Below are 144,179 nucleotides of genomic sequence, written 5' to 3'. Positions count from 1 at the left end.
CATGAGCAATTTTGAAAATGGTATTTTTAGTCTATGACTACTGATCTTCTCTTAAGAGTTCAGATCATCCTTTCAAAGATAAAATGTACTAACATTCAGCGGCCATGTATTAATCTGATTTTGTGACATGTAGGCCTCCAGCTTAAATGAATTTACTTTAAAGGAATCAGCTGTGTTTTTAAAATGGAAAAATATAACAATACTTGGGGAAATTGGAGAACATTATCTTGGTGTGAAACCAGTGCTGCTTTTCTTGCTTAGTGTTTTTATAAAGCTCTGTGTAGGTTTGCAGAAGAGGAGTAGAGAAAGGAATAGAAAATCTGAAAGGTGAAGTTATTAGCGGTTAGACTTCATCTCCCTGCATGAATATTCATGCATTCATTTCAAAAGTTTGTATTGAATTTCTAAGAAGCTTAAATTTAACTTTGTATTAAAAAGGATACCATCAGCTACAAGTTATAGAAAAATCTAACTCATGTTAAAACTAGGAAATACATTCTTATATAACAATGTCTTAAGTAGGTGGTTTGAGAGTTGATTAATTCTGTGGCTCAGGGAAATCAGTTACCCACGTCAACTTGTCTATGATTCCCTTGACTGTCACCTCATGCCCTCAAGGTAGCTGCCAGACCCTCGAGAATCACATTATTACACAACAATATCCAAAGGCAGGATGCAGTATGTCTCTGCCTTATACCCTGAGATATCTCTCTAATATGATTCCCAGGCAACTCGTTTGTCAGTGTTACATCGGCTGCCCGGTCACTAGCAAAATAAATGGCATTACTATGATTAGCTTATACGAATCCACATTTACCAGTTGGTACTGAGGAGAGGCTTATGCAACTTATAAGCACCCAAGTTCTAAAGGGACTAGTGTAATGACAGCAAAAAAGAGGGAGGGAATGGCCATTGTACTCACAATCAAGAGTGCCCACGACAGATATTTTCCCTTCTGCAGCTATGGTTGGGCAGCAGTTAAATTCTGCTGCCACAAACATCTTCAAAACTTAGTGGCTTAAACACCACCATTTGTTTTACTCCTAATTCTGTGAATCAGCCATTTGGGCTAGGCTCAGATGGATAGTTTTTCTGCTGGCCTCGACTGTTCTCACACATGCTTCTGCAGTAAGCTGCTGGTTAAGCTAGGAGCTGTTTGGTCTACAAGAGGTACTGTTTTAGTGGAGGTTCCCTACCATAACAGCTTTGCTCTGTGCCATATGTTCTTTCCTCTTCCAGAAGAAGTGCCTGGACTTATTCACATGGTGGTGGAAAGGTTTCCAGAGCCACAAAAAGACAATCTCCAATATACAAGTGCTTCTCTAAGTCTCCGTTTGCATCATGTGAACTTATGTCTCATTGTCCACAGAAAGTCACCAAGCTGGTTGTGATTAAAGCAGTGGAAAATTGTCTCTATTTCTTGATGAAAAGATAGGTAGTGTCACATTGCAAAGGTGTGGATGCAGAAGGGGAAGAACGTATGGCCATTTTTACAATCTATCACACAGATGTTCTAGAAGTTGCTATGCTGAACTGCTTTCCAAATTTCTTACAATACATAAACCAAGGGAAAAAAAAAGTATAACATACATTAGTTATTACAATGTATTATATACCATACATTAGTCTAAATATCTCATACATTAAATTAATGATTGCATCCTTATAAACCTTGAAGTCTACAGTGGGAAGTAAATTATACAGTGGGAAGAATATGGGTTTTCAGGTCAGAAAGATTTATGTTTGATTTTGACACTTTCCTTTGATACAATATGTAGGTATCTTTGGGAAAAATATGTAATCTCCCTGTGAGTTGATTTTCCAATCTGGAAAATGGGGATGTTTCAGTTTGAGTGCTCTAAGAAACAGATAGGAAGACAGGGATATATTTAGGATAACACTTGTGAAAAATAAAGGGGTGGAGAAAAAGTAGGCAGAACTTCAGACTGCAAAGGAGGTCTGGCATCTGTGACAGAAGAAAGAGAAAGGAATGGAGTATGAAGAACCTTAGGCCACAGCACAGTACTAAAAAAATCTATGGCTGTTGAAGAATCCTGAGGCTAAATTTGTTGCCTAGAAGAATCCTGCCAAGAGGAGAAATAGCCCAGTTCTAGTGTCCCCTCTGAGCTTAGTCCTTGGATGGGAACCAACTGCCCAGAGAAAGCATGGCCTGGTGTGAACACTGGGACAAATTCCAAAGCTGTCAACCATCAATGCGCCCTGAAACTGGTTCTTTTGAAGGACAGTCTGAACAATGCACTTCCAGAACTGCCAAAAAGTAGAACAACGCTAACCTTGTAGGAATGATGTATTAAATAAGTAACATGTAAAAAGTCTGCCATATTGTCTGGAACATAAAAGACACTACATAATGATACTTTCATTCTAAGTGCTGAAAGCATACATGGCCTCACATTTCAGTGCTCTTACCTAAAAGTCAAGCTCAATGTTGAATGCAAACTAGGAGTTTAATATAATGTTACCCAACCCTCACCAGTCATAGTGAGCATGTATTATATTGATTATCAAGCCCAACGTCATGTTCAGATACGGTTCCCACTCTAGTTTCTGTGACTAAATTCCTCAAATTATGTCAGTACAACCAAAACAGCCAGGTTTATGTTCTACATCTCTACCATATTGAGTACAGTCTGGTAACTTGGAGTAGCTAACGAACCCAAGATAACCTCATGAAATGTCTTCCCTTAGAGTTGCAGGATGGAAAGAGTCAATCCAACTGCTCTCCAGGTAGTTGGACCAGTAACAAGAAAACTCAGGATACCATAGAAGCTACATTTCCAACATGTGGCCTGGGAAAGAGAGAATGCCAGTATGCTACCAGGAAGAAAAATGAGGTAGATTTAAGAAAAGGAGGAGATACAAAAACAGAATGCATGTCCTTTCAGTACTTGAATCCTTTATTTCAGTTCATTTCTACATTTCCAATGCATTCCTGTCATTCTATGTGTTTATGTGATCCATAAAATGAATACCAAATTTCCCTCATTTTCTTCACACTGGCTCAAGCAAGTTTTGTTATATATAGCTAAAAGTGTCCCTACCAGTATACCAACATATGTACGTGTATAGTCTGGTTGGAACTAAGCATCAGATAGTTTCTTTGTTTAATATGTTATTTGGAAGTTACAGTGAAAATAACTAAGATATAATAAACATGGAAAGAGGCCATTTCTGTAGCAAACCTACTTTTGAACAAATGGAAAATTCCTAAACATGAGTCCTTGGTGGCATCAAATTTAGAATGATGATACTAAAAATACAAATTGAAAGCACAATGAAAACTATATTTAAACTATAAGAAAACAAATTGCTTGAAGAAGCTTACCAGGATGTGATTATGAAAGTGAATATAGAGATTTTAAATATTGGGGATTACTAAATACAGAAAAACAGTTCACTGGACTGTTTGTTAGAGCTAAGAATTCTTCAATATTAAAAGATATTCATGGGGTGCTAGTAAAAATTGTTTAAATGCAAGTATTTAAATACACGTTGACTGATGTTTCTCTTGTGGTTATATAAAATGGATCCTACTCTGTAGTGGAGAGTAAATTGGATTACCACTAAATCCATAAATTGTCTGATTCCAAAAGACTGCTAAAAACAATACGATATATGGGACATGAAAAAAAAACTGAACAGATTTCAATAAACGCATAAGATGTTCAGCCTCATTAGAATCACAGAAAAGAACACAAAAGCATTAATGAGAAGAATATTAAATAATCATATAGCATTAAATGTTGACAAGAATAGGAATAGAACTCTTGAAGAAGAGGATAAGGAGCTCTTATTCTCTACTGGTGGAAGATAAGTCGTATCAATTTTCTTATGTTAAGAAATAAGGTTGTAAGAAAATTGATGATGTATATATACTCTGATCTGATCATTTCAATTCTAAGTTTATAAACTAAGAATTACTCCTGCACATAGGCACAACATGACATGTACACAGTGTGCACTGAAATACATTTTATAATAGCAAGAAGAAAGGCAACACTTTAACTGTCAGTAAGAGAAGAGATAAATAAGATGCAATACATTCTTAAGACTGAGCCATACAGATCAGTTTAAAATAATGAACAAGATCTATATAAAAATGCTGGAGAGCAAAAACTAAATCATGTAACCTAAGGCAGGACTCACATGGTAGGAAATCATCTCCATTAATCTTGGTTCTCTAAGAAGCAGTCACAAGGGGAAACAGAACACTTAAGGAAGTATGCTGGGAAAGACTGGGATAGCCATCAGACTGTGAGTGAAGTCTGACAGTGAGTGAAGGGCAGAGAGAGAAGTGTGGGTGAAAAACACCTACACTGCCTGGCTGTTTGGCAAAGGTTCAGAAAAGCCAATAAGGAGACCTTGAACCAAAATTAGCAGACATGTGCCTCAGACCAGATGAGCCTTATGTCGGCTCAGGACTCAGGCTTTGGTGGGGAGCAGCCTATGAAAGATGTGGCCTTGGCACAAACACTGCAATAGACTTCAAAGTATAGCAGTTGGGATTCTCCTGGGAGAGGGAGGTCTGTGAGACACATTCTCACAACTGCTGCACAATGATCAAAACAATCAAATACCACCTATACCAAATACTGCTGATGGGGAAATATATGTGTATGAGACATTTTTTAGTGGAATGCTTTTTAAATGAAGAGGAAGGATACACACCAAAGTCAAAACAGTAGATTCCTTCCAAAAACAGGGAAAATGGGATTGGTAATGAGGCACAAAGAAGGATCCATCTATAACCACAGCATTTCATTATTTTTAGTTAAAAACAAAACAACAAAATAGAACAAACTTTTATCACTTGTCAGTTATGATCAGTACATATAATGATGTTTTATTATTTTCTATTTATAAAAAATTTAATATATTTTAATATATTAATTTCATAGAAATTAATTTAAGTTAATATATTTCTCTTGTTGATTGAGAATAAATACCTATAAAACAATTAAGCCAATTCAAAACATCTACTATTTCACACTATTTCATAATGTGACTGGGATGATAGCATTAAACTAGAACCTGAAAGATTAGATTTCTCATCTTAGTGAAGCATGTATTTCCTTCTGACATAAAGGTAATACAAATACACTAGCCTAGATAGGTTTTGTCCCAGGAAACCCAAGCTATAGTATATAGTATGTAATGTATTTTTCCTTTATGGGAAAATTTATATTTCCCCATCTTATTGAGGCTCTACCTATAACCCTGCCTTTTCCATCCCGTAGAAATATTTACCATTCAAATGTATACATCTTTGTTGTGTGACCATGGATAGTGAAACTGCTGAAGAGAGTCTTCAAAAGTCAATAAATGATGGCAATTCTGGGGAATGAGAAAGTTGATTCCTTAACTATTTACTTAATAGGACAGTTCTTTTTTATGTTTGTTTATTTTTGAAGGAGAGAGAGACAGAGTACAAGAGGAGAAAGGGCAGGAAGAGAGGGAGACACAGAATCTGAAGCAGGCTCCATGCTCTGAGCAGCCAGGGCTAGCACAGAGCCCCACGTGGGGCTAGAACTCACTAACCGCAAAATTGTGAACGGAGCTGAAGTTGGATGCTTCACCAACTGAGCCACCCAGGCACCCCAAGAAGACAGTTTTTAAAGAATCCCGAAAGTCTTAAATAGGCTAATTTAATGCAACCAGTTTTTCTCATGTACCAATACGATCTTGAGAAACTAGTTTATCTCTTGCTATTAGGATCTTGAGGACTGGGGTCTACTGTAACCCAATTGCTTACATTTCCCTGATACTTAAAAAAGAAAAGGATATTGAAAAGCCTGCAATCAAATCATTGCAAGAATACTGAAGACTTATATCGCATTTCTCTTGGAAAGATCAGTATTGGTCCATGCAAACCCAGGTTGTGAAGATATGTTATACAATAGTACATCAGACACTGTTATTTCCACCTTAAAAGTTCAATCCGCCCAGTATTTCCTCCCTGAAATGATTACATTCTTTTCTTTTCTTTCTTTTCTTTTTTTTTTTTGCATTTTCACTCTCTTTCTGTATATCCCCTTTCTCCCTGTGAGTATGGCAATATCTTCAGGTCAAGGATCACTCCTGAATTGTTTAATTAATTTACAACAAAAATCCAGGAATACACAATGGAGAAAGAAGAGCCTCTTCAATAAATAGTGCTGGAAGAGCTGGATGGTCAGATGGAAAAGAAATAAACTAAACCACTATCTTATATTATACATAAAATTTAACTCAAAATGGATTCAAGACCTATATGTAAGACCTGAAACTATAAAATATTAGAGGAAAATATAGAGAGTAACCTCCTTGATATCAATTTTAGCAATAGTTTTGTGCATCTAATTCCAAAGGCAAGGGAAACAAAAGCAAAAATAAATAAATGGAACTACATCAAAATAAAAAGCTACTATACATTGTAAGAAGCCACCACCAAAAATGGCCACCTACTAAATGAGATAAGATTCTTACAAATCATATATCCACAAAGAATTAATATCCAACATAATAAAGAGCTCATAAAGCTCAACAACAACAACAACAAAACAGCCCAAATAAAAAACAGGCAGAGGTGTTGAAAAGACATATTTCCAAAGAAGACATACAGATGGCCAAGAGGCACATGAAAAAGATGTTTCACAATAGTAATTATTAAGAGACTGCAAACCCAAATGACAAATAAACATCATTTATACCAATTAAAATAGCTGTTATTAAAAAGACAAGAAATAACAAGTGTTGGAGAGGATGTAGAAGAAAGGGAACATTCCTATACTGTTAATGGGGTGTAGCCACTGTGGAAAACTGTACGGAGACTCTAAAAATTAAAAATAGAACTACCATAAAATCCAGGTATTTCACTTTGGGCTATTTATCCAAAGGAGATGAAAACACTGATTCAAAAAAATATATTGATCCCCATGTTCAGTGCAGCATTATTTACAATAGCCAAGACATGGAAACAACCTAAGTGTCCATAAATAAATGAATGGATAAAGAAGATGTGGTATATATGCAATGGAATATTACTTATCCATAAAGGAGAATGAAATGTCATTTGCAGCAATATGGATGGATCTTGAAGTTATTATGCTAAGTGAGTACTTCAGATGGAGAAAGACAAATACCATATGGTTTCACTCATATATCTAAATCTAAACAATAAGACAAACAAGACAAAACAGAAACAGGCTTTTAGATACAAAGAACAGATTGGTGGTTACATGAAGGGAAGGGGCCACTTGCATGGTGATGGATAATAACTAGACTTAATGGTGATTATTTTGCCGTTCATACAGTTGACTACAACATAGTTCATTTGGATGTATAATGTTGTACACCTGAAACTTATATAATGTTAAACAACAAGTTTACTCCAGTAAAAAAGTAAATAGGGAGGCTTGAGTGGCTCAATTGGTTAAGCATCTGTTCAGGTTGTGATCTTGCAGTCCTGAGATGGAGCCCCATATAGGGCTCCACACTGAGTGGGAGGCTGCTTGGGCTTCTCTGCCTCTCCCTCCCTCTGCCCCTTCCCTGCTTGAACGTGCATACTCTCTCTCTCGCTCTCTCTCTCGCTCTCTCTCTCTCTCTCTCTCTCAAAATAAATAAATAAGCTTTTAAAAAAAATAGGGATGCCTGGGTGGCTCAGTAGGTTAAGCATCACACTTCAGCTCGTGTAATGATTTTGCGGTTGTTGGGTTCAAGCCCAGTGCTGGGCTCTGTGCTGGGGGACAGCTCAGAGCCTAGAACCTACTTCAGATTCTGTGTCTTCCTCTCTCTCTGCCCCTTCCCTGCTCACGCTCTTTCTCTCTCTCTCTCTCTCTCTCAAAAAATGAACATTAAAAAAGTAATAAATAAATAAATAAATAAAATAAAAGGAGGGGGGTGGTTGCAAGAGAGGGACACAAATGCTGGGAAAGGTCAGCTGTGTTTTGCTCCAATGAAGAGTTGTTTGTGGCAGGAGTCTGTCAAGACAAATTAATCCAAACACTTGTTGATGTCTCTTGAGCAAAGTGGCTCTCCCACAAGCCACTTCCTCTGGGAACTACTGATGCATAAATCTACATCCCAATTCCAATTCCAGCATGTTCATCAATCTAACAGACCACATGCTCAGTATTCCCCTGGCAAGCGTTTGATTTTATGTTACTTTAATGCACAATGCAGCTCTGCTCTTGGGTAGAAATTACTATTCCTGGCTTTTCAGTGAAGAACATTTCTTCAGTGAAGTTTCTGTAAAAGGGGAGATACTGAATTTAAGTGATTTATTCTCTTCAGTGATATTAATTAGATGAACATAACTGAATAAAATTCATCAAATTGAGTAGCCAGTCAATATAAGGACAAAATGATTTTTTAAAATATCCAATGCATAATCTTATATTAATCGTATTCACAGTGTATAATAGGTTTAGACAGTAATATCTAATCTTTGCATTCATCAGAATTATTGTCTGACTCCCAACTAAATAGTGTCGACAACATTTAATTTTCTGATTTACATAGAAAAGGGTTTTCCTAAGTCCTAAAGGTCACTTTATACCAGCCTTTCCCAACACTCAAATAGTATCTGGGGTTGTTCTTTAATACAATTAAAATCAATTAAGACTGAAATCTCATATTCCTTAAAAATTGGGAGAAGACAGGACTAAAATGTATTGTGAAATATATTTCACCATTAATATATAAGATGTTTTAATTAAGTTAAAAGCAGACATTTTAAATGGCCTCCAAAACACTTATACCATAGTAGCAGTAAAATAGTTCAAACAATGCTTTCATTATGTTCTGCTTGAACTTATTTCCATTTTTGAACATTATTAAATATCGATAGGTTATTTCTATCTTAAAACTTTCAGTCCATTGTACCTGTACTTCATGAAAGATGCTGATGTAAATTAGGATGTGCAGTGGGATATAAAAAGATTTGATTTCCAAGTTCCACTGATAAAATTGCCAGGCTAGTGAGGGTTCTAGTTCCCAGAACCCCAGGGAAGGCTGACCTGACAGACTCATAATTTAATAGTAACATGATTTGAGTAACTTCTTAAATCCAAGCAGCTCTGCAGTGATCATTATATTTGGAAAGTGATCGCTGGCTGATCTGTCTTCGTGTTTGCATTATTTTGCATATTTCTGTCTCAGCATAAGCTCATTTTGTGAACATTGGTGGGAATATGGATATTTACATAGGATTTGTATGTCATTCCTCACAAAAATTAGTTTATACCCTGATGGCAAGCCATTTGCCCTCTGATTTTTCTTCACACACTCATGAATGAGGTTATACCTAAACTAAGCCAAAAATAATTATCTAAAGATGTGGAAAATAATTTATTATATAGCTAGCATCTTGTGTGAGGACATGTATTTGCCTCATAATTTCTCTTTCAGTCAAACTAAGAGGAAATCTCCCAAGCTAACAATAAAACATTCTGATAATTTACCTTTATGATCTCCTCATTTATTTTTGGAGAAGTCATATAAGTCAGCTCTATATTTGAATAAGCACTGGAGTAGTAGATATAGATCTGTGCTGATCAATATGATAGCCATAAGCCACATTTATATTAATTTATATTTATATTATTTATAAATTTTATTAATTTAATTTAAATGAAAACTTCAGGTCTTCAGTTGTATTAGCCATATTTAAAATGTCCCCATAGTCCCATGCAATTAATGACTGCATATTGGACCATATAGCCACAGACTACATACAGTATCATATAAATCAGTAAGAATCAAGTAACCCAACAGAAAAAAATGGCCTCTAAGTAACATTTCCATCATCACAGAATATCCTATTCAACATCCCTAATGTAGACAGATCACACCTTACATTTTTAAATATTTTCGAAAGAAATCTAGCCACATCTTCTTTGGTGTGTAGTGATGATGATTATTTTTTTTTATAAGAGGTTCATTTTATATTTCATTCCCACTACAAAATATTTCCATTCTTTTCTGTAAACCAGTGGACATGGGGATCATTGGCAAGGGGATATCCCAGGAACATAATGATGAAGAAAAAGTCCAAACAGTGTATCAAATGGTACCAACATTAATAGAAATAAAAGCACAAAGCAGCCATTGATAGGCCCTTCTGTTCCAACCTCCTGTGTTTAATGAACATTGCAGATAAGCCACCGCCTGACTACCCTTGAGCAAGCTGGTACACTCCTCTTCCCCCGGTTCAGTTATGCGCCTACTAAGGGTTGGCTGCATTTGTTTCCCAAACCATGTATTTTGGTTTCATGTTATGCATTAAGTTTTATTTAAATAGTTAGATACTGAAGTAACATGTATGTTCAATTAAATAAGTCAAAAAGGGATCTTGCTCAAAAATTATTGTAAAATTAGGTATAATATTTGAAATAATTAGTGAACGTAATCATGAAAACAAAGGACCTCCCTCTATAAGGAAACTACAGATGGAAGTCTTAGGTGATGCACCATGAGAGTGTTTTTAATGAATGAAAGGCTAGTGAGGAACTTATCAGTGGACCCATACTCAGTAAACACAAAGCCTTGACTGTGCACCAAATGATTGATAAATAAAAGAACACTGATATTTCTATACTAAAAATATTCACGTGTGTATCTACTGTATGATCCCCCATGCTAGATGGTGAATCTAGCTATCTAAACTCTAGATCCCCCATGCTATCTTTATGAGTGATAGATATAAATGCCAATTATGTCAGATTGGGTTTCTACTCTCTACTTCACCAAGTAAATGCTAAGAACATATTTAATACCAAAAAAGTACTTGTTGAATTAGTTTTTTAAGTTTATTTATTTATTTTGAGAGAAAGAGAATGCATGTACAGGGAAGGGGCAGAGAAAGAAGAAGAAAGAGAATCCCAAGCAGGCTCCATGCTGTGCTGTCAGCGTGGAGCCTGACATGAGGCTCGATCCCACAAATTATGAGACCATGACCTTGAGCCTAAATCAAGAGTCAGGCGCTCAACGACTGAATCACCCAGGTGCCCCAGTACATGTAATCTTTCACACCCAGCACAGAGCCCAATGCAGGACGTGAACTCACAAACCTGAGATCAAGATCTGAGCTGAGATTGAGAGCTGGACACTTAACTGACTGAGCCACCCAGGCACTATTCTTTATTAAGAAAGAAAACATTCAGATTGTTGTCATTGTTCCATGTAAAATGTTCAAACCCTGATTCTCGAGTTTTCCTTCTGTGTCCCTGAACCTCAGCTTCCTCATTTGCAAGGTAGATGTAAGAGTACCAACTTCTGAAATGTGTTGAGAGAATTAAATGAGATGATGTTAAGAAGCATTAACCCTGGGTTTGGGACTTAAGAATATAATACATTTCATAAGATCTATTTCCACAGTACTTTTCAGAATTTAGCAAGAAGACTCAAAATTTACAGTCCCCAGGTCACCACTGGGAACAGTAATGTTCAGCCCAGAAATTGGATGGGAAAAGGAGAACAGCTGGGCCAGTGGCCAGCCATCTGGTTTCAGGGTGCAGCCAGACCTGTTGTTTGTTTGTTTGTTTGTTTGTTTTTTGTTTTTTTGAGGCTGGCACAGCTCCCTGTCTGAGGTGCTCAGCTGTTGTCATCATGATGCTTGGCCCTTCTGGCCCACATCCATAGGGTGCCTCAGCAGGGGACATGGACAGTGTGGCTACTGTCAAACTGGCACACCTGGGCATGGGAAGCACAGCCAGCCCACCTACTGCTGGCAACCCAGGCTAAGGGTTGGGGACAGGGGGGTGGGGGGAGTGACGCTGCACTGTCACCATTAAGTCCATGCACAGTATTATAAAATGCATATCTTTGTAATTCATTCTTCTCTTCCATGTGGAGTTTTGCTGTAACTCCTAAGCCAAGAATAGCTGCTCACAAAATGTTGGTTAAATATTTACTTTGATTGTTATGTGTCCTTTCTTGATCTAAAAGACTAGAACCCTATGGTGTAGTAAATGAATTCTATCCACAAAGATAGATGTCTGGCAGCAGGAGATACACTCAAAATTATATGCCCCAAAACAGTGGAATTGGCAATGCTATAGTATAAATAATGGGAAAAATACATAAGTGAGAGCAAACATTCAGTGAGTGCTTATAATGTGCCAGGAAACTTTCATGCATTATTTCATTAGCCTTCACAATAACTTTGTGAATTAAATACTATGATTTCCATTTTATTGGGGAGTTTATGAGAAAACTAACCTAAAATCATAGAACTTGGATTCAGTTTCACATCTATCTTATTTCAGAAAATGGGCCTCCTTAACAGTTAAATGAATACCTTCTTAGAGACAGTAAGAATGGAGTAGAAGGTGGCCAGCTGAAAGATGAAAGAACATAGGTCATGCAGCTCTTTTAAACCATGGCTGCAAAAATGTTAATATTCTTCCCATAAGAAGTGGGGTCTGTGCCCCTCCCCTTGAACATAGGCAGTCTGTGACTGTTTTAAATGGGTATAATATGGCAGGACGGGCTCTATGTATCTTCCTTTTTTTGACAAAATTAGCATAGTTTCTTTCTTTAAAAAGGCTTTTTGATTATTACAAAATGCATGTTGTTAAAAATAGAAAGTCCTATAAAATGTAATCGAAAAATATCACTTGTAATCCCATCAATGTTGTAACATTTTGGTAGAGTCTTCAATGTTTCTTTTTGCTGATGACCATCTTTTAAGATTGTCTTGTACATACATCTATGTATCTTCCAATGCTGTCCTAAAAGGCTGGGCAGCCCTGTTCTGTTCACTGGAACACACTCCCTGAACCACCATGTAAGAATTCACACTAGCATGGGGCGGCTGGGTGGCTTAGTCCGTTAAGCGTCTGGCTTTCGTTTAGGTCATGATCTCGCAGTTCGTGGGTTCGAGCCCCGCGTCGGGCTCTGTGCTGACTGCCAGCTCAGAGCCTGGAGCCTATTTCAGAGTCTGTGTCTCCCTCTCTCTCTGACCCTCCCCTGCTCACGCTGTCTCTCTCTCTCTCTCTCTCTCTTTCTCTCCTAGAAATAAATAAAAATATTAAAAACAAAAAAAAGAATTCACACTAGCAGAGGCCATCAGTCTGAATAGGTGCTCTGGTGGACAGACCAGACACCCCTTGAGGGTTTCTACACAAGGCACCAGATATGTGTACAAAGCTATCTTAGACAGTTGAGATCGAGCCATCCACCTGCCAAATTCCACAACAGCCATGAAAATGCACAGCTCGGCTGTTCAAGGTAACTGCTATGAGGGGGTATATATGACTGATGGCCAATCCTCCTGAAGCCCACCACACTTGTTCCTAGGCCACCTGGACTCCTCCCATCCACTGACTGAGTACTGTGAGGCAGCTAGTAGGAGTCCATTCCTGTAGGGCATACAGTTCTTCTAACAGGTAATTGGTAGCCTGCCCGAACCTTTCTTAGACTAACACTGGAGTGTGAGAGTCTTCCCACCCAATCCTCACTCCTCCTCCCTCTCTTTTATACGTGTCAGACTATGGAGATTCCTACTCTCTCCATTTATCCTTCATAGACATTTTCTCCAGTAACCCATGCATATCTAAACCCTATTTGACATCAGCTTGGAGGGTTCTTCTAAACCTTTTTGCATGTGCTTCTTAAAAGGCTTGAACTGACCCAAGTTGGAAGAGGATAATCACCCGTGGGAGCCCTATCCAACTCATGACCCACACAAATTATGAGACAATATAAAATCTTTACAGTTTGAAGCTACAAAGTTTTGGGCTACTTTGTAATGGAGGAATAGATAACTGGATCAGCAATGCTTTAACACAAGCAGTATGAAAATTGAAAAGGTTGTATGTGAAAGGGTGATGTGTTTCTGAAGCAAATACTCTTCTTTTTTTTTTTTTTTTTCATTGTTAAGACTTTCCTTTGGTCTAACTTTATTTTATTTTTTTTTACAAATAGTTTATTGTCAAATTAGTTTCCACATAACACTCAGTGCTCATCCCCACAAGTGTCCTCCTCCATGCCCATCACCCCCTCCCCCTCACATCCATCAGTCCTCAGTTTTTGTCAGCATTCAAGAGTCTCTCATGGTTTGCCTCTCTCCGTTTCCCCCACCATTCCTGCCCTTCTTCTCCCCCTTGTTCCTCCATCAAGTTCCTCCTCATCCTCCTATACGTGCAAACATATGATATTTGTCCTTCTCTGCCTGACTTATTTCACTCAGCATAACACCCTCAAGGTCCATCCATGTTGCTACACATGGCCAGATTTCATTGTTTCTCATTGCCATGTAGTATTCCATGGTATAGATAAACCACATCTTCTTGATCCATTCATCTGTTGATGGACACTTAGGCTCTTTCCATGTTTTAGCTATTGTGGAGAGTGCTGCTATGAACATTGGGGTACATGTGCTCCTATGCCTCAGCATTTCTGTATCCCTTGGGTAAATTCCTAGCAGTGCTTGAAGCAAATACTCTTCTAACAACATGACTTTACAAGAAATGACCAGCTCGGAAAATGAAGCCTGAACTAGAGGGACCACTTCAACCAGGTTTTCCCAGGACTTTCTGATTTTAACACTTAAAGTTCAATGTCCCAGGAAATCCCTCACTCTAGAGTAAACAGTGGCAGTTGGTCACCCTACCTGGAGCTCTTCAAGTGTGCAAATGAAGCAGGACAAGTTTTCCCTCTGATTAGAAAAGGGTTTCTCATCCTCAGGGAACCCCATTATCTTAATCAAGAGACTTACCACTTAATGTAATTGCTTAGTTAAGAACTCAAGATCATTCCTATTAAATTAGAATGTGAAGATGAGTTACTCTTACTACTGTCTCCTCTCAGTAAATTCCTCTGATACAAAGTCCCAAAAGCATTCAACTTAGCTTTTATAGGAAGCTTAGAAACTATACAGCACAGGCCAGCAACCACTTCAGTGCAGGCTAATGTTTCCCAGAGCAGGTTACTACTCTCATTTTTTGAGGCAAAAACAAAGAAAAAAATGTCTCATGGTTAGTTTGGGAAACATTGCATATTGCATTCCCTTCCAGAGAATCTCAATGCACATTACATGTTAAGTATCTGAGTAGACTTGCAGAAGTATAATCTTTCTGGATAATCACCAGGAGATCTATTTCATTCATCAGATTGGTAAAACCAAAAATGATTTGTAATATCCACTTTTGGCAAAAGAATTGAGAAACAGTTTCTAGAATAAACTGTGAATGAAAACATGAAATGGTAGAGATTTTTTTGGAAGGCAACTTAGCAGCTGTATTTAATAAATGCACATAGTCTTCTTTCCAGCAATCTTACCTCTTGGTATCCCTTTTACAACAAATACTCATCAGTGCATGAATCTGTGTATATAGGTGTTTTTCTTTCCACAGCTTTGTAACAGCAAAAACTTTAAATCAGCCTAAGTGACCATCCTAATCTTTTCTTTTACAAATGTTTATTGAGTGTCTGTTACACTATTCTAGTCACAATAGAGAGACCAGTGAAAAAGGGAGATAAGATACTGAGTGTCCATCATGAAGTTTTTACAGATGGAGTTTATGTAACAGGCAGGGAGGATAGAGAGCGCCCATAAGCAAAATAACAAATAACAAAATCTAGTAAATATATACCACTGAGATTTAGGTTTGGCTTGGTATAATAGAAACCCCAAATAACAGTGGCTTAAACAAGGGAGTTTGTTTCTTTCTTATGTCAAAGTCTAGATAGGTGGTGCAGGGCAGGTTTGCTGACTATAGTCACATGAGGCTCAGGGAATTCCAGCTGTCTGCTCTCCCATCCCCTGGAGTAACCTCATGCTTAGGGGCCAACATGGAACTGGTGCCATCACATCCACATTCAGGAAAGCAGCAAATGGTGGGAAGAAACATATGTGTTGGAATTTGTACATACAATGTTCACTTAATCTCACAAGCCAGACCTAATCATACGGCCATGATCAGCTGCAAGGAAAGCTGGAAATTAGTGCTTTTCTTTTCTTCCTCCCATTCACATGACCAGAACTTCTAGTAATGAGGAAGCAAGAAAGAAGAAATACTTGGTGACAACTGGAAGTTTTGCCTTAAGATAGCAGTAAAATATAAAGAAAGCAAACTGAGTGATTTATTACTGAGGGTTGAGCAGTAATTTTAGATTGGGTTGTCTAGGACAGCATTTTTGATGATTTATAATTATGTTAATACCTATATGAGAAGAATAAACCAATTGTATTAGTTATCCATTCTGAGTAATAAATTATCCTCAAACTTAGTGGCTTAAAATAGCACATATTTATTATATCATAGTTTCTGTGGATCAAAAACTTATGCATGACCTAGGTCGGTCTTCTGCTTCTCCGTCTATGATAAAAGGCTAGAGTCAAGGTGTTGGACAGGGCTACAGTCTCATCTCAAAGGCTCAACTGGGGAAGGATCCACTTGCAAGCTCAAGGGATGTTAGCAGAATTCAGTTTATTACACGTTATTGGACCAAAAGCCTGACTTCCTCACTGGCAGTCAGCCAGAGGCTATGGTCAAGTATAGCTCCAACATGACAGCTAGCTTCATTAAAGCATAAAGGCCAGGAGGGGTGCCTGGGTGGCTCAGTCGGTTAAGTGTCCGACTTTGGCTCAGGTCATGATCTCACGGTTCATGGGTTTGAGCCCCACGTAGGCTCTGTGCTGACAGCCAGCTCAGAGCCTGGAGCCTGTTTCAGATTCTGTGTCTCCCTCTCTCTCTGACCCTCCCCTGCTCATCCTGTCTCTCTCTAAGAAATAAATAAAAAATATTAAAAAAAAAAAAAAGCATAAAGGCCAGGAAGGCAACAAAGAAAGTCTGCTATCAGAATGGAAGTCACAGGCATTTGCAACCTAATCTCAGAGTATCTTCCCATCACATTTCACTGTCTTCTATTTATTAGCAGCAAGTCACTAATTCCAACCTATATCCAATCTTTGCATATCTTTATGTCTCCATAAAGACATGCACAAAGCAGGAAGTGGAGCCTTCTTAAAGGCAGCATGCCACATCACCTATGAAAATATATGCAGTAAAATCATTTAAAGCAAAGAAATCAGCTAATTCAAAGACCCTAATTATCTTACAACCTCAGCATGCTCATGAAAAGAATAAAGGTATAGTTGTATATAGTTGGTGTATAGGGGAGAAAAGTCACATGAAACGGGGGCACAGCAGCAGTTAGAGGGCAATCATATAGGGTTTTTTTTGTTTTGTTTTCTTTTGTTTTGTTTTGCCAAATAAATTGTCTGGATGTTAATGTGCTATGGAATCTTAGAACTAATTTGAGCAGGAAAGTGGTATTGTCCAGTTAATGTTTTAAAAAGTTCACTTTGGGTCATTGTACAGGAGAAGCCAAGGACACTAACATGGCATGGCCAGTGGCATCCTTGAAGGCAAGAAAAGATAGTAATTTTCACGGTGGTGAATATTCCAGAGAAGCCAAGCAAGGGACAGAGAACTGACCAATGGATTTGGAAACATGGAAGGCATTAGTGATACTGGAAGTGATTTTGGAGCAGGGGTGGGTAATGGAGGATGACCGGACTGGGGAAATGATGAAGTAACAAAAAATGCAGACAGATATATTAAGAAGTATCACCGTGAGGGTGAGTGAGGTTGAAAACAGGACGGAAGCATGATTTGGCGCATGGTATCGGTTAAGTTTGGTATCATTTGTGACACTGAGGTGACAAACAACCCCGATACTCAGTAGTTTAGCACAACAAACATTTCTGTTTCTCCCATGCTACAAATCTAATTAAGGTTTTCAAGGGGCTTTGCTTATCACTCTGACTCAGGGACCCAGGCTGATGGAGACTCTGTGGAACATTTGCTTTCAGGACCGCCTGGCATGAGGCGGAGAACAGAAGGAGTCTGTTCCTTTTAAAGCTTCCTCAGGAAGCGACTGACCAAAGCAAGTTCCGTGTCCAAGGCTAACTAACTTAGAAACACATGTGTTTGCAAGGAGAAGGAAACCCTTGAAAACATAAGGAAGATTAAAACCATTTTTAAGAACTTCTAAAACTAGATATATTTCAAAAACACCACAAGGTGACTTCCACAAGCCAGGAGAAAGAGAAATTGATGATACGGAATAACGGAGAATTGTGAAGGTGAATGATTTTCCACATTCAGGTTGAGGAAATATTCTTAATTTAATATTTAATCTATTGTACCTATTGTAACAAAAGGGAATGCGGAAAGTTTTAAAAGATTGGTATAGCATTTGAAGAGAAGAATATTTAAATAATGCCAGAACTGTGAGTTGTTTACATAAACGAGCTATCAGCACACAGGTCTGTGCATGCACACGCATGCTTTTCCTACATGGTACTATGCTGGTACTGGATGGTACAGGGAAAAGAAATCTGATGTTTACACATTAACTTGGTAACAAACCTTATTACTTTGGGAGAGTAGAGTCGAGCTGGGATTGGAGACAGAGGAAGAGAAGTTTTGCTTGACTGTTATCTCTTGTTTTTATAACACAATACTCATGTATTATTTACATAATTGTTTAAAACACAGAGGGGTGCCTGAGTGTCTCGATAGGTAACTGTCTGACTCTTGACTTTGGCTCAGGTCATGATCTCATAGTTTGTGCGTTCGCCCCATGCTCTGCACTGACAGCACAAAGCTTTCTTGGGATTCTCTCTCTCTCTCTCTCTCTCTCTCTCAAAATAAATAAATAAACTTTAAAAATTAAAAATAAAACACTAAGTAACTTTGTTTAACCTGGCATTTCATAAATAAATATCCCCTTAAAAATATATATAGAACTTATTAAAATCCCAAGGAACAAACTGAGGAAGCATATCTGACTTTTCTGTAAGTGCTCACCAGGTCCTCGATGGGAAGATGAAGACAAACTAACTATCCACTTCCGTATCTCTCCCAAGATTTATCTTATCTGTCCCTCTTCAGTAAAACTGGAAAACTGGACAATGTTTTTTTTCTTCTTCTTCTTCATTCACATCCTTATAAATAAATGTATCTTTTTTCTTTCTAAAATATATATCCATGGTCTTCAATTTTGTCTGTAAAGTCTGCCTGGTTAAATAAAATCACTTTCCTTTCCCTAAAAAATGTTAGAAACATATACACAAATCAGTGATATAATTTCAGTTAAATTTTTTTTGTGAAAGTATGAGCAAGGACGCCCAGGTGGAGCCACACAAAGGTGGCTCATTCCTAAGGAGAATTCCTGCACCCACAGAGCCAAGCTTCTAGGTACATGGATACTTGGGACAAGACTTATCATTAAGAAGGCCACTGACTTCACTTTGCAACGTTCTCTGATCCAGTTACCGAAGCATGTGACTTCCTTTAAAAACACAAAGCAGAAACAGACCTATATAAATACAGAGAACAGAATGATGGTTGCCAGAGGGGAGGACATTGGGAGATGGGCATATTAAGTGAAGGGGAGTGGAAGATACAGGTTTCTAGTTATAGAATGAAGAAGTCACCAAAATGAAAGGTACAGCATAGGGAATATAATCAATGGTATTATAATAGCATGTATCATAAGAGATGGTGGCTACCCTTGTGGTGGCTACATACAGAGTTGTAGAATTACATATTGTACATCTAAAACAAATGTATCCTGTGTCGACTATAGTTCAATTTAAAAGAAATAATAAATTAAACGTTAAACATAGAAATAAAATAATACTTTATGTGTTATTTTGAAGTGAGACTTAAAAGTCACTAGCATCCTGGGTGGCTCAGTTGGTTACGCGTCCCACCTTGTCTAGGGTCCTGATCTCACAGTTTGTGAGTTCGAGCCCCCCATCAGGCTCTGTGCTGACAGCTCAGAGACTGGAGCCTGCTTTGGAATCTGTGTCTCCTCCTTCTGCCCCTCCCCCACTCACATCTGTCTCTCTCAATAATAAATAAATGTAATTTTTTTTAAAAAAATCACTGGTATCTTCATTACTACTATGTATTTCAGAAATACCAATCCAAACATTTATCATCAACTAATTGAATTTATTACAATTCGATGCAGAGATCTATGCATTGACAAAACAGATATTATTCTGTAAAAGAGATGATTATGTGCAAAAGGCATATTTTTGGCTAGAAAGAGAAAATTATTATGAAATTTAACCTAAAAAAATAGGGAGTTGTTTTCTCACATGACAGGAAGGTTACAAGACAGCATTTGCTGAGCTGGTTCAGCAGCTCCCAAAGTGACCATAACTGGCAAGTCTGTGAAGATTTCTTACTTTCTCTTGTTTATCACAAGATGGCTGCCGCATCTCTGAGCATAACAGTTTCCATCTCACTTAAAGGCCTGAGGTGAGAGATGGTTCTGGGCAGAGCATTTCTCCTTAAGCTCCCCTCCTGAATAAGAGAAGGAATCCTCCTGCCATATTTCATCCGATTTCTATGCCCTTACATACCATTGTATAAAACTAGGCAACATTCTCAATACTAGAAAAGGAGTTTGCCTTACCCTTACTCAAAACCACCAACAATGTTCCCCCTGGCCGCTCCCCCCAATACAGAAAAGAGGCCCAGTGACTTTGGGAAAAATAATGACCAGAGTCTGCATCACTGACCTTCAGAGTAAGTCCTAGTAGTAATAATCACTTACATGTGGCCAGGCATCTTAGAGAGCCTTTTAGAAATACTAACCAAATTACTCCTTAAAATAGCCATATGAGATAGGTGCTATAATTGTTCCCACCTCACTGATGTGGGTATTGAGGAATGGATAAAGTAAAGAAGCACACAGCGAATAAGTGTTCTGAGCCAGGATTTGAACCCTGGTTGAGAGTTGAGCTCTTAACCATTATGCTAGCTACTCCATCGCAGGGTACGATGCTTAAGAATAACGCACATGGAAGGTTCTCCTACACTCTTGAATGGTCTGCTGCGTAAACCTGGGAGGGATATGTTGCACAGATCTTACAAACCTCACCCACAAAGGCATCACTCAGTATAAAGGAAAACTGAAATACAAGGGAATATAAATATAAAGAATTAAGCAAGTTTACGTGAATTCATAAAAACTTTAAAAATGATGCTCAAAATGGCAAAAGGGGTAAGTAAGTGGGCAAGAACTAACTTAAAAGAAAATCAAGAAACCAGCAAGTAAGAATGAACTGGTGTCATCTAGGGACCCAGTGACTCCAGGCTGGAGTAACTTTATTTTCCTCTGCATGGGACCATAGACAGAAAGGCAAGCTTGAGATAGAGACTCATCAGAGTGAAGGATCAGGGAGCCGGGAGAAAATGACTCACATTCTTTCTCCTTTAGTATCTGCCAAGGAAGGCATTGTGATTCTGTCCTTATGTGGAGAAATCAAATGTAATATCCCAATCAAATTCCCCCTCTGAGGACTCTGACCGGAGTTAACTAATAGAAGGGGCCATTAGACCATAAATGATGTCTTACCAGATATCTCATCATTTTAAAGACCACCTCCAACCTTCTGGCCCAGGTCACAAATAAGAAAAGCTGAATTTTATAAAAAGCAACATTAAACCAGATCTTCTAGCCTGAGTTAAGTAAAGAAAATTTAACACATTGACTGGATAATGTAGACTGAAAACTGGTTTTAAAAATTTCATTATCATACAAACTAACTTTTCACTTCTCAGAATCACTTTAAAATCATGATTTAAATTTAGATAATTGTTCGAGGTTATGGGCTAATTTTTATCCATTTACAGGAATAGACAAGAAAAAATGTTACTCCTTTCTCATCAACTCACAGCCAAATATGTGAGTGCTTAAAAAGCAGCAAATTCTTCATGCATGTTACAAACTGCACACACAGTACTGCTAGACAAAAATATTTGTTTTGGCTTTAAAAACCATAACCTTTTTGGTTACTTATCATTTTTCCCTGCAATAATGGTCTTTAATTTCCATCAATGTGTTGGTTGTTTTTAAACTGTGACAATTTTTCTTTCACTGTAGACTAATTTTTATTTCCTCTTGGGGGTCATTCTGGCATTTCAGAACTACAAAAAGCTGATGGTATTTTATTGATGTTTGTAATATAGAACTGAGATCAGCAGACTTTTTCTGTAAAGGGTCAGACAGTAAATATTTGGGACTTTATGGGCCATGTCCTCTGTCATAACAACTCAACTTTGTGGTTGTAATGTGAAAATAATCAAAGGCAATGTGGAAATGGGTATAGCTGTGTTCCAATAAAACTCTGCAAAATAGGAGGGGACTGAGTAGTCCCAGGAACAGAGGTTTGCTGACCTCTGATAGGGAACTCCAGATCTTAAATGACTGACAGATTTAAATATGCAGCTATGTCAATGCTATTCCATAGCAGGTTTAACTAGAGTAATAACATTTATAGTAATAAGTATGATGGAATGTCAGCTGATGTTCTGTAATGTGTATATTTTGTAACTTAATTTTTTTAATGTTTATTTATTTTTGAGAGAGAGAGAGAGAAAAAGAGAGAGAGAAAGAGAGAGAGAGAGAAACAGTGTGAGCCGGGGAGGGGCAGAAAGAGAGGGAGTCACTGAATCCAAATCCAGGCTTTGAGCTGTCAGCAGAGGGCCCAATGTAGGGCTCAAACTCATGAACTGTGAGATCATGACCCAAGCTGCAGTTGGAGGCTTAACAAACTGAGCCACCCAGGCATCCCTATCTGTTGTCATTTTAAACTCGGTTATTAATTTGCCTTTTTTCAGCAAATTGTTGTTGACTAATGGGAAATATGGAGAAACTAATAACTGAATGTTTTAGCTAGGAAATTATGCTTTGATACATTGAAACAACAGTGGAAGTCAAAATCCTTATAGCATTGCAGTAAAAATTGTATGTTTTATACTACCTCCCCTTCTTACTCATTCTTTCATCAACTGTAACCAGCTCCCTTACCTGAGCGGAATTGGCCATGCAATATTATAGAATAGATCTGACTGTCATGATTACAGATGCTTTGTGTGTGAGATTACAATGCCCATAAAAGTTGAATGACTTGCCCAAGATTCACAAACCTATGTAGTAGCAAAGCTGGAACTAGAGCTCAAAAGCCCTGACTTTGTCCAGTGCCATTTCTGCCACATCACTCTGCCCTTTTGGTAGAAATAATTCCTCATAGGTTCTGCAGAGTGAGGCACCAGAATTTCCAGGAAAATATCCATATGTGGGACAGTGAGAGAGATGAGGCTTCAGATAGTCAGCTAATGCTGACCAGTGCTGAGTGGTACAAGGATTTCAGGTGGTGGCCTCAGTCCTCAGGAGAAGCATTCCATGTCTTGGTGGTTAACAGGTGGAATTTGATCTCCAAATATTTGTTAGGCATTTGCCCAGGATTTCAGCAAATAACCCAATATTTATACATTAGGTTAAGGTCTACTTAATACTCAAGTCAGGGATGCTCAATATGTGGCATGAGTCATGAATTAAAATGATGTATGTACATGGAACACCCATCCACACTGTGGTCAACACTGCTTACCAATCACAGAAGACTTAACATCAATGCAACCTATGAATCTTGAAGAGACCACCCTACACAGACTTCATTTGTCAATCTAAATTTTCACAACTGAAATCTATTTGTCTTCATAACCCTAAATAACCGTATTATTAGCTGTAGCTCAGATCTGAGACAGACACTGGTTTCAGTCTCCCACAGGGGTATAGGGATTTTTCGATAAGCACCACTTTGGGCCCAAGACTTAGTTGACTGGCAATGTTTTAGGTGGGAACAAGATCGTTAGTGCATTCAGGGACGTGACTTCTTATAGCGATAATGCTGGATCTCAGAAAGGTGCAGAAGTTTAGGAAGGTATTCATGTCTTGAGAATAAAATTGTAGAAAAATATAGAGAAAAATAAGCAAAGTGAAATGAAGAGAAAGGGAAAAGAAGATGCAACTATCATTCACTATTGCAAATCGAAGCTTCCGGAGAATGGTGGAAACAAAAGATTTTCTGCTATTCCTACTGAAGTTTGTTGGACTTATTTTTGGAATAAAAAACACTCTTCAGTGTTGCACTGGTAAGTCAGTTGTCTTTCATTCTCTGAATAATCACTGGTGTTCAGTGAGTTTTGTACAATTCATTCTCCATCTTTCCCTTAAGCTTGTTTATATATCTATGACATGTAGTGGCTTCCTGCAAACATTTTATATAACATAATTATAAAATTGTGTGTTTGTATTTTATACAAATGTGATTTATCTACATTTCAAATAGTGTGGTATAAACCATAAAAACTCTTAATTTGTATACCTTTCTCACCCCAAAAATTATGTTCAAATTTAATTTGATTTCATGGGTACCTATGTAAATTGTAAACTATGTTCACTTTTGTTAATTGGCATCACCTTCTTTAGTTGATAAATATAAAACCCAGTTTATAAGGATCAGTATTGAATTACCCAAATTTTGAATTCTATCAGGCCTTTAAGAATACCTTCTGGTGTAAAGTGGAGCCCCCCGAAAATCAGAGTGTATTAGATGGTGTTTCAGAATGAGAGTAACTAAAGATAGGGGAACTATCTCAGAAAGTCTGAAAAACTATTAACTCTATAAAACTCCTAAGTCCAGAGGAACTCAGATAATTGTAACATAGGCTGCATAGCAATGAGCAACCTTGTCCCTTACCTAACTACCTGGGAAAACTAAAATATCACGGAAGGGAAGAAACTATGCTTTGTTGTTAATCGAACCAATAACCACATTTGTGTCTGTAGTTCTAGAACTGTGTACTCAGTTAAAATACACTTGACAGCTGATACAGCATAATCGTGGGCAATTACTAACAGCAAAGACTCAATAATTCTGGCAAAACTTAATCTGTATTTTCCATTTCGGAGAAATTTATCAAACAATTTTACTGGCTATTATCTTGATAATGAGAACAAAAGAAATCAGCACAGTCTTGTCAAACTGTCCAGAATGTGCAAAGAGAGATTGTGGGTGGAGAAGAGATAGATATGATGAACATGAGTTACTCCTTTGTCTGATTAAGGATTTTACAGTCAACTCCAATTTATATTCTGTGATTATTTTATTCAGACTAACGCTAAATTTTGTCTCCCTCTCACCTGTTTATTTCACAGTGTTTGGATACTGCTTTGGCTTTGAATTCCCTTCTCTATCCTTATGATTTTGGATTCCTTTGTCTATTCTTTCTAGTTTTGTTTTTTTAAGTTTATTTATTTACTTTTTGAGAGACAGCATGAGTGGGGGAGGGGCAAAGAGAATGTGGAAGAGAGATTCAAAGTAGGCTCTGCTTTCTCAGCTCACAGCCTGACTCAGAGCTTGATTTCAGGAACCTGAGATCATGACCTGAGCCAAAATCAAGAGCTGGACGCTCCACCAACTAAGCTACCTAGGCACCCTCCCATTTCTTTCTTTCTTGAGGTGGGGACTTCCCTTTAGCCAAACAATGTACAACAAATGATTGTCTTGTTATTTTATTATTATTTTTTTAATGAGCTGTCTTTGTGTTTGGAATCTTGCTTCTTAGCTTGGAGACCTATGCCTCAACAGGATCAATTAAATTATACAGAGACATAGAAATTTTTAAAGTAGAAAGCCAAAATGGGGACTCGTGGGTGGCTTAGTCGGTTGAGCAGCTCTTTTTCAGCTCAGGCCATGATGTTGGTGAGTTCAAACCCTGCATTGGGATGACTTTGTCAGTGCAGAGGCCACTTTGGATCCTCTGTCTCCCTCTCTCTCTCTCCCCCTCCCCTGCTCATGTTCTTTCTCTCTCAAAAACAAATAATAATAAAAACAAGAAAGCCAAAATGATTGTTAGGTCATTATTCATTAGGTCAATATTCATCACTTTCTACAAATTTTCATCAAATATGAGTACAACTTTTTTATCTTCTAGGAAGGTATATAAAGTGAAAATATTGGTAAAAGGCACAGATATATGATGTTGAGATGGTGTGTTAGATTGTTGGCTTTGGGTGGGCTAACTTTGTGCGTGCTAGGATATGAAATGAGAAAGGATTGCATAATGCATGCTAGCGGGTAATGTTATTCAAAGACATTTTGTGGATGTAATGATTAAAATTTTGTATTGAGAGACAGAGTCTCTAAGAAGGAAAACAAGAAGTGAAGTCATAACAGCAGGGCCCTGATTCTATAACATTAGTGTTTTTAAAAAGAGAGACATCAAAGAGCTTGCTGTTTCTCTTTCTCCACCGTGTGTGGACAGAGCTAGAAGGAAGCTATCTGTAAGCCATGAAGGCACTTCTCACCAGGAGCCAAATCAGGTAGCGCCCTGACTATGGACTTCCCAACCTCCAGAACCATGAGAAACACAGATGTGTTGTTTAAGTCACTCGCTCTGCTGTATTTTTGTTGGAGCAGCCCAAGCCAACTGAGACATACCCATTGTTAAAAACTTTACACAGTGCTATTTCCTAGGCCAGAGGATCCGAGGGACAAAGGCCTGACGCTCTCCCTCAGGACTAGGGATCCTAGGGACTTAGCCCTGGGATACAAAACTGGCTGCAGGGCTCCTGGGGCGCTCTGTAGGTTAACCATCCAACTTTGCTCAGGTCAGGATCTCGTACTTCCCGGGCTTGAGCCCCTCATCAGGCTCTGTGCTGACAGCCCAGACCCTATAGTCTCCTTCAGATTCTGCATCTCCCTCTCTCTCTCTGTGCCCCTCCCCCACTCATGCTCCGCCTCCCGAAAATAAATAAAATGTTAAAAAATTTTTAATAAACCAAAATTGGTTTATTTAATAAATTTAATAAAACAAAATTGGCTGTGAGAACTTGGGCTTCTCCAAGTGTAATTTTCCGTATTGGAAAATAGTTCTTATAAAAGTAACCGAAACTTAGTGAGCCTGTGAAGATTAAAGAAGATAAACAGAGTTTCACATGAAGAAATCAGTAAATGAAAACTATTATTAGTATTGTATCCATTAATACTCAGAAGGAATGAGTAAACCACCTAATATAGGTGAGGCCCCACGTTAGTACCGTTGAAAATGTAGCATTAAATAAAACCGATAACGCGATGGTAGTCTTAGATGTTTTCTAAAGTAAAATAGCTCTTGATTCTGTAATGCAGGTGGGCGCTTAATGACACACAGACATTTAAGGGACGTGCTGGACTGTACCTGAGCCCTGTGTCAGGAAAGCAGCCAGGAATGAGACACCCTCTCACCCTTTTTATGTTCTGAGAAAGGGCTTAGAGCAAAGAAACTCCTCTCCCCATGCAACGGAAGTAAGACGCAAGCACCGCCTGGCCCACCTGTGCCAAGGCTGGACACCGCCCCCGCAGCCCATTCTTTACCTCCTTAATGCTTTGTCTCCACCAACCCTGTGAGGAAATATTTCTTGACCACACTCGTCAATCTCCCTTCCTTCCTGAGGCCACTGAATTGAGACCCACCCCCGGATGGGGCCAGTACTCAGCGGGCCTCAATGAGGCGTCTTGTTAGTGCAAATCTTTCTCCTGGTTGCACCCTAGGTGCTCCCAGCCGGGTTCACTCCTCCTCCTCAAAAGAAAAAGAAAAACCACTTTTCCCTCAGCTCTGGAACTCTTGCTCATCTACATCCAGAAAAATCTCTCCCTCTCGCAGTGGTCTAATTCACCACTTTTAATGATCTTTCAGAATAGTCTCTTTTCACCTAAGTCCAGGTTTATTTTTAATTTGACGAAGGAAATCTGAATGAACTAAACATTTGTCAAGATCGTCTGGGAGTCTTGGATTAATTGGCTCCTCAGACTGTTCTCGCCTCTTTCCTACGGATTGCCACTGTTGTGGTTTCTGCTACTGAAGTTGCAAATTGATGGGTACAGTAATGTATGATCAAGCAAGGGAGTTTTGGCTTCCATTTAGAAAGATCGCCATCTGAGTTTTTACTATCTAACCCAATTCCAAGTATGTCAATAAAGCTTCCTGTTATTCAGCGTCGTGTATAGAGCTGAAAACTGAGCTATTTTACCAAATCAGTTTTGGGGTGATTCAATAAGATACATGAAACGATTTAAACCATGTTTACCCTAAAGAGCAGTGGATGCGATCAAATAGTCCCATTGTGCTCTGATGGAAGGTTTGCATATTAAAATGGTTGGGATTCTCTCTAGAGCAGTATGTTCTACTTGGAAATAAGCTGGGCTTGCGTTTGTCGTGACCTGGGGAGAACTGTGGTTTACAGTCATGTTGGTTTGTCCCCCAATTTCAGTTTTGCTATTTCTTAGCCACTGAGTGTTTTAGGGACTTGTCTGTGTCAAAAGAGCATCACTTACCTCTCATGGTTTGGGGAGCATTGAGTGTGGACAAATCACTTAGCACAGAGCCTCAGACAGGCTTAATAAATAAATACTATTATTATTAACAAGTAACTTTATTCAGTTTTCTTCTGTCCTTTTACTCATTGGAAGAAGGTTTCTCCGTGTCTTTGGGGGAAAAGGTAAGCAGTTCTAGGACTTTTCTAGTCATTTTAAATAATTTCAAAGTGCTTTGTCAGTTTAAGTTACAAAACCCATCCTCGGTTTGGAAACTAGAATGTCTAGATTCAGATAATATTGATTTTAAAATAAGCAATGTAGGGGCCAAGGGCAGGCCGCCGAAAAATGTGCCACTTTGGCAAATTGATTATTTTGAATTAAAAGTTACTCAAGAAAGCAGCCAGTGAAAAAAGAACACTCTGACCCCCCTCTTTTGTCTTCAGAAAGCAGGACATTAATCTCTGACGTGAAAGGTATAGTCCCTGTACCAGGAATGAAAGAGACATTCTAATCATCAGATATAAGGGATTGTATGCTGGAAAGGCTGCATAAAATAACTTTGTGACTTCATTAATATACTACTCCAGGTCAGATTCTGGTTAGAATTCCTTACTAATTGAACCTCCCAAACATAAGTTTCCTTTTCCTGTCAACTTCTCACAGATACAGTTTCTTTGTGTGAAATGTGTAAAAGCGAGACACCTTGGTCATCTCTTTAGACCTCAGCTTCATTATGGGGTCTCCATGTGCACCTAATTTCATTTTTTCCCATGAATCTGTCTCAAGTCAGTTTAATTCTCATACCAGCTAGAATACTTTTGAAGGGCAGAGTAAGATTATTCCTCCCCGACACCAACATATGGGATCTGGATGGCGTGTGGGAGTGTGTGTGGAAAACCTCGATCATCCGTTTCTTCATCTCTAAGTCTGGCAGGTGTTGCGGATTCTTCCTCTCCTGGAGGGTTTTATCAGTTCTTGGGAGACCAGCTGCCTTTGATTGCTGAGCAACTCTCCCCACCAGCTGCATTGACTATAGCAAATAGATTTCACTTCTGATCACTTATTCCTGCGTAGTTCCTTTAGAACCCAGCAGTCCACTGCCGGCTTTTAACTGCTGGTGTTATTTCTCCTCCAGGAGAGTGTTCTTGGGCAAGGTTTGACCATTAGCGACCTTCCATCCCATGCTGCTTCTCCTCCCTCATGCATCTCATGAAGACCTCAGTGAACATCTGCCCATCTTGTGGCCTCAACAGAGTGGGAGAGCAACGAGATTCCAAAACAGATTGCTTTCAGCTTATCTGCCCTAAATTATTCATCTCTCACTTTTTAGATTTTTCAGATAGAAGCTAGGCTCTTGTGTTTTTTCAAACTAAAGTGACCTTTTCAAGGTCTCTTTAAGGTTCTGTTGAAGATATTGAAGTTATTTCCTCTAGAAGCAAATGGTGAAGCACTTCCAGCCCTTCCTCTTGAGGAAGAATAGTTGAGGTGGGACTCTGGGCATACAAGATGCTCCACAATTCTTACCCTCAGTGTTGGTGAACTGCTTCAGACACATCTAACTGGTTCTTTTTTCTTTTTTTAATGTTTATTTTTGAGAGAGGTGGGGAGCAGAGAGATAGGGAGACACAGAATCTGAAGCAGGCTCCAGGCTCTGAGCTATCAGCACAAAGCCCAATGCAAGGCTGGAAGTCACAAACTGTGAGATCACGACCAGAGCCAAAGTCAGATGCTTAACTGACTGAGCCACCCAGGCACCCCCAACCCTTAACTTTAGGTGGTTCCTGACCACCTAAAGCTTGCAAGTTCTATCATGAAGGCTCTTTTACAATACTCTTAAATGTTAGCATCAGATAACTGAGAGATTTGAGTTTATTTAATATTCTTTTCCATTATTATTGGTTTATTAAAGTTATTAAATAAAAAGCCCACTTTATAGTAATACATAGGTTTTTGCACAGTTAACATTAGCTCAGCATCAGGAAGGATTCTGTCAGGGAATGCAGGAAACTCCCAAAAGGCCCAGAAGAGAAAGGAAATAAATAAAAAAGAAAGCATAAGGATGAGTTTTAATGCTCAGCATAAATTTCAGATGAACATCAGCAGCATGGCCATCAGTCAAGTGGGTGGTACGAGCATTACAGTGGACATTTTTTTTTTTTTACTTCTGATTTTAGAGAGAGAGCAAGAGAGACAGATCATGAGGAGAGAGAGAGAGAGAGAGAGACTGAGAGAAGGAGAGAGACATTGAGAGAGAGAAGCTTAAGCAGTCTCCATGCCTAACGAGGAGCCTGACACAGGGCTCAATCCCACCACACTGGAACCATGACCTGAGCCGAAATTAAGAGTCAGCTGCTCACCTTACTGAGCCACCCAGGTGCTCCTACAGTGGACATTTTAGCTTCCTTCTCAATGTATATCCTTCCTGATAGAATAAAAATAGTAGCAGCTATTAGAATACGATTTATTAGCAAGCATTGTGCTAAACACTTTTAAATTCATTACCTCATTTAATCCTGTGTTGTTCAGAATGCCAAAAAGAATTTAATAATCTGTCTAAGAATACATGATTAACAAACAGAAGTACTGAACTGATAAACGGTCTATCTGGATCTATAGCCTGAGCTCTTAAACACTGTGCTGGTTAATGTTATTCTGGACCCTTCCTTAGGTTTTGTAGTCAACTTGTTCAGGGTCTGGTGTCTTTTTCGCACCATCGATGTACTCAGAGTGTGAGGAGACAAACATGTCCTGAGAGTTTATTCATATTTCTTTAGTTTGGCTGGAGAAGTATGAAGTCATTTACCAGTTTATGGATCAAAATTCTCTTTTAAGTTTTCCACATGGTCCACCAGGGATACAACCAAAATCAAAATCAGTGATTTGGTAACATATTCAAAAGGTATATGTTGTAAATATAAACAACAGAAAATAATTTTTTACTTCTTTGGAGAGAAGCAGATAACCTCCTGTTAACTAGAGTATTAGAGATTATGCAGTATATGGTTTATAAATGCTAAAATAAATAGATCTAAATTTATGGAGGGAAAGCAAGCAAGGAGTACACTGAAGAGCTGGAGAGGAAATGACTGATTTCTACAATGTCCTGCATGATGTTAATAGAGATTCTATGAAAAATAACTGTAAGAACAAAAAAGTCTGGGTCTCCTGGGTGGCTCAGTCAGTTAAGCATCTGACTCCTAAACTCTGTTCAGGCTATGATCTCATGGTGGTTTGTGGGTTCAAGCCCGGCATCAGGCTCTGCACTGATGGGATTCTCTCTCCCCCTCTCTCTTTGCCTCTATCTGCCTTTCTCTCCCTCTGTCTCTCACCCTCTCAAAATAAATAAATAAACTTAAAAAAAAATCAAGTCTGTGATACACTGGATTAAAGGACTTCCATGCTATTACTTCCTCATTCTTTAACATTCATTTTGATTCTCAAAGAAGGGATAAAGTTTAGAGTGGATTCACGCTCCTTTGATCACAGGCTCTTGTTCTCCCCATCCATCCACCACTCAGAAGGAACACGTGTTACAGAGTGAGCTGCCAGTGCTCTAGGGAAATGTCTTTGAAAAACAGTAATCTAGGTGGTCACGGGAAGGAAGCCACTGTGCTAGTAAATCAATGTGAAGGGTGATTTTTGGGAAAAGATTAGAATCAGACTTGCACAGGTCTTTTTGTCTAAAGAAAAGTCAAAACGGTTTTCTGGTGAGAAGGAAAGTGTCCAAGTCAGATGTTTCACCAGTAGGAGCACTGCATAATGAGCTTTCACATTCAACCTAACCATCTGATGTGTGTGCCCTGAGACGGATGGCAAGACTCTGGCTTCTCTTTGAAATTTTAAGTGATAAATGCTTATTTTTGGCACCAAAAGTCACGGTCTTTTTTAGATACTGATTTCCCAGCTGAAATAACTCATCATAATGATATGCACAGACTGTACACTACAGATAAACTTCCTTCTGCCATCTGTAAATGGAGCATAAACAGTAGGAGGGCACCGTGGCTACAATATGCAGCTTCTTTCAGTAAAACCCAGAGAAGAGCAGATGTTAGCAAGGAGAATGTTACAGTGCTTTCTCATTTATTTATTATTTTGCATCCCGAAGTGTTAAAGGAGTGATATTAATCTCATTTTGCATTAAAGGAACAGAAGATAAGCTCTTCTGGTAGGAGGAACCTACCCATGTTATTGTGGAAAATGGTGCAGTTATGATCCCTTTCACAGAAGCAGACTTTCCTGGATTCTCAGACTCACTTTACTCTTAGACACTCCTTCCACATGACTGAGCCCAACAAAACTGTCACCCATCTAAGGCTCAGGCTGACAGCTCAGAGACCAAACAACCTTATGCTATGACCCTTATAAGCTAATTCTGAAGTCACTTGGCCATTCCAGCTCTTTGGTGATGACCCCACAATTGCCACGAACACTGCAACCATCAACTTTCAAATTTGTTCTTAATTCTACATGGAAATAGTTGCCGAGATTTCTTGAGAGCATGAGTTATTTCCCACTGAATCTAAGTGATTTCAAACCAAAGAATTAACTCCTGAAGAAGTTCCCTTTTAATAAGTAATAAAATAATCTTCAACAAATGTGGCAAGTGGTTAATATGAGTAATCTCAGATATGGTATAAATGGGTGTGTAGTATTTGCACACTCTGAAATGTTTAATGACATCAGAACTCTTTACTCTTATATACATACAGTACTTTTTAAGTTACAAATTACCTTTGCTTACTTGGATGACAAGTAAATCTTAAGAGAAGTTGCCAGGGAAGGGAGGGTAGGTATTTGAAACCCAGCCACGTGAATAGCCCAAGAGCAGTGGCTGAATGAAATGACAGAGTCTGTGTTCCTCTCAAGGCCACATGTTTCAAAGGCCACCACGCCTTCCACTGTGCCACAACATCTCCTGCTAAGGTTACACTTTTAGGTATTTATTTTTGGATCTAATCGAAAGAGATGACTTTGGCAGGTAACGATGATAAGGGATTGCTAAGAATTCTTCATATCTCCACTGACTAGTTAATTCTTCCATGTGTGATGAGCCCGAGTGACTATCCTTTCTTTATAATATTCTTGGTAACAGTACTAACAGTACTCCTTCACTTTACTGAATATTCACCTGTGTGCCAGCACCACTTTACAGGCATTTAATAATCATAGCCATAAAGACAGAGAATGAGAGAGAAAGAGTTTTCTCAATTACTGTTGATGAAACTGAGTGCTAGAGTTCTGAGAGATCAGAACTCCCTTAAGGTTATTTGGTTATTTAGCTAGTAAGTGGTGAGGCCAAGAATTGGATCCAGGAATCTCTGACTCTTAAAACCTATGGTTAGTAACCACAAACCCGGGAAAGGCACATATACTGCATACCTGCTGCCACTCCCTATTCCTATTTCCACAGCAGATGTTGCTAATCGTGGCACTGTTTGTTGGCCTACCTCAGTGTTCTTTCCCTTCCGGACAGCCATGACTATGTGATTGGAGATGGTGTGTTAAATGAGTTCCATTGTTTTACGAAGTATACAGATGTCACAGTTCACATTCTAAGCCATTAAGACATACTTTGAGGGAAAAAAAAAACACAGCTAATGTTTTATCAGTGATTATTACCACCCTGTCACTATCAATATCATGTAATGCCATTTATATATATTTTTTAGTTGTTGACAAGTAGGAAATGAAGTGAATGATCCCTAATTTGGTACTGAAGCCCATGTGGCATGAGAGTGATGATCACATACTTTGTTTGCTATAGAGTCTGCATTTTTAATTATTTAGGCAAGTGTCATCACTATAACTAGTTCCAAAGTATAAATAACATTTTAGGTACCATGTGTCTAACCATCTGCAGTATTCCAGCATAATATGTGTCCCAATGAACTTGACTGTATAGTAGGGAGTTGTACAAGTAATTAGTTGCATTCTCTGTGTCCTCTGATCTCACCACAGCTGGCAAAGAAAGAAACGATTTTGTAAGGAAAAATATAAAGAAAAATCTATACCTTTAATGGGTGGGATCATAAATGTTGTGACGATTTGCCCACAGTCCCAAAGAAAGTATAAAGGTCTTGAAGTCCTTGAAGAAGTGGAGACCTCCTGTGTTTCATTAGTCTCTGAAAATCCTCACTTAAACTGTAAAGATGGAGAACTACTCACTCAAGGGGAAGCCCAGAAGTGGGCTACTAGAAGAAGCCCATCCTCTATCACTTCTTTCTGTTAAAATGACTTCCAGAGAGTTGTCTGAGAAAGACTGCAGGTAATGATCATTTTTGACATAAAGATTTCAAATGGAGTACAATCCCCCGTGGTTTTGCTCTTCCAGGTTTCAGTTACTGGCAATCAACTGCGGGCCCGAAGCAGATGATCCTCCTCCCAAGGGATCATCCAAAGGTCAGGAGCAGCCTCATGCTTTGTCACAATGCCTACAGTCATTCACCTCACTTCATCTCGCCATGTAGGTGTTTTATCAGATCACATTATTACAAGAAGAAGAAAGGTAAGTACAGTATTAATAAGGTGTTGGGGGGGAGGGAGAGAGAGAGACCACATAACTCTCATTGCAGTATAATGTTCCAATTCTATTTTGTTATTATTATTGTTGTTAATCTCTTAGTGAGCCTAATTTATAAATTAAACTTTATCATAGGTGTATATAGAAAAAAGCACAGTATAGTAGGGTTGGGTACTGTCTGTAGTTTCAAGCACCCACTTGATGGTGTGGGAACATACCCCCTGTGGATAAGGAGGGGCTGTATGGGGGAGGGCTATCAGAGAAGCCTTAGCAGTAGAGTAGAAAGATGTGTGACTTCTGGCGGGGTTAAAGACAATAGTTCCCACCGAAAAACTGTTTTCCTGTGACTCATGGCACTTATAGTGGTTAAGATGTTAAGATGTTTTATAAATAACCATAACATAAACTATAAGAGATTTATATTTTTATAACTAGTTGTGGAAGGCTCCGTTTTAACTATCACAGTCATTATCTTAGGTGCTTTCACACATGACGATCATTATATTTTACAAGTGTTTGTATTTGTTTTACAGTGTCCATGTCCATGAACCGTTCGGTGAGAGACTGTTTTGTATCTTGTTATTTTAGTTCTGATTTTCTCATTCATCCCTTCCCACAAATCTGAAAGTTAGCTATTATTACAGATAAGAAAACTGCATTTTGAGAGGCTTGCTAGGTCAGACAACGAGAAAGTGGGGCAGCCAGTCTTTGAAACATGAAACATTCGATGCACACGTACCTAAAAAAGCAGAAGCTACCTTTTGGCTTTCATCACTACAGATAAGTAATCTGACCTTTGCTACATCCATTTTACTGGGCTCATTCTATAAAATAATATTAAGCTAGATATCCTATTTTTTTCTATGAAGGGATTTGAATTCAAACAGTGACAGCACAAACATAAAATGTGTTACAGAGGTTTTTAATATAGAGAGATATACAGATATATGGCTATCAAGATAAGATAGGGAACTCCAGTGTGCACCTTACCATGCAGTGTAACTAGAGCAGGGCCGTTGAGAAACTTGCTTTTTTAGGCATCAGTTTCCTCTTTTAGAAAATGTGGGATCAACTAGGTCACCAAGCTAAGGATGGTGAATCAACGGGGCTTCACAGAATTTCCCAGGCCCCTCTTTTAAATGCCAAACTGTGCATATGAGCAGCTTTGGGAATCTGATTAAAGTTCTTATGGATTTTCCCAGAAAATACACATATGCACATGGAGGTACCATTTCTATATTCACCAGGGTACTGACTCCCTGATTATGAACTCTGGAGGTTTCCATTATGACATTCTGTCACTATAAAATGCTATTTTTATAACAGGTTTTATTTCAAAATGACCATTTTTCAAATTCGCATTATATTGATATTTTTTCCCTTAGAATTTAATATACATTGTAGGAAAATGCAGTATTCTTAATTATATTCCTAGAATATATTTGGGGGCTTCCTATACATTTTAATACATATTGCCAAATTACTATATTTTATTTTTTTACCAGTTGGTGTTACCAAGTTGGAAGTTTACCACTCCCTCTGCCAACTCTAAACATTCTGATCATTCTTGATCTGTGTCAAAATCGTGTTCTAATAGTGTTCTGTTTCTTTAAATTTTAGTTTTACTACTTTATGATTGCACTGGGTTGAGATGTTTCAAGTTTGAACTTGCCACAGCTACAAGTTAGGTTGTATGTTTTTCTAACATCACGGAAAACTCAGGGAATGGTGAATATTACCTCTCCAATAAGCTAGAATTTCAGGCAGAAGTATGATGTAGATGCTTTCTCTCTGGAGAACATAGTTCTGTAGTGGTACCTCATTCTGCATAGTAATCTGCATGTTTCCTTTCTCTTACCATGCACTAGGTGTCTCCATTAACACAAAAACATCTTAAAGATTTGTGAGACAGAGAAGCTTGGAAAATCCTGGGAAGTAGATTAATTTAGAAGGAGTTTACATTAATCTCTTATAAGCATGCACTTTAAGAGCTGCTGGAAAGTAATAGATGGAGTGGGGTAGGAACTGAGTAGGGGTATTGCAGGATTTAAGAAAGTTCTAAGATACTTATCTAAGTGCAGAAGGACTTTCTGCTCAGATTGGGAGAGAACCATGAGCAAATGTGAGATTGCTCTGCCACAGAACGAAAATGGATGCTGAAGCAATTTCCCAACCATTGTAAAACTTCTCACAGTCCACCAATATAAGTGGTTTTATTCACTTAATTAAAAAAAAATCTAATACAATGGGAGTTAAACAATTTTTCCTAGACCATCATTTCTTGGGGTAAAAAAAAATAAAACACCTATCAGATACTACAAAACATTGAATATAGATACTACTTGTGGATTTTAGCCCATAAATCATGAAGGGAATGTGCTATTACTTTTCATTCTGAAAGTCAGCTTGCTATGTCTATGAAAATATCCAGAAAGCTGATGGAACATGATTTCATTCTCTTTGAACTCTTCTCAAGTTTAGTGGATTCTTTTTTTGTTTGTTTAGTTTATTTATTTTTCAGGGGGTGGGGGCAGAGAGAGGGAGAGAGAAAGAATCCTAAGCAGGCTCAAAATGGTTAGTGCAGAGCCCAACATGGGGTTCAATCCCAAGGACCATGAGATCATGATTTGAGCCCAAATCAATAGTCAGGCACTTAACAGAAGGAGCCACCCAGGCACCTGTATCTGACCGTTTTCAAATCTATGCATTGTTGTAGGTCAGTGGTTCTCAATGTGTTATCTGAACCAGCAAGGGTAATGGCTCATGGGAACTCTGGGCCCCAGTTTGGGCCCCATCCCAAATCTACAGAACCACAAACTTTGGGGATGAACTAGAGCACTCAGGTTTTAACAAGCCCTTGGGGTGATGCCTCTTGAAGTTTGGGACTATTAATTTGAAAGATGCCAGTTATGTACGGTAGTATACAGTTCTATAAAAGTATTTAATTATTACATCATAATGTGTAATTAGCACTTTTCACAGAGCTGAGTTACTTGCATATTTGAACTCATTTTTATCTTTACAACAGTCCCATGATATGGCTACTACTATTACTATTTAGCTACACATATAGTCATCAGAAATTAGTTTATCATTCATTGTACTTGAGTTATTCATATATTAAAGAACTGGGAAACATGAAATTTGTTTTTAAAAATAATAGAAATTAGTGATCACTTTTATCTGTTTCTACCAGAAAGAAAAAGGTTAAACTAGGAAACTAATTTTTTAATGTCCTAAGTATTATAATTGATCACACTTCAAGATTTGAAAAATGCCAATCCCTCCAAAATTAGAAAAGACCTATGTAATTCACAAAACTTGAATTAATGAAGGCCAATAATAATTATAGTGAGACCACAAGTTAGAAGTAAAAGATGGAGTGTAAAATCCCTAAGTAATCGACACATAATACATGCTTAATCTTGAAAACTGCCAAGATAAAAAACCACCTTGATGAAAGAGTGCTTTCTGTATGTGTCTTATATTACTTTGAAACACTTCCACCTAGTGGTTGAGTCTTTCAATTACATATTTTATTAGAGCAGTGCAATTATGGTAAGATGTTTTCCACTGTTTAACTTCATCAAAAAACCACGTGTGGATTTTTAAAAATTCATTTTAAAACATAGCTAACTTTCGTACTCTACATAGGAATTTATGGCTCACAATATAATATTTTCTCTGCGGAATTACAAACATACATTATAGACATTTTAATTATCATAATTACTCTAATATTTATTGTACTGCAGTTAACTACTTTGTATGTACCTTATTGAAATTTACCCAAAAGGAAATTTGTACTGATTCTTATGAGTGGAAGTACTGAGTTACTTATTGAGTTACATAATTGTTTTTTACAAAACATTAAAAACTTCTTTTCCTGAAAGCAAAAGAAAAAAATTTTTTTCTTCTCTGATCAGACCTGCTGTGCACAATTTTGTGTTTTTGAACCTATCTCTATGTCTATCTGTATATCTATCTATATTAGATGTAATGGACATAATATTCTATTAGTTTCAGGTGTACAACATAACGAGTTGATATTTCTATATACTTCAAGATCATTAGTCTAATAACTCTAGTATATTCTAAATATATGTTTTTAAAATGTAAAACTCAGGCCACTATGTTTTGATAAGCAGATTAATTATTTTCTCTTCTTAATATTTGTTGCATTGTTTCCTGTTTGGTGCTTTAGCTCACTCAGTCACCGAACAAATATTTATTTAGGATCTATTACAGGCTGGGGCTGATTCCAGTTATCAGAGCACTGAACAAGACCAGAGAAGTTGCTGTTCTCATGGAGCTTACATCGTAGTGGGAACAGGAATGGGTGAAAAATCACATAAGAATATAAATTAATACAGTAATGATTGATATAAAGGAATAACATAAACAGCACCTGACTACTTTACAGCTGATAATCACAGACATCTTCCCTGAACAAGTGACATTTAAATAGAATGGAAACTGGTTTATCCGAAATTCAGGAAAACATTCCAGACAGAATAGCAACTGCAAATGTCGTTAGGCACATAAAAGAATTTTAGTGGGCTCTAGAAACACAGAGATGGGCAGAATGACCAAAGCATAACTTTGGAGGAAACGCTGTATGAGATAAGGCTGGTAAGGTAGCAAGGTCATAGGGTTAGGAATTAGGGATTTTGGCTACATTTATTGAATAACCATTAGTACAATCTGGTTTATATGGTACAAAGCTCCCTGTGATTGTTTCATACATTGGAGAAGAGAGCAAAAAAGGAGAACATAAATGCATTTAAATATATATTTTGGAGTTAGACCTAATAGGAGGTGATGTAGAACAGTAAGGGAAAGAATGTATCCAAAAATGATTCTAAGTGCTTTGGCTGGAGTAACTAAGTGGATAGTGGGTCATTTATTAAGATAAAGCCCTGGGTAAGAATTGCTTTGGGGTACAAATGGAGACCTCTTTCAGTATCTACACTCGAATTTTTCTCAAATGCATTCATTATTTGGAATTATTTGTGACTCTCATTCTTTAACAAATATTTAATAAATATTCAGTGGAAGCCAGACACTATGCTAGATGACTGGTATTTCCAGTAAAAATGACCATGTATCTATTGTGTCTATAGAACTTTTTACACTAATAGAAGAAATAAAGGCAGAAATCAAAAAAGCCATACAAAAAAGTAAAATTGCAACTGTGTAGCACAAAAAAATGAGAGGTACCTAAAATGATGCTACACTAAGATACAGTGATTGGACGTAGTTACGGAAGACTTAGAATTTTCCCCTAAGGAAACCTTAAACTTGATAGTAAATCAGCGATTCTGTGAAGAAGAAGTAATAAACTTAAGGGACTCATCACAGGAAGGAATTTGCCAAATGCCTGGAGCTGATAAAGAGTCAGCCTGGATTCCTTACCAAAAGAACCTGTAGCAATCAATATATGGGCTACTAATTTAGTAGGGAGTACAATCCTAATAGGTTAGGATTAGGCATGAAGAAAAGAGAGTAAGGCAAAGAAGAACCAAAAGAAGGTACATTATTGGATTGGCCACAGGTAAATTGCAAATAATTGCTCTAATCCATGGGACCATCCAGTATAAGAGAGTGGGGAGGGGCCATGAAAGAAGGTTGGAATTTACCCACGCTCCCTTATCTCACTGAATACAAATTTGCTCCATAGGTTATGAATTCCTCCATGTTTCCACACTGAGTATGAATAGGCATCAGGCAGGGTCTCCTAGCCCCTCATGCCATAGTGTTCAAGGGACAAGCCTCCCAGCAAGAGGCACATCATGAGCATTTCTGTTAATCTCCTTCTGCAGTTAGTCTGTTGTAGTCCACACGGAGGGGCTCATGCTACAGTGGCTAGTACCATACAGATTAGGTCTGGGGAACCTGAGGTATTTGATACAATCATAATGTCAGGAATGAAGAGAGGAAGGATAGAATGGTGCATGGTGGGAGTGGGGTTTAGTAGGGGTCCGACCATGCAGATTGCTAAAGACTTACTAAAGATTTTTGTCATTATCTTAGGAACAATGGAAAGTCCTAAGGAAACAGCATGAAGAGGCATGTACTTCAAACATTACGCTGTCTGTATTCTGGTCACAAGGTTGGAATGGAAGCCAATGGACACAGACCAGTTAGCATGAAAGTGGCGCAGCCAAATGACCACAGTACAGAGCAGTGAGTAGATCCAGGAAATACATAGGCCATAGTTACCAACAGAATTTTGTCATGGATTGAGAATGGTGAAAGGGAGAAAGCTTGGTAAGGATAGGTTTATGGCTTGAGAGTACTTGGATGGATACTATTGCTTAAAATCACTTAATTGTAGGGGCGCCTGGGTGGCTTAGTCGGTTAAGCATCCGACTTTCGCTTAGGTCATGATCTCGCGGTTCGTGGGTTCGAGCCCCGCGTCGGGCTCTGTGCTGACTGCCAGCTCAGAGCCTGGAGCCTGTTTCAGAGTCTGTATCTCCTTCTCTCTCTGACCCTCCCCTGTTCATGCTGTCTCTCTCTCTCCCCTAGAAATAAAAATATTTAAAAAAAATCACTTAATTGTATGTACAGTTGAGAGATGTTGGATAGGTTTGGAAGGGGAAAGTTATTCATTCACTTTTGACATGCTGAGTTTGAAATATTCTTCAACCATTAGGAAAAGAGATGTCAAGCAGGAAGTCATAAATAAAAAGCCTCAAATATATGGAGAATCCTAGGCTAAAAATACCCTGAAGTCATGTGTCTGCACATGACAATCAAAGCCTGAAGGGTAAGACATCTGTTAGGAAAATAACAGAAACCTAACGCTGAGTCTTCAAAGAACTCCAGAGTCTGACAAGTTTGGATGCCATATTTTCCTCTTGGAAGAGTTGTCAGNTATATATATATATATATATATAAAATATTGTTTTCCCCATTGTATCTTTTGATCACAAATCTTAAACTGAGAAGTTTCTAAACATGATCACTAGGTTAACATTAAACTCAAACTTAGCTTTCTTTATCATTTCTAAGATAAAGTGATGGAGCGAGAGATAAAAGGATACATACTGGAATAATGATTCTGAGCCTGGGTTTTAGAGTCAAACCGCACTGGGTTTAATTTCCACCTCGAGCCCATGCTGGTTACATTTACCACATTTTTTAATCATGTTGTGCCTTAATTCTACAAACAGAATATTGTTTTAGAGGTTAAATGTGATAATGTATATAACATGCTTAGTACACGTAAAACACTTTTCAAAAATTATAATTTTTAGTAGATTGGGTGTCCCAATTACTCGCTAACCTTATTTGAAAGTATAGAATATTGAACATTTTCTTGAAAACTGACAGGTCTACATTGTTCTAAAAATAATCAAATGAATATATACATTCGTCTTAATTTTACATTTATCATTAAGTACAGAATTTATTGGCTTATTACATTTTGCAGATGTTGTTATTATATGGTCTATTTGTATGTATAGTCATTCAGATCAAAATACTTTTATTTATATGTCACTTGTGCTTTATTAATTTATACTTCATTTATTGATATTCCAGGATCAGAGGCACCTGAAGGTAAGGTGGATATAGAAATTCTGATTCTTCTTATCTAGACAGAAAAGAATACAAACATTTTTAGAGTACATGAAGTTGAACTTTTATTTGGAAAGTTGAATTTCTTGTATAATGAAAATATTTTTAAACCATACATATTCATAAGCATAATACAAACACCACCTACGATACAAACACATTTTAATAAAGTTCTACTATGAATATTAATCTAAGCCAAAAAAAGTAATCAGGTAAACCAGTTCTACATACCTTTCATCGCTTTTGAAGATGTAATCAAACAATTTAAGACACAAAACAAAGTAAGCTTTGGCTCAACCCTATTTACTTTACTATGGGAACACTAGGATATATACTACCACAAATTACAAACCCAACCCCGTTATAATCAATTTAAAATTGTTACAAGAATCATATCTTAATGGCATGTAAACATATTTAGGGCTTCGATTGGCAACTATGTTTTAAATGCTTAGAAAAACACACCAACATTTCTCATTATTGTTCTCTCTCTATCTCATCTCTTCCATGAATATAAAATAGGAAAAAATATTATTTGAGACTTCCAGCATAATTTCATTGTGCTTTACACCTTTATAAACATGGGTACATCTAAAATATCAGATGCCTTTACACCGATAGAATAATCCACCAAATTCACATTTTCTTATAAACACACATGCAAAATTAGTGAAAAACACTTTTGTATAGCAAAGACCCTGCTTACTTGTTTTCTGATTAATAATTTTTGATGGCATGTGCAAATCATACTGCTCACTGAACAGCAGACTTTATTTCCTGTAGATTTGTCTTTCTATAAAAATATATTTATGTGCTCACAGGAAAAAAGTTGAGTTGGTATGTGTGGGGTGACTTTTGATACATCGTTGGATTAACGGTTTATGAAGTTACAAGGCATCTTAGCTTTGATCATTTTCAGATTTTTCTTCATAAAAAAGAACACCCTGTGACAAAGATAAGGTAACTGAGATCATCATTAGCACTTCATAGTTGAGACAGTATGAAGCAAAGGGGTCAAGCAACGTGCCTAAGGTTTATGTACAAGATCAGCGCTGGAACCAGGAAGAGAACTTGGATTTTTCCAACCTTTGGACAGTTCTCTAGGAACTCATCCCCACCAACAATCCTTGAGATTATATACAATCTACTACATTAAAATAATATTGACAGTTAACAGAGAAAGTTAGTTCTGAACCAATTCTTCTGCACTGAAGATTCTTAGTAGAAGCCAAATGGTATTAAGAAAACGTATAGAGAATAATAGCAAGAGGCAGTCATAACATAACCTCATGCTTCATGTCTGTAAGTAAGTTTTGGTCTTTGAGAAAATAGGAAAAGGAACATCCCTGTTACTCAGACTGCTAAAGGGAAACACTGAGGTCTAGGAAAATCAAACACTGCAGTAGTCGTGTTAAGTTCTAATTTAAAGATTATTAAATTCAAAATAAATCTACTTCTAATGCTTTCTGGATAGTGTTTCCAACCTGCATGATTCTCTTAAAACCGTCTTGGCTGATGACAAAGAGAAGGAACTAGACTAATAGCAGAACTGTACTCGGAAGTCCCAACCTTGGCCTCACCGGTGGCTGAGGGCCAGAAATTCTTCCCGGGTATGTCAAAACATGAGAATCCTTCCTCCAGAAAATGCTTTAGAAATCTGACAGGGATGAAACTCAAGGTGCACTGATGGAAGTGTGGCCTNTGATGACAAAGAGAAGGAACTAGACTAATAGCAGAACTGTACTCGGAAGTCCCAACCTTGGCCTCACCGGTGGCTGAGGGCCAGAAATTCTTCCCGGGTATGTCAAAACATGAGAATCCTTCCTCCAGAAAATGCTTTAGAAATCTGACAGATGAAACTCAAGGTGCACTGATGGAAGTGTGGCCCCTCGTACACAAGGGGGACCAAGATGCCCTTCCTTTTGGAAACTCTGATTTCTGGGAGTTTGGTCAAATCCTGAGCCCATGACGTATTGTTTTAAATAAGACATTCTTTTGCTGCCCATGCATTTTGGAGGACGCACTAGGTAAAAAATGACCACTAGATACTCCATGTGGATTACTGCACTGACCATTACAAACATCCCTAATTTCGGTCCACAAGAAACACGGTGGGCTGCATAAATCAAAGTCAGGATTTAACAATGTATAGCCATAGCTACAGTTCAAAAACTAAAGGAAAATCTGTGATTTCACTTTCACTTAAACATAATCAAGAATTTCATGGTAGGGTTAAAAAATCTTTCCATAAAGTGAGAAGTTGAACACTGGATTTTACTGGCATGCATGCACAGTCCTTCATAATATTTTTAAACCATTTTCATGTACAATTTTAGAAGGACTAGTAGCCCACATGCCAGAAAATGAATTCCCTGAATTTGTGCTGACTTTGACAAAAGAACAGAGATCCCACCGTGAAGATGTTTAAAATGTGAAAGGCAAACCCTTTATAGAAATGTCTACTGTAAACAGTTTTTCTTTTGGGGGCTGGGGTAGGAATATACTCACAATGAAACCTTATTTTGAAAAATATGAAAACATTTCCCTCAATATTTATATGATATTTTATTTTGAGACTGTTGGAAAAAGCAATATAAGAACAAAATCCAAACGCTTTATACAAAGTCTTCAGTTTTGGAACCTCATGTTGTTGGCTGTAGCTCTGGAATGATGAAAAATGTTATCTTACTATATACTTTAGCTGTACAAACATGCCTGTTCATGTTCTTTTTCTCACTTCAAAATAAAACACATCTGTATTTTAAATTGTGTAAATATTAACATAATATGTACAATGCATTCATGAAATATATGCAAGCATATCATTATATAAACATAGAAAAAAAAGTAAAAGTGGTCAATTTAGAAATGAAGATATTAAATAGATGTAGCTAGGAGACTCCAGCATCCCGGATCCCTTGGCCTGTTCTTTCATCAGATAACTGCATCCTTTGCAGCTGAATTTAGTCCAATAAAAGAACAAAAACCAAAGATGGTTCTAGATGTCATAAGTGATATAACCAAAAGATTCATGTTAAAACTGAAAAAGTCAGAATTCTGTTTAAACGTGACCATCTCTGGGCAAACAGTTAGGCGCTCAATAAATACGAGTTGATAGTTTACCTAGGACTCCTGCTACAAAAAAAAATTAAATAATAGATTTAGACTGTATATATTCAATGAACTGTTTTAATAAGACATTCAAATTCCTCTTTACATTTTAAATAACCAGTTTGCCTCCCATCTTTTTACCTGTCGTGAAGCAAAGTCACTAAGACAGTTCTCAGAGACTGAATACAAATGTGCACACAGAGGAAAAACCACAAGGTAGCAACAACAATGCGAACACAGTGAACAGTAAAACCAGCCAAAAATGGAGTACACTGAAGGGATACTTTGGATTCAGTTGAGGTGAATCTAAATACAGGATCTGTTTTATGTTCTGAATTTTCAGCACCTGAAAAACAAAACAAAACAAAACAAACAATATAGGCCTGTAGTGCTTGGCATTTTATTTTTTCAAGGCAGTGCTATTTTCTCAACATAATTACAAGATGTTCAAATTCTGGATGAAATCTTATGCCAACACGTTTCTATTCCTATGTGAAAGTTCTTGCTCCCTTGAACAGATAAATATGGAAGGTTGGTGTGAAACCACTGATGTTTACATGTGATACATTTACGCTCGGAGTGGAAATGTTGCTGTAGAACTGCCATTGCTTTCAACAGATCCTTTCTCCTTAGATCCAGCGTACGCGCCGATAAAGGATCCATCTTCGCTGAACAGACCGTGGTCGCCTTCTCCGTACTGGACTAAGCTGTCAGCACTTTCTGTGGCCTGCATATCCCTGTTAAGGGATCGAAGGCTTCCTTTGAGAGGTTTCTCATCACTGTCACTACAAAATAAAGAACAATTCAACAAAATCTGATATGAGATATTCACATAAAGCAAAACTCATGCGTATGTTCTTTTTTTTTNCACAATCCTCCTCCATGCCCATCCCCCCCCTCCCACCCACATCCATCAGTCCTCAGTTTTTGTCAGCATTCAAGAGTCTCTCATGGTTTGCCTCTCTCCCTTTCCCCCACCATTTCCGCCCTTCTTCTCCCCCTTGTTCCTCCGTCAAGTTCCTCCTAATCCTCCTATATGCGCAAACATATGATATTTGTCCTTCTAATAGGTCTTAATTTTTAAGACATTCACATCAGCATTGCAGAGGCATAAACTATAAATTACTCCTTCGCAAATAAATGTGTACAAAATCATAACCTATTTGTGTCCTTCTGAGTAACTGAGAAACTATTTGCTATTATACACAACACTTCTGCTTCCCTTTAAAAATGGGAGTTTTGAGACAGGCAGACATTTAATCTGTTGATATATAGAGACGATAATGTTATTCCCTTTGATTTCATGAACTTTTCAAACTTCCAGTCATCAAATCTTGATCTCTCGTGTTTATCTTTTATCCTGTACATACCCCTACATCCTTCCAAAATTTGCTCTTTTGATTAGGTTAATCAATCAAAGTCTGTTTCTGGTAAACAAAGAATTTTCTTTAATATAGTTGATAAACTCAGGTTGGTAGATTTTTTTTTCACATGGCTGGCATTTTTAGAACATAAATATTTATAGTATCCTAAATTTATTATTTGGGTTTTATTCTTCAATAAAAATTACTGAGTTACTAAAGTGTCTATAAAATGATACGTATTCTAAGTTTCTGGATCAAGATCTTGTTTAAGTACTAACTACTATCACACTGTAAAGCTGTTTGCTAAGTTAAATATTTTATAACATTTTAAAAAAGGAATTATATATTTGGAAAAATATATAATTGGAATATGATTAGCACTTTATAATTTTTGATAATCAGTGTTGTTCATCAAATAGGTCCATCTGTCAGCTGTATTGGAGCCGGGCAGGGTGACACTTCCCTGACGTTTCTGAGCTATACATTTCCAGGGGACTTGAGCTGGCCCAAGAAAAGTGAGCAAAGTTGGCCTGTGTCACTTCAGAGCCAGTGCTCAATTTGCTATGTTCTATTTCTACCGCTGTGGTGATCCTGGATTCTCATCTACCAAGCACCACTCCTAAATGGTCAAGATGACCAGAGCCAACTGTATTGGACACATAACTTGAGAAAGAAGATTTTGGAGTTGCCTTTGACAGCAGCATTGCCCAAGCTATCCTGACTCAGGCAGTAACTGGCTGCAGAATCGAGATGCTTACAGTTAGAAAAACAAAAAAACAAAAAACAAAAACAAAAATGTGGCATTAGCTTAGGGACCAGGTAACAAGTAGTGAAGAAACTATTACCAGAAACTGGAAGAATGACAACTCATGTCATGAGCAAGAACAGCATCCAGTAAAACTGTCTCCTGGGGTAACTTGGAGACTAGGTAATTTTCCGGATGAACATGTAGTTTTGGGAAAAGATGATGGAAAACATTAAGAGATTAAATAGATTTAAATTAAAATATTAATAAATACTTTTGTCAATGGGATGCCAGGTTAAACAGTGGATGGCTTTATCAGGCAGCAGAGTAAGCAGGAATGAGTCTTTGAACAAGGCATTATCATAGCTTTTCTCTTCCCTATAAAACTGAATGAGTAATACTGTATTTAAAATATCTGTGTTTAAAATTTTAAACAATAGGCCCCTAATGATTCCTGCCACATGGAATCTGAGCCACAATTTGTAAATCTGTAAAGTTTCAAGTTTCCCTTTCTCTCTCGGTCTCCCTCCTTCCCTCCATCCCTCTCTACTTTCCTCTCTTCCCTCTTTCCTTCCTTCTTCTCCCTTTAATGATCCTTATTCTGGAAAGAACTTAAAATGATTAATCAAGAAATGTAAAACTATAAAAAAGAGCTTTTAATAGGTGCAAAAAAGAAAAATTAGTATAGAGCAAAGTAGAGCCTATAATGAGGTTCAAATGCACATCGGTTAACCCAGGACAGCTAGTCAGAATGCTCCATTTCACCGAAATGGATCCAGGGATAGGCCAGTTAGAGTTGATCAAGTCTCTTTTCCATATGAATTCTGGCCTCCTGTGTAATAAAGGCCGTATAACCCTGGGCCCCCTTGGCTGCAATATACAGAGGACCTGATGGCAAACAATGCCATCTCAAACACAAATGGCGAAGAAATGGGGAGGGTGGTACAAAGAGGAAGATGGTGACCCACAACAGTAGAATGAGAAGTCTAACACATCGTCCATTAAGATATCCTACAATTCCCACGTTGGGGAACACTGGTTTTGTTTTTGTTTTTGTTTTTAGAGAGAGAGAGAGAGAGAGAACACAAGAAGGAGAGAGGGACAGAGGGAAAAAGAATCTTAAGCAGGCTCTATGTTCAGCAGGGAGTCAGGGGTGGGGTAGATCTGACAACCCTGGGATCGTGACCTGAGCTGAATCAGATGTAGAACTCAACCAACTGAGTTACAGAGGCGCCCCATATGGTTTTTTTCTCTTGTTTGGCCATGCTCTGACCAGTGCTTAACAGTAGCAGAGCCCATTTCATCTTTCAAAACTATCTTATCTCTTCTGGATGATCCTTTATCAGCATCCCTCCAGGGCTGAAAGAGCTTGTTCTTTGTGCTGTCTTATTTTCTTTACTTAATTATAGTGATTTGCGTATAGGTAAGTCTTTTCCTCTGCAGACCGGGTTCATCGTGAGGACAGGATTTGAAACTCACTCACCTTTGTAAGCATACAAAGGCATACAGAATACATGTTAATGGACACAAACTGAATAAAACCTGGGTTCATAATGGCCATGCTGGAGACTTCAAGATGTTTTAGAAAATCCAATCAGATATTCACTCTAAATGAAAACAGTATCCTTTGTATTGCACACAGAGCTTTAAAAAAAAAAAAAGTCTCCTAGCACACACGTTTACCTGGATCTCAGTAACATCCACCCCTACACCCAGAAGGTTGGTTACTATCACTCAAGTAGATCCTATTTTTACAAACCATTCTTTATTTTTTTAAGTGTTTATTTATTTTGAGAGAGAGAGAACGCGTGTATGCAGGGAAGTCACAGAGAGAGAGAACCCCAAGCAGACTCCACACTGTCAGCACAGAGCCCAACACAGGGCTTGATCTCACAAACTGTGAGATCATGACTTGAGCGGAAATCAAGAGATGGATGCTTAACTAACTGAGCCACCTAGGTGCCCCTACAAACCACTCTTTAAAAAGGTATTACAATATAGTAGTATAAACTTTAAGAAAAAATACTTGTTTGTTTTTGTATTTTTAAGCTTATAACCTGATGAGTGCATGTTTTAACACATTTTGAGACAGAACACTGTTTACCTGTATTCACCAAAAGTTTCATCTTTTACTGACTGAACTTCTGGATCTGGATGCAGATCTTCTTTTTCTTTCACTAACAAACAAATAGAGGGGGAAGTAATACAAGTAATTTTTAAAGACATATTAATAGTGTGGCTAAAGATGGATAATCAATAAGAAGCACAGCTCCAGTTCTTAGATACGAGTGAGTCAAGTGGCTTTTTGTGGTTGTATCTCTAACCCATCAGTTACCTCNAATGTGAAAAAAAAAAAAAAAAAAAAAAAAAAAAAAAAAGGAAAAGGAGCTCCTAGATTCTCCTGATTTGTCATCAGAATTAGAGCCTGTTGGAGATGCTCATGTGGCTAATCAATATCATGTGGGCAACGAGTCTTACTGGAAGAGTCAAGCTTAGTTATGGTTTCTCACTGAAGACCAAATTACTGGATACTCATTTTACTATCCAAAACTCTTTGAAGACACCATAGGATCCTACCAGATCTATGTCACTAAAGTGAGTTAAGAGTCAACCGTTTGTTTGACTGTTCTGTTCTCATTCGTATTCATAATTGCCTCAATAATCAGAATATTCAGGTCTATAGTGACATTTTAAATTTGATTTATTCTAAGTAGTGGGACACAGGACAACTAGATAAACACAAACAAAAATCCTTCATGGCATCTTTTACTACTACTTGCAGAGACCGAAGAGATTCTTTTACCTGTCCTACAATGTGAAATGTTCACTTTTTTTTTTTCTTTTCCATCATTCTTTAAAATTTGGATAGGGCCACACTTCACAAGTGACTATTTGTTGGGGATACTCAGAAAAGAATGCTATATCTCTTTAAATTTTCCAATTAATTAACTAGAACAGTCATCCATTATTGAAAATCTACTTCATAATAATTCAGGGTTCACAGGGAAAAAATGAGATGTATAATTGCATACATTTCCATGCATACATTTTATAAAAATTTAGAAATTATGCTTTTGTTTGTTTGAATGTTAAATATACATATAGGTTCCCAATAAATATTTGCTAGATGAATCATAAGCCAATAAAAGAACTTCTCACTAATCTGAATGCCACCAAACTAATCTTTCTCCTTATGTATAAGCATCTTGAACACTAATAATAGCAACAACACAATATGTATATCTGAAAAAGATCAAATAAATTTGGAAGTTGAACTAAAGCCAATCATTTTATTAATTATGATGGTTTTTAATTTATCTACATTAATTCAGGAGGCAGTGTATCCAGTATACGTCACAGTCATAAGAAATGCATTCCCAACAATGACTAACACTAACAATGCTGGCTAATGGAGCCACCGCTGTTAGAATAGGCTAGTGCCTACATTCTTTGCATCATAAATACGGGGCAAGGCATGCTATAAAATGGTCCCTTCTTCTGAAGACATTCAACTATATGTGTGTGGCTTAGTCATGAGTGTCGTCAACATCTCCGATACTTTATAGACAGAAAGTAGAAGTTTGGAAATATGATAAGCCTTCTTAGAGACTACTTAAGTACCAGAAAGTAGAAAACAAGTAACCATCTGAAATTAATATTCCAGACCATATCTTCTTTGGTTACTTAATTTAGGATTTTTTCCCCTCTTAGTGTACTGCATGTCTAATGTGCTAACATAAATTTGACCTAAATGTGTAATTCAAAAAATAAAAGATGTCTCTGAAGAATGCCTCCTAGAAAATACTATTGAATACATTCAAAGTGTGTTAAGAAACAGCTTTACCTGAGTACTTTCCACCCCTGTTCCTCTTCACAAAGCAGACAGTTAACAGGATTAGTGTGAGAAGAGCAATCGCACACATCAATCCAATAAACCAGCCTTGAGTGGAGATGTCATCATACAAACCAGCATATTCTGTTGTACAAAGAGAAGTCACACATTGGATACTAGAAACAGTGTTTGGGATTAAGCCCCTTGTGGGAAAATGAAATGTATTTTTTTAAGCATACAAAATAGCATCCATTTTATTTTTCCCTTCAGTGACCCTCGAGGGAATGTGATTTAAAGGACATTTCATTGGAAGAATACTGATAAATCATTCAGCCTCTATTTAGAAGGAAACCTCTCAAGCTGCACTGGACTCTGAGGATGAAAACCGAAAAGAGATAGTGGAGGCAGAGGGAGTGAAATGCACAGCAGCACAAGCAAGCAAAAGCATAAGCTGGCTTGGTTATATGCAGATTGCCAGGGGGCTTCAGGGTGGGGTAGGGGGGTGGTTATTTGGCTTTGTTTTTCTTTTTAGTTTTTGTTATTAACATGTGTTAATTGGCTGGAGATATTTTTAGTCGACTACTCTGGTAAAAATGATAAGGAAAATGTTGGAACTTTGTGGAACGTTTTTCATTTTGATAATTTAAAACTGGTATGCCAAAACAAACTGAAACTATTATCTTTACAGCTAATGCACCCCACATTTTTATCTTTAATACAGGAAGTATATAAAATTTAAAAATCTACACAACATAGATTCATTGTCTAAGATCACCCCAAATATAATCTCATGTCTCACCTCTCCCTCTTGTCTCAATTACATCTTCAAAAATGCTATTGTTATCAACCCAATTCTTAGTCAATAGGCGAACTATATGTTCAGCTCCAGGCTCAAATACCTCTACTGGGTGAGTCTTTTGAGTAAAATTTACTCCTTCTGATATCTTCCCGATACTTTTACCTAAGAAATGCACACAGTTAAATCATATAAATTGTAATCTTTGAAAAACAGGACATGAAAAGAAAAAAAATACTGTTATTTGGGAGGAGAGCCATTTGTAGCACTTTTTTCTCAGATAGTTTTTGAATTATCAGGAGATCAAGAAAATCAACATTTCAAGATTTTCTTTCTAAAGGTACTGAAATTGAGTAAATGAAATGAACTTAATTCATGTCCTTTAAAGATGATATACTTGTTGATGAAATGACACTATATGAATGGTTATAAACCAAACACAGATTTCAGAAAATTATACAATGTCATTTTGTGCAATATGGACTTACACAGCCTAGCAGGAAACTGAACCGGCCATTTTGGCTTATTTTTGAAAACAAGCGTCATTATAATTCTAATTTTTTTGGGCCTTGGTCCTCTCTATAAATACTGATGCAAAAGCATCATAACATGGCCATATACTAAATACTTAAAATCTGTAGACACAGCAGTTTTATACTGTACATAAAGCACAGGTTTACAGGTACATTTAAATGAAATGCAGTGATTTTTAAAATGCTGTAAGGCATTAATACTGACAAAAAAGAAACATGAGTATGTCAGTATATTAATTGTAGAATCTTACAGCAGCAGATAAAATAGGAGTCAAGTGTAATTAAATATACATTTGATTTTTGATGTTGCAACAAAATATGTAAAATATTTTATATATGATCTGCAGTTGTGCTAAGAATCAACTCAACATAATAAATGTGACCCTGTTAATAATTTACACTGAAAATAAAATACTATATTCCATTTTGAGAATATTAAAAGTTCTGATATTCTGTTTCAAATGGGTATATGTCACACATTAAATTTGATTATAGCTCTTAACCATAGAATAGAAATTGATGATATAGTTGTTGGTAACAAAAGGGCTTCATTAAAAAAGGTCACCATGGTAGAAGGAAGGCCAATTATATTAGTTGAGCAAAGCCTTTAAGATTGATCACCACTGAAATAGAACACAATTAATTTTGACTTTGAAAAACAGAAATATTAGTATAACATTAAGTAATGCAAGCTTTTGAAAAATAGAGCAAAGTAAGTGTTTTGTTCAAATTAATAATGACACAAATATTTCTGAATAGCTCCATCATCTTTCTCCTCTCAGACTATGGAATGGGGGCCACCTGAAAATCAGAGTGACAACCAAAAAGTAATCAGAAAAAAAGAGCATGTGTATCAAATTCCATTCTCTGAATAAATGCCAGATGACCTGAAAATGTGCTATCTAGGGAGAGCAAGAAGAAAGATACACAGAAATAGATTCCAATTTGCACAAAAGTTCTTTTTAGAGTGCTTCTGATATCAAGATTTATATCCTCCGTGGAAATATATATGTATGTTTCCTTTTTCAAAGATCATGCTGAAATCCAGTGGCAAAAAGAGATGATAGTTTCTTTCCTGTAAATATGGCAAATTACGCCTATAGAAGAGAAATCAGTGTCAACTAGGGAAGGGGCAGTGGCTGAAAATGCAGAGTCCTGAAAAAGAACACAAACATACTAGTAAGGAACATTTTCAATTTACTGAGACATAGGGTAGTGAAGAAATATGCTATAAGATACTCAAGCATATTAGCTGCATCTTTAATTTACAAAGAAGATGCTACATCACTTATAAAATTATACAAACAGCATTTTCCATCAGCTTAACACATTTTCAAACATGAAAGTGACCAAACCCAAATTCTCTAAATATTTACATATATGCATATGGGAACTATAACTCCTAGAAGAGGATTTTGTAATTTTTTTCTTACCTACTGTAAATTAGCAATGATGGAATTAGCATTTCTCCTGCATATTACGGTCTTGGTTCTAACAAAATAGCAACGTTCTACATGTCTTAAACTCTGTTTTGAAAAATATGGAGGTTGCAAACTTAGATCACTACTATTCTAACTTCTTTTCTTTGTATGGAACATTTGATGCCAGTTTGAACTCCTGAGAAATAAGGTCATACCTATTAAAAATCATGGACATTTCCCCCCATATTATATTCTCATTGAATCTTTCACTTAAGCACTTTTAATCTTTTAGTGTAACAATTTGGACAATGATTTGTGTCTTCTATGGCTTCTGGTTTAATATGAGGCACCAAGTAAGTACTCATTATATTCAGACCCAATAAACTGGTTAATAAATTACATATTTTAAGATACCTACTATATACTAAGGACTCATATATACACTCATATATGAGTGTATATATATGTATATATGAGTCAAGGCATGGAAGTTAAATGTATTAGATCATTGTTACAAAACCTCTACCAGGGTGAGGGGCAAATATTTTTCAGTATGAAAACATTTCCAAAAGAAAATATCCCTGTACTAACCTTATGAATAATTTTATGACCTTACATACTCTTATTTTAATTAAGTAAAATTATAGTTCCTGACCTTATATACATTGAGGCTGTAGTTTCATTGCTGCTGTGTAGAAATCCATAAATTGAGTCAGTGTGAACTTTACACACAAGAAAGAGAAATAAATTCTGTATTTGTATCAGTGGAAAACAAAGGTCAGCCAGACTGAGATCACAATCATTTCTAATTCACAGGGCTAGCATGGTTCGTTCCCTTCAGAGCGGTTTAAAAAACAGCACAGAGAAGCCTCTTGCACTTACTGCCTTCTCCTAACGTGGAGCCTTCCTCTGTGATTGGTTTTCCACAGCCCTTTGAAGTACAAGCTCTCAAGTAGAATTTGTACTTGGTAGTTGAATTGAGGTTTGAGAGACGCCAGCTGGGCTTTGATGGAGTGGTAATGTTGATATCATTTAGTTCTCCAAGTTCATAGGTGTCATTTACTAAAGAAATAAACATAAACAGTAATGCCTTAGATTTTATACGCTTAACAATTCAATTTATGCTGTCCCTTATTTTTTATTCTGTATACGCTTGTGGTATGCAAGGCACTGTCTTAATTATTGATGACCAGCAACTTACTCAATTCTACGATGTGGACATAATTATTATTACAATATCATACATGGGAAAATTGAGGTCTAGTAAAAATAAAGATCTTGCCTAGATCCAGAGCTAGTAACTGGCAAGCCAAGATTTGAATCCAAGCCACAGTCTTTCCACTCCAGAGCACATGTTCTTAATCACTATGCCACACAGGAGCCAATCGCTCCGCCTTCATCATACCTATTAAAAATGATGGACTTTCCCCCCATATTATATTCTCATTGAATCTTTCACTTTTAAGTGCTTTTAATCTTTTAGCGTAACAATTTGGACAATGATTTGTGTCTTCTATGGCTTCTGGTTTAATATGAGGCACTAAGTAAGTACTCGTTATATTCAGAATCAATAAACTGGTTAATAAATTACATATTTTAAGATACCTACTATATACTAAGCACTATGCCAAGTGCTAGTCAGAAAATGATGAAATAGATAACATCTTTCAAAGAATTTACAACCAGCAAGATCATGGGATTTGTGCAAGAGCACAAAGAATTTTAAGATTACTGTAAAAACAGTCCAAGAAATGAAACATCCCAAAATAGTGCAGCCATTAGCAGCAAGGGAAGGGCTAGAATAAATCCTCTTGATGCTCAGTTCAAGATATCATGAAGGTTAAACACACACACACACACACACACACACACTACATGCACACACAAACAACATAAAAATGCCTTCCTTGGTTTATATAATGCAATTAGATCAATGAACAAGAAAAACAGAGATCCAAATTTTGGAAATTAGAAAAAAATATCACTCTTTACAGAGGTGAGAGAATTCCTATAAAATACCACAAAGTCCACTGATAAACTACAATAACCGATCTACAAATTTAGAGAAGTGCATAGAGAGCTCGTATACACACAATCGACAACTATTTAGAACACATAAAGCGACAGAGAGAAGTTATCTAAAAATATTTCAATCACTTAACAGAAAGCAAAGTTAAGTGTACAATTACATCATTTGATTAAAAATCCATGTCTCAAGGAGTAAGATAATCACTGCAGTTGTTAATATTCTAGCCTTTTCTCTATCTATTCTAAGAACTTGTTCTTAAAATAAATTTAGATCTTACAAACAAATCAACACAAAGGTTGAAACTTTATTAATGTTGAGTTTCTTTATTCTTAGGATAGAGTAAACAAACCTTGATAAACCTTTATCAAACAAATTAACATTTAAAAAGTCTTCAAATATTTCTTCAGTGCTGTCTACATATATGGAAAACAGTTCATAGAATACTGTAGGCTTAAGAGCTCAGCATGAAGAATCAGACAGATTTAGGTTTGAATCCTGCTTAATATTTATTTTACTACATGGCTCCAGTTAGGTGAACTCTTTATGCCTCCATTCTGACACCCACAGAATAGTGAAAATACATTCCTCATATATTTTCTACTTTAATGAAAAATACAGGGAAAGCACTTGGTACTGATCCTGCTACTTAGCAAACACTCAGAAAAATGCTAACATGCTACTTCTATTGGGATTATGCCTGTATCTATTTAATTATATGGCTCAACTCAGAACAGGCCATCGGGAGCTAAAACTCATATGTGACCTATATTGCTACAAGCTTTGAACTACGTGGAGGCAGAATAGCTCACCAAGTCCAACATCAATGCCTTTTGTAATCAGCATGGTTCTAGGGTTTTGGCTGTCAGGAATTCATGTCCTCAAAGTCTAAAATTTTCTATGATCTCAGTTCCCTAATTTCCACTATGAGATGATGGTTTGATGTGAAGACTGTTAGACATAGAAGGCACTACGATTAAAAATGACCTGATTTCATCTAAGCATGTTTTCAACCAAATGTCACAGCAGCACAAGGACAGAGCCCATTCTGAGTAATAGGGCAAAACAACTCTTTAAGGCTCTCAATACAACTGCCTATACCATCGGGCTACCTATAGAGGTTTCTACAAACAGAAGTATGTTGAAGGTTGAGGCTGGAAGCATGTGTTGGAGACCAAAGAAGTGCAGGGTGGAAGTTACGTGTGCTTTGAATCTCCATTACATCACTTACTATGCTTTTTCTTCACATGTTTCTTAATTTTCAATGCCTCTTATATATAAATATTAAACACATGTCTTCTGGTACCTACTGATTTTTCTTCTGAATCAGGGATTGGGAAACCTTTCTGAAAAGGACTAGACTATAAATATTGCAGGCTTTGTGAGCCATGTAATCTCTGTCACAGGTACTCAACTTGGCCACTCTAATGAGAAAGCAGCTATACACAAATGTAAATGAGTGGACATGTATGGACTGTTTATGAAAACAGGCAGCAGGCTGGATTTGGTCTGCAGGCCAATTTACAAACCCTTTTGTTGTTAAGGTAGTTATGCCAGCTTACAAACCATGATCATTAGATTCTTAGCACACAAACCAAATACTCAACCAAATAATGAAATATTTCCAGGTGGACCCAATTCAAATTTCTCCTTACTTATCTGATACTGTAATAGGTAGCCAGTCAAGTTTCCATTCAATTTCTTAGGTAGACCCCAGGTTAGAGTGGCAGTGTCTTTATCAACTTTGATGATCTTCAAAAAAGCTGGTTGTTCAGGTACTAGAAAACATAAGATCAAAAAGAGACATTTATAAACTGGAAAATTTCTTTTTTAAAAAAAATCTCCATTAGATTATAGTTTTTCATAGAGTTTGAGAAGCTAAGTCATATGAAGTACATATTAATTAACTACTAACAAGGAGGGATATGTTTAATTTGGTCACTGGATAATTCCCATTGTTGGCATTATTCTCCACTGTTATTCTTACCTCCTTCTGGTGTTTGAAATATATAAGGCTCACTCTCTGGACCAGCACCTTTGGAATTATAGGCTAAGACTGTTAAATGAAATTCACTAAAGGCATCTAGAGAAGGAACCATTCCATAGTTTCTTTGTCCTGAAAATCTCAGAATGTTAACTTCTTTGGCATGTGTTCTTCCATCCAACAGACTTTTTGTCTTCCACCAATTTACCTGTAATGGAAACAGGAACACTTTAGCATATTGGCCATGGTGGCAGATTTTCTTTGACCTTCTTCTGAGATCAGTTCTTATTTGCATTTAAGATATTTATTCAGCAACAGGAAGAAAATCTATGATAAAAACCTGATATCCTTTTAGATGTCCATGTACTCTGTCCTTTGGAATTGTCGACCACGTAACTTTAACTAATGTGCTGTTTATAATGTCCACCCCGTGGATCACTGGAGCTGTATCAGGATCTGTTAAGCACATAAGGATCATGAGTTTTCAATAACCTTCAAATGTAATTATATCCCCTTTTCAAAAGGGGATTTTTCATATTGCTTAATCTGAGCAAAGCACTCTTAGGAAATCAAGTCCAAATGGAACCAAGAGAGTTTCTCATCTCAGAGAAGTTTCAGAGCTCTAATAGGTTTCTAGGAAAAGAGACAACCACACTGAGAAATGCAGCTCTCCAGGCAGGGCCAATGTTACTGGAAACAGTGACCAGTGAAATACTCTGTAGGTATCTGGCCTTTTAGAGGCAAGTGAACTAAACAATAGAACTAAAATTACTTAACAATTTGATCAATCTATTGACAACAATAGCTAACTATGCTAAGTGTAGGCAATGTTCTAAAAAACTGGACAATGGATTGTCTCACATAATCTTTAGAACAATGTTATAAAGTGGTATTATTATCCACATTCTACAGAGAGTTAAGTATGGAGGAATAAGCCAAATGCAGAGTAGTAAAGACTAATAATATCTTAGTTCACAGTGATATGTCTGGTGTATCTGGGTAGAATTTAGATAGCAAGCAAATAAGGAGTTAAGTCATTTCACATTCTCAACCTTCGTCCATTCTTGGATCAAAATATTACTCTGGACACTGGATAAACAATGAGAATAACTCCTTTAGTCATATGAAATACAGCATCTTCCTTTTGTTTTATAATCTGTTATTATGGTAAAAATATGAGCATATGAGTAGTACCTCAAAACTGTGTGTGTATGTGTGTGTGTGTATATTTAGTTCTCTACTTAAATCTCAGTTTATAAGTCATCTGCATTAGGAAGGTTCCAGACGTACAAGTGAGTGAGGCCAGGGCATGGCAGCAAATGGCTGTTAGGATGTCTTTGACAGGTAAGGACAAATATCACTGGGAACCTTATGACAGTTATACTGATTGACTAATTGCAGTGATTATTACTGTTATCTGATTTTAATATAGAAATAAGTTTACTCAGAAGCTCAATCAAATTAAAACTTTTAACATATTCCCAGCCACTCTATAGTGATCACCTATCTTGCAATCAGCCCTAAAGGAGGAACCAATTGTTATATTTCTTTCTATCTCCCACAGCTATTACATCCTCTTTGCGTGCAGCAGGTGCTCAAAAATCTTCATCAACAAAAATGCAATATACATGAAAGAAACTGCTCTTAAAGTGCTTGCTGGTTTCCAGTGTATCACTTACAGTCTTCCCCAGAGTAGAGAATCACTGACTGAGGCTCAGGGCCAGAGCCAAGGTGATTGATGGCTTGTACTTGGACATCATAAGGAGCATAGACAGTAGGCGTCATCACGCGCAGGGTGTGGTTTGTGACTGTTTCTTCTTCCCACTCCACGGGGGCTCCCTGTGGCTTCCACATCACTCTGTACTCTAGTCCTGGTCCATTCTGCTCCATGGATTTCAAAGGCTAAGATAAAAGGCAAGGTTCATCTAGTGTGATCAGGGATATCCTGAGTCAGAGACGGTGGCAAGCCACCATAAACGGCAAAAGAAGCATTGCAACAGAAGGATTGTGTCTTGGAAAGTTTTCCATCTCCCTCTGGTTTAGAAACACTTATGAAAATTTTTGTCTTTCTGTAAGTTTAAGTTTGGAAGTTAGTCCTTCACCTACCTAACTTGTAAGAAGCCCACAATTTAGATGTCTTGATTATGCCCTTGTGATTAAGTCTCACTATTCATTTTTGAAAGGATTTACTAAGAAATTCCACAGAGGATTTTTGCCTCTGTCTAAACTTTCCTCTACTATTTCATTACCAAAGAACTAGAAGATATAAAAAAGGCATGATCATGAATTGCATGGCTGTGAAAGGGACTTCCCATGACTTTCCAATCAGAACTCTTTCCACCTGACTCCATCCATCCTTCTCCATCTGCCTTCCAAGAGAAGAGAGAGATTGAGTAAATTCTTATATCTAGATAATATGCATGTTTATACATTAGTGCCTAGAAGATATAGCTCCTCTCTATAATAATATAATTCTCCAGCTTCTTGACTATTTCTTTAAGACAAAGTGCCCCCCTCCTACCTTCAGCTTCCACTATATTTTGCTGTACAGGAAAATTTAGTGGAGGAATTTCTAGTATAGGAAATTGGTTATTTCCACTCTGGTTTTTAATCAAGCAATACATTAATTAAAAAAACATTAATGTGATTTAAATCATCTGTTTCATTTCAAAAATGGGAATATGCATCTAAATGAATCAGTTATATAGAATACATAAAAAATGTGACTTTAGTCCTGGAATGTAAGGTTCACTTAAATAAACGGTAATTTTGTGTGTATATACGAGTGATTCAATGATGTCATATATAGTGTTTTCCTACAGAATATACAATGGCTCTTGACTCAGTCCAATTTACTAAAAATAACCCTTTAGACTCATTGGTTGGAATTAGGTTGAAAGTACTGCTATATTGGCAAAGTAGTTTCAAGTCTACGCTGCCTCCAAAGTGAATCCTTAACTTAGCTATGAGAAAAAAATAAAAACAAACTGAAACCCTTCTGAGATTTTAGTCATTGTTTATACTTCACATTCAACATTTTGCACCAAGGTAATTTTTACTACCATGTGGATATAAATTCACCAGGGGCTCTAGCATTGCCCAGATGAATCAGGCCACAAGCTTTCAGTTTCATACTGCAATACAGAATTACAATTCCTTTAGCCTCTACCAACAATACATGTGCACAAGTAAAAGTATTCAATTTACACATGTTTTGCTCCAAGGAAAATTGTTACGTTTGATAAAGCTCTATGGCAAATTTTAAAATAAACTGTCACCATCAGTAACACTTTTAAGAAAAATCTTATCTAAATCACCAGGCTCCTGGGTGCTTGGACTCTGGAAGAAGCAGTGGGAATATTTTGTATTTGGCTTTCAGACAACTGGCAACAAAATCACAGCAAATTCTTAAGTAGGCCTCCAACAAAGATAGCAGACCAGAAGGGCAAAATCATGGGTGCAGGGCAGGGCCCTCTCTTCATCACTGACTCAGTGCAGGGCATCTGGGCAAGGTCATTAAAATGAGAGTCCCAGCTTCTCTGTATGAAATGTACAGCTGATAGCACCAGGCTGCTGTGGCCTTCAGGAGTGGAGAGGATTAACGATCTGATTCTGGTGCAACAAGGTGTGCTTCTCTGAGGAACCGACCTGATAATTACATACTATTATTCTCATCTAACTGCTTATATCATCTGTTGATACAAATTTGCATGGAACTTAAGAGAGGAAAAGAGATTCTATGAGAATAATATATTAACATAATTCAGATTACAATTTAAGTGATTATTAAGACAATGTAGTAGCAAATATGTATGACCACAAATTCAAGGAAAGAAATAATACTCTTGGATATATTTATACTCTGTGTATTACCATTTTTTTCAAATTTTAAATCTGCAGAGCTTAATTTCACTGAAATGGGAATAATGGGTTAGTGTTGATATAAAAATATTGACTAAAAAAATCCACCTAAAGTTCATGCATCCTAAAATTCTTAACAAAATCGTATCTGGAAAGATGTTTAGAAATAAATTAGTATGTTTCAGCATACATGCAAGAATGTCCTTCATTTACATAAAATTCAATGAATTTAATGTTGGAAGTCTATCACTAAAATCAAGAATGTTTGGCAATCTACTTTCAAGTAGGTTAAATTACTTGTTCATGAATTTGTCCAAATGGGGCAGGGCGGGAGGAAGTTACCCACTAAGAAGAAATTTAGAAATAACACTCCAAAAAATTAAAGTCATCTGAGCAGATGTGAAACTTCACACCAAATTCAAAGACGAGAATCTACTTCATAACTTTAATAGAGAAACATAAAGGGGCGAAAAGTGCAGTTTGAAGTCCAAAGATACCTATGTTTATATTCTAGGTTTGTCGATGTCTAGTGAGAGATTGAGAGCAAGACTGCCGATCACCTTGACCTCAGTTTCCATATCTAGAAAAAGATATTAATGACAAGGCTGTTCTCAAAATTAAAAAACAGTATACAAAAAGCTTGATCGTGCTTAATAAGTTGTGGCTATTACTTGGCAGACTCTTGATATGCATATTTACTCAACCATGTACTAAAATATAATGAAAAATTTTTAGTAATTTTTTGAACAAGAGGATTGAGAATATTAGTTATAAAGATACTAGGAAATCTGAAACTTTTGATAATGGATTACAATTAAATCAACCTTTATAACCTTTACATTATTTAGCCCTGTTTAACATTCTAATAATATTCTAATCACAAAGATCTATAAAATATCCAAAGTGAATATATTTATAAAATATACTAATTTTATATCTTTGTTCTTAAAAACAATATTTTTCTAACCTTACATGTAGCATGCAGATCTAAGAGAAAAAAAGAACACAAAGTAGTGTATAACACATTAAGGAATACGCACCTCCCATCTTATAATCATTTCCTTGGGTTGAGAAGCTTGAACTCTTATGTTTTGTGGATTCTTGTCTGGAGCTGAAAATTTTTAAGTAATAAAATTACTCTTTCCAATTTTATGGCTCATAAGTAAACCAGCCTATCACCCCTCCTCCAGCTAAAAACAATTTTAAATAACTTTGATTACATTTGTTTATTTCTATCTGGCCCAGTTTGTAAAATTACTTAAGGCAGTTTATTCCTCCAGCTTTCTTGAGATATAATTGACATATAACATTGTGTAAGTTTAAGGTGTACCATGTAATGATTTCATGTATGTGTATGTATATATGTAACAAACGCAGAGATATACAATTTATATTTTATGTATATATTGTGAGATTACCACCATAAGATTAGTTAACCTATCCTTGACCAAACACAAGGCAGCTTTTAAATATATATTTTATTTAAAGGAGTAAAATCATATGCTTGAAGTGATATAATTATTATTCAAGGAATGTAGGAAGTTCATCTTAGATATCTTCATTTTAAACCTGCTCTTTAAATTTTTAACTTGCTTTTAAAAATCCTAAACCTATTTTTTTTTAATTTTTATTTGAGAGAGAGAGAGAGAGAGAATATTAAGTTGGCTCCATGCTCAGCACAGAGCCTGACATGGCCTCAATACCACAACTGTCACATCATGACCTGGGCCAAAATCAAGAGTCAGATGCTCAACTGACTGAGCCACCCAGGCATGCCCCAAATGCTAAATATACTTTTTAAATATACATTTTAATTTTAAATATGCTTCCTTTTTCTATTAGAATTATTGTTAGAAATGTGTGTTGTGAATATTTCCATCTTAAGAAAACACTATGTCTTAATTTCAACAGCCAAGTATTAGAGACAAAAAATAGGAAAGAACAGGAAATCTGCCCATGAAATACATTCAGATGGTTCACTTAATAAGAAAGGGACAAGTGCAGTTTTAGTGCCAAATGCAACTTGTACTTAAATCACACAAGTATGTTATTCAGTTACTATCTCTTCTCGCTTTTCCTCAATCTAAAAAGGAAGTTATACCCTAATGTATTTATTTTGCCTGGGGGAAAAGAATAATACCAATGCTCTGACCACTCAAACACTCCTAGATATTTTAAAGTGTTGGGGCGCCTGGGTGGCTTAGTCGGTTAAGCGTCTGAATTTGGCTCAGGTCAAGATCTCATGGTTTGCGGGTTTGAGCCCCGCATCGGGTTCTGTGCTGGCAGCTCAGATCCCGGTTCGGATCCTTTGTTCCCCTCTCTCCCTCTGCTCTTCACCCACTTGTGCTTGTGCTCACTCTTTCACAAAAATAAACATTAAAAATAGTGTTAACAAGGGAACTACAATGAGTTGACTCTTTTATTTCTGAAAATTAAAAGGAAAAATAAAGGGAGACAGTTCTGTATATTGAACTTCAGTTTATAACATACTTGATATCTGATTGTAACATGATACTTACCTATCGCAGATAATTTTTGCTCATATATGTCCGTGTAATTCCCTGTTCTCTATCAAACATTTATATACTAATTTTGAATCTGACGTACATTGAATATTTGTGTGCTGTTAGTTCACAGAAACTTTTCAAGTTCTGTATTGGGAGAAATCTAAAACCCTACACCATAGTATCCATTTGTTTTTTTAGATGTTGAAAGATGGGTCAAAACTTAAATATTTTGAAATTGATGATATTTTGTAATATTCAAAATATCTTCAAAATATTGTGAAACCTAATGTGAGAACCCACATACCTGCTGGAGGTGTTTCATGGTGGTCTGATGGCTGGCTAGGTTGGCTTCTCCCTACTTCATTCACTGCGATGACCCTGAACTGATACCTCACATATGGAGCCAAAGATAATATGACTGTTGTTTCTTTTCCTTGGACTCTAGCCAGTTCCTCCCATCTTCCAGGTTCCTCCTTGTTTCCTTCAAATTCAACAATGTACTCTGGCAGTAGAAGCACAAGAAAAAATAAAATGTGAGAATGGAGTTAGTATGTTCAAGTTATACTAACACTTACATATAATATAAAAAGTCTGAAAAGGATGGGGAGCCTGAGTGGCTCAGTCTCTTGAGCACCTGACACTTGATTTGGGCTCAGGTCATGATTTCACGGTTCATGGGTTAGAGTCCTGGGTGGAGCCCTACACTGACAGTGAGAACCCTGTTTAGGATGCTCTCTCTTCCTCTCTCTCCCTCTGCCCCTCCTCAGCTTGTGCACATGTGTGTGAACTCCCTCTCTCTCAAAATAAATAAGTAAATGAAAATAAAAAATGTTTGAAAGGATATTTTAAGAAGGATAATCTAGAACTGTGGGAGAAAAAAAAAATGGCCTTAATATGAATTGTGGCTCAGGAGCGTCAGGAACATAGTTATCCCAAGAGCTCCCTACCACTAATATGGCTATTGTGATCGTTTCCGGCGTCCCACGTCAGCCGAACACTCCGGTTCTGTCTTTCAGACAAGTGTAGGTTTTCTGGTGGATCCGGAACATCTAATTAACAACAAAAAAATAAAGGTAAGGAGAATGCAGACGATGGCTCTGTCTACCCAGTTCCCTCCCTGAGGCACACAGCCAGCCCTGTGTGTTTCTCTCCGGGCCCAGGTCTCCACACCCAATTGTCCACATCTCAGCAGCTCTTCTGGTTCCGCTTCAAATGCAGCTTCCTGCACGTGTATTCCCTAGTGTAAGTGCTCTCTCCCTTCCCTCTGATGCCACTTCTCAAAGGGCATCTTTGACCATGGGTATCAACATTCTTTCAGGAGTAGTTATTAACAATGAGGATTTATTTCTGGGCCGTCTCTCTGGCTTACTGATGGAGCTGGGCCCAGGAATCTGCATTTCTAAACAGTTGTCCTGGGTTACAGTTATGCACAATTTTGAGAAACATAATCTTTCTCAAGTGGATCAGTATCTTCCCGCTCATACACTTTTTAGGTGTCTGATTCATTTCCTTCTTATGACAGATCTTCAAGAGTAGTAGGGACTGTATTTTATTAATATTTGCATCACCCACAGTGCTTTGCACATAAATGCTTTGTGACTAAAGGAATAAGTGAAAGTATATTATCACTTCAATCATGCATGTAATTACCATATTAGAGCAATAAAATTAGGTCCTATGACGAGAGGAAAATAAGATAAAAAAACATGAACTCAGGCTTTCTTTTCTGCATGCTCTGGATTTTTACTGTAATTTCTAACAATGAATTATCAGTACATAACAACAAGTTTTATAGTCTTTTGGCCTAAAGTTCTGAAAAAGAGTAGGAAGACTGTTTTTATTGGAAGAGAAAAATTTGGCAGCGATAAATGTGTCAGAAACTAGAAAATTGAGTAGGTGATGACTTTTTTTTAACTTTTAAAATTCAATTAAATTCCAGTTAGTTAACACATAGTGTAAAAGTAGCTACAGGTGTATTATTTAGTGATCCCGCACTGCCACACATCACCCAGTGCTCATCACAAAATGCACTCCTTAGTTCCTCACCTATTCCACCCCTCTTCCTCCCCACCTCCCTTCTGGTAACCATCAGTTTGCCCTCTATAGTTAAACGTCTGTTTCTTGGTTTGCCTCTCTCGCTTTTTTTCCTCTTTGCTCATTTGTTTTGTTTCTTAAATTCCATATGTGAGTGAAATCATATGATACTTGTCTTTCTCTGACTGATTTTGCTCAGCTTAATACTCTCTGGCTCCACCTATGTCATTCCAAAAGGCAAGATTTCATTCCTTTTTATTGCTGGTAATATTCCATTGTGTCCACACACACACACACACACACACACACACACACACACACACATCCCACATCTACTTTATCCATTCATCAATCAATGGATACTTGGACTTTTTCTGTAATTTGACTATTACAGATAATGCTGCTATAAATATTGGAGTGCATGTATCCCTTTGGATGGGATTGTATTTTGTATTTTGGTGGTAAATAGGTAGTAGTGCAACTGCTGGATTATAGGGTAGTTCTACTTTTAGCTTTGTGAAGGATCTCCATACTGTTTTCCACAGTGGCTGTACCAGTTTGCATTCCCACCAATAGTGTAAGAGAGTTCCCCTTTTTCCACATCTTCACCAGTACCTGTCATGTCCTGTGTTATTAATTTTAGCCATTCCAATAGGTGTGAGGTGACATCTCATTGTAGTTTTGATTTGCATTTCTCGAATGATAAGAGATGTTGAGCATCATTTCATATGTCTATTGGCCACCTGGATGTCTTCTTTAGAAAAATGTCTATTTGTGTCTTCTGCCCATTTTTCATTAGAGTATTCATTTTTTGGTTGTTGAGTTTTATAAGTTCTTTAGAGATTTTGGTACCAAGAGTAGGCGATGACTTTGAGTCTAAGTCATTTCCATGACTTAGAGGCCATGGAAATGTTTATCAAAATAAGAAAACAGTAAAACAAAACAAAAAACTGAACTTATCCCTAATAGTTTTTACTTTCAAAATTTGGTTTAATTCTCTCTTGTACCCAGGGACATTTGGTTTTTCTCAGAGGAGATGATTAAGTAATATCTCATAGGACCTTCCCATGGGCTCCTTATTCCCCAGTTGGGAAGCAACAATCTGTTGCCACTGCTGAGTATTCACCAACTGCTGGAAATTTACACTGGCAAAGAAAAACATTGGTTTTGATTCAAAAGATACTTTTATTTTAAAAACATGGTTGGTGACTCTGCACAAACTTCAAGGACTTAAATAAGAAATGATTTCCTCAACAGGCTTCTGATCTGTGAGCTCAGAGAATTTACATTTATCTTCAGCACTTACTAAAAGCTCACTCATTTTTCAGTTACCTAAAGCAACCAATACAGATTGTAGAATCTGACATTAAAATCTGCTCTTTCCAAGAATTATATGGAACTAGAAATGATGGAGTGCAGTTGATACTTAAAAAGACTGATACACTTAAAGGACAGTGATGCCAAGAACAGTTACTTTTAATTGAAACAGGTCAAGCATATGTTTTCAAAAATTATTTTCTGGGGAAAAGAGGTTTCTTTAAATTACACAGGGATCTCTTCCTTACTATCAGGTAGTGAGATATGCTTCTTTAGACCAGGGACTGGCTTCAAAAATTAGAAGGTGAATTCCAAGAAGTGGTTAAGAAAATGTAATGTGTGTCAGAGAATATTTTTAAATTATTTTTATTCTTAGAAAATTGGTAAAAACTTCCTATGTAAGTATTACATGTGATCACAGCAACTCAAAAGATCAAAATCTAATGGTTTGGGAACACAGTAGCCTAGTCACATGACTTATATTTTACAAGGAACTTTGGACAGTGTGCAGTGTGGACGGCATCCCAACCCCTTAGCTGGCTCCATTGCTGAAGACACTTAGGGACAAAGTCCAGGGATTCTAAGACTTTCTCCTACACTTGTGGTGCCTGGGATAAACTCCACTTTACCTGATACTCAACTATTTTATCTGATGACTCACTAGTGGAGTAGTTACGAGAGGGCTGAACCTTTCTGTTTCTAATCCCCTGAAGTAGCTAAATTCCTATGACCAAACATCTCACCTAAAGGTACATTCTACTGAACCAAGTCCATACCCTCTACCACCTAGAAACTCCTGTGTGTGTGTATGTGTGTGTGTGTGCATGTATAGAACCCAGTTCAGTGACCATTTGCTTCATTTGAACATGGTTGTCATTAATTTCCCTTGAAATATAGTGGCCGTTTGCTTGACTTTAAAAGATCCAGCCTATTTAGTCATTTTTCACATCCTACCTCCAAAGAAACAGACTTATTTCCTCTCACTCTGTACCCTCTGTTAGCAATCTACCTGTGGATCCCAATAACACAGAGCTAAAGATACAAATGTCTGTTACTAATAATGATTAATCTACACATCTAATAAAGGAGTTTAGGCAAAATCATACACTTTAAAGGAATAACAGCAAACTGAAAGAAAGACTAAATGGAGCCCAGAGAGGGAAAAAATTATTAGAGAAAACTATTTAAAAAAGGGGGGGGGGCGGTCTCTATCAGTCAGGGTCCCAGCAGAAATTCAATAGTTTACACAGTTTGGATAGTGCCAAGAGTTTTTAGAAAAAAAAACTCTTTCAAAAGATACAGGCAGAATATCTGGGGTGGGCAGTGGAGGAAGCAGTTAATAGAATCTTATCAGAGAGGATTTTGTGGAGAGAGCCTCCCTGGGAGGAATCAATGACGCTAGACACAGCCTGCAGGGAGGGAATAGGAGACTAAACACACCCACCCTCGGCTATTGTCAGGGCTTCCCATTGACTGAAAACAAATGGAAGTTTGGGGGTAAGTGGCTTGCTGATGTTATCCATATAAGTTAGGTTTCCATATCAGATAGATTGTGGGAAGTGAATCTGGCAAGGAAACTGGAAGAGAAAAGGTCTAAAAGATGGTTCAAGAGCTAATGGTGGTTTAAGAAAGGCACTTGAATGTTCTAAGAGCTTTAACAACTGGTGATTGCCGAGTAATTGTGGTGATTACACTAGTGAAGTATGTACATTCTTTTCCAATTAGTATTATCACAAAAAAAAATAATCAAAAGCATTCCTTTACAGAACTCTTCAAGTTCCCCAACAGGCTTCCTCGAACCCTGAGAGCTTAGTCAATGCCCTTGGTTTAGAGCATGACCACGGAGCCACCACCAGGGGACCCCCAGCATGATCCCTCCACAAAACCCATCCGTTCCTCAGCTGTATTTCTCTGCATGCTATGAAAGGGCAGCTCAAATGCCCTGACAACTCAAGCATGCTTCAGTTTTCTTTCTGCTGATAGCATCGCCGACCTCCCACTGCTATCGGCAACATTACCCATGCAGGGAAAAGAAATTAAGCATTAATTAATTTCTTCAAAGCCACAAGAAAGCCATTTGAAAGTGGAGGTACTATTTAAATGAAAACTTCAAACTAACAGTATATGTACAGAGGTTCCAGTAATTGTGGATTTAATGGTCTAAGAACAATGGAATTTGAAGTGTAATAGGAAAGAAATGAACAGACATTTCTCATTAGTAGTGCACTTACCAAGGATGGTTACTTGAGTTACATCAGCAACACTATCCAGTGCAGTTTGAGCTGAACAGGAGTAAATACCTTGGTCCTCTGAGGTGACATTAGATATGGTCAAATTAGCTCCATCGATAATTATCCTACCAGGAAAAAAATTGAATATATGACGAGGATGAGAACAACAGAAACAGCAGAAATATATATTCAAAAATATATAGGAAAAAAATCCAAGGAGGAATTAAAACACACACACACACACACACACACACACACACACACACACACACACACACCCCTTCACATAACGCAGGTTTTATTAGAGAGTACCACAGTTGAAGAGTTGAAGAGCATGCACAACTGTCTACACAGCCATGAAAGGGATCAGTTATTTTTCTTTTGCTTTAGTTATCAACTCGAACCATCTGTGATGCATAGGTCAGCGACAGAACTGTGTTGCCTGGTGTTTCTGAAGAGGGTAGTATTCATTATAATAGTTAAGATACATCTGAATAATTCTTAAGGTTTGTTAAGGGAATCACCTCCACAGGATCAACTGGAGTGCTTCTTCCAAAGGGACATTCCTGAATCACACCCCAGATCTACGGAGTCAGACCCTCTGACACAGAGTCTGACCAAGTTGCCTTCTCTCCACCCCTCCACTTCACTGGCACGATGCACATCTGATAGATCAGAAAACAAGTAAAGTAGGTAATCTATTTGAACAGTAGAGGGCAGACGAGCACTTCTTTTTGCATGTCGTTTGCAGCTAGTTTTTTATCATTCGCCCTGTTTTGCCAATTTGTAATCCCGTTTACTACACTGAAATTTCCTTACTATAAATTACACCATTCACCCTATACCTATGTACTGTCAACTATTTAAGCACTTTTAGAAAAATCGAGTTCCACTAAGTCTGGAATATATTTAAAGCAGTTTGCTACTTAGTTGAGATAAATGATGCGTTGGCACAGAAGGAGAGGAACTCTTATATAATTGACATTTCTTTTTTCTTTTTGAGAAAAGGGGGCACAAGTGAGGGAGGAGCAGAAAGAGAGGGAGAGAGAAGTGGGGCTCATCAGAAGCGGAGTTTGTGTTCACCCGAAGCAGGGCTAATTAAACGTTTCTGATATAAAACTCATTTAACCTCTTTCTAAATAAAAGCCTCTGGCCCCCAGCCTACCAGTAAGGAGAAGGTATCCCAGCAGAAGGTGAGAGACAGAAGCTTACTAATGGTTCTCTAGAAATTTGGCAGAGACCTGTGATCTCTGCTCCCTGCTAGATGTCCATGTGTGCCCCTGGCCCCAGTCACCCCCAACAGCAAGAGTTATTCCCAGCCTTCTCCACTCCAGGGATCTCTTCTAAGAAATCCTAACTGAGGTTACTGTTGCTCACCCCTCCCCTAGGGAAAACTAGTAGAACCTCTGTGTCACTGGGTTAGTTTACTAAGACGGCCAGAGGGTCATTTGAGTGTCAGCCCCAGCATCCTGCAGAACCGAGTAAATTGGGCTGCACAGAGGATGGCTGGAGATTCTGGGATCAGGGCCTAAATATGCAGGGCCCATCACCCACAAGACACGAGTCTCTGACTCCCTTCATTGTTGTAGCCCGGTGGGCATATGGAAGATCCCAGGAAACTAGGCAGAGGTGACGAAAGAAGGAACATATGGGGAGATCTGAGCAGTTGATAGATCGACTAAGACTGAACCTAAGGGTGAAGATCTCTGTCTCAATGTGTAGTCTCCTAGGTCAATAATTAATCTCCTCAGGTTACAGTGACAACAGTTGCAATACATATGCTCCTTTCTATGAACTCTTATGTTTATGGGAAGGGTGAGACAGAATTAATTACGTACCTAGCTGAGACCAATGTCCCCGCATGCAGGTAGTTGTAAGCACATACATAAGCGTGCACGCGTGCATGTGCACACACACACACACACACACACACACACACACCAATAGGGGCCAAGCAGGTCAGAGAAATGAGATAAACTAAATGTCTGGAGAAATTAGTACAAATCATGATCGCTAAATTGGACTGAGTATTTACTAAGTGCTTGGAATGTTAACTCATAATAACCCCATGGAGGTAACTTAGAATGTAAAGTTAAGGCACGGTGAAGTTAGAGAGCTTGTCTAAAGTCACAGACACAACAAGGGACCAAGAGGGGATTTAAATCCAGGCCACTGGACTCCAGAGTCCACGCTTTTAATCACCACACTGCCGCAGTCTCGCCAAAGGAATGCATGTCCTGTCTTCAGATTTACTTTTTCAGAATGACAAATAACAACATAAAACTGCAGGGGAGGTTTGGCTAAAAGTGGTCTATTTTAAACCCCTAATCAGTCACAATGCAAAAGTTGGACAGTTAACCTCTGTATGCTTTCGAAAGCTAGTGTAGGCATTCAGTAGATACTGATTCTCTTCTCTCTTTGATGTACTCAATATTGTCGGATGCTGTTCAGCATCTATTCACATCTCTTTCTAGAGTCTCTCTTCTATATGTTTTTTTTCTGTATTGTCTACACAGAGATTAAGATGTTTAGAAGTGCCACTGTCGATACTTTATAACTGGAAGGATTGTAGGCAAGATTTAGGTTCTGTCAATGAGGTAGACACATCTGAGTTTGGGATGGAAAGGGGTTGATGGGTAGTGCCTCCTCTGGGCCCCTGTGAGCATCCAGGGACTCTGGCCGAGCCGGAAGCTGGCGGTGGTTGATGTCACTGCCAGCACCAGTGGGGTGGGATGAGGCAGCTGGAAGGAGCAGCAGTTTTCAGACATCTGGCTTACAGCCGCACTTCTATGTGACGAAGAACCCGAGTTTAGTAAGCAGTTCCTGTTAGGCCCATCTCCTCCAGTCTTCCCAGTGGTCTGGTAAGCACCCATACTCATGTGGTACATCTGTCTCACAAATCTGGCATGGGGTCTATTTCATGCACTAACAGCAAGGTACACATTCTATTAAAAGTCAGTAGCAAAAAGAAGATAACTATGTGAGAGAAAAATCAAACAGTGCACCATATCCCCTTTTAAATACTGCCTTGATGCAAAGACTTTGGGGACCCTGGGTGGTGCAGTCAACTAAGTGTCCAGCTTCAGCTCATGTCATGATCTCATGTGCGTGAGTTCGAGCCAGCATGGCTTCTGCTGTCAGCACACAGCCTGCTTCGGGGCCTTTGTCTCCCTCTCTCTCTGCCCCTCCTCCACCCACATGAGCACATGCTCTCTCTCTCAAAAAAAACCATTAAAAATAAATAAATAAATAAATAAATAAATAAATACTGCCTTGAAGACTGAAATGTATTGATCAGTTTTTGTATTTTAATTTGGTGTAAATAATTTTTCAACTATTGTTTTTCAAGTGCTATAAAAGTATGTACCTACCTGCCGTCCTCTGTGGCATTAATTTCAAAGGCTTCTCCATTTTTACTCCAGGACAACTTCAAACTGTGCTTTAAATGCGGGTCACACTTGCTCTCACAATGTAATTCAAGTGTATGCAGTTTGGGGACACGAGGGTTCTTAGGAGAAACTTGAAGTTTTGTAGCATCTGTTTTTACCGAACAAAGACACTAGTTAGAACCATAAATCACAGCTTACTTCGTAATCAAGTGCCTGCAATTTAATCAACCAAAATTGTCAATGTAATAGTCATATCTTCGTGCAATGATTCCTCACACTATAATTTCTTAACATCATATTTCATTACTATTTTCTTTCCATCAGGCCTGGACATCTGAGAAATTACAGTGGAAGTACTAATTAATATCTTAGAAATTCCCCTTATGACTTCTTGGGCAAAAGGAGTAAGAAGAATGTGAGCAAATAAATGTCTCTAGATGTTGAAAAAATATGATTTCTCTTTCTAGTGCTTTTGGACATGTGATCAAACCACTGTAAGGGGAAAAAAAGGAAATTAGTTGATTTTCTATTAATGTGTTTATGAATAATTCAGAAACCAGAGGTTAAATGGTAAAGCCCATACATGGGTGATGTATCAGCATGAAGGTGAGAAATTAGAACAGAAGCCTTGTGAAGAAGGGGGTGTGTCTGTTTTGTTACAAGAAATATCCCCACAGCCCAGAAGCAACGCTGTACACAGCAGGCACTCAACATATATTTGTTGAATTTTTTGTTGAGTGATTTTAAAGTATTAATGGTATCAGCAATATGAAGCTCAAAAATGTAGCTTCAAAATCAAATATATCAAATAAATTAAATGCAAATTGAAATCAAATAATTTAAAAATAATCCTATTTGGATGTCTTGAAAACATTTGCTCATTATGACTGTTTCAAAGCATGTGATCCCAGAGGCACCTGGGTGGTTTAGTTGGTTATATGTCTGACTCTTGATTTTGGCTCAGGTCATGATCTCACCGTGGTGAGATCAAACCCCATTTGGGCTTAGCACTGGGCGTGGAGCCTGCTTAGGATTCTCCCTCTCCCTCTGCCCCTAATTGCACTCTCTCTCTTTCTGTTAAAAAGAAAAAACAAACATAAATAAATAAAAGCCCACTCAATTAAAAAAAATATATATACATATATGATCCTTACTCTTAGAGGGGCCATACTAAAGGTTCTTTATGCTGCTGTGGCATTTGGTGACCCTCTCAGAGGCCAAATCTCATGAGCTGACCCCCAATTCCACAATTATGTTTTAACATTTGCTATCTACATGATACTCCAGGAGCTGATTAAAAACTGAAAGTGATAAAACAATTTGATTATTTGGTATCTGACAGGAAACTTGAAGAGATTATTCAATGGAATTTAATTAAAAATTAATTATTAAACACCTACTCCTGTTTTTAAATTAAAAGTCAGAAATCCAGTTAATAATAACAGATACTACCTTATAAGCACTTATTCTGTTTACCAGAACTCTGCAATAAAGTTCACACAACACTTTATAATTATAATAATTGTAAAGGTATCAATATTTTCACCTTACAGGGAACATAAGGCTAAAATGAAATTAAGCAGCACCAAAGTTTACTAACTCGTAAGGGCTTTGAGCTGGAATTTGAACCTCTATTGGGCAGAGACCAAAGCTCTTGTTTCAATCAGTATGTTAGATGGCCTCTTACTCAATTCTACTCTCAACATTTCTTTTTTTATATCCAAAATTGTGTTCTTATATACCACTGACAAGATTCCTATGTATTCCTTACATATAGAGTGGATGTTCAGAGCAGACAAAAAGTTCATGACCTCATCCATCCTTTTGTCAATGAGCAGTTCTGAGGTCCACTTTGCGCCAAGTGCTATGTTGGGCAAGAGGAATGTGAAGGTTCATTTGGATTTCAGGCTTCCCTCTCCTTGACTTTGAATTTGGCTGAGTTGTTAAATTCTGATACAGGCTGGTTTTATGAAGTCTAAAAAACTCATCTTCACTGACTTCACAAGGGCATTTTGAGAATTGTATATGATACTTAAATATGTGGGAAGACTCAGAGTGAAGCAGACATAGTAGAACAATATTTACATGCTTTAAAAATACAATCCACGGGGTTGGAATGTTGGATAACTTAGGGTGCAAAAAGAAACAGATACTGTGAGAGAATATAAGACAGAAGAAAAACAACGAAGGAAGGGTATGTGGGAGCAGAGAGAGAGAACTATAAAGAGATCATTAAAAACAGATGATTGAACAACTACACCCTGTCATCCAAGCAGCAGTAATGGTAGGTTTTGATGGTGCGCCACAAGAAACAGATCCGCCCTACAATTACTGTAGGATCTTCCTATTATGTTTTCCTGAAAAGAATTTTCTGAGCAATTTTAAAATCAAAATATTAGTGAAACCCTGGATGTTGTTTTGAAGAGACAATAAACACAAAGGTATTTATGATGCAAAAAGAAGGTTTTGTCAAACCCTTCCCATTCTATCATGCTCCAGTCTTTATGACGCTGAACTTTTAGGAGTGCATGAAAGTTTTAGCTCAAGGTGTTGATTGCTGATGCTGTTGAGTTGGTTATTGAAATAAAATGGTTCTAGAAATATCCCCAAGTAGGGCATTTAAAAATCTTGCCATCATCCCCCAAACACTTAAGTCCCTCTTAAAATTAAAAAAAGATATGGACATGTTATCAGCATTTCCTATGATTTTAGTGGTGGTCTTTTAGATGAAACACATTCTGGAAGTTTTGAAATACAGTCTAAAAACATTAATAGGCACTCAAACTTATATTGTCTCATTTGGGAAAATGAAGACAAACTGAACCCATGTGAGAACACATGCAAAGCAAAAACAAAATAAAAGTACTTCTGATATCCAAAGTGGCTGTCACTGCAGTTTTTCCTTTAGCATTTTCCACCCAACAAGAGTATGAGCCAGCATCATCTTCTGTGGTTTTGTTGATCTGCAATGTACCATTTTCATGGATATGGTACCGTCTACCTTCAAGAGGTTTTGCTTCTTCCACCTTCTGCCTAAGAACAGAGAAACATAAATCATTTGAGATGTGACAGTACTGTAAACTCTTTTTCGCATAAATGATTTGAGATGTGACAGTACTGTAAACCCTTTTTTGAAATGAGTTGCTGATGTTATTTAAGCTTAGCCCTTCCAGGAGCTCAGCAGACCTTATGTTCCATTGGGATTTATATTTTCCCCAAAATGGGTCCTATCCTGGGTGTATATCATACCTGTCCAAACAGCCAAATAGTCTAGAGGAAATCCTGGTCCAGGTTCTAGGCTTCTGCTATATTTCTCAAAGCTGTAAGGACTGTTTTGCATCTGTCCTCACAGCTTAATAAAGATTTTCTGGCTTATTGATGGCGAACTCTTTCGTTAATGATTGCTTCAGGGTACAAAATGGGAAAGCTAGTAATTGAAGGAGATAATGAACCTTCTGAACCTCCTGCCATCTGGGGGGGGGAGGGGGGACCTTGGTCATTCAGAAATATTATAGGCCACGAAGTAGTTCCTATCCTGTGGACATGGATTACATTTACCCTTATCAACCCAGAGCCATTTTCTCCTTCGTTCATCCATTTTCTAAGCATTTGCTGCCAAAACTTGATTTATCCAGTACATTTCACTATCAGAGGCTGCTGAAGCAAAAACATTCAAAGGGTAAACTCTGCCTGCTGTTCACAAAAGACTGTTCAGAGCTAAGAATAGGGGAAAGCCAGTGAGGGACAGAGGCAAAATGTAAGGGTTGCCAAAAACTCAGCACTCAAGATAAATCATGTTTTAATGGATTATTTTTAAAAATAAAAATAATGCAAAAAATACAATGTTTAATTATTTTAAGTTTATTTATTTGTTTCGAGAGGGGGGGTGGGGGAAGGGCAGAGAGTAGAGGGAAAGAGAGAGAGAATCCCAAGCACACTGATAGTGTGGAGCCCGATGCAGGGCTCGATCTCACAAACCACAAAATCATGACCTGACCCAAAATCAAGAGTCAGATGCTTAATTGACTAAGTCACCCAGGTGCCCCAAAATACTCAATTTTTAAAGAAGGATCTGACCCTGCAATTGCATGACCCTGCCTCCCCATCTTCACTTTAGTCTTGGCCTTGCAGAGCAATGACAGACTTATTTGAGAACAGTTAATACAAGTTTTTTTTCTGGTGAAGTAATAAATATGGCAGATTCACACAGATGTTTGGACTTATTCTTTTTTTTTTTTTTTTTGAGAGAGAGATAGAGACAGCGTGAGCAGAGGAGGGTCAGAGAGAGAGAGGGAGTTACAGAATCCGAAGACAAGCTTCCAGGCTCTGAGCTAGCTGTCAGCACAGAGTCCCACACAGGGCTTGAACCCACGAACCGTGAAATCATGACCTGAGCCAAAGTCAGAGGCTTAACCGAATGAGCCACCCAGGTGCCCCTGAAATTGAATTTAAAATACATGTTGGAAGAGTTTTTAGGGTATGTGTTTGGAATCAAATGTAGGCTTAGATAATTATTTAGAAAATACCCAAATACGACACAAAAGCACAGACAACTCTGGACAACATGGGTTTGAACTGTGTGTGTCTACTTATATATAGATTTTTTTTCAGTAACTCTATTGGACAAATTTTTGGAAATACGCAACAATTAAAAAAATCTCACAAACTGTGTACCCCAGAAATATGGAAAAAGCATTTAAGAAAATGTTAGCTATTAGTGTAAGTATGTAGTATGTAATACATATAATGTACAAAATGTGTGTTAATCAACTGTTTATGTTATGCATGAGGCTTCCAGTCAACAGCAGGATATTAATAGTTGAGTTTTGGGGGAGACAAAAGTTATATACAGATTTTCAAATGCATGGGGATTGGCCCCTAACCTCCACAATGTCCAAGAGTCAGCTATAATACATGACTTCTGAGATACCCAAAATGAAAAACCAAGTCTATCTCTATAAAATTATCTCAGTAATCATTCAGTTCTTCACTTTCCTTTGTAAGCAGAAATGGCTCTCCCTAATCTCCCCACCTGACAAAATCCTACACATCTAGTCAATGATTCCAGGAGAGGTAGGTAATTAAGTTTACTATCTTATTTCTCAGCGGCACTGGATACATGGAACAAGAGCATGTCAAGTGATGGATGAAGACACAATGCATGAAATCTGCCACGGACAGTCTCTTAAGAAAACCTTGTACCAGCTTACCAGGACACTATGGCCTCAGGTGAAGCAAAGTACTCGCAGTGTAAGAAAGCACTGTACCCAACCACCGTGGCATAGTTTTCTTCATCTTCAGTTTGTATCAGGGGACGGACATCTATTTGAAAATAACATAAATACAGTTGTAAATGCTCGTGTAAGAAATAATGCACACAAATTAAAAAGTTCTATATCCTAGTCACATTAATAAAAATTGGAAACTGAATAATATAGTATATGGTCTTGAATAAGAAAAATATCCAAATTCAATATGTTTTGAAAGTATTATTTTAGTAGGAAGGCTAATGTTCATATGTTAGATGAAAGGTACTTTGATGTTTCCCCCCATGTTTTATGTGTTGGGAATTCAGTCCACTTGTGTGTATGACCTTGAGCATCTTCCTTTAGGAAATAGCAGGTAAACGGTATGCTCCCAGACTGTTACATACCTACAACATCAATATTGGCATTGGCAAGGATCGTTCCATGGGCATTCGAGGCTTCACACTGGTACACAGCAGTATGATTTGGTTGTAGGTTGGTAAAACTGATTTCCCCAGGGGAGACAACATCACCAGCAAATGGATTTTCTACAAGAGATTAAAGAATGTCAGTTTGATAAAAAATGGGCCATAAAATATTTATACACCATTTATTAAATGTGTCACACAGTATTTATATTTTAAGACCAGTTTAGGGTGAATAATAGTTCACTGAAGCCAAGTTTCAGAATTTCTTAGCAACAACCATGGATCTTTTCTTTCCTGTCCCTTCTCCAATTTCAATCTTCCACCAAATTAATATTTATTGCTAAAATATTTGTTGATCTCAAGCTCAGTACCTCTCCATATCCATACCCATAAATAAAATTTCCATTTGGCATTCAAGTCCCACTATAACTAAACCTTATTCATACTTGTAAATTTAGGTCCTAATACTGCCCAGCACATATCACATGATCAACACAGAGTGATCTCCCCAAGCCACCAACATTGGCTCCTGTGTTCCCCCTTTGACACTTTTATTCCTCTATTTGACTTCTCTGCCCCTGTACAATTTTCTTATGTGCACTGTTCATTTCAATTGTCTTGCTTTGCTATTCAGCCACTTTGTATACACAGCTTATATATTTCCTTTTCACAGTAAGACTAAACCCCTCTTGAGATCAGGGGCTAGATTTTCTACTTTTTGGCAATAAATCCTACCTCACTCCTGATCCATGCCTAATTCTGGAAATATCTTTGGGAAATAAGAATATCTAACATTTCTAGTAGATTTCTGAAGGGCCAAAGAACTCTGCTAGAAGTGGCATATGCATTGTCTCATTAACTCTGCTCGGACCCTATGGGATCAGCACTAATATCGTCATTGTGGAAGGAGGTACTGGATTTTGGAGAAGTGAATCCCACCTCCCACAATATTTGGCCACATGCCAAATCTCACAGTCTCACTGTGACAGTACAAACAAGCAATGTAAAGGAAACATATTACCTAGGAATGTTGAGTGAGGGGCACAGATGTTAAGGTTTTTTTAGCTTAAATGACATGACAAGATTACCAGTAAACCTAAATTTTTTCTTATTGTGTCTCTATTTTATAAAATAGTTTTGGTTTGTCGAAAATGTTGAGTATTTGTTTATTAAAATAGAAGACTTTCCATATACATTTTTCCCTCTGACAGTCAGAAATAAATATTTTTTTACACTGGACTATGACTCTCTGTAGGCAGGACCTTGACTGCATTATGCACTGTGTCTCCAGTGCCTGAACAGTAGCTATCACAGAGGAGGCAGTCAGTAAATATTTCCTGAAAGGACTCAAAACCATTTATGTTGGGTGGCATTTCATTCTTAGAAGGTCCCTGGGGTAGGCAGAATAATAGTCCCCGAGAGATCCCCACATTCTAATCTCCATCACTAAAAAAATATTTAACCTTATATAGCAAAAGGGACTTTTCAGAGGTAATTAAGGTTAAGGACCTTGAGATGGAGGGATCACCCTGGATTATCCAAGTGGGCCCAATGTAATTACAAGGCTCCTTAAAATCAGAGAACCTTCCCTGGCTGTGGCCAGACAAAAGGAGATGCCTATCAAAGAGTGGTCAGATATGCAATGATGCTGACTTTGAAAACAGAGAGTATTTGCCAAGGAATGTGGGCTCTCTCTAGGAGCTGGAAAAGATGAGGGAAGGGATTCTCTCCTAGTTCTTCCAGAAAGGAACACAGCATGGCTGACACCTTGATTTCAGCCTCGTGAGGCTTTGTTGGACTTCTAACCTACAGAATTGTAAAACAATACAAATACACTATTTTAAGCCCCTAAATTAGTGATTATTTGTAGAGCAACAGTAGAAAATTGATACAGTCCTGCAGGGCCATTTCTCCCTTGAGGGCTGACATGGAGAAGAGCTCTCCGAAGTTCTTTAAGGCTGCAAAGGCCTGAGTCTCTGAACTGATTCTGCATCCCTATACCTGATACCCAGCTCTACATCTTTCAGAGCTAACCCCATCACTCTCTTTAGATTCCTTGTACCATCTGTCCATGGTTAAGCCCTGAAGCAAACATAGCTTTACAAAAAGAAGAAATGAAACTGTAGCCTCAGGTTTGAGATGACTAACAGCTGAGCTTGGCTTTACACCACCCTCTGGGATGGGTACAGAAGCTGCAGGGTGTTGCTGCATACAAGCCAAGGCTAACAGGAGCTCCCAGGATTCAAGAAAGCCAGGTCTCTATCAGTGTCAACACTAGGTGGGCCGTAAGTTGTCTTTGGTCAGCTCAGTGGGTGATAATGCAATACACTGGGAGCAACCTCAGCCTTGAGACTTTAATCATTTCTGGGTTCCACGTTTAGCTCTAAATTTACTAGGGTTGGGGCACCTGGGTGGCTCAGTTAGTTAAGTGTCCAACTTCTGCTCATGTCATGATCTCATAGTTTACAAGTTTGAGCCCCACATCGGGCTCTGTGCTGATAGCTCAGAGCCTGGAGCCTGCCTCAGATTCTATGTCTCCCTCTATATGCCCCTCCCCCATTCATGCTCCTTTTCTCTCTCTCAAAAATAAATAAAAACATTAAAAATTTTTTAAAACCTATAAATTTACTGCGGTTGTGTCCTTAATTAAGTAATGTGACCTCCCTGAGCCCCAGTTGCCACATGTGCAAACGGGAGAATTAAAAAAAAATCTCTTCTGCAGGGCTTATTAGGAGGCTCACAAATATTGGAGGCAAAGCATCTGAAAAAGGTTAAGCCTGTTTTCAATAAAAGTAATCACTTTTTTAAAAGATAATTTATTTAGTTTGAGAGAGACAGAGACAGCAAGAGTGGGGGAAGGACAGAGTGAGAGGGAGGGACAGAGAATCCCAAGCAGGCTCCAGGCTGCTAGGGCAGAGCCTGACACGGGGCTTGAGCTCATGAAACTGTGATATCATAACCTGAACCCAAACCAAGAGTTGGACACTTATCTGATTGAGCCACTCAGGTGCCCTAAGGGTAATTGTTTTCATGTAATTTTGAAACACTACATATAAAGGGTATGGAATTGCTAGAATTATAAGCTCAGAGAGATTTAAGTTCATTCAGTTAGCCCACTGTCATCGAGCATCCCAACCTATAAATGGCTATAACCCATTTGCAGGGGAGCAAGGAGAGTGGTGGTTGACAGCTGTGGAAGGAACACTGAGCTTGGACTCAAGGACGAGGCTTTGGTTTCTACACCTGCCATTATTCAGCTGTTTATTTTCAGCCTTGACCTCCTCAACCATGAACAAACCTACTGGCTCTCCTTTGGAAATACATCCAGAACCTAATCATTACCACTACCAACCTAGCCCTAAGTCCCAGGGTCTTCCAGGCAGCTTCTAACTGGTGTAGTCATACCACTGATTCTCCATTCAGAGGTCAGAAAAGCCCTTTGTCAATAGATTAGATTATGTCATTCTTCTGCTCAAAATCCTCCAAGAGTTGCCCATCTTATTTACAATAGAATCCAAGTCCCCAGATGGGCTTTCAAGTTTAGGTATGATGTGGCCCCTGCATCTGCCAATTGATTCTGGTCTGAGCACAGACCACTCACTCAGCTTCAGCTACACTGGACTCCTTGCTTTACATCTACACTCCAAACATATCTGAGGGTCTTTGCACTCACTGACCTCTACTCTGGAAGCTCTTCTACACATGGATGGATGCCCCCTCAACTCTTTCAGATCTTCTATTTAAGGTAAATTACCATGGGAAGCTTCCTAGTATTACCTTAAAATAAAAGGGCCACTCTTGGTCCTGAACTTATATTACACCCATCCCTTACTCAGCTATTTTTTATTTACACTTACAGCACAGATTTATGTGTCTATTGATTGACTCCCCCCACTAGAATGTCAGGTCCACAGGAACAGGGTCAGTTCATTTTATTCACTGCTACCTTCCCAGCAATAAGGCCAGTCAGCCCTGGCACAAAGAAGGCATTCAATAAAAATTACTGAATTAAGAATTGATCTGTTAAATATGAATTATCATACATCCACTAAAAGTATTCATTTGAGGATTCAAAGTAATATATGAATGTCCTTCAGAAACAGCCAAGTGCCATTCAGATATATAGTTTTATGATTTTATGTTCCAGATAATCCCTATTTCTTATTTTAGCATCCTTACCATTCTTTAAAAACAATTGTTTTTCTTTCCCTCTGATCTACCTGAAGCCTTATCATTCATTTGTTAGTTTGTTCTCTAAAGAGATGAGGAAATAAAAATCTCAAATTTGAAGATTTCAATAATGAGGGCTAAGGTTTCCCGAGTTCTTGCTATGTGACAACAATATTAGTAAAGTAAATAGTAAAATACTTTAGGAGTGTCCCTGTCCTGAGCATTCTTTGCATGGTGTTTCCTTTAATCCACGTAACAACCCATGAGTTGGTACAATTTTTATGCCCATTTTACTGATGAGGAAGCAGATTTTAAGAGTGTAACAGGCCCAATTACACAACTAGTAAATGATAGAGTGTAGATGCAAACACAGGCATTCTGGCCCCAGAGTTTATAGACTCTCATAATGTTGTTCAGATAAACCAGTGTCCTGGGTGCTTGAACACAATAACCTCATTCCATCACAACCAACCACGATTAGCTCTGTTGTGCTGTGAAAAAAAAAAAAAAAACAAAAACAAAAAACTAAAGCTTTGTGAGGGTCAGTAGACAACTCAAGATCATATTCATGGGAAGGTGCACAGCCTAGATGGGACCCCAGGTCTATGAACCACCAGATGTCTATGCTTGATATGATGGGTCCAGGACCAAAATAAAAAAAAAAAAAAAAAAAAAAAAANAAGAAAAAAAAAAAAAAAAAAAAAAAAAAAAAGAAGCAACATATATATATATCTCAGTGATATAAATGCTCAAAATTAAGCCAATCAGTTGACAAATAAGATTTATTCTATTTTAACAAAGACATTCAAAATGGCAAGAGCTGTAGGTGCAAATTGCAGATTTTTGGACTTCTCAGAGTTCTATGCTGGAACATGGATGGGAGAATAGGGAGAACCAGCCTGTAGCCCTTGTGCATCCCTGCCTTTCCATGCCCAGCTCATTTGGGATGGCTGAGAGTTGACTAGGCAGGGATTTTTCTGGTCTTGGGTACTCCTGGAGCTCAGTCAAGAACATGCAGGGAGCCAGGGATGGAGGCATGTGTACAGGTCTCTTTGGCCCATGAATTTCTCAATGTCTTTGGCAGACATGACCAAAGAATGGCCAGAGCAGGTCCTTATGAAGAACAGAACCCAGGGCCGGGGGTCACTGTTGCTTGGGTCTAAGGGAAGTCCTGACTTTATAACCATGTTCTCAACCACTAGGTCGCTGCGTTAACTTCTCAGGGAGAAGGAGAGCAATGGGATTTTCTCCTTGAATTCTCATTCTCCTTCAGTCACTTTACTTTTTTAACCTTATTTTTATATATAGTTAATAAAATGACCCAACGAGTACAAATGTTATTTATTGCCTTTCCATAAATGTAAGCATAAATCAAAATGCTGGGAAAGATTCAACTTTGGATTTCCTGCCTAGATCTGTCTTGATGGTCCAGCCACTTTCCAACTCCCATCTTACACATAATCAGGGTGTGGGCCTATCAGCCGTCAGAGCACACCATGGCCTCCAGCACTGCATCACAATTGGTATTTTCACTTACTGTCAATCGGGGAGCCATTGACCCTCCACTTGATTGTGGGCTCAGGCTCTCCTTCTGCCTCACACAACAAGATACCGCTGCTCCCAGTGCTATACACACCACTCTGAGGTTTCTTTGTCCAGCGAGGAGGCTCTGGAAGTAAAGTGAAGAGATCATAAGTGATTTTAACCTTGCCAGAAGGTCTGAAAACGTTAAGTCCTGTGTTTCTATGATGCGCCAGCAGATGGCAGACACAATAAAGTGTTTCACACTAGCTCTTTTTTGTAAATGTTCTGTCAGGCAAGGTGGACACAGTTTTCTGTGTTAGAGGGTGTGTGCATGTGTGGTGTGTGTGCATAATCTAATATGGACTCTTAGCATGTATAATAAAATTAACATGTATACCATCACTTTGTTCAGCATCACAAGTACCTACCTCATTAACAGAAAGTGAAGGAGGGATAAGCAGATGGTTAAGTTTATTTAGTGCTGGCGACGGCTTATTTTCAAGCTGCAGCAAGGCATCTAAAAAGGCTGATATTTGATACATGTATCTGGAGAATTTTTAAATGAACTTGAAGTGTTCAGCATTTATTTTATATATTTCTTAATGACTTTGTAGCATTTATATACCCATACCGATATCAACTATCTATCTTAGAAATGTGAGAAACATTATTTTCCTAGAGATTATCTTTTTTGTAACACAGGGAGAAGAAAGCCTAAAAGCTACATTTAGCTTTTTGTCCTGAAAACAATGGAGGAAAAATGTATTTAAATTACTTGCATCTTGGCATGTCCTATTGCTCCAAAATTGTAATTCTAAGTGGTGTTTCAGTGCAGAATGAGACATTTGTCTTTAGTGGAAATATTACTGCCATGTCTTGTCACCTTAAGTATATTAGTATGTCAGGAGTGAATAAAAGATTTAGATTAAAGTGTGGATGGTTTGGATAATTTGATTCCAGAGAAAATTGCACAACACCTGCAGGTAGTCATTTCCATCAAGTGTTGCTTGGTTATTTCCCCCAAGACATTTTTGGATTTCCATTTTTAGTCAAAACAGAACCTCTCTTAAAGATACATATATGCGAAATGAAAAAAAAAAGTTACGTAAACTTCCTTTTTTTAAGGGGAAAGAAAAGGATTATGTCAAAAGAAAAAGCCTATAAAGTCATGAAGAAAAACAAAAATATACAAATAACCCTGCAAATTCAAATCCAAGAAAGGGGTGTACCCTATTAATTATATTTAATTATTTAAATATTTAGTATTTAAATTTAATATTAAGTATTTAATTATTTAAAGTAAATATGTGTATTCATAATCTACAATCTGTAAATATTAGTCGTTTAAGTCAAAATGCAATAGTCCAAATTATAAACTGTGAATCATATAGATTCACATTCGAGTTAGGGAAAAAAAAATCCAAGAACATGAAACTTTCCATGTTAAAACAGCAAACTAATATTATTGCTTTCAGAGCAAAACTTAAATGTAAAAACATAAATCATAGGGATGTAATAAATATATAGCATGCTGTAGTCAATAATACTGTTTGCACATTTGAAAGCTGCTAAAAGAATAGATCTTAAAAGTTCTCATCACAAGAAAGGGATGTTATTGCTAGTTAATTACTATTTTATTAATTTAGACCACTGATAGGAACCAAGGCCACATTGCTTTACCAACTTTCACTCTGTACTTCCAAGTCCAAGCTCCTCCAACATCTATCCACTGGAGGGTGATACCAAGAGGTTTTATACATTCAATCATCGCTAAACTTTACTTTAACCCTTTTGAACAAACTTTCTTTATAAATGCTCAGGCATTTGTTTGATCCTTCTCAGATAAATACAGAGCCACGGTGGAATCTCACCCTTCCTGTGTCTCCTCTGCTGGCACGAAGAGAACAGACACACGTGGAATAATTACGAGGTGAATTGAAATGATTGATCCCCAAAGACTCCAGTGAAAAAGGCATAGGGGGGAATGAAGGAACATTGGATAGGAGGGAATCACTGACTTCTAGTAATTCAGGGTCTCATCAGGGTCATCATCAACCAGGGTCTTGGTTGAACATATTTAGCTAGTTGCTACTTTGTTCACAAAAGAATGCAGACTGAGCCTGAGGACATTGGCTATGGATCAGGGTATTTTTGGTGAATGAAGTTAGGCTAGGGACACCCAGGGAGAGAGAACAAACAGATGTTTNAAAAAAAAAAAAAAAAAAAAAAAAAAAAAAAAAAAAAAAACCTCAAGAGAAAGGAAAAAAAACCCCACTTAAAATGGAAAACATCACTGAATCCCATTCTTTTATCGATTATCCTAAGATATGTGGTAACTGATGAAAACAACTCATGTTGCAACTTTACTCATTTTGTCATAATTGTATATAAAAAAGATGATAATTTCCCTATGTTGCTAAAAAGTGAGATGCAAATGACTGAAAATTTAGAATATAATAAGCAAGTTAATGAGAAACATTTATCACTGGAAGGAAAATGCAGTAAAATAGGAACTTTGGTTCCTATTAAACAACACAGAGCTATTTTCTTAGTAACAGATTCCTACTAAATACCTATATTTTATTAAATCAAAATTGTGAGGTTTGTTAACCTTGGATTTAATTGTAACTTCTTAGAAAAAATAGTTCATTTGAAAACAAGGCTTTCTTAAGTATATCAATGACTGAATTGCATTCCAGTTCATGGTATCTTTTTTAAAATGCAAGACAATTATGGGTATATAATTATATATAAATATTTTCCTATTACACTAAAATTAAAAGTTTTAAATAGTTCAAAAGTTTACAACATGAGAGTGCTGGAAGTTGGTGGGGGTTTATTTTTAAATAATCAGTTGAAATGTGATTATGGTCATATTCGGATTTCTGGATTTAGAATGTTTAGATGTCATTTTAATATATCTCTTTTTATTGAATGCATACTATTTATAGCATAGATATCTAGAAAGGATAACAGTGCCTTATCAAGACATCCTGATTGTTTTTATTTACTTGTATTAGAGAATTTGAAAATGCACAGTCTTTATATTTAGGATGTTTTAACTTAAATTACAGAATTTGACTGTGGATAGTAATAAAGAAGAAATACCACATATACAGAGACTATAATACATGCTTTTACTTAAGCACAAATGGGTGCTTTCAGAATGGACTTGATTTTCAAAATTCACAGTTGCATTGCTTCATGATCATATGGTAATCCTTGTTGCTTAATTTGAGTTTCTAAACGAGAGAGAGAAAAAAAAAAAAAACGGAAAGAAGATACAGGAAGGTAGAAGACAACTGAATTAAAGTAAGCTCATCCGTGCGTATGATTAATGAAGGTTGTATTTCTTGGTTTCACACTTAAAAAAGAAAAGAAAAAAATGACTTCTTGAGCCCAGTTTGCTTTTCACTTGGCATGTGTGAAAAGAAACTCCTAAAACATACAACAGAGGGCACATTTAGTAGCTTCTCATTAAGGAGAAAAGATTAAATGTTCCTAATAAAAACATAATTTACATCTCAATAGTGCTAATAGCTGTTTTATGAATAGTGAGGACAATTCGTCCAGGAAACCTATATTCCTTTGGAGTCCTATAGTCAACATTTTGAATTGCATAATTAAGTTTACATCCTTCATTTTTTTTTTTTCTTTGCAACCCTTGCAATTCTTTTGAAAGCTTCAGTCTTATAGTCAAGAAAACCATGGCCAGATTGTTAAAATATTCAGCTACTGTAGCAATGTTCCAGCCATCTGGAAGGATTTCTAATAGTCAGCAATTTGGAGTAGGAGCGTTTAACAACTAGACATGTCTGGTTTGTAGATATGTTTGCACCGGGGCAGGGGTAGGGGTTACGGAAAAACATCCCTGTTGCGTGCTGTAGCCGATTTATGTAGAAGCATCAAATGAAGAAAAAAGAAAAGAAGCAGCAGCAAATGATGACTAAAAAATATATACATATAAACATCTCAAACTCTTCCTTTCTGAATTTCTTTGTGGATAATTTCAAATCAGAGGAATATATCACTGATGGCAGATGTTGATATTTATGTATTATATTGAGATTTCACCTATATAGGTTTTGCTTTTGTTGATTCAAAGAAAATGATATTCTCATCTTTGGTTTTCCATGCTTCATAACTTCACTAGCCATATACATTGTGGGTGAGGTCTTGGAAACATGGCGTTATTCCAAACAGCAGCTAGACTAAAACAATTATCTTAAGGTTTACTTGTAAATGGAATCTGTGTCTAAATCTTCATTTTTTTCTCATTAATTAAAACAGGTAGCCTTTTACTTAGATGTTCCTTGTGCAAATTTAAGGTTTAAGAGGTAAACATTATTGGAATATAAATGGAAATGCTAGAGCATCAGTTCACTAAATGGGACCCTGAAAGAGACAATTCCTTTTACTAGTTAAGCCTTCACAGCACTAAATGAGTACAAATGCAGTAATCAATCCATTAATTTGATCAATTCAGTCAACCAAACCATAGATAAGAGACTTCAGTGTAATTAGACCCATAGAAAACAGGGTGCATCAATTAGCTTCATAAGATGCCCAAATAAACCTTACTTGCAGGGCAGGTACAGCCCCAAAATCCACATTGTGTGGCTTCCCCCCTTTTTAAATGATGACATCATGGCCTACTTATTTCTATGAATACAAGAAATAATAGTGAAACCTCTATTGAACAAAAGGCTTGGGTTTACAAAGATGACTTGAATATAATGTGTATTTTGCAACTTTTGATAAAAAATTAATATTCACAGCACCCAGTCTACTCTTTCCCCATAAGTAACATATTGAACATCATGTGAACTCAAGATATGGACCCAAAAAAATGTATTTAGGAAAGAACTAAGATAATTTGTCTAACACCCTCTTTTCTTTGAGGAAGAAAGTGAGGACAGAAAGGCAAAGTAAACTGATCAAGGACACAGCAAGTTAAGCACAGCACTGGGAAACAAACTCCAAGCTTTTTCTCAAGCTCATCGTAATAATTTCTGTCTTTATACTGCTTACTTCTATGATTTAATATCATGCAGTGTCATATGTATAATAAAAGTTGTGTGGAAGTCGTGTGTTTAATCCCTAACATGAGATCTTTTCTTGCTGTTTGTCCCTTTTACAAGGTTTTGCAGAGTAAATGTCAAATCTGGTTAACTGAAGTATAATATAGTCCAAAACCCACTTTAAAAATAAAAGTTTAAACAGCTTACCTGTTTTAACATATATGCTTTGGAAATACAGGTCCACTACATATAGGAATTCATCTTTTTTTTTTAATAGAAGAAAAATAAATCAACATGGGGAATGTACCTTCTACTATAACATGAAAATCATGAGTGGTTGATCCTAAGAAATTGTTGGCTGTGCAGCGATAATTCCCTCTGTTCCAGTAGGAAACATTCTCTATCTTCAAAGTGTTGGTATGATTTTCTTTTGTTTCACTTCCTTTGGGTAAATCACCACCTATTTTGTTCCAGCTGACCTTTGGAGTTGGCCTGCAAAACAGTAAATAAATGATAAACTTTTTTTAAACTGCAAAATTAAGTTCAGAGAGACTCACAGGATACATCACTTAACATACGGCTTTTCTACATGCTCTCAGAGTTCCAGTAAGTGACAATCAGCCTTCCTAGTACACGGACCTGCACACCACCATCAATGCTGAACATCAGATCGGATCCGGTCTCTTTTACTACAAGCTCCTTTCCTGGTCTACTTTCATGGAAATCATGTTTCTTTTATTAAGAGGGCTAACTATCTATAATAGCTGAATCAGTAAGTAGAAATAAAGGGTGGGTAATTGGATCCACAGAAATATTAAAAGATTTTTTAAAGTTTTTAATATTTGCAAGATATATTGCAGGTGTGAAACCTCCTTGTAGGTGATTTGAAGTGGCTAGAAATAATAGCCCTCCTCCCTGTATGAGTTTGAAAAAACAAGATAAAGTAGGACTCAACAGTAAGCAGAGGAAAATGATACCCTCTAAGTCCAAATGAAACTGATGGTGGAGAACATAGCTCAGATGTGATAGCCATAGGTGATGGCTGGACCGAGAATCAGCCTGGTTTAGGGCAAGGTGGGCTTTGCACAGACATGCCTACCCCCAGGTGGCTTTCTTCCTTTACTGGAGAATAGAGAAAAGTGTGTATGAGGAGGATGAGGCGAATGAATCACATCTCCCTTGCATAGAAAGATGAGATGACCCAAGCAAAACAAAACAAAACAAAAAACTCAAAAATCAAACTAAACTAAAACCAAACTGATAATGTGTCATAGATTAAGAGGATAACTCTCTCCACCTTACGGAAGAAAACAGTAGTGGGAATCAAGGCAGCTGGGTTTAAGAAAAATCCCAGCTCAGGAAAACCAGAGAAGCAGAGGATGGGTGCCCTTTATGACTTTTGTGATTTAAAAATTATGTGGAAAACACCAATGGCTGGAGCGCTTTGGTGGTTCAGCCTGATGTTAAGCATCCGATTTCGGCTCAGGTCATGATCTCAAGGTTTATGAGTTTGAGCCCTACATCGGGCTCAGTGCTGACAGCTCAGAGCCTGGGGCCTGCTTCAGATTCTGTGTCTCCCTCTCTCTCTGCCCCTCCCCTGCTCACATTCTCTCGGTCTCTCTCTCTCAAAAATAAACAAACATTAAAAAAATTAAAAAAACAGAAGAAAACACTGATGGCTGATATTAACTGATTTTTTTAAATTTCTCCTCTCTGGTTGGGTTATATGACTGGAATAAACTTAATTTTGCTATGTTTATTGATGCTGGTTTTCCTTGCTCTATTTATTTTTATTATGAATAGCTACAAGTTACTGACAGGTTCTAAAGATGGGCATTGTTATCGTCACTTTATCAGTGAAGATTCTATGTATTTATTTATTTGTTTGTTTATTTATTTTTATCAGTGAAGATTCTAAAGCTCCAAGAAGTTAATTAATTTACTTCATGTCACTGGGGTAATAAATGACATGTTAGAACTTAAGTTTGTCTAACAATAAACTTGCTCTTTTCATCTCTGTGTTTTATTATATTTATGATTTTTATATCCCTTTTCCCTTACTAACTGTCTATTCTTGGGATATATGCTTTTAGCTGAACTAAATAGTTAGTAGTTAATAACTGAACAATGACCTCATTTATTTCATTAAAAGAATTCCATTATTATGCAAAAAATATATAGAAGGTAAAGAGGTAAGTCTCTTAATTTACACACATTTGGTCTCTTCCCCTCCTCCATTCAAGGCTCAAGCCTTTAACCTGCCTTACAGATCTGGAACCACACTTTATATTTGACCAGGCTGAGTACAGGGCACACTTCTGTGGGAAACAGTAATGATGTGCAGACAGGCGGCTGGGAGAGGATATTAGCTGGCGGCTTCCTGAGCACACCACCTAACAGGATGCAGAAACTCAAGTCTCCTAACTGCTTACTCTCCACGCCATCTGTCAAAATGGCAATTCGCCAAATTACAGGCTGCTACGGACCTCAGTTCCTTCAAACCATTTTTTCCATGAGTTCATGCTTTAATAGTGCAAGCATCTCACTTTCTGCAAGATTCTACAGGATCCTCCCTCCTTCCCTCCCTATCTCCCTCCCTTCTCCCTCCCTTCTTCCTTCCTTCCTTCCTTCCTTCCTTCCTTCCTTGCCAGTCCTTGAAAACCAGTCTAATCCTTTATACCAATCCCTTGAAAGAACAGAATAAAATGATTATCTACAAGTAGCAGGTACACATGAGACCTAATTTATCTGTACAGACATAGCTCTCCTATTCGAAGAATGTCCAGCTATATTCTTGTCAAATTTTTCCTTTCCTTTAAAATTTAAGGAACATTTACTAACAGCATTTCAGCAATAAAATTTTGAGGGAAAATATACTGCTTAACCCCCTTTTTAAAAAGGTTTATGTATTTATTTTGAGAGAGAAAGAGAAACACGAGGGGCAGAAAGAGGCAGGGAGAGAGAATCCCACACAGGCTCTGCACTGGCAGCTCAGAGCCCAATGAGGCACTCCATCTCACCAACCATGAGATCATGACCTGAGCTAAAACCAAGTGTCAGATGCTCAACCGACTGAGATACCCAAGCACCCCTTAATCCCTTTTTATATACAAACATACACTATCTCATACTCTCAAATTTTGTTCCGGTCCTTGTCCAGCAAATTTTTGTTAGTATACTTCCTTGTTCTTCCTACATTTTTATAGTGTAGCACCTTGCAACAGAATCACACCTACCTTAAACTCAAGAATTTGCATGATAGAGAGGGAAGAAAGTGAAGAAACAGTTTGAGACCAATAATCAACAGAGGGAAGCGACAATACCCCCCTCTAATCCTAATGAAGCTTCCACAGGGTGTGAGCGAGATTAACTGGCACCTCCATGTGCACTTTCCACTCAGTGCCTACACTTTTGAATGAGATTCAGTGTCATTTTAACTATTCACAACTCCTGCCTTATTCACAGGATCTATAGGTTCTAACCCCCCTCTCTCTCACACACACACACACACACACACACACACACACACACACACATCAGTTTCTTTATGAAAGTTTTCCTGTTTTAATGAATAGTATCAACATTTTCATTATGACTAACCATTTACTGAAATATAGACTACAGGACAGTTCAGCTCATCAGCTTCAGAAACAATGCCATACTTTGTTTCCTCCCTCCTCCACCTCCAACCCAAATTGAACAGAACCGTTCATTTGGTTGAACTGAAATACATTAAATCTAGAGGTAGTTTAGGAGACAACAGGATGGAATTCCAGCTCCTCTTTACACTGAGCTTGAAGAAGTTCATTCAAGCCTCTAGGCTTCATTTACCTAATCTGCAAATGGGAATAATGACTGCCTTGAAATGTGCTGAGCATGAAAGGCGCTAACACATGTCAAGTGCAAACTCCCGGGCCTGCCACATAATGAACAACGTCCTAGTTCTAGTACTTCTGTTACTACAGAACATTATGATTTAAAAACTTTTTTCTTCCACAAAACCCTTGAGTAGCATTTCCATTATTTTGAAAATCCATGCATTTCCCAGTCAAGTCCAGAGGTAAATTATGGCATTTATGGGAAATAAGGAAAAAATAATCACTGAAGTGCTCACGCTGTCCAAAGAGTCAACCACGAACACCCTTGAACCCTGAAAGAACTGAACTGCTGCCACTGGAAACACACACGAAGAAGAACAACAGAGCAGGTGGTTACCATCGTGATCCAATCTAAACCTGGGCTGCCATCTTCGCACATGATACGGAGACCAAACTTCCCGAACAGAGGTCATGCCACCTCTACCCTCTACCTCATTTACCTCAACTACGCGTTGGCAATTTCAAACACATATGCCACCTGTATATCTTTGCTAGATGGAAAGACACATGTACAAAGCTGAGGGGCTGCAAAGCTATTAAAATTGTTTTTTTCTTCATAAACCAATTTAAAATCACCCATTCAGGATATATGCTGAATTATGAATGAATCCAATTTTTTAAATTTCGAATCCTAGTTCGCCAACCAGGTGCCCCGCTATAAGAGGCCCTTGACTAAGTATTAAATAAGATGGTCCTTATTTACAGAGACTTAGGATATTTACTCAATAAATGTAACATTTTCAAGAGATGACCGAGTGAAATTTCTTTAGCTGTTTTTTGGAGGATTTGGAAACATGCGCTGATTTTTCCAATGAGAAGAAGCTGAGTTAATTATATTTTTAGGTGCGTTCTCTAAAATTACATGATCTGGACCTCCCTGTATGCAAAGGGCAGCAGGGTGAAATAAAAGATAAATAAAGCTCCTTGCAACCTGGAAAGCAATAAGAATCCATAACATACAAGGAGTGGGGCAAAATATGACAGCAGACACAAAAACCTGGCACCCTCAGTAAGAGACTGGCAACTAACAACTTCAAGCTCTGAGGATGGTATCCCCGTACTGACTTAGGTAAGGAGAATGTTGTCATTGTCACCTCCATTCACACTATCACAAACTGACAGAGCAATCTAATTAGAAATCAATCTCAGTCACAGCCTGAAGTTTGTAAAGTGAAGTGCAAATTACTTCCTCCAGAAAAGTAGTAACAGAATTTTTTTAAAGAAATCATTTAAAAATGTGTATGTAGGATTAACTGCTTAACAAAAGCATTATTCTGTGTAGAAATGGATGGACAAAGTCATGAACAGAGGTCAAGTTACTCACAGGCCTTCAGCAAAACACTCAAGCAGCAAGGTGTCCCCTTTGAGGATGGTAATAGAGGACTCACTGCCACTTTCAGGAGGTGGCAACAGCAGTCTGGGTTTTCTTTGCTTGATCGAATTTGCTATAATACAGAAAAGAAAAATCATATATTTATTTTCCAAATGAAGATGGTTAAAATCCTGTGGCACTAAATCTTTCTTAAAACATACTTAAAATATATGTACCTATATGCTCCTATGTATATATACATAGATATATATTTAATATATTGCCATTTAAATAGACTCCATTCTTAGCATGAAGCATGGACTGTCCCTCAGATGCATTAACTTAGTGTAGCACCAAGTTTTAAGAAGGTCATGACTTAACACATACCTTCAAATTTCGCAAGTTCAAGTATGGTTCAAGATAATTAGATTTTTTTAAAAGTTTATTTAGAGAGAGAGAGAGGGAGAGAGCACAAGTGGAGAAGTAACAAAAACACACACACACACACACACACACACACACACACACACACACACACAGAATCTGAAGCAGGCTCCAGGCTCTGAGCTGATAGCAGAGAGCCCGATGTGGGGCTTGAACTCACAAATGGTGAGCTGCTTCACAAACGACCTGAGCTGAAGTCCACCACTTAACCCACTGAGCCACCCAGGCACCCTCAAGATAGTTTCTTGATGAATGTCCTTAGAAGTTAACTGAGAGCCTATGAATTTTATATTCTACAGTTTAACCATACCTTACCATGTCTAATGGCTGTGTATGTATTTGAATTTAATGTAGTATGCCAAAGTATTTTATAAGATTCTTGTTATAATATAGCTTCCTTAGCCTTGCTCCCAGAAATTCTGATACAGGAAGTCTATGGAGGACACCATGGATCTATGAAGTTAGAAGGTTCTTTAAGGTGATTCTATTTACAATCTCAGTCCCTCAAAGAACACACTGTTTTAGGGAATGATAAGCAAGCAGTTTCACTAACTATGTATTGAAATGTTCCACTTGTTATATCCTCAAGAATGCTTTTCAAATACAACGGCAAATGAGGACTTTCATTTTCAATGTCATTTTTAACATCATTCCCAAATGTTCTCACAAATTGTTTTTTGTCCATCCAATGTCAATGTGACTTGCATGATGTGAAAAGTGTAAACAGCTGACATTCAGAGCAGAGAAATGAAAAGCCCTGATAGCAGTGTACACGTATTATAGCTTCCTTACAAGTGTCAGTTTATCAAAAAATAATTGTTGAACACACACTATATGCAATTATTTTTACTGAGGGATGTAAAGATACAATGTACATGTCTAGGTTATTGACCTCAATGATAATGAAGTTGGGGGGTGTATATTTAATCAGTCCACCTTCAAACTGAGAAGGCACTGAGCCCTCTTTCCGCTCTTCTGATGTTGACAGTGTATCAGATATCCAGATGATGCCACTGGCCCTGATGACAGGAAGAACATTTGTAAATGATTCTTATTGTGGAAAACTAAGTACATAATTCAGGTTCACTCAGTCATCTTCCATACAACACTAGTTCTAGTACCTGTTCTGTAGGGGGAAAAGTGTAATATTTCACAGACAAATGAGTTTGTAAAATGCTGCAAACTATATACTTAGATTTATAGCCCGATATTAAATATTCTGAGAAGTCTTATGAGAAAAATGACAATTTAACTTTCTTAAACTGAGTGTTAACTCTACTTCTGTTGAAAGTCAACTATTTCTTTTTTCTATCTACATGTAACAACTATCAACCAAAATGTCACTCAACAATGACAGAAATCTTGGGAAACCCAAATGTACATATTTGGGGGCACCTGGGTGGCTCAGTCAGTCAAGCCCCCCCTTCAGCTCAGGTCATTATCTCACAGTTCATGAGTTTGAGCCCCACATTGGGCTCACTGCTGACAGTATGGAGCCTGCTTTGGATCCTCTGTCTCCCTTTCTCTCTGCCCTTCCACTGCTCATGTTTTCTCTCTCAAAAATTATAAATAAACATTTAAAGTATGTATATGTATATGTATATATACATACTGGGGCGCCTGGGTGGCTCAGTTGATTGAGTGTCTGACTCTTGATTTTGGCTTAGGTCATCATCCCAGGGGTGTGGAATTGAGCCCTGTGTTGAGATTCTCTTTCTTCCTCTCTCAGCCCCTCCACTACATTCTCATTCTCTCTCTCTCTCTCCCTCTCTCCCTGTCTCTCAAAAATATGTATGTGTGTGTGATGGTATGTGTATTTGTCTATGTGAATTATATTATATATAAATATAGATACATTTGCATAGTGATGAATTTATAAATATCACCCCTTTGCTTATATTTTTGGAAGGAGGGACTTTTAGAAACCTCTATGCCAAGAGGTTTTCTTTTATAGAAATATTAGTGTTTTAATATATTCATGAACAAAGTAACAGAAAATATTTAAGTTTTGAGATGACAATGAGCTACAAAAGGTAAAAATAAATGCCCACACTCTTCACGTGATCAACTTACCCTTGGAACCAATTTCTGTGGATGAACTTGAGTCATTAGCATGCCTTACTGAAATAAAAAAAAATTAAAGAAAAAACTCACAAACACAATGGTAGATGCGGATATCAATAATGAATGAAAAGCTACAGTTTTGTCTAAGAAAAATTACAAAGTGAGATATAACCATGCTTCACTATAACATCATCTTTGGGGATATATTTGCAAAAAATTATAATGAGCTTAATCTTGAACTACCACAGAGGAGTCCAAGGTCGAGAGGACACAATTACAGCTCTATTACAGAGAACTGCGGCTGCCAAAAGTGACGCTGTAGTGAAGACCTGGCAAAGTGTATCTACACATGACAATGAAAAAAAACCATGAACCAAATTAGACAATGGAATGGTAATGCCAACTTCCGACTCTCCCAGAGCCAATTATGCAGTCAGTGAACTGTCGGGGATTATCTCTGTCCTTTGAATCTTATGGTTCTTTCTCCCACTAATGACTTTTTCCCATTTGGGAACCCAGAATGGCATCTGCAGAATCAAGCAGGGAAGAGAAGCAATTCAAATAACTTCGCCAATTTGGGAAGAACAACAAAGCCCGATGTGATAAAAATTATAATATTCATTCCTTTTATTTTTAACTCTCTTTTTTTTTCCTACAATTTCAGCCTGCTAGTTACTCAAGATCACGATGCCTCAAAGCCTGAGACTTGCATCAGAGACCTTAGAATGTCATTGTGTATTTCACCCACTGCAAATGACCAGATCCTGCAGACCTCAAATGAAATATACTTGTACTGTGAATTGAGACTTGATTTTCTGGCTCTGAGAGATGAGCTGCTGTAGATCTGCAGCTGCAGATGTGTCTTTCATCTGGATGGAGTCTCTGGAGTTGAACTAAACAATGGCGAAAATATCAACTCAGCTTTCACCGGTTTCAGCCAGAATGAAATTACAGGCACATTTGTATTCAGCATTCACGATGGAACGATAAATTATTTGGACTTACAACTGTTCACTGTTAGTTTCATTGGCATTTTCTGCACAATAGTCCTCAATCTTGGGAATGCGGCAAAGCAACAGTAATCATTTCGACTGTCTTTTTCTTCCACATTTGCAAAGTACAGATCTCCCTTTTGACTCATGTATACTCTTTCATCCTGTTTGATGTGTTCTAATTCTGGAAAGAAACATCTTGTCGTTAACAGGGGCAACTGTCCTTTATTGTGCTTCACTCCCCTTCTTTATTTTCGTTTCTTTCATATCATTTCATTTCATTTCGTTGCTCATGCTTGCTCTTCCTATTCCTTACAAGTCTGGTCTTAAAGCAAGAGCAATGAGTGAGAAGTAAAAAGTAAATGAAAACAAAAACAAAAAATGACAACATATTCCCCGGGAGCGTGCTTTCCACCATCAACCAAAGAAACTCACTGGTGGACGACCATTCTGGACAGTCTACCACTCCTTACCATCTAGGATGCTACTTCTCTACTGGCTTATCTGCAAACTGGTCCAATTGGTCCAATCAAACAGATCTCCCCAAAACTTGTGTGTAAGGTATGAATCTGTCTTTCCTGGATGCAGCCTGGAAACTTCTAGAGTGATGGAAGTCTGAAATGTTTGGCTGCAGCCAAAAATAGTTCGTTTTGCTTTCTTCCAAGTACTGTACAAATATCATTTTTCTCTATGCACCACAGTGTGAAAACATTTAGGGCACAATGTGAAGGCACATGCCAAAGAACTTTGAAAGAAGCTGGAGTTTCAACATGAGAGTTAATACAATATTTTTGGCAGATTAAACACAAAGGTTCATACTAATTTCTCTGTGGGTCACTCTATGTAGCAGGTAGAACATTATTACATAGAAATACAAGGCTAGCAACACAGATCCAAGCCATTCTCAACTTTGACATGGATTACATCCCAAAGATAAGTAACTTGTTTGGAATGTAGACAGCATTTTCTTCATAGACATACATTACCATATCAATAGCCTCTACTCTTTCAGATGTGATAAAATCAAGACATACAGCTAAGAGTTTTCTAGTGTTTTTATGTATATCCTTAATAGAATATTTAAAACTTGGAACACACTCTACAGATGGATATAATTTTCTTAAAAACGATTTCATTCCACATTGATAATGTGCTTTTTTTTCTTTTTTCCACATTGATGATCTTATATTATTTTAAAATATTTCTTCTACTAGCATATCTGACATGATGCATGAAATTAACAGGTCTCCTAAGGATGGAACAGAATGGTACTTACCAATATTCATCCAATAAATGTGTAAAGGTGGAAGGCCTTTGGGAGGGTTGCACGGGAGGACAATTGGATCTCCCTCCTCCACTTCAATAGGGTCAATTTTTTCTTTTGGGAATTTTGGAACATCTAGTTTAAAAAACATTTAAGACAGTATTTTAAAATTAACTTTGAATGTTACATGCAATAATATATTAACAGCTTCTTTTTAAAAAATAGAGCATGTTTAACAAATTCAGTGTCCCAGATCTTGGTTCTCATATCTCCCCTGAAGAAGAAAGTACTGTTAAGAATCTTACAGAACTTTAAAATTGCTTCTACATTTTGCAAGTGAAGACAACAAATAATTTTTTGCTAGGTGACATCAACTGGCAACAATATACTTGTGCTTATTTCTCTGCACTGAGGAGCAAGTTCTGCGTCATAGGATTCACTGAGTTAAGATCTGACAGATAAGGTATTTTTTTTTTATTTAAACAGTGTGATTTATTTTCTAGGCAGATACATATTTTCTCTCTCTGGCTTTATTGTGAAACCTTTGAATGTAATGGGCAAATATTCCATTCAAAGCATAAACAAACTAAGTTAAAAATTCAAAACCCATGTGGGGCAAATGATATGAATACAAAAAGCCAAACATGACCATTTTAAGTGGCTAAGAGAATCTTCCACATTGGAATCACTCCCAGAAAATAAAAAATTTAAATGAAATGGAATTGATGTAGGAAAGGAGACTTTGAAATATTATAACATTTTGGTTTTTTCCCCCCATGCAGGAGGGAAGTTTCCTGAGAGGGCAACACAATTACAATGGGAATAGAAGTCACAACTATGCAGAATTTGAAATGTTTATTTTTATGAAATTATTTATAAAATAGTTTTCAGAACATTTAAAATGTATTCTGCCTGAACACTATGTTGATACCTTAAGATTTTATTAGGGGGCTTTGAATGATAGAACTAATCAAGCTTTTATGGAAGGAAAGGACTTTACGAAGGATTTATAATATTGCTGGCTTGATGGAATTTGTTAGGGGGTGTTTCATCTCTATATTTCATTCTTAAATGGGGGCTCACAAAAGATAATCATTATTCTTGGAAGTCTAGAGATATACTCATTTACTGTAACATTTCTTCTTGAGAAGCTTTGTGCGTTTTCTGTGTATTTATTCCCTTGACCCTCAACCCCGACCCCAACTCCTTAGTGGCTGAAGGAATTTGCTGACATTTCTCTTATTGGTGCACCAGCTGGTTACACTGAATTGCTTTTTGTATAAATTCAAGGACCCTTCAAAGCTCAGCACTGCAGGGCAGTGGATTATATACAGTGTCTGTGCCAGCTTGGAAGCCGGCTTGGGACATGTGACTGTCCTCAGTCAATTCCTCTTGGTCAACCATTGTGGCGGATTTCTCCCAGCAAGGCTGGAAACGTATCTGAAATGGCAACTATCCTGGCATCGTGCTTTGGAACTAGCTAGCGTGAATTTTCCACCAAAAGAGAGGAAAGCATGTTTAGGACATTCACTATGGTACAATCTTATAGATAAAATATCAATGCCATCTATTTGGTAATGCTTTAGCTTTGACTGAGAACTAACGCTAGACAAGTCATTTTGTAGAAAGTATACACCTTATGCAAATAATATGTAGCCACTTACAAAACTATTAGGTGCTCAAAGCTCCTAATTCAAATCACTTATTTAGTGTCACTTGCAATAACTGAAGCCCCATGTTCATTGGTACTGAAGTTAACAGTGCCTTTAGATATCTACTGAATCTGTTTATACTCAGATAGAAGGGGCAATAGAGGAAGGGGAACACAGATTAGCAAATGGAAAGTGCCTGCAATCCTGTTTTATAACAAGCAAACTTTACAATGCCTTACAGGAATACACAGTTTTCTGGGTAATAGCCATTGTAAAGCAGCTAATTAATAAGATATATAAAGCCCTAATTAGGGAGCTGCCCCCTCAGAGTATTCAGAAAAATCTAATGATTCAAACAGATAGTACTGCCAGTGAAGCACTATCAGCCATGCATTAATTAAATCTAGATTATAAAATTCTAATTCCAAAGATGTACATATGTAATTCAACTGGCTTCCAAGGCATCAATAATAAAAATAAAGTAAAATTTTAAGTCTATCAAAACCTTTAGCACATACCATAAATCTTTGGAATAGCTTTTGACCAAAGATGAAATTAATATCAGGAAAAAGTGAAGAACATTTATATATTTAATAATTTAAGGTCTGAGAATAGATTTTATAAAGACATTAATTTGTCAGTATTTTTTTATGGTCCTCTTCTTTGACTTTGAAACTATTTAGTAAGTTTGATTCCACGCTAGAAAGTGAACATTTTAATGGCCACACATAAATGTGGAATTTAATTACTATAACTCAACAGCAGGCATGAAGCTTATCTTAACTCAAATAAAGAAATGACTTGACTCCATTTAAAAATAACTTCAACCAATGACTTTTGCTAATTGTGTTTCTCTGGTGATAAACATGAGCATTGTTGAGTTTGGACAGATGCAATACTTTTTAAAGTGAATTGTAAACAATTATTTTTCTTTTGTGTAAGGCAACTTCATTGCTTTAGCTTGCCAACATATTTTAAATGACTGTTCCATCAACAGCAAAAACGCAGCCACTTAATTATGTTGCAATAACACTGGACTTAACCATGGAATGGCCTCTCTGCAAAGGAAGCAGAATCTACTTGTATATTAGTATCTATTTAAGCAGAAGTTTAAGAATGTTTGGAAATCCCATAATAACCCAAGTCTACATGAAGCCAATTTCCTTTATATATAATGTCCCTACCAGTCTATCTGCATTAGGAAATCAAGCATTTGACAGCGCCCATCTATTTTACTACTCTCCAATAAGCTTGCAGTTACAATTCAGTGTTGTGGACAAATTGCTAGTAACAACTCCAATGGTACAGTTTCCCGAAAACCCAGTCAGAATCTAGCAGGAAAACGCTTTTCTAGAAACTAGTTAGCTGGACAGCAAGCAGTCTTCTTACTGAAACTATCAATATAAAGCAAACTAGCAAATACAAAATTTCTAAAACCTCTGCAAGCTGAGATGCTGACCAGCAGTTTTGAAACTCACCATTTCAATTCTTTCAACCTGTGATACCGAAAAAATAACATCTTTGCACTTGAAATGCAGATGACTTCTAAAAAATATTTTGTATTTAGAGAAAAGTGTAAACTGGTTTCTGGCCCAAGCACTATAACAAACTGGCTATGTAGCTTCAGACCAGTAATTTTAGCCTTTTGTGCCCTCATTTACTTTTCTCTGGGATCCTAGAGTCCTTTGAATTCATTTCTCTAGGCTCCTTGAAAGACACACGGGGTTAGAAGTTTCTTAAGGGCAAGGCTATTATAAAATCTAAGCTGTATAGTCTCACCATGCCAATATGCTTAACGGTAAAGAGTAGTAATGAAATAGCCCAAGGATAGTTTAAATTATTACAAACCATACTAACTAAACCACTTAAATGAAAGTGATTAAGGTGACTTTACCACTATCAAGTTATGTAACTGCAGACAATCTCTGGCACACAAGTAATCACATCAAGTCTTCTTACACTATCTCTCTGAGTCTCATACTCTGCTGCCAAGGTATTTCCAACAAAAAAGTACAACACTTTTCAGCTCATCTACAAGATGTGTCACCTGAATGATCAAAGCATAGGCAACACTGTATAGGATTGGGGTTACACACATGAACTCTGGGGCCAGCTGCCTGGGGCTGAATCCCAGCTTCATTGCTTACTTTGTGATCGGCACCTGTTACTTCAGTTTCCTCATTCAAACTGTAAAGACACCCAATTCACTGATTTGTGCCAAAGTTTAAATAAACCATTTCATATAAATCAATTAAATAGCATGGGGCACTTAAAAATTATTCAACACATGTTGGCTATTGTTCAAGTATTTTTACTTTGCATGATTCACCCAGCTCTATTGTAGAGAGATGAGATGGGCAAAGGGACATACAGCTTTCTTCTGCTCTGTCTTCTGATTTTCTCTGTAGCCTACATTTTAACAACTTCTGTAATTCTATGCAAATATTTGGAATTAGTTTTTACAGAGGAGGCAGAGAGGGAACCAGAGGAAAGAAACAGTATGTATTTCATGTAGAACCTATGATTTAGTGATACTCCTCCCTGTAACTGGGCAAACCTTCCGATGCCATAAAATTTTGTCTATTTTTAAAAAATGTTTATTTGTTATTTTTGAGAGAGACAGTGCACAAGCAGGGGAGGGGCAGAGAGAGACACACACACAGAATCCCAAGCAGGCTCCAGGCTCTGAGCTGTCAGCACCCAGAGCCCAACGTGGGGCTCAAACTCATGAACCATGAGATTATGACCTGAGCTGAAGTCAGATGCTTAACTGCCTGAGCCACCCAGGTGCCCCAAAATTGTCTCTTTTTAACCTTTCTTTCTTTCTTTCTCTTTCTTCCTTCCTTCCTTCCTTCCTTTCTTTCTTTCTTTCTTTCTTTCTTTCTTTCTTTCTTTCTTTCTTTCTTTCTTTCTTTCTTTCTTTCTTTCTCTCTCTCTCTCTCTCTCTTTCTTTAGAGAGACACAGAGAGAGAGACCGAGAGAGAGGTATGGGTGGAGAAGAGATGGAGGGAGAGAATCCCAAGCACACTCTGTGTTGTCACCACCGTGAGATCATGACCTGAGCTGAAATCAAGAGTCAGATGCTTAACCAACTGAGCCACCCAGATGCCCCATAGAACTTTATCTATTTTGACTTATCTCTTTGTTTACAGGACTGGACTGGTGAGTTTTTGAGTGCCTTACATTTCTATTCAATGGGTTTGCCAAATTGGTACAGTCTGACATCATTATGATGAATTCATCACACTGGGCTCGCATGCTATATCATCCCTAAGTCTAGTTTCCATTTGCAAAGGAATTTAATTGATTCCTATTTCCTGTTGAGTACCCCATTAATCCATTTAGAGCTACGGAGAATTCACATTGCCTTTCAGTCTATGAGCTCATAATGAATTCATGCTAAGGAAGAAGACCCAATCCAGCCCATGTCATTCCAGTCATTTGCACGACATGACAGATGAGAGGAAAATCCTCGGTCTTAATTAAGCCTGTAAAACTCAAAGTTGCACTCTCAACAAATTGATCTTCTTTAGTTGGTTTGCATATATCAGGAAGAGAAATTAGCATATGCTACCAGATCCTGCTTTTGCTACTCTACCCCTCCCACATCTGAGCAACAAATAGCCAAAGGATGCCATAAGGGAATTGTCCTGAGGAATCTGAGGAAGCTACACAAATGTAGAAGGCAGCAGGCCAGAAATTCTAATTGGTTTCCATTAAAACAGTATATAAAGAATTGCATCCCTAAGCTGGCCATTTCCAATATTGTTTTAATAGTGTGTGGAAATTGCTTTCGTGCTTTTATTCATTCTTTTATTCTTCAGCCTATGAATTGATAAATAAGTCACTGATAATATGCATTCAAGCAGCATCTGGAGGCATACAACAAAAGAAGAATAGCATAGCGTGACATCTTTCCCATTTTTAAGCATCTCAATTAGTATACACACAACTAAAAGACTCTTCCAAACAGTATATAACTAAATGTTTTAAAAACTCCAGAGAAATCCAGTGGATTTCCTTAAAAGTATTATCTGTAATAACCAAAAGTTGGAAACAATCCAAAGGGACATCAAGTGGTGGATGGATAAACTGTGGTACATCCATACAATGTAAATACTATTCAGCCACAAGAAGGAGTAAACTACTGATAAATGCTACAAGGTGAGTAAACTGTAAAAAGACACTAGGTGGAAGGAACTAGATGAGAAAATCATATATAGTATGATTCTGTTTATATGAAATGTTCAGGAAAGAAATGTACTGAGGCAGAAAGCAGATTAGTGACTGACTGCCTAGGGCTGGGGGTGGGAAGAGAGAGTACCTACAAATGAGTATATGGAATCTCTGGGGGATGATAAAAATGTCCTAATACTAGATTATGATGATGATTGTACTAAAAATGTATTTTAAAAACTAAATGATTTTGCACTTAAAACCAATAAAATTTACGATATATAAATGACACCTCAAAAAGTTGTTTTAAAAAATCAGAAAGAAAAATTGCTATAGGCTGAGACAGAGTAGGAATGGTCAGTGGAGAAAGCTGATCTGTTCTGTGAAGGATGGCCAGTACTGAATAGCCCAAACAGTATCACTTATATCATCATATCAACCACTGGTGGTTGTCAAATTAAGGCTAGAAAGACCCTTACCTTCTTCTCAGAACTACTCACCACATACACAGGATAGAAGTTTCTTGAGGACAGTCTTTGTTTTGTTCACTGCTATCTCTCAAATTACTAAAAAAGTGGCTGGCACATGAGGGGAGCTTAATAAAGACATGTTGAATAATTCACGGACTAACTCTCCATGCCATATTGTGGAAAATCCATTTAGTTAAGTGATTTTTCCCATGTTTGAAAACAGTATATTGTGTTTGTTTGGTTGGTTTTACTCTTTCGTTCCCTAGCAAACTCAACTGCAGTGTTATTGAAAGCATAAAGCTGAACAGCCTGTACAAAGGTTTCTGTTTGTAAAAAATTATAATGGGATTTTCAGTTTCTGTCCTTGTGTAAAACTTAGGGGGCTAAAAAGCCTTTAAGGTTAGTCTAATGAAAACCTTAAGAAATCAGAGATGAAACCCTAAAATTCAAATCACAAAGCTTCTATCTATAAAAAAAAAAAAAAAAGAATTGATTCTCTACAGCTTAAGAAAAGAATCAATTGATAAATGTTGTAGGAAACTTGAAATGGTCTCTGAATTTTAAACCCCAAAGGATTGGGATGGCTATCCCCCTCAACATAGAAATGATTGCAGAAAGCGGTTAGACGATGAAGTAATTTCAGGAGAGGCTGGAAATGATGCATAAGAAACCTAATTTATTTTGCTTTTTTCTACAGCAGCAGAAAAACAGAGCAATTACCCACTGCATAGCTCACATCCAAATCTCATCTCTTCACTGCAATGCTAGCCGATTCTGGCCAGAATTATCCTCACAATGCTCATGACTTCACCTGGTCTGCTTCGATAATGAGAGAAAATATTTTTTAAAACCCTTTAATTGCAGAATCTTATACTAACATGTGCCATTTCGTTCTCTGCAATAGGTCTAGACTTTTCCTTTGTGTCTCCATGGCAACCATCAGAGTTCAGGTTGGGGATCGTGCTAATGCCTTGCTGTCTACAACAGATTTTAATATCCCTCTTTCTTACATACCTTATTTAACTTATTTCAGTTAATTAGATAGGTTACATGGTTGTAGTTAGACTACAATATATGGTTTTATAATATAAACTATAACACGACTATAGCTACATACTTACAGATAATTTTATCTGTCTAGTTTTATGATCACAACCACAAATTTCATGGTAAGAACTTCTGATTTAGAATTCATGAACATCTACTAGTGAATGTCATTTCAAACCTAAATTCCTGTGGTCAGTTTCCAAGTTTACATGTCACTATTTTTTCCATTACTATGCTATAATACCTTACTTAATAACCCAGTACATCTAATTTAGACAAGTAAATATGGTACTTATAAATATTGCATATATTAAAAAAGCCATTTGCAAAGAATAAAAGGAAACAAAGAAATACAGCTAACACTCTTATCTACCACCCACCGTACAAAAATCATAGTATCACATTACCTTTCTGTTTGGTGCTGAATCCATCCACTCCCCATTCTAATAGAGGTAACTACTATCCTAAATTGTGTTTTCTTTCTTCTTTTTTTTCCTTGCAATTCTTTTTTTTAAGTTCGCTTATTATTTGTTTTTGAAGAGAGAGAAAGAGTGCAGGAATGAGGGAGGGGTCAGAGAGAGAGAGAGGGAGAAAGAGAATCCTAAGCAGGCTCTGCTCTGTCAGCATGGAGCCTGATGCAGGGCTCAAACTCACGAATACTGAAATCATGGCCTGAGCTGAAGTCAGATGCTTAACCAACTGAGCCACCCAGGGGCCCCCAAAATTGTGTTTTCAACATTATTTTGTTTCTCAGTATACTTTTACCACATACAGTTATCCTCCTAAATAATAATTTATGTGCCCATATTTTTCACTTCTATTAATAATAAAATCATATTGTATGTATCATTCCAAGATTTGCTCTGATTATTCAACAAATTCCTAAGATTCATCAACTTTCACTGCTGAGTAGTATTTTTTGTATGACTATACCATAGCAAGTTTATTCATCCAATCATGGGTACATTCATGTTTTTTTTTTCCAGTATATTTTTAATACAAGCAATGGTACCACAAATATGCCCAATAGACACGGATGAGTGGCACACAGATGAGGAAGGAAATGGAATAGCCAGGTCACAGGTGAGAGCATCTTCCATTTGGGGGGGGCAGGGGGCTGACAAATACTTTCCACAGAGCAGGAAAGTCCACCTGCAACAGTAGTGTGTATGAATTATGGGAGCCGCACATTCCCACCTAAAATTGTTACTGTCAGACTTTGTAATATTTCCCAACTTTGTGGGAGCAAATGCTTTTACTATGTGAGTTACAGTAAATCTATTTCTGATTACTAAAGGTGATGAGCACATTCTCATATTTTGATTGGCCATTCCAGTCGGAGGTACAAATCTATGTCTTTTATCACTTCACTTTTTTTCCCCCTATAGGTTTATTAAATTATTTATAAATACATAATATTATTTTCAGTTATATTCATTGACACTGATTTTTTTTCCTGGTTGTGGCTTCTTTTCACTTTCTTCCTGTGGTCTTTTGATAAAAAGGGGTTCTGAAAATCAAATGTAGTCAAATTGCCCTTAGTGATTTATTTAATGGAGCTTTAGTATGTCTTGTATAAGAAAACATACCTACCCTGCAATCATAAATACATTGTTTGAGTCATTTTCTAATTTTTAAAAATATTTTTTCTATTCAAAGTTTAGGTTTTAATCTACCTGGGATGGATTTTTTACATAATTTGAGATAAGACTCTAAATAAATGTATCTCTACATGGACAATCAGTTGGAAGGAAAGAAGAAAGGAAAGAAGGAAGGAAGGAAGGAAGGGGAAAAGAGAAGAAAAAAAGGAAGAAAATACATGCTAGTGTTTTCATAGTGCTTTCACATGTACAAGGGTTTGTTTCTGGGTTCTCTGTGCTGCTCCATTTATATAATCCTATGCAAAGCCATATTGGTTTAGTCACTGAAGTTTTACATTGAACCTTGTTATCTGATAAGGCCAAGTCCTCTTGACTTGTTCTTATTCTTCAAGATTTTCTACAAAATTTTTCCTTTTGCTTTTCAAATTTATTTTTGAAAATACATTGAATGAGCTGGTCACATTGCATAAACATGTAAAAAACAAACTAGTGACTGGATTTGAATCATTCATTTACTGAGTCATGGAGAGTTGACATTTTAGTTTTACTAAGTCTCCAAGTCTATGAAAAAGGTATATTTTTTCTATTTGTCTAGATCTTTTAAAAATATTTTTCAACTATAAAGGTTTCACACCTCCTTGTTGGATTTATTTTCTGCTTCTACATTATTTTATCCGAACAATTATTTTAGAGTATATTCTTTTGCCTTAAGTTAGCTCACGCATTTTCATCTTAAAACTATGTTACCTAAAAACCTTAAATCACTGGGGCACCTGGGGGGCTCAGTAGGTTAAGCATCTGATTTTGGCTCAGGTCATGATCCTGGAGCCTGCTTCAGATTCTGTGTCTCCCTCCCTTTCTCTGCCCCTCCCCCAATTGTTCTCTCTCTCTCTCTGTCTCAAAAACAAATAAACATTAAAAAATAAAAATATAAAAGCTTCAGTCATTAATTTTCACCCCTTCTTTTCTAACCTGTGTTTCTAAGATGAAAAATATCTGTTTAAATAATGCTTTGGCTGCCTCAAGCATGTTTTGTTATGTAGAATTTCTACCACTGTCCCTTCAAAGTATGTTTCATCTTCTTTTGCCATTTCTTATTTGACCTATGAATTTCTTAGACATTTGTTTATTACTTTTCAGAGATATAAACTTCTCTAATTTTGTTGCTATTATTGATTTATAACTCAAGTGCATTTGGGTCATATTTATTTCACAGCTAATATGTCATCAAATATTCAAAAAAAATGGATTCTGCAGTTCTAGGTGCAACATTCTATACGTGTTCATTAGTTGGAACTTATAACTGGGTTCTTTAAATCTTCTACGTACTTGCTGATGTTTTCTCTGCTTGAACTACCAAAAAATAAAACAGAGATTTTGATATCTCTCATTATTATGATGGATTTATCTATTTCAACACTTACAGTTCTATTTTTGCTTCAAATATTTTAATATTACATATGCCCAGGGAATTAATCTTCGGGAAGCCTTTTAGAAATAAATTCTAGGGGCACCTGGATGACTTAGTTAAATGTCCGACTTCAGCTCAGGCTATGATCATGGTTCATGAGTTCAAGCCCTGCGCCAGGTTCTGTGCTGACAGCTCTGAGCCTAAAGGCTATTCAGATTCTGTGTCTCTCTCTTTCTCTGCCCCTACTCTGCTCATGCTCTGTCTCTCTCTCTCTCTCTCTTAAAAATAAACATAAAAAACACACATTAATTCAGATATTCCCACTTTGTTTTGAATAACATTTTTATCTAGAACATTATTTCCATCTTTTAGTTTTAACAACTCTGTACCCTATGGTTTAGATGTGTTATGAGGTAAACAACCCACCCCTTTCTTTAAAAAGAAAAAAAAAAACTTGAAGCATTTAGTGTATTAAGTTTCATCTTCAATAATTCATGTATTTGGATTTATTTGCACAGTTTTTTCTTTTTCTCACATTTCTTACCTTCTCCTTCAAACAGCAGAGCCTGCTAAACATTCATATTTTACTCAATACTTTTAATGTAATTACTTTATAAATCTTAAGATGCATACTTAACTTGTAAGACTCTAAATTCTCCTCTAGAATAATATAAGGACTTTAGAATAATTGAAATCCAGTCCCCTGTCTAATTTTTTAGGATGAGTCTTTTCATTATTTATTTTTCTGAGGTTTGTACATTCTCACTTCCTCCAGCATAAAGTGTCCATATCCTGGAAAGGCGATGACTTATCACATAAGGCTCACATGGTACACTTCCAGGATGATGCTATTTCCATCTGCTGGGACCTCCGAGAGGTTGCATGGAGAACAACTAGCCTGAAGAGCTGCCAGGCCCACAGCCAACCACATAATCAGGAAATAAACGCAGGGGCTTGGAGAATACTTGTTACGGCAACAGAATTAAGCCACACCTAACCCATGCATTTAGCTTAATTCTCTCATCTTCTGAGGCAAAGCAGACTCTATTTGTTCCCATGTTAGATATAAGAATATTGCAACACAGCAAAATTATGCTGCTTTTCAAAGACCATACTTTAAAGTATCAAGACCTAGAAGACAATGTCCGTTATAATGAAATATAAGGCATACATAAGCTGGTAATAAGTTACAGATGTGTTACTATTCTACTCATATCCTCACTACACATTTGTAATAAGGAATCTCCATTGTAATACTTACTTGGAACTATAAATTCTATTTCTTCTGACATAGCAACTCCCAGTTTATTAGAAGCAAAGCAGCGGTATTTCCCTTGAAAATGAGATATGTGCCCCTCATTCGGGATCTTAAATGTTCCTGAGTTGTTAGACACAATGATCCGGGAGTCAGAGAGATCAAAAAGCTTGTCATCCTTAGTCCACATAAATCTATAAGATAAAACAAAAGCAAATAATCCTGAAAAGTCAAAATGTATTTCTTAATTTTAAAGTAGTCATAAACAAATGCACAATAATGACAAAACCAAGACATTTTATGGTTTAAGAAAAAAAGATTTTTAATTGACTATATAATAGAATACCAAAACAAGTCTGAGAAGAGTCTGAGAAATCTCACAAGTTGCAGTAGACTGAATGCTTATGTCTCCCCCAAATTCATATACTCAAGCCCAATCCCTTAATGTAAGAATATTTGGAGGTAGGGGATCTGGGAGATAATGAGGTCATGAGGGTGTAGTTCTCATGCATGGGATTAGCATCCTTATAAAGGAGACTCCAGAGAGCACTTTTGCTCTCTTACGTCATGCGAGTTTACAGCAAGAAAACTGCTGTTTATGAACTAGAAAGTGGGTCCTCATCAGACACCAAATCAGCCAAGGCCTTAATATTGGTCTGCCCAGCCTCCAGGACTGTGTGACAAATGTGTGCTTGTTGTTTAAGCTACCCAGTCTATAGCAAATTTGTTATAGCAGGGTGAACCAAGACCAAGCCATAAAAAAGTTGTGACAGCCGAGAGAGCAGAAATTGAAGACAGGTTTTATTCTATTCTTTTTGAAGTTATTTTAACTTTTCCAATTGGAAAGGTATTTTACTAGTATCTCAAAGACTACTCAGTATAAACATATATTGTGTCATTGTGTGTGTATGTTAAAAGCTAACCCAAAATTTTAAAAAGAAGTACTATTAAATGTGATATTTCCTAACAATACTTTTAGACATATTAGTAACATATTTGACACCACAATGAATATATAACTTTGAAAAGTGAGTGCTTCTAATTAGTACAATGCTACTAAAGACAGTTCTAGGACTACATTATCTTCTGTCATATGATTACTGTTTACGTCACTCAATCATTTGCATTTTATCCCTTTTATAAACTAATTTTGCTAAACAACCTTAACATACTTAGTTTTTGGTACTGATCTAATAATTCATTAGGACAATCTCTTAAAAGCAAGATTGATAGACAAATAACATAAGAAAATTTTAATAGTTGTTGATAAATGTTGCAGAATTGTATTCCAGAAAAAAACCTACACAGTTAAATTCTCACCAGAGTATGTGACCACCATGTCATTTCTATGGATGAGGCTCTAAAAAAAAAGTCTTTTTTAAAAACAACCTTATCAATCTAATAATGACTTCCCAACTTGATCCTAGTTAGCATTTCATATATAAATTCCCCAAGCAAACTGGGTAATGTTTCAGGACACCATATTCTTACACTAACTTATCTGATTATTCTCTCAACACAAATAACAAACCTTCAAGAGACACATATTTTTGTCGGGAGTATGCCTGTCTCCCATTCCACTCCTTTTACTTCTTTCTCTCTGTGATTTATATTTTAGGGGCTTTACTTACAAAGAACACAAAGAATCTATTCTTGTTAATACTACATGGCAGTGAGAAAGTATGAAATCTGGCCATGTGTAGCAACATGGATGGACCTTGAGGGTGTTATGCTGAGGGAAATAAGTCAGGCAGAGAAGGACAAATATCATATGTTTGCACGTATAGGAGGATTAGGAGGAGCTTAACGGACANTACATCTTTTCATTTCTTCAAATCTTTGTTTCTGATCCTAGGTAGAGTTTTGTAGTCACCATCCCCAACAAAGCCTGCATAGGTCTTGTAATATACTAGTTTATATTGTTTTAGTTGATGTCGCTACCACTAATGATAAGATTGCTAGATTTTTTAANGATAGGGGTAGGGGAGAGGTAAAGGGGGGTGATGGGCAGGGAAGAGGGCACTTGTGCGGATGAGCACTGAGTGTTATATGGAAACCAACTTGACAACAAACTATTAAAAAAAAAAGAATCTATTCTTGTTAAATTCTAGTATGTTGACTGGGATCACTTTACATATACAGAAGTAAACACTTCCACTTGGCAATATGTTACATCTTTTCATTTCTTCAAATCTTTGTTTCTGATCCTAGGTAGAGTTTTGTAGTCACCATCCCCAACAAAGCCTGCATAGGTCTTGTAATATACTAGTTTATATTGTTTTAGTTGATGTCGCTACCACTAATGATAAGATTGCTAGATTTTTTAATTGCTAGTGTGATGGGATATTTTTCCCTTCTTGTTTCTCATTTATTTTCTAACTGCCTTGCATGGACATCTAATTGAGGTTTTTAAAAAAGTGTTATTTATAATTGGCCACTTATTGTAACCCTTTATATTTATAAAAGCTTGTTTTTGTCCAGGGAATGAATATTCTTGGGGTTTTAGGTATAATAACAAGTTAAATAATAATAATATGTTAATAATCATATTTTCTCATATGTATACATTTTATTTTATTTTATTACATAATTATATTGGACTTGGCTAGAGGAAAATAAGAAATAATGTTACGAACAGACATTCTAATCTTATTTCTGAATTTATTGTAAATGCTAGTCTTAAATGTGACACATATCTTCTTCAGTGAATAGGCCATTACTTGATATTTAAGTTATAGAAATATTTAGTCATCCTGGGTGACAGAATGCTATATGCATGGTATATTTTTATCCAGTGGTTCATTAGTTAAATGATTGTTACTTAAGTAACCATAAGCAGTGAGGAAGCTTTTTCAAAATACTGCCTATACTTTGGAAGGGAGAAAGAAATGTGTTTGCATTGGGAGTGAGGAGGAAGAAGCTGTAGGGAAAATTTTAGATTGTAATATAGGTGATTCTCAAGTGGGCAGAAAAGCTACCCATATATTGATTTGTCTTATTCATTTATATTCACTAAGAAGATACATATTTAATGAAAATTAATTACTTGAAGTTGTATTTTGACTCACTTGATTATTGCCTGATAATTTGATATTTTAGAAATAATTCTTAATGAAACATTAACATGTTAAATTATCATTATTTTCTATATTTTATCAAATGGAATATATTCAATTAATACATGTAAATGTGGATAGAATTATATGGAAGGAAGATGAATTTACTTGGTCATTTGGCTTGATCAATATGGATCAATCAATATTATGACATATATTAATGTTAATGAACTGAATTTTTGTATCAAAAGACAGTACATAATCATTAGAGATTATTAATGATCATATTTATTATGTGTATGAGAATGAGTTTAATTATGAGATACTACTAGGATTTACAATAAACTCAGAAACAAGATTAGAATGTCTGTTCGTAACATTATTTTCCTCTAGCCAAGTCCAATATAATTATGTAATAAAATAAAATAAAATGTATACATATGAGAAAATATGACTATTAACATATATTATTATTATTATTATTTAACTTGTTATTATACCTAAAACCCCAAGAATATTCATTCCCTGGACAAAAACAAGCTTTTATAAATATAAAGGGTTACAATAAGTGGCCAATTATAAATAATACTTTTTTAAAAACCTCAATTAGATGTCCATGCAAGGCAGTTAGAAAATAAATGAGAAACAAGAAGGGAAAAATATCCCATCACACTAGCAAAGGAAAAAATCTAGCAATCTTATCATTAGTGGTAGCAACATCAACTAAAACAATATAAACTAGTATATTACAAGACCTATGCAGGCTTTGTTGGGGATGGTGACTACAAAACTCTACCTAGGATCAGAAACAAAGATTTGAAGAAATGAAAAGATGTAACATATTGCCAAGTGGAAGTGTTTACTTCTGTATATGTAAAGTGATCCCAGAATTTAAGACTTACCATGTAAGACTTAACAAATGCTATCTTTCACTAAGTAGAATAAAGGATCTTCTCGGTTTTAGCTACCTTTTTCACTTGTAACATAAGGAATGATCAAATATTTCCATGGTGCCAAAGTCCATGTTAAGTATTTAACATAAGGTAATTTATTTAACAGTAAAACTAATTTCAACTTGCAGAAGAACATATATAAAATAGCCAAACTTTATCTTCATAGACATAGCTATCATTCTTTTGTCAACCCTTACGTTAGTCATATGTAGATTTACAGTCCAACAAGCTTATAGTGGTCAGAATACAAAAAAGCAAAAATACTGTATGCATTTAAACAATGATTTGTTTGAAAGAATACTCACGTTGGTTCTGGATTTCCTTTAGCTTCACATTCAATTTGAAAATATTCATCAAAGGGAAAGGCAACTTGCACTTTTGACTGTTTTATGATTGTTGGAACCTGCTGAACTAAATATCAAAATATGTATGTAAAGAACATGGTCTGCAAAACTGGGTGAGGTTAATTTAGCTATAACGGAAACAACTTAAATACTTTGTAAGGGAGGCTGGCTGGTTCAGTCAGTAGAGCATATGACTCTTGATCTCAGGGTTGAGAGTTCATTCCCTATATTGGGTATAGAGATTACTTAAAAATAAATTTTTTAAAAGAAAACATGCTTTTTGTATTGATAGGTAAAAGAACCATAAGAGTGAAAATTACAGAACAAAATTGACTTTCTCTTTGAAAAATGTATTTAATTAATTTTTCTGAGGTGTGTACTCTTGGGTCATTTCTTACAAATTCCAGTATAGTTAACACATGACGTTATATTAATTCAGGTGTACAATACAGCAATTCAACATTTCTATGCATTACTCAGCGTTCATCGTGATGAGTGTATCCTCATCACCTATTATACCCATCCCTTCTCTTATCTCCCTTCTGATAACCATCAGTTTGTTCTCTATAGTTAAGAGCCTGTTAATCTCCTTTTTCCCTTTGTTCATTTGTTTTTTTTTTTCTTAAATTCCACATATTACTGAAATCATATGGTATGTGTCCTTCTCTGATTGTCTTTATTTTTTAATGTTTATTTTTGAAAGAGAGAGTGCATGTGTGCATGCACGAGTGGGGGAAGGGGCAGAGAGAGAGGGGGACACAGGATTGGAAGAGGGCTCAGCAAGCTCCATATGGGCCTGGAACTCACAAACCATGACATCATGGCCTGAGCCAAAGTTGGATGCTCAACGAACTGAGCCACCCAGATGCTCTGACTGACTTCTTTCACTTAGCTCTATACCCTCTAGATCTATCCATGTTATTGCAAATGGCAAGATTTCGTTCATTTTTATGGTTGAGTAATATTCCATTACGTATATACATATATGTATACACATACCACTTCATCTATATCATTTCTTCTATCTATATCAATGGATACTTGGGGTGCTTCCATAATTTGACTACTGTAAATAATGTTGCAATAAACACAGGGATGTATATATCTTTTCAAATTCATGTCTCTGTATTCTTTGGGTAAATATCAAGTAGTGGAATATCTGGATTATGTGGTAATTCTATTTTAACTTTTTTGAGGAACCTTCACACTATTTTCCATGGTGGCTGCACAAGTTTGCTCTCCCACCTACAGTGTATGAAGGTTCCTTTTTCTCCACATCTTCGCCCACATCTGTTGTTTCTTGTGTTTTAGATTTTAGCCATTCTGACAGGTGTGAGGTAATGTCTCACTGTGGTCTAATTTACATTTCCCTGATGGTTAGTGATATTGAGCATCTTTTCATGTGTCTATTGGCCATTATGTATCTCTTCTTTGGAAAAATGTCTTTGTCTTCTACCTATTTTTAATTAGATTATGCAAAATGTCTTTAATTTTAAAGAATATATACACTTTACTGCTACCATTTCATTTCATGTTGCCATACATGTTCATTTTATTTAAACCCAGAATAAAGAAACAATTCGTAAAGCAGAAGAAAGACAGTCATATCATTACAACTTTAAAGTCTCTATTTTTAAATTATTGGCATTTAGTCTATTTGATGTGTATATATATTTTTTAATTTAGTTCAATCATTTTGACAGTTGCTTTTTTATTTATAGTGTTCTAAGACATTATAATTAATTTACTACTTTTACATTCTTTATTTCCATTATTTTATCATCACTTATTTGATAATTTTCTTATTTTTGGACATTTTTTTCATTTTTCTGTTTCCAGGTAACATATACTTCCATAAATATCTTCAAGCATATAAATTTTTCTGTTACTGAATTAGTGACTTATGATAAACTTCCAGGCATGGACACAAATAGTATTTACTCTGGATAAATGATGACATCATTTCACAAGAGGACATTTATTATAGACAAAATATGAATACAGCAGTTTCCAACATCCTTGTCCCAAATGAACACCAGCATTTAAAAATGATAAAATTTTTTGCTAATTTTACAAAGGTAATTATAACCTGCTCTATTTTTATTTCTACTTATTGCTTTTGTTAGTAAGTATTTTTCCCTGGGTTTGTTTATTATTTGTCATTTCCCATTTATAAGTTTTCCTTTCATTATTACTGGGGTCCTGAGGTTACTTTTTTCTCCCTTTATGTAATTCAACACTAATAATCATCCATAAAAATACATTGTGGTATTTTTAAATAGATTCTACATATTCAAGTACTCCTGGTCTTGTGAAAAACTTGGTTAGTGTGTGACAAGTTAGATAACCTTCAAGACACTTAAGGGGCGCTTGGGTGGGTCAGTTGGTTAAGCATCAGATTTTGGCTCAGGTCATGATCTTATGGTTCATGGATTTGAACCCCAAGTCCACCTCTGTGCCAATACCTCGGGGCCCGGAGTCTGCTTGGATTCCGTTCTCTCTCTGCGCTCCCCTGCTTGCGCTCTGTCTTTCTCTCTCAAAAATAAACATTTTAAAAAGTTGAAAAAAAAAGGAAAAACTTAAAAATTGGGCGGATGACTTTATCTCTCATCAAGTGAAGTAGCCAGATGGCATTTCAGAGAACTGTGTTTACAAAATAAATATATTCATGCTAAAGATACAAACATGAATAAAGTTTTGAAGGGGGACACGGATGTATGTAAAGCTCTACTATCAGTGAGCAGTCGACAATTTGCAAAGTGATACATTACCATTTGATACAGTTCCTACAATCTCTAGAAAGGAAGGTGACAGCAATAAATTATTAAGGAAATGTAAATGATTCAGCTTCAGGAAACCGACTTAGGCAAGTATGTTTTAAAGAAAGCAATCTGCAGAAAGGCATTGAGCCTGACTTTTCTAAGTAATATTCCACATTGGAGTTACAAATAGGACCCTAAACCCTGTGACATTTAGCCAGGCCCTGAGCCACTCTGTTTTCTCATTTGTAAAATTAGGGATTCAAGCTAGATAAACTGCTATTAAGAATTTCTGGTCTTGGGATCCCTTTACATTCTTAAAAATTATAGGAGACTTTAAGATGCGTTTGTTCACGTGGATTATATCTAAGAATATTTTCCATATTACAAATCAAAACTGAGAAATATTTAAAACAATTCTTTATTAATCCATTTTAAATAATTGTATGTATTAGAATAAACATCTATTTTATCAACAAAACTGAATATAATGAGGATGGTGGCATTGTTCTTACATTATAGGAAATCTCTTTAATATCTTCATAGAAGGCAGCTGGATTCTCAAATCTACTTCTACATTCAGTCTGTCACAAAAGTTGTTTTGCTTAAATATATGAAGAAAATCTAGCCTTACACCGATAACGTACTTAGTAAAGTGTGAGATATTTTATCTTCCTTTCTGATGATTGTTGACATTTTTCTTAAATATACACCAGAACTCAACAAGTAGTAGTTTCTTAAACATTTACTCCAACATGAAATCTGAAGTCATAGCAATGAACTTTTCATATTCTTGTTATATTAAAATATTTTATGCATGGGTTCCTTTTTTTTTAAGATTTTATTTTTTAAGCAATTTCTATACCGAACACGGGGTTCATACTCATAACCCTGAAATCAAGAGTCGAATACTCCACCAACTGAGCCAGCTAGGCACAACATCCATGGGTTCTTTTGAATCCATGTATAATTTTGTAACAATATACGATAATCATTTGGGAAAAATAAATACTGGTTCATTGACCCTGAGAGGGCCATGGTTCACATTTTAAACAGTGATGGCCAGCCTACAATAAATAACTCAATGCTATTATTTCTAAATCTAAAAACATAATTTTGGCTTAAGGAATCTGATAATTCAGTTTTACTAGTCTAGGGACATTAGTCCAAGTTTAGTTTTTATCCATAGGACATTCATGAATATTTTAACAACATGCAAAAAACATTCATACCTTCAGTGACATTTACCTCATTTCTGATTGCTACTATTTCTAAGTAGGACAAGTCTTGAGCTTATTGCAAATTCTCTTTATTTAAATTTTATTACAGTTACAAAGGATGAGGGATGACGCGCAAGAGTCCCTAAGATATCAGCTAACAACTTGTGAGCAACTTGTTTATTAGAACATTATTCTTTCTTAAATTTGCTAAGGTTGTAAAGTCTCAGCAATAACTAATTACTCGGGGAATGGAACTAATCACCTTTGGGTGTTTATAAGAATATATATTCTACATTATAAATCCTTTCCTCCATAATTATGCCAATTACAGAGATACCAGACTCATTGACATTCAAACTGGATACCTGCCTTAGTTGCATTTGCTAGTGAGTGCTCTAGAGTACCGAAATAAATGGATAAGATTCAGTTGTTCTGAAAACATGTCATTAATATTTTATAACAATTGTTGTCCAAGGACATTAGAGCATGAAAATGCATAAGCAATTGAGACAACCAGAATAAAAATGTGTGCTATGGATTAATACAAACTTTCAAATTCTTTTTTTTTAATTAAAAAAATTTAATGTTTATTATTGAGAGACAGAGAGATACAGAACATGAGCAGGGAAGGGACAGAGAGAGAGGGAGACACAGAATCTGAAGCAGGCTCCAGGCTCTGAGCTGTGAGCACAGAGCCCAACACGGGGCTCTAACATCACAAATCACAAGATCATGATCTGAACTGAAGTCAGATGCTCAACTGACTAAGCCGCCCAGATGCCCCAGTAAACTTTGAAATTCTTTACCACTGATGAACTAAATGAGAAAAGAGGGAATATACATTTGAAAATGTATATTTTAAGAGAATATGGTCAGGAATCTGAATCTGGAATCTCTGCATCTTTGTTTCTACTGGGGGTGTGGGGGTGGGGGGAAATGTAAGATATTAACCCCTTTCTCACATGGATCACCAAGCACTTTGCTCTAAATTTGGTATCACACTCAAATCAAAAGAATCTGCTGAAGATGACTTATTTCCAGCTCTTGATCAGAATGTTCACAACTAGGCTGGTGTACATTGTGTGTAGGCTCAGAGTACATCTACAGAACAGATAAGTGGAATTGCTTAATAAGTAAGAATATCCGGAGAGACTTGACAATCTGTCTAAGACACTGGAGAAGGGATTCTCACTTAGGGCTGAATTAATAGGGCAGGGCTGCCCAAAGTGTGTGATGTGAAACTGCTGTGGGAAGTAATTTAAAGCGGCCCTCAGAAAAATGGTTTAAAAACACATTATATTATACAGTCAGAGACTTACTTCCTTTTCTATTCACATTCAGATTAAGTAATTCAGAAGAAAAGTTTCATTTCAGAGTTAGTACTTCTCTTAATCTTTATTCAGCTTGCTGAACTCCTCTAATTGTCTGGAACTTAGAGGATGTGAGAAGATCATTTCCAATGCTAAGATTCAATTAAACAAGCAATGCCTCTTGTATTACAAATCTCCAAATCACATATGGAAAAGACAGCAGGGATAATACAGGAAGCGTATGGATAAAAATATCTAAATAACCTCTCAAGAGTCTTTTGTATCCTATGTCCTTACAACACAAGACAAATTCCCCAAATCTCTGTTATGTAGCTGATACAGTACTAAATGAACTGTGTATGTTATGATATGTATTTCCATAAAACCACTGACCTCTTGATATGAATTCACACTACTGAATGCTCTACATTTTCAGAGTTGAAATCATCTTATATTTTTAGTTGTATAAAAATGGCTTTTTAATATTTTCTTAATTCACTGTTTTCATTCTTTTTTTTTTAATGTTTTTTATTTATTTCTGGGAGAGAGAGAGACAGTGTGAGAAGGGGAGGGTCAGAGAGAGACAGAGAAACAGAATCTGAAGCAGGCTCCAGGCTCTGAGCTAGCTGTCAGCACAGAGCCCGACGTGGGGCTCGAACCCACTAACTGTGAGATCATGAGCTGAGCCGAAGTCGGACGCTTAACCAACTGAGTCACCCAAGCGCCCCTTTCATTCTTTTTTTAATGTTTTTTTTTTTTTTGAGAGACAGAGGGAGAAAGACAGGGAGAGAGAGAGAGAGAGAGAGAGGAGGAAGAGGAGAAGGGGAAAGCTTCAGTTGGGGAGGAAGAGAGACAGAGGGAGGCAAAGAATCCCAAGAAGGCTCTGCACTGTCAGCAGAGAGCCCAATCCCATGAACCACGAGACCTTGACTTGAGCCAAAATCAAGAGTGGGACGCTTAACAAAATGAGCTACCCAGGTGCCCCCACTGTTTTCATTCATAAATATATAATCATTTTGAAAAAAATATATACAAAGTTTATTCAGTTTCTTTTTCTCATAGTTGGTTTAATACCATTAATCTCTGAATCATGACACTCCCTAAAATAAACTAAGGAAACATAGAAAAGTAACAGCTGTTGATAATAGTGAGGAATATCTTTTACAGCAAAACACCTGATCTACAGGTCATGTTTGTTGTTATGTGTCAATTTTGCATAAGAGGCAAAAAGCCTGAGCTGGAAAATAATTGTAACAAGCATCCAAATACAAGCCATCCAAATTTTTAAAAAGACAGTGACAAAATCTGATAACAGATTGCTGGAAATAAATAGAAATATGATAGAAAAATTACATCCTCAAGCTACAGGTATTCTACTTAAAAATGAAAATGCAAATATGAAATTCCATAAAGTAGGTATTGAACGCTGTCACTTTACCTGAAAGTGGTATTTCAGTGGCTGTGCAGAATTTGAACAGGAAACAAATTAGAGACACGATTAATCCTCTTCCACCTAACAGGACCTCCATTGCTCCTCAGGAAGGAGGCAACTTAGGAAGAATGAAAATGGTAGTGTCTCCTTTTACTTTTGGTTTAAAGCCAAGCAAAACACAGTTCACCTGGAAACTCAAAAAGAAACAGAAAGACATATACTTTAAGCTCATGTACTCTGAAATGACAATATAATATAAATAAATATTTCTGCTGCAATAATTTTCCTCTTGATGAAACTGTTTTCTAGTAAATAATTAGTTTTGCTACTTGTTTTTTTTTTTAACAGTTGATATAAGCTATATTGTAAACCACAAGCCATTCCAATGTTTTTCAGCCAGAGGACTTTTTGCTTCAAAGCACTCAAGGCCACTAGAATGGGGGTGGGTGTCAGTGACTATGAGAATAACTTCAAAATGTGGCTCTTTTTCAATCAATTCTTTATAAGAGGCATTTGAGTCATTTATGAAACATCACAAATTTGCTCTTTGATTTTTCTGGCAAAACAACTTTTCACATGCAAGGTTATAACACTAATAAAAGGTGAACAGCAAGATCTAGGGAATGCAAAAATGAATGTTCCATGGATAAAGATCCCAGCCACTTTAACTGGAATTCACAAATTTGGGGGTTGTATAAGTAGAAAATAATGTCTTCATTTACTTTACATTTAAGCAGAATGTTCATATATTCCATATTGTATAGAAATAAAAACTAAAATGTCAGGTTTCCATTATGTTCTCCTACCATTTCCTTTTTTTTCTGAAACAATGTGATAATAGATATCTAAAAACTGCTTATAATGCTTTTTTACAAGTAAATTTGCTCAAAATGTGATTGTTTTTCAGATGTATCATTTTCTTTCTCCATAAAAACAAACTATTACTCTAGTTATTCACCTATAACTGGTACAAAGAAATTAATGAATATAGAGTCAGGCAAACTATCAAATTATATTTAATTCCAAGTATATAGGCTTTTTAAAATGTCACCTCAACTTTTATCTGGAGAGATCATGAACTGGTATCTTTCATATATGGATAGAATAAAATACTACACATTTAAAATAGTAACTAATGCTGCTATTCTGCTATTTTTTTCATAATTTTAAGAATGTGAAGAAACAAAATCCCATTTATATTTTAATTTGAGAGAAGTTATACTGATTATAAAGGAAAATGCTCCCATCCCACCCACTTGTACCACAAAATGTTGAATTAGAGTAATGGCTTTTCTCTGCCTTTTCTTTCTTTTTAATTTTTTTTTTAAATTAATGTTTATTTTTGAGAAAGAGAGTGGGGAAAGGGACAGAGAGAGGAGGAGACACCAAATCCAAAGAAGGCTCCAGGCTCTGAGCTGTCAGCACAGAGCCCAATGTGGGATTTGAACTCAAGAAACACTAGGGGTGCCTGGGTGGCTCAGTCGGTTAAGTGTCCAACTTCATTTCTTGTTAGGATCTCAGGGTCTGTGAGTTCGAGCCCTGAGTTGAGCTCTGTGCTAGAAGCTGGGAGCCTGGAGCCTTCTTCAAATTCTGTGTCTCTTTCTCTGTCTGCTCTTCCCCCACTCATGCTGTCTCTCTCTTTCTCAAAAATAAAAATAAACATTAGAACAAAACAAACAAACAAACCATGAGATCATGACCTGAGACAAAGTTGGGTACTCAAATGACTGAGCCACCCAGGTGCCCCTACTTTGCATTTTCTGATCTCAAATGGTCCATCTGTAAAAATGGGAATTGAGAAAAAAATATTTTTGTGTGGTTCTGAAAATTTCCCTAAATGAAAAGTAACTTATATTGGCAATATAAAATATTCTCAAAGGTATCACTGCATTGGCACCTACTTTCTACTTTCTTGATAAAATGAATTACTCTCATCAACAAAATAAAATGTGGAAAAATTACTTTATTTATAAAAATCAGAATGTTGCCTAACTACAAAAACTGAGAACTGAATATTTGTAGAAAGTTGGGAGATACTGAACCATATAGCTATTTCTAAGATGAAAAAACAAGAAAATATTAATAGCTTGTCCTGTGAATTTTCCTTTCCTTCTGTGTTCTTGAAGTACTTCAATAATAGTCATCTCAATTCATTATTTATGGTTACATGTCACTCTTTATCTATAATCTATTACTTAATATTTTGTCCCATTAATATTCAATGATGATTTCTTTAAGGGCATTTCATGTATTTGTTGAATGATCTTGTCCTCTATTAGGAAGGAGAAAGACTTTCAAAACCATGATGCTTTTAGGGGACCATATTTCGAGATTCATACATCAAGCTATACAGAAACAGAAAACAGAAATACTGAATGGCCAAATAAGTGACTATAAGCTCAATTTCCATTAATTCCTCATTTAGACTAGTGAGCTCACTGGTCTCTAATTGCCACAGTAAAATAACTTGCAGACACTAACTGTTCAATAGTGATGATCTAGCCTGGGAATTTTAATCGTTTTAACTCCATAGTCTTGATGACAGAAATTCTCTCCCATAAAAGGATGCCACATTGAACCCTTGACTTAAAATAAGGCTATAAATTAAGAGACATAACACTGATGATACCAGAAGTTTCCAGAATATGGAATGGTTAATTCTGTATCTGACCTATTCTCCTGCAGGAATTAGCTTCAATTTACCGGAGACTTAGATGTTAAGCGGTTGTTAGATAAAAGTCATTGGAAGTTAAAATGTAATGCCATTAGATGATGATGATAGCCTCCAAATAGCCATCATATTAAGAAGGGAATGCCAGTCATAATTTCATTGTCAGAATGCAAAAGGGCATACTATTTAGTAATTCTGTTTTGCAACAGTAAGGTAGCAGTAACATTATATTCCCATTTATTTTTCTTCAAAGAATCTTCATTCAATGCCTCACACCAGACCTCAAAGATAAAAGCAATTATTGAAACTTAGGGTGGAAAAGACAGTAAGACAAGAACAAAATAACCTTAAAATATTTTGAGGCCCAGTCACATAAAGCTGATGTCTGATTGCTTATGTTAATGACATTAACTCAGATCCAAAAAAGAATCAATGAATTTTCATGGGTTTAATTTTCCTTCTATCCTAGCTCATCTTTGGAAAGAGAAAACCATCTCTGACATTTAACTCAAAAGAAAACAGATGTTTCAGTGTCATATACACTTTGATAGGGAAAATCTGTTATAAGATGATCGGCAGGACTGATAAGGAAATACCTGTCCCTGATCAAGGGATCCCACTTCTAGGTTCTCCTTCCCACCCTGCTTGTCATATGCATTAATGAGGAATACGGAAGTAACAGGCTAAAAATTACTCCCTTTACTGATGCTCTGGGCTCAGACCTCTGGAGAATGATCTCCTCTGAGCCCATCAGTGTAAAATAAACCTCCTCCCTTCCAAGATCTCCGAGTGCCACTTGGTTCTTCTGCCAGTGATCCAGACCAGATTTCTGCAACAACTTGACCCTTCCTAACTGCCTTAGCTTTTCCAGCAAGATAGGAGGATTAAGATTAAGAACACACTGGTTCTGAGATAGAACTGAAATACAGACAGGCCTGCATACTGCACTCTAATCCAACAGTAAGGGAATAAAGCTCTGTTTCCCTCCACATAATAGCCTCTAATATACATACATCATTAACATTACAAAATGACCTCAAAGATCCCTCTGATGTTTTAAAAATAGCTCCATTGTGGTAAATCTAGGAACAACTTACTCCCTTAACTTTAGTTCATCATCTGCTTTAAGGAATGGAAAAGAAAGTTGGCTTATCCTTTGTCCATTCTACCTCACCTTCCAAGTACACCTAAAGATAGTGGGGCCCACAGGTCAGCTAACAGGAGACAATAATGTGTAGTGAGAGCATAAAATCATGAAAAACGGAGTCAGAATATCGTAGGTTCAAAAGCCATCAGTTACTATTGATGAGGGAGGATTTGGGGGGCTGAGGACAAAGTACAAGCTAGCACACCTATGAGTGTGGGATGTGTATGATATTCTTCAGGCACTCCTGGCTGCTCAATGACAAAGGAAAGAAAAGAAAACAAATGGCCAACAGCTAGAGATCATAGTCACACAGGACATGGGTCTCCATCAAATTTCCAAATATCTTAGTAAATTATAAGAAAAAGGCAATCTTATCAATAGCCTAATCTACAGAAACCTACAGACTCAGTTTTCTGGAGCCCCAACATCACCCCTCCATAATGATATGGGGAACAAAAGCAAGAAGGAAACAGGTAAAATTAAATTTCCTCGTAAGCCGCAGCCCATTGACAAATACTTGATACAAATACAGAGTATAACATTTCCCCAGGAATTGCCTACTATCCTAATGTTAATGCATTACTAGAGAGAAAACAACTTTAGCTTGACAATAGCAAGGCCTCAGGTATTTTAGGAGTCCTCTTTTGCATATCAAAGTCCCTCTGGAGACCTCCCTTTTGACTTGAACTCCCGAATCCGTAGTATAAAACCAGCCATTCTTCACAACCCCACCTCAGCTCTCACTGTCCCCATGCTTTAATAAAATNAAATCCTTATCACAACCATGTGGCCTTGGGCAGTTTATCCATTGTCTCTTGTTCATCTCTACAAATGAAGAGTTTTAGCTCTTAGGAGGGTTAAGTGAGATAATGTTAACAGAATCACAAATGACATTTACTACTAGTGGTGACAATTGATAATTTTGCTGTTACTGATAATTAGGGTGTAATATCCAGTTGTAATATTCTGATCCAAAGAGTTAATTTGTGTGACTTGTATTATAGTTGTAACATCTAACTACTTCAGTCTATTCACTGAAGTTTTTAGTGGTGAAATGATACAGATTTAAAATTCTCTATAAAATTTTTTTCAAGGGTGGGGATGTGGTAGATTGATGACCAAAAGTCTTCAGTTCTTCTCCCCTCCTCATCTCCACGTGCTTTGCGTATAACTTTCCAACTTTTCCCACTGAGAAGCTCTTTCCTCACTTCTTGAATCTGGCTGGCCTTTGACTGACAGAACGAGCTCTGAGCTTAGGCCTCAAGAAGAATGGCACATCCTTTCTCTCTGCCTCTCTCTAGCTGTTCAACTAGCCTGCTGGATGCTGAGAGACATTACTCCATCACTCTGTGTAATTCCTGGCCAATAGGCAGGCAGCCACTAAGTGTGAAGGGCAGCCTTCTTAGATGAGCCAGCCCCAGATGACCCACCAGCTGCACATAACTACAAAGGCCAGCCTGGCCAGTATCAGTCCACACCGGTTAAGATCAGCAGTATCTTCTGGCAAATCTCAGGATACACCACCCCCAAAGACAGCACCCTTGGAACACTGAATATTTTAAGCTGAAGAAATTTTAGAAAGGGCAGGCACTAAGAAGGACTGTGACCTTCCCCTGAAGTAGGTCTAAACCCCACCTGTGAGACGTGCGCCCACTATACCTGGAGGGAAAGTGAGTATTCTTCTCTCTCAAGACAGAGAGACATGGAGATGAAGCTGAATGAGCAGGCCTTGCTAAGGTTCCACAGCTGACAACTCTCAGCCCAGGCTCCTTTTGTTACATTTTCCACAACTTTCTGCTCTTCATAAAACCTAGTATTAACATGTTTCTGCATGTCCTCATTTCCTTCTGAAGGTTTCTATGTCACATAAAACTTACATAAATGTGTATGCTTTTCTCATTTTTCTGTTGTTTGTTATAGAGACCCACCACGAATCTAAAAGAATGGGGAAAAATGTTTTTCCTCCTCTACACACACAAAGACACAGCAGACTTAAGAACAGCAATAAATTGGTGTGCCCAGGTGGCTCAGTGAGTTAGGCATCTGACTCTTGGCTTCAGCTTGGGTCATGATTTAATGGTTCTTGAGTTGAGCCACACATTGGGCTCTGTACTGGCAGCATGGAGCCTGCTTGGGGTCTCTCCCCCAGCCCCCACCCCGTCTCTCTGCCCTTTCCCACTAACTCCTGTGTGTGTGTGTTTGTGTGTGTATGTGTGCGCGCGCACGCGTGTGCACACATGCGTGTTCTCTCAATAAACTTTAAAAAGACAGCAATAAATAAACTTTAAAAAAAGAACAGCAAATATTTAATACAAATGTTTATTGTATTAAATCAATCTGCTTTTGCATGGCTTGCAATGCAGAAGTAGCTAACTGATATAGAGAAAAAAGTATTCTTACAATATGGAGAATTACAGAAGCTATGTATTACATGCATAGTAGGATTCTTTATACTACTCTATTTTGGTGTATGTTTTAATATTTCTATAATAAGGACATTTATAATGTGGCTATTCAGTCTGTTGAAATGAGAAATAAGCCTAAAATATTCCAATACAGTAAGGAGATTTCCTTAGGAAAAGGTAGACAACATCTACTGATATACTTTTAACACAAAAATGGTAAATAGCCAGCAAGTCTCCCTTAAGGCTTCCATGCAATCAGACCTACTCTGTTTGAACTACATTACAGAATCTGAGGTCCAGGGGCACTTGCGTGGCTAATTGGTTAAGCTTCTGACTTGATTTCAGTTCAGATCATGATCTCACTGGTTTTTGGGATCAAGCTCCATGTCAGGCTCGGTGCTGGCAGCATGGAGCTTGCCTGGGATTCTCTCTCTCCTTCTCTCTGCTCCTCCCCTGCTCTCTCTCTCTCCAAATAAATAAATAGGTAAATAAATAAATAAATAAGCATATAAAAAGAATTCTGAGGGGTACCTGGCTGGCTCAGTCAGTTAAGTGTCCCACTCAGGCTCAAGACATGGTCCATGACCTTACAGTTTGTGAGTTTCGGCCGCACATCGGGCTCTGTGCTGACAGCTCAGAGCCTGGAGCCTGCTTCCAATTCTGAGTCCTCCTGTTCTCTCTGCTTCTCCCCCACTCATGTGCTGTCTCTCTCTGCCTCTCAAAAATAAACGTTAAAATTTTTTTTAATTAAAAAAATAAAAATAATTTTGAGGTCCCTTTGAATGTTAGTGTATATGTTCTGTATATCCAGCACAACAAGTTTATAATAAAACACAGTATGTGTTCCTATTGCTTTGTGTGTTTTTAATGTCATGGCCCAACAAAAGGAAATACAAGCCCAATTTATAGTAATTATTTATATCTGGGTAGCTATTAGTATAACCTTTAGGGCTTTTGATATTTTTTAATGCTTTGATTCTTAATTCGCTGATTTTATATAACATTTCCATTGGAATCTGTTAAATTGCATTAATAAAGTAGAAAGGCAAAGAGTATGAATAAAATGTGGTAAGAGTTCATAGTCTCTTTGGACTATTACTTACATTTATATATATACGTCATTGCTCTAAACTGAACAGAAACACAAATGATTTTAAAGTAAGCATAAAAAGGTCTTCAGCTATTGTTAACATGTTCTGAATAATAATCATTCCTAATAACCACTTGTTTTTTATACTTGACAGTAATGGTGTCATGTTTACTCAAAATCTTTGACACTCTGGTTTTCTAGTGGTCCCATTGTATCATAAATCATTTTTTTTCCTTTAAGCAAATGAGATACCACAAATTTATATTCCTGAATTCCAAAGTAAAGAGATTCCTACCTTACTGGAAAAAGAATGAAATCCAGTGGTATCGTGAATGGACCAAAAGCAGCTTAAAAAGGCAGCTGGTTTGGGATAGTAAATTTTACCCCGGTGATATTTTTCACCTCCCAGGCATTTTCTGTCACTAATTATTCACAAACATGTTCAGGTGAATTTTCTCAGGAGAAAATACATCAAAGCAAGTCTGGAGAAGAAAAAACAACTCTTAGGATCACTAGGATCACTATTTTTCAAACTCTCCTTTCTGTGGCAGCAGCTTACACAAAGCAGCCAGCAACAGCCTGGATGTCATTTCTTACGAAGGCACGGAATGTAAACAGCCCCCCAAAAGTGCTGTGTCGACATTCCTGTTCACTAAGAAACAGCATTAAGTTGTTTTAGACACTATGAATTTTAGACATCAGAATTAACTTCATGCATGCTAAATCATTAAACAACATTTTTCTACTCGGGAAGCTTGAAATAGACCAGCAACTTTTATGATAGTCAGCAGGAAGGGATATATTATGACACTGACATCCAAATTGTACTTTTAAAAATAACTCAATGGATTTGTGTAATAGTCTGGGACAGTGCTGTAACTTGGAATTGTTTAAATTTTATTTTCTCTTCACACTAAAAGGGCTTAAGAATCACTGAGCTGCTACAAGCTGTCTTATATAAGGCCATTTGACATTTTCATGATGGGATGGATGTCACCTTCACTTCCCTCTGACCTCAAGTGTCCCTTTATAAAACTCCTTTTCCTGTGACTGCCAGGCTAGAGTAAATGATTCCCCTGATTCAGGAATTAGGTTTTACTGGGAGGAAGGCCAGCACATTTCCATAAACTTGAAGGGTGATCAGAATCACTCTAACACCTGCAAACTGGGAAAGGATAAACACAAAGAAATTCAAAGGCTTTTGTTCAATCCCCTCACTTGGCTAAAGCCACAAATCAATTTACAAGTGTCATAAACACAGTAATCCTGAAATAACTGTTAATGGCTTTTCACTCTGAAAACAAAGGAAATCTTGTACATTATGGCCATATCCATTCAAACTCTGTTTCATGTCACCAAAATGACAAAAGAATTGCTTAGAGTGTTAATTCATCTTCCCTGCCGAAGATCAAAGAAATGTAGATTTTTATTATAAGCAAATTGAGTTTATTGGAAAATGTCAGCTTTAATTAATAATTATGTTGGATAAATTAATAGCATTAATAATAATCATTTATTTAACTAAATAGCACGATACTGTGGTTGAGCCCTGACAGGAAATATAACTGAATATATTTGTTTATTTGTTTGTTTTGCCTTTTATTTACCTGTGCATCCTAAATTCTTACCAACTAACATACTGCAATGACATCTAATTCAAATTCTTTCATAATGGAAAGAAAGGAAAAAAAAAAAAACACCAAAATTTAGATCACTTGACTGCAAGGATGGAGAAAAAGATCTTACAATGTAACAAAGAAGTCAAATTCTAAATCATCCTTCACAATACACATTATATACCAGTGATGGTCATCTAGGGATTTTTTTAAAAATTGAGAAGTAACACAGATGTACTACAGCATGCAAAACTTAACGTGTAGAGCTCAGTTTATTTTTACATATATATAAATCTGTTTAACCACTTCTCAAACTGTTTATGGAGTAGTCGTCATCAAAAGCATTCCACCATCCTCATTCTTGGAGGACTCCAGATGGCCAGTTCCCCAGAAAGCAAGACATGTTTGGGTTCCCCTAAACTACTGGATCCCAACCAGCATTACAAGTGGTATTTCTCCCCAAGGCTGCTGTTTGGATTGTGTGGAGCAAGTCTGGTTTTTATGAGTGTCTGGCAAGTGCTATTGGCTTTTCGTTTGCACGAAGGCAGGCACCACAGACCCTAAGTGACTGGGACCTTTTTCCTACCTGAAAAGTCTCCACTTGTCCACTGTGAGCTATAGTGGTGTTTATACTGAAAAGTTATGTGGTCAATAAACCAGGGATAAGTTATACACACGACTATATACAGCTTTGAAAAATTTTCAATGCACACGAGCATATAAAAACAGAGAAATTTATTTTGCCTAATTCAGGGTTTCATAAACTTATTTGACAAAGAAAATGTGTGTGTGTGTGTGTGTGTGTGTGTGATTTTTACCAAAAGTCACACATGGGAGAAAATGCTTTATGAGTCATCATCAACAAATAATAATTGAAATATCAATAATAATAGCTATCAGCCTTTAACCTTTATTGAACAATTTGTATGTGCCACAACTACTTTTCCATATGAACAACTTGTTTAATTATCACATCTTCTTGATGTAGATATAACAATGTCACAACAACTGCATCTATTTAAATTATTTAAATACAGGGAAACTGAAACACAGAGTGCACAAAGTCTTACACATAAAATGTTGAGCTGAACTTAAATGGAATGGAACTCAATCAAGAAGCAATGGAATCTGTTTCTGGAACCAGTATTCTTAATTATTATAACTACAACCATTTGGAAAAAAATAATCTTCAAGATTTAAAAATATTTATTGATTATCAGAATAAAACTATAAAAAATCAAATTAATTATAATTTGCTTCATGAAGTGGAAAATTTCCTACTGATTAATTCCATCAGATCTTACCTAGTATTTCCTGGGAGAATTGGCTAAAATACACTAATGGAACAGCATCTTTAGGAGAAAAAATATCTGCAGCTAGATGATCTAAAATTTTATCATTCAAAATGGTCTCAACCAAAAAAGTCCCATCACTTCCAATTGGAATGAAAGCATTCATGAATTATATTCTCATCTAAAATTATCAAATAACAAACTTTCTAAAGTTTAAGAACAGCAATACATGGAAAAAGAGATTCTGAGACACTTATAAGCTATAACCAAAGATCAACTTCAGGAAGTGAGTTCTTAAATTCAAGAAAGCTTCCTCTTAGAGCTTTATTCTTTTTCCAGCTCCCAGCCCTACTTCACAATACCTATAATTACAGAAGACTGTTAACAGCTTTTAACAAGCAAGCTATTGATAGCCAGCTGGCAATTAGATCAAAGCTCAATTTGTAGAATTTTTCTTACTCTCTACTTTTCTCCTATAATTAAGTACTACTCCTTCTGTTTACTTCCTCTTTATTTATTCCTTATATATTTCAACTGTGCTCAGTGTCAAGAAGCTTTTTTTTTCAAAAAGAAAATGAGGTACTTCCAGATAAATTAAAAGCTCTTTTCTTTATTCCTTATTAATAGACCAGTGACACAAAGGCATGTGGAAATAGGTTTCATTGAGCCTGGAAATCAAGGATAAAAATCAACCATAAGCAAGAAATGTGGAGAGATTTTTTAAGTATAATAAATTATAAATAACACTTGACTACAACTAACAATTACCCTTTTTTAAAAATAGAAAACTAATTTTTAAAATATACAAGTTTTGGATGATTTTAATGGGGTTATCCACTTTATTACCAAGTGTTTTTAATGAGTATACACTAATTATAAAATGAAAACAAGGGCTCAAGATTTGGCTTTGAACCTGCCTTATGCACATACAGGTACACTTCCTGAGGCAGGATCCAGATCTCATTTACCCTTATGGTGTCTGCCTACAATATAGGAAACGCTTGATAAATCTCGTGGAATAAATGAATGATTGAATTTCACACATATGTCCACAAAAGAACATACTCTGCATAAATGTAGAATGCCAATGAAACTTTAAATTCCAGTTTTTCCCTCATTCACCCAAAGACAACTCAGGAATTACATTTTCTGAATTACCTTTTAAAGTAAATGTATGTCTGAATATGTACTACATTAAGCTGGATATTGCAAGGCTTGCTGCAATCACAAAGGCTAACAGAAATAGAACTTTCAATAAATCTCATTAATTTTATCAGTGTCTGCTTGAAGCCAACTATATTCATAAGTTTTAGTGGTTCTGACAAGCACCTATAGAAGCAAAGTATTACATTTTCTAAAATTTACTTTAGAATACTTACAGCATAAACTGTGTGAGTTGTATAGATGTTAAAAATGAATTTTATTGCATCCTATAATATGGTTAGGTAATATTTGGAAGGCCTTAGTCAAAACTTCACTAAACTTCTAATCAAATGTAGCAGAACTGGCTGCATCAAGTACTTTGACTATCTTTAGTTTCCAAAATATCAGGTGGCTTGTGAATGTTTGAAGAATGCTTCATAGTAAAACCAGACATATTCAGGATATAGGTGGATTCACCAAACCTGTCTGTCCAGACACAAATAGCCTTTCATGAATAGGGTATAGAAATCAAGCAAGCCCTACAGCTTAGAAACACTTTGCATCCTAGGCTTAGGATTCCACTCATTTGCGCAGGGAGAGTTCTTCCTGACTCCAGTTGGAAGGAGAGCTGAATTCGGGAGCTGGAACATCCTGTCTGCTGCTAGGGAAGCTGTCATGCAGAGTTGTATCGCAACTCCTCTGGGACTCCATGGAGATCAAAGAATAGAGGGCATAACTGTGTGTGTAATGTCTGCATGCATTGTACCCACATGTATATGAGCACATGTGTATCTGATGGCAACTAAATTTTTGTTCATCTAGAGACCTTCAGCCTAAGACTGCCCTTGTCACAAGGTAACTCACAGCCAGGTTATGAGAGAACTAAAATAGTCATCTCCCTCTGAGTCTTAGAAACTGCCAGTATCTACAAAAAGAACCTAATGATGGAGAGATGAACAAATTAGATTAGGTCAGGACGCAAACCTCAAGAGATCATTATATCCTATAAACCACCTGTATGGAGGCATTGTCTCTGAAGAGATACTTTATAAATCTGAAAAAGTTACACACCATTAACCTTAACATAAGGTCATTTTGCAGGCTTTAAAGAATAAGTCAACAATTGGTACTTGAGTTTGGTTTTTTTTTTCTTTAATCATCTAAGGCACTTAAGGATCTTATCGTGACTAGGAGGGTCACCATCATTAACAACTTCTAATGAATATTAAGCACATGAACCAGAGACACTAATATATTCGTCCAGGGAGGACAAGGCTGTATTATTAAGATGCCCAGTTCATACTTTGGGGTATTTCATTGTTTATTTTCTGTCCTCATAGTATTTTACAACGTCTTTACTATTATTTTTTATCTCTTCTGTTTTGTCCTCACATTTTCTTCTGTGTTCTCTAAGGCACAACCTAAAGCAATTTAGCAGTTAAAAATCCTAATGGCCATATACTTCAGACTTTTTTCTCCCTGAAATTTGTAGTTCATAAAAATATTCCTCTTGTCAATTCATAACTCTCAGGTGGAACATAAGAAAGAAAATTAACTGTAATCATTGAGATCTGAGGCATATTAAAGAAATAACACATGCATAATTACTGTCTAGATGTTGTTTAAGAGGTATGTGTTTACTTAAATTCACAAAAAAGGTATAAGCAGTTTTGTTGCAAATATTCTAATAGATGTATGAATCCCTAGGTATGTTAGAAATTTTAAGTTTGCCACTACACAGCTCTTGAAAAGAAATCCTATCCTTTTAAAGTCATAAAATCCAAAGTAATATTTCTAGGTACTTAAGAGAAATTTATAAATAGCTTATAATTTCCTCTAGCTCATCATCACTCTGATGATGGCATTAGAGGCTGACAAAGTTGATTGATCATCCTTTGTACTTTTATGAGATGAATTAATGTGGAATCCTGGGCCAGTGACCTAGATCCCTAAACCGCTCATATTTTGTACTTGTTTTCCATGAATAGCAAATCAGAACAAGAAAGCAGTTTCAGCCTTATATGTCATTTTGAACTGACTGACTTCTTTTATTTGTATGATAACAAGCACATTATCATACAAATTTTCTGGGGGAAAAGTCATACAGCTTACCTAAATACATATGTTAACAACATAAAATAATCTTATGACTTTTGATTGTAATGCTAACATATTTTTAAATGTACCAAGTTTTTATTGCCTACCATTCTAAATGTTTTTATTTATTTTACAATAAAAATGCATCCCTATAAAAGTCCAAAAAATAAACATTAATATATAGAACNAGCTGAAGTCGGACACTTAACTGACTGAACCACCCAGGCGCCCCATGGATAACATTTAAGGTATGAACACTTCCAGCGGTGCCTGGGTGGCTCAGTCAGTTAAGCATCTGACTTCTGCTCAGGACTTTGTATTCAGCAGCAGTGAGGAAATCGGCCTGATAGACCTATTGTATCCCACATGGGGTAATCCACTCTTTCCTTGTTTCTGCCCTCTTCCACCTGGAAGCCTCCCATTCTGTAAAGCATTTCAGAGCTCCTTTCTATTTGCTAGGTGGGATGCTGCCCAATTCATGAATCATTAAAAAAAAGCCAAGTTGATCTTTTAAGTTACTCAACAGAATTTTTTTTTGAACAATTAGATGTCCTTGAATACAAAGAACATTCACTCAACTCTAGAACAATTTTCTTTTATGTTGTATTTTGCAATTCCAAAGACACTACTATATTCACTGAAATATCCAGAGTCACTAGCAAGTGCTAGTGACAAAGATGTTGTGTAAATGTTTGGATCAAACGTTATGTGAACTAAAAGTGACTTTTTAGCCTCCTGGTACTTCTTCTTTGTTATAGAGCTCTTTCCCTGGAATGAAAGAACTCAAACTATCCTTCTCTGCTACTAACATACCATTAATAAATTTAGCTGTAGAAATACTGTTTTCATAAACATTGTAGCTCGTCATGCAATCTGAATTCAACATCGCTAACAGAGTCCAAAAGGAAGTAAAATTTATTCATGATCAGGTAGAACTACAATGTCATTTATTATAGAATAATTGATAAATAAAAGCTGCCACCCAGTCACCCAAAGAAGTGACTTCTTTTTGGATGAAGAGCCCCAGGCAGGAAGGCAATTTCTATAAAGCCAAAGCACCACAGTGGCAACTATTATATGGCACTGAAGCATCTCTTTAGAAGAAGTGATTTTCACAGCGAGAATTCTCTGTTTTGCTCCTTACACTTTTGCATAGACAATGCTGAGTCTCAGCAAAGAGTGATATAATTGCAGAAGAATCCCCTCCCTGAGCAACCAAAAATCACCTCCATTCAGTGAAGGATAATGGTACTCCCAAATAAAACTGCTGGCTCTAACAAGTCACTTTTGGTTGTTTTATTGGGTTAGAATTGCAAGTAGGAGTTTGGCTATGAATTCTCTTGAGCAGGAAAAATAGTGTTCTTTTACATTCTCATGAATTTTTACAGCAGGCTTCTAGTAATTTCCTCTAAGCCTACATTCTCTAAATTTCCATTTTCCTTCAGACGTTTGACCAATATATCTTTCTGAAACTCAGTAATAATCTCTTCATTTCCCTACTGAAACCTTCAAGGTGGAGGTGGTCAAACACTTTGTGTTAAAGAGAGGCCAGGAGTTGCAACCTTGACAGAAAGGACAAGGGAGTGGTAGTGAACTTGTTTTGATACCATATTTCCCAGCAAGCTCACTACTGCAGAAGCATACAGTCTATGGATAGGGACTAACTGTTGCTGATGTGGTTTATTACTTGCCTATTAGATTAAGTCAGTGTGCAAACCCCAAACCTATGGGAGCTCGAATCATGGAGGTTGATCAAAGAGACAGAATGGGCTTTCAGTAATTCAGTTTTGCATGCAAATCCCAACACCATATCTAATTAGCTGTTGGACTAGATTATAATTTATAAAATCCAAATATTAATATTGTCTTCCTAAAATGCTATAAGCACCCAGGACACATCATTTGTACCTAATTCTGTACCCGGAACATACTTCTCAAAACTTAGTAGCAATGTTTGTCATTCTTATTATAATTCCTTCTTGCTGGCATCATTTATCACTGACTCCAATCTACTTTTCTTTCATCATCATCCAAGGAGAACCTATTTAAGTATTCACAGATTCCCATGCCCTTGTGCTTTGCCCACATCACTCCTTCCCCCTGAAAGGCCTTTAGCTTCTTTCTTTACTCAGTCAGTGATTACTCATCCCTCAAGATTTAACTTGCACATTGATTCTGCATTTCTGAAGGCCAAATTTGTTGCTCTGCTAAAGCTAATCAATAGATTTTTTAAAGCACCCTTATCATAATGTATGCTTTTAACACTTCCATCATCCCACATAATTTCATTTGTGAGTGTGTGCGTGCGCGCACAACTTTCAAGTATAATATAGTGTTCTGAACTACAGTTACTGTACTGTAACTTAGATCCCCAGAGCTTATTTGCCTTATAACTGTAAGTTTGTACACTCTGACCAACATACCCCGAAACCCTGGTAACCACCATGCTCCTCTGTCTCTGAGTTGAAGCTTTTTCAGGTTCCACACATAAGTGAGAATATACACCCATAAATTGGAACAGTATTTGTCTTCCTCTGTCACACCTATTTCACATAACATATTGTCATAGTATATTATTTGTTTACCTGGCTGTGTCTCCTCTAAGACTGAAAGCTCACAGGAACTGGGATTGCTGTCTTATTTATCCTCATATAGTATCTGGCACTTGAAAAATTGGTAAATGTCAGCAGAATGTGTAAACTTGAAACCTGTACCAATTGTATTATCCACTAAGACTTCACCTTTCTCATAATATTAAACCATGTTATAGCTTCACTACTGCCTTGTTAATACTATTTTTTAAAATATTGCCATCTATTGAGAGATCTATTATATGTCATGTACCATGTTTAGGGTTTCAGATTTATTATCTTTGGTATTGGTTTTGTGTTCCTCTCCATAGACTGTAACAATATTTGAGGGCAAAGATTGTTTTACTCATCTCTATATCCACATCACCTAGAAAGTATGTAGAAAAAATATGGTTCTGCAGCAGGTCTGCCATTCAGTCTTTCCTTTTACCAAGGGATCACTCCTCCTGGAAAGTAAGGTAATGGCAGTGACTGATGGAAGAGTCCTTATATATGAAATGGTAACTGTCTAGCTTTGCCTCTGGTAAACAAACCTGGAAGCTATGGTTTATGGGACATGGTGTTTGGAAAAAGTCATACAATTATGTGAGTATAAAATGGAGATTTTTATAATCTATCCTCTGTGCAAGTAATGAAAATGTCACATCTCTTTCAGATCTCCCCTATAAAAGTGGGTCAATTGCGTACTCTGACACAGCAAGAAAGAATGTGGAAGCTTCAAGGACTTCTCACTTAGGTAATCATAAGGCACAGGAAAAACAGAAAGAAGTCCTTGACCTCCAGTGACTGAAGTTCCCAGGTCTGTCCTTTCTGCATCAGACCGTGCACTGGAACCCGTTTTAAACAGTGCTTCCTGTGCCTTATGATTAAAATTTCAGTAAAGCTGGATACTTGGTCAGATCCATAATTCAAAGGAGTCTGTAATAATTTTACCCATTGTTATTATCTCAGCCTCCAATATATATTTACTAAAGAACATATTTTTATGTCTATTTAACATAATGGACTGAAATTCTGAGTGAGGGCTCACTGGATATATCCGAAGAACATTCATATTTTGTCCCTTTCCAGGATTAAATATTGATAGTGATATTATTGATATAATGTCCCTTTCCAGAATTATAAGCACCAAAAACAATGAAGAAGACTGGTTGCATATACTGAGGTGGAAGTAACAAGTCCACTAAGGAGGTGTATTAACATAATCGCAGATGACTGTCAAGAAGGCCACCTAATACACTCTACCTTGGGACCTAATAGCTATGCTAGATCTACAGAGTCAATTTGTATTTTGAACTCTAATCCAGCCCTATAATCACTAAACCACAGAGATGGCCCAGATAACATTGCCTGCATCAGAGTAAAGATTACACAATATTAAAATCAATTTGGTTCCTGTTGTTAACCAAGAGTCTGTTTCTTCAACCCTGCAGAGATGAGGCAAGAATGGAGCTCTCTTTGAAGCTAACAAAAGCTTAAGGTCAGATCATCTCCATGGGATACAAAGCAAACGAGGGAGAAGTGACAGCCAAATGGTATTTGAAGTGTTCTATCAGAAAAGTACTTCTATAATACCGATCATTCATGCATTACTGGCGACAGCTTTGTTCTCTCTCCACAATGTTTGAAGTATTGTATGATTTTAAAATATATAATGTTCTACCTTCCACTGATTAAAGATAGCTATTCCTTGAGAATTGTTATTGTATTTGTTCATACCATATTGAAAGACATTTAGAAATCTAAAATTAATTTTACTCACAATTCTCAAATTACAATATGCTTCCTTATAAAGCCAAAATCTTCTATTGGCAAAAATGAGGAAACCAAAGACAATATTAATATTATTATTAATAATGATAATAATGTCAGTTTAGTTTTATCAACACATACTACACTTTCTGATCCTATCTCTTCCCTTATTCTTGTACCCATGTCACTCTTTGATCTTTTTCTCTCATCATCTCTGTCTCTCGACCTCATATTTATCTTGTCATCTTCTAATGAAGTCTCTGTTGTAGTCCTTTCACTTTGATAGCTCTCCAATCTATGGCCTCTTCACATATTGATTTTCATATATCCAACATTTCTTTCAATTCTTCTGTAATGCACAATCTCTCCTCTGTATACTTCCTATTCACTACCAACCTTACTCTTATAATTATATGTATATATATTTTAAGAAATCTAAAGAAAAATATTATGTACATTAGTTTAACTGCTCTTCTCTAATTTAACTTTATATTCCCCCCTTATAGTATTTTGTTCATGATAGGATGAACAACTATTATATGTCTGCTTCCCATCTCTCTCTCTCTCTCTCTCTCTTTAAAAGAGAGATTGCAAGCAAGGTATTGGGGTAGAGAGAGAAGGAGAGAGGGAATCTCAAGCAGGCTCCACATCCAATGTAGAGATTGATGGGAGGCTCTGTCTCACGATTATGGGATCATCACCTGAGCTGAAATCAAGAGTTGGATGCTCAGCTGAGTGGGCCATCCAGGTGCCCCTCCTCTCATTTTTAAAATAACTTCCCACAAATTTTATTTCAGGTGTGGGATCATGGTCGAAGAAGGGGCACTCACAACCTCTAACCTCTCCAGCTTACTGTGATAGGTCCAAGAGATGAACCTGTGACCCAAGTGTGAGCAATAAAAATGATCCCCTAAGAATTTCTAAACTCTATTTTCCTTTGAGGTCATAAATCTATAATGGCATGAGTCAGAAATTGCCAATGACCATGGTTCTAAACTCATGGAGAAGTGAATGAGAAAAGAAAAGAGAAAGAGAAAAAAATGTTCACAAATGAACAAAGACTTCAACTACCTCAATTTCAACCTCTGTCTGTACATTTGAAATTCGTCTTTCCAGCTTATCATCAACTAGGGCGAAAGATCCAGCAGGCAAAGCATCCCATGATGGGAACCCAAACTACCTCTCAAACAATAATGACTCCGCATGATGGGCCCCAAGAAAATGATCAACACAACCTTTTCATCTCCCACATTTTCCTTATATAAACCTAGAAGTACTTTCAGCACTTTGGACACAGTCTTTGCGATATCAGTTCAGGGTCTTCCTGGTGTTGGCCTCACTAAAATAATCCTTTTCTTGTTTCACTGCCACTCAACTCTCTGCTTTGGATTTTGTCCGTGGCAAGTGGCTGAACTTGGTCTGGTAGGAACCCCCTGGAGCCAGGGGTTCTTGCCACCTTGGGCCCTGGTCAAAGGAAGAGAAGCAGAGATGGGGATGAGAGGAAAAAGCATTTGAGTCTTAGTACCAGGTCTCTAAGGCGAGGACCACATATATTTTCACATAGTTTTCATATATGAAGAAATTAGTTCTGTATTTAGTATTAAGTAGCTTGAATGAAGTATTTTTGTCCCTTGTAACATCTATAAAAGATTAAAAAATCTATATATTTGAGTACAGATCTTAACTCAGTCACAGGCTGGTAATAATTTTCAATATGGAGAAAAACCAAGTAAGTATTTATCAATTAAGTAATTAAGTGCATAAAGGGATGTTAAAATAAGAAATTCATCTGAGGTAACAAGAAACTCAAGAAATACATTCCAAATAATATGCTACATAAATCACAGCACCCTCCAAGAAGGGACCTAAACTCCTTACCACATCAAAGATTAAACAAAAAAGATGAAAAGTTGAATGGAAATGAGAGGAGTATCTCCTTGGGGAGGGTTATGCTGGGATTCTGATTCCCACTCTCCCCCAAGAAGGAGATGTGCTATGGCTCTATCTTCTAAACTCAAACCCAATGATGATTTTATAAACCCACTTACAATCATTTCTTAAAACATAAGCTTGTGATCAGTAGAACAGAGCACACTTCTTCACTAGATAAGTGGCCTGTCATTTGCTAAGTAGCAAATAGTTAATACTAAGGGAAGTAAAAAAGAAAAGCCAAAGTCATTTCTGTGCTTTATCAGTCTTTTTCATTTGCTTAGCAAATTAAGCTTCATTGCCATTATAATACTTTCATTTCAAACTGCATACCCAAAGGCAGATAATTTATTTTTCATTGTTTTAGAATGGGGCTAACATTTCCCTTTACATTTTTATTTGGGGACTCTGGTAGAATCTAGGATGACTCAGAACAGGAAAAAAAGAGTTTCTTGTGAAGAGGAGTAGAATATGCCAGCTAAAATATGCCTCTGTGGCATGAGGATTATTTTAGGCTTATTATCTTTAAGAAACAGCAGGCACAAGAGAAACTCAGAGTTACTTTTTTGTAAGAGGCGTTTACATTTATGAGAGAATTCTCCATTTGTCAGTGTCTTCCTGGCCATACCAAGAAGAGGAGGGATGTCAAAATCTCTAGAAGCTCTCAACAGTAAGAAAGGCAACAACCTGAATCTGCGTAACAACTTGACCTTTATCTACTATGGTTTTCCTGGTAACCCTCCTAAGAGTCCTTCCCTTTCCTCCAACATCTTGGCTTTAGCTGAAGAACATATTTAAGGTGATGGCTTGCACCATTTTGGAGAATTACCCAGTTTCCCTGAGTATCTCCCATGTACACAGGAGGTATACATGTGATTAAACTTATGTTTGTTTTTTCTCCTGTTATTAGCACCACACTCTAACCAACTGAGCTAACTGGCCAGCTGATTGTTTTTTCTCCTGTTAATTTGTCTTTTAGTATGAGGATTCTCAGTGAAGAACCTAGAAGAGTAGAGGGAAAATTATTTTTCCACCCCCACACTTTTGAAGAACAAAACAATGGATAATTCTGCATCCATGGCCTCTTTCTTATTATAACTTGAAGGTACTTTTTAAAGAGTTTTTTTCAGTGGTGGTGGTAGTATTACACATGTAAGTCCCATCCAGTGCTTTTGCCCATTAGTCAAAGGGCAAGTAATGTTTAAGCAGCTGTTCCTTCTGTGCTTTTGGAGCACTGGAAACTCTCACAAATTAAATGTTGTTTGCTCTTTGACTTCTTCCCTAACCTTTTGGCATGGTCATTGTTTATGTAAGGGGAGTAACTCTGCATGGACCTTTAAGCTCCTTATTATTCTAATAGACCCTCCCCCAGATGAATGAAGTCCAGCTTTGTTGCTATACTTTTAGATGTGGGATAGTGACTGGAAGGCAACTTGTGTTTATAAGCAGAAGTGAATTGGTGGAATAATATTTATGGCAGACATGAAAGAAAGAAGGAAAGAAAGAAAGAGAAAGAGAGAGAGAAAGGAAAAGAAGGAAAGAAAGAGAAAAGAAAAGAAAAGGAAAAGAAAAAAGAAAAGAAAAGAAAAGAAAAGAAAAGAAAGAAAAGAAAACAAGGGAAGGAGGGTGAAAGAGAGGAAGGGAGAGACAGGAGAAGTAAGGAAAGGAAGAAAGAGGGAAGGAAAGAAAGAGCGAGGGAGGGGGAAAGGACCAGAAGGAAGGTAAGAGAAAAAAAGCCCAAGTTCTGTCTGTCTATAAATTATCATTTCAGTAAGTATCATTACAATAATAAGTAGTCTAAAATATCTTACAATGGCATTACAGTGTCTGGCACACAGCAAGCATCCTATAAATGTTTATTAAATCAATAAAATGGAATAAATTAACGACTTGTAACTTTATGCCATTTAGGCAGTCTGAAAGCTGAATTGCAGTTAACTTCACGTCTGAAAGTCAAAGTACATTCCATCCTGGGATGTGGTAAA

General features: G+C 36.9%; 1 protein-coding gene across 3 annotated transcripts; it reads right to left on the bottom strand.

The window, feature by feature from the left end:
- Positions 1-44,002: 44,002 nt before the first annotated feature.
- CHL1 (cell adhesion molecule L1 like) lies at positions 44,003-122,558 on the bottom strand. Of its 3 annotated transcripts, XM_077770157.1 has the most exons (26): positions 122,468-122,558; positions 115,702-115,807; positions 111,394-111,581; positions 99,788-99,910; positions 98,525-98,695; positions 97,529-97,576; positions 95,024-95,144; positions 90,129-90,313; positions 84,814-84,945; positions 79,086-79,226; positions 78,643-78,754; positions 76,299-76,465; positions 73,415-73,580; positions 70,044-70,168; positions 65,409-65,510; positions 64,766-64,963; positions 62,995-63,065; positions 59,773-59,995; positions 58,434-58,549; positions 58,097-58,301; positions 57,765-57,887; positions 54,966-55,145; positions 52,133-52,294; positions 51,346-51,477; positions 49,606-49,678; positions 44,003-46,177 (listed from the first exon to the last, which is right to left on the bottom strand). In XM_077770157.1, exons 1-26 carry the CDS (start codon positions 122,556-122,558, stop codon positions 45,961-45,963), a joined length of 3,678 nt encoding a protein of 1,225 aa, XP_077626283.1. In that variant the 3' UTR covers positions 44,003-45,960. The 3 variants fall into 3 exon arrangements, with proteins under 3 accessions (XP_077626283.1, XP_077626285.1, XP_077626284.1); XM_077770159.1 differs by lacking the exon at positions 52,133-52,294; XM_077770158.1 differs by lacking the exon at positions 97,529-97,576.
- Between the last annotated feature and the right edge of the window lie 21,621 nt (positions 122,559-144,179).

This window comes from Crocuta crocuta, unplaced genomic scaffold, assembly GCF_008692635.1.
Source record: "Crocuta crocuta isolate KB4526 unplaced genomic scaffold, BGI_CrCroc_1.0 scaffold812, whole genome shotgun sequence".
Taxonomy (NCBI): domain Eukaryota; kingdom Metazoa; phylum Chordata; class Mammalia; order Carnivora; family Hyaenidae; genus Crocuta; species Crocuta crocuta.
The sequence above is the reverse complement of the archived record's forward strand: the minus strand, read 5'-3'. Positions and strand labels throughout refer to the sequence as shown.

What these genes read in the sequence shown, in the direction of transcription:
- CHL1 (XM_077770157.1), bottom strand. Translation starts at nt 122,558, where the DNA reads ATGGAGGTCCTGTTAGGTGGAAGAGGATTAATCGTGTCTCTAATTTGT. An exon ending in CATTTATTGGATGAATATTG is followed by an intron (nt 98,696 to 99,787) that starts GTAAGTACCATT and finishes GTTTCTTTCCAG; the next exon opens with AATTAGAACACATCAAACAG. An exon ending in CACAGAAATTGGTTCCAAGG is followed by an intron (nt 95,145 to 97,528) that starts GTAAGTTGATCA and finishes TCTGTATTATAG; the next exon opens with CAAATTCGATCAAGCAAAGA.